Source organism: Pelodiscus sinensis, chromosome 14 (genome assembly GCF_049634645.1).
Source record: "Pelodiscus sinensis isolate JC-2024 chromosome 14, ASM4963464v1, whole genome shotgun sequence".
Lineage (NCBI taxonomy): Eukaryota > Metazoa > Chordata > Testudines > Trionychidae > Pelodiscus > Pelodiscus sinensis.
The window spans coordinates 17,855,741-17,979,421 of NC_134724.1; the positions used below are offsets into that span (position 1 = coordinate 17,855,741).

Below are 123,681 nucleotides of genomic sequence, written 5' to 3' on the forward strand. Positions count from 1 at the left end.
AAAAAAGGAAAAACTGCAGGAGAACCTGTAAGCTAGCCTCAAAAGTGTAACTGAAAAGTAAGTAATGTTGACTATTTAGGCTATCCTTGCCATTTTTAAAAATGGGGAGTTGAGGTGGAGAATGGGTCATACCATCCCCTTCACTTTTTGCTGCAAGAAATGATCAAAGTGGCAGAAAACTTGCTCTTAGCCAAATTTCAAAGAGAGAAGGGGTTGAGCTTTCAGGGTGTTTGCAGCTCTGTAGTGTTAATGGGTGTGCCTGATCAGAGAGGTGGTGGAGCCAAGAAAGGAAATGCTCCTCAGAGGTAATACCTCTTGTAAACCCCCAGAAATTTCCCTATGCTAGATAATGCTGGGACTGATCCTGTGAGTGATACAAATTCCCTTTCCAAGCTGTCAGATGCTCTCTTGAGTGGAAGGATTGGATTAGGTACATCATGGCTGCTGTTGGAAGCTGTCATAGGGAAGAAGGGGCCTGTAGAGTAGATGTGTGGCATTTGTGGAATTGGCCTGTGTATCTCAGGATAGCCACAGTTTTGGAGGGCCACACCACTGTGTGTGTGTGGGAGGATAGGGCAGGGAACTGTTAACCTGACAGGACGATTTGTTAGAAATTAGAAGTATCTGCTAGCCTACCTTTGGCTCTCAGGACTTTAGAAGTGGAAGGTATGAGAAGAGCCTGTCTTAGATTTCTTTAAAATATTATGATATGTTGGTACCTGTGAAAAATGCAGATTAACTGCTAGGAAGACAAAAGTCACTCTTCCCATAGAACAATGACACCAGACCATGGAGCTCCTAGATTAGTCTTCAGGTCCATTCAGTTAAATCCTTTGGCTCACTGCTAAAAAGACATCAAGGACTCAGTGGTAACATGGACATTTGTCTGTCAGCGACTGGCCATCATACATTTATATTTTTGTGGTCAGTCCCATTATGGGCCAAAGATCAAACTGGCCAACTATTAAGTGAATGGCTTTCCCCCCCCCCTTCCATTATAGATCCAGTAAGACATCAGATTTCCCCCAAGAAACTTCTTTGATTTATTTGCAGAAGCTGTTGATTCTGAATACATTGCATAAAGAGTTATTCTATACAACCTTTTTGGATTTATATAAACTGCCATCATTATAATCCCTTTGGAAAGGCTTTCTATGGGCATTAAAGGCCTGGTCGGTAGCCCAATGAAGTCAACGTCCGTTGATATTTTTAGTAAAATGATGTTTTTATAAACTGTGTTAAAATAATATCAAGAATCTGACTTCTATTGCCCAGCTAGGAAATGTTAACGTGAGTCTGAATCTGTGTCCATATAACATGCTGTGGGCTATCACATGATTCTATGAGCAGTAAATGATTTTTGCCATACAATACATTAAATGCTACTATATTAGGCAGTCAGGAATAAGTGTCAGCATTATTTCCGAATGTCCTGGCTTTATGGTGGTTTGCCAGGCCCTCAATACCGTTCTAATTTAATTTCTTTTTTATGTTAAAGATTTTTCATGGCTGTAAAAGTTGTGATTGTCATATTGTATCGACAGCCTTGCTTTTATGTAAATACCATTTAATGTATTTTGAATTCCTGCTGGTTGCCAGATGCAGCTCTCTTGCTTTATGTGCTAAACACTCTTGAAAGCTAAACATTTTGAAGGGCTTTTTCCCCTATCAAAAGTGGTTATTAATTTGCTAACAACTTGCTTAGTTTTATTTTAAAATTGAACTAGTTTGAGGTGAAATGATGGAAGTCAAGGATCGCTTAAATTTGTTGTTTTTTCCTGGGTTTTTGTTTATACACAACTATTTGGTAGTTGTTTTTTGTTTTGTTTTTTTTAGGAGGCAGGTAAACTACTTCCTAACACTGGTGTAGCCAATAAATATACAGAATCCTAAAAAGCACAGATCAGGGACAATCCTGCAACAAGAGCCACATGACTGGACCCCTGTGCCCATACAGAGTTCTGGTGAAGTCAGTGGGACTCTGCAGTAGGGACGTTAACATGTGCTTATTTTGGTAAACGTGTAATGGCTGAAATTTTCAGTGGTTACACTTTCACATGCAGGGGTAGGGAGGTTGCGTGTAACCATGTACATTAACAGATGAGCCCAGGCTCATCAGTTAATTGTTTACACATGGATGCTCTCACATCCCTACTCTGCACAGGTGCAGAGATTCCACTAGGCAGATTCTGTTGCAGGATCAGTGCTTAAAATGGAAATTGTAACAAAATCTGTACTCTCCTGGCTGCTGTTATTGCTCAAAATAGTTCATAGTTGCCTGCTACATTGGTATGCTAGACTGCTTGTGGCACTCTGGTATCACATAACAGTCCTGAATTCTCTTAATTAGCCATTGGATAATTTAGAGCCTCCATGACAGCTCCTATATCTCCCACCCTCCTGGTTGAAAGTTTTGGGTATGGCCAGGATGAAGGAGGCATAGCCAGGGCACCCCCATTCCCTAAGAACACAGGTGCCAGAATCACCCCTTGAGGCCACACTGGAGAACAGTCCAGTGCCTGGACAGCCCATAAATCTAGGGAACCGAAACCACCTTTACCTCCTGCTAGGGATGTTAGAATATAACCGATTAACCGATGCTTATCAATGAATGGTATCGGTTACACTCAGCAGGCTCTTCGCTGGCAGGGGTTGGCGGCTCTGCTCCCAGGGAGGCTGCTAAGGGCTCTGCAGTGTAAAACTAAACACTCTGCAGCATAAAGCTTAGTTTAGCTTAGCTTTATATGCAGAGCCCACAGCAGGTGTAACTGCTAAGATTTTTTTTAAGCGGTTACATGGTTAGCATATGACATGATTTTTAACCTCCCTAGTTCCTACCTTTCAAATTCTTATTTCTTGGCATGATCACTCATTCAGGAGCACAGGGGCACTAGTGCAGTGGATCAGCAGCAGTAACCTATGTTTAGCTTTTGGTGGATGTTACCTTCTTCATATAGGTATTGTTAGCTTGATTTTTTTTTTTTAATTTGGTCAGAATTAATTCATTGGTGAAAGGACTGTGGATTGTTCCTAAAGGAGCAGGATCCGAGTTGTTCTGTTCAGTTGAGTTAAGTTAAACATCCTGGAGTGGATGTACTGTGGGACTCTGCTTCATACACAGTGGAACTAGGCTCTCCACATAAAAACACAGGAGTAGAAACTGGTTATTTTAATAACAGTGGAACCTTTACAATTCTTAGCAGTTACAGTGTTACTCAGTACCCCCGGGGGGCAGGATCGGCAGCCAGTGTGCTCCTGGCCCCACTCCCGGGGAGCCTCCTGACACTCCACGCTACTGCCTCTCTATCAGAGGCAGAAGCGCAAGGTGGCCGAGGGGAGCCAGTTTAAAATCTGGCACCCTGCACAGACCTGCTCCCTCCTGATGCCCCGAGCTGCTGCTTCTGTATCAGAGGCAGCAGCGTGGCGTGACAGGCAGCACCCTTGCATGCTCTTCATTTAAAACTCAGATCGGCGGGTCAATCCATTGGCCATGAATCATTTCATAGGTGTTCCAATAGGCACGTGGGAGCCTGGAAAATCTTTTGTAGGGTGGCTGCAGATGTGTCAAACATCTGCCATTTCTTATGACTTTTCTCTGTATGCTAGGTTTTTAATTTCTCCATATTACACGTGGGCTCTCTTGAATTAGAGGCCAGTGTAACCTTAATGTGTCTGGGCCTCATTTTTTTTGCTCTGCACATGCAACACCTGACTACCTTTTAGGAGCGATGCACAGAGTGAGATGTGCAGGGTGGCAAGTTAAGATTACTGTGGGAAGCTTAACTTTCGTTGCATGCTTGCATCTGTAACCTTGATGTTAAAATTGGTTTGATCTCATTAAAACATTTCCCACAGAATAATTTTGACTTTACAATATGGCTATGTCTACACTATGGGCTTCATGTGCAAGAAGCCTTTTGTGCAAGAGTTTTTGTGGAAAAATTTGTGCAAGAGCATGTCCACACCTCAAAGCACATGGCAAAAGCGACATGCTTTTGTGCAAGAGAGTATCCATACTGCTGGATGCTCTTGTGCAAGAAAGTTCTGATGGCCATTCATAGAATGGCCATCAGAGCAACTGTGCTTTTTTTCCAAAGGGGTTTCTAGTGCAAGAAACCCTTCTGGAGTGTCCATACTTGCCTTCTTGCACAATAGCTGTAGCGCTAAAAGCAGTTATGCCTCAAAAGTAGGTTTACCTAAGGCAGAAAAAGCCCTCTGTTCTGCCATTTATTTGCCCATTTAATTGCGCAAGAGCTCATTTGAGGTGTTTTTTGTGCAAAAACCTTGTAGTGTAGACCTAGTCTATTAGAGTCACAATAACAACTCCATGATAAAGAGTGAAAGTTTTAATAGTAGGCCATATTTTGACCCTTTTTGCTGTCTTCTGACACCTATGAGACAAACTTCTCTTGATATACGGCTGTGCACAGACTCAAGCCCTGGTAACAGGAGTCTGTGTAGCCAGGTTGGGAGGGTCACTCAGCTGCAGTGTAGACCTACCCAGAGAGGCAGGAAGAGTGGCACAAACTCCAAAGAATTGGCCACTGGAGTTTTATGAAATCATAAGAATCACATTTGAAATAACACCAGTGTAAGTTCTCCTGGATAATCATTGGAGTCTAGGACATTTGTTACCTTTAGTAATGAAAGAGAAAGTCTGAAAAAAATCTTAATAAGCATGATTAAGATTAAGTTGTGTGAGCTTGGTGGGCATGGGAATGTGATGTATCTATTAAGGAAGAAAAAATTATGAATTCTGTGAAAGTTTGACAGTATATCATAAGGATGTTAGCGTATAGCCGTCCAAACGATTAACTAATAAGCCTATCCTTATTGGTTAATCCAAACAACTACACCCCCTCTTGCTGCCTCTGTATCAGAGGCAGCGGCAGCACAGTGGTGGGGGACAGGTGGGATTGTAGAACAGCCTTTGTCCGCAGGTAACTTGGGCTCCCTGGGAATGGGGCCAGGAGCCAGGAACACTGGTTGCCGGTCTTGCACCTGGGGAGTATTTTAATAACCAAGTAACTGCTAAAAATGGTTGCATCTACACAGTTACTAAAATACATGATATCTAACATCACTAGAAGACAGTGTCTTTAAAAAAAAAAAAGTTAATAGAATGTAGTGGTAAAAACATAACACTAGAATTATGAAATAATTGTAGTTAAGGTTCCATTGTAGAACTATCCTGTATTCCTGCCCATTATTGTGGCTTTCCCCACAGGTGCTCTGTCTCGAGCTGACTTCTCCATCCCACTTGCTTCTTATGGCTCACATGCCAGCACCTTACATATTACATTCATTTATTAGCCAAAGGCTTCACTTCCTCCACCTTCCAGGCCCACTATACCACCCTGATGTGGAAAACAGACTCCAATGTATTTCATGCACTCTCCCTAGAGAGACTGTATGCTCCAGGTTACTTTGTTTCCCCTGCAGATTGCAGTCAGAGACTATACCATCCAGATCAGGTTGGAAGTATAGCTCTGCTCCATATGTACTGGTTCCAGATCCTACCTTGTGCATCCCTTCAAAATGCAAAACAGAAAATTCTCCTGTAATCAATATACTCTAGACCAGTGGTCCCCAATGTGGTGCCCGCGGGCGCCATGGCGCCCGCTGGGGCATTTGTGTGCGCCTGCAGACAACCTGGGCCGGCCCCGCCCCCGGCGTGCGGTGCACTGGAGGCACCGGCCCCAGGCGCGCAACACGCACCCGCGCCTGGTGCGCAACGCTCGGGCGGCCCCAGCCCCAGGGCACATGCGGCGCCGGTGCTGGCCCCAGGCGCGTGGCTCGGGACCCGGGCCCACGACACAAGGCGCTCGGGCGGTCCCAGCCCCGGGGCACATGCCGGCACCGGGTGCAAGGGCATCCCCGCCCCTGCCATGCCCCAGGACGCGCGGCCACACACCCCGGGCGCCCAGCGTGTGAGTGACCCCGCCCCCGGGCGCCCGGCGCGTGAGTGGCCCCCCCCCCCCGGGCGCCCGGGAGTCTCTAAAGGTTGGGGACCACTGCTCTAGACGTATGCCTTACATAGTATGTCAAGAACCAATAACAATGCAATTCTGATACACAAAGCAGACTTACATTCTCTTTTATGAGGTTGGTTGATTGCCACAGGACTCCTTGTCGCTTTTGCAGATCCAGACTAATACGGCTACCCCTCCGATACATTTTTGTTTGTGGCATTTTTTGGTGCTGGTCCATCTGTTTTGTAGAAGAGGTAGTTTGGGGTTGGATCTCTAACCTGTAGGTGCAGAGGAGATGGTGTTAGTGACTAAGTTGGCTACCCCTCTAAATTAAGGTTGTTGATGTTAAGGCCTCAAGTGCAAATGTCCACTTCATAAATGTTTTTGTTTTGTCTGTTTAAAAATGTTTGTATAATAAGGGACTGATATCCTTGGCTTGATCCTGAATTTTGAATTCAGAAATAGAAAACTAATGTGTGGATCTACATCTCACTGTAAAGTTTAGCGGAAGTTTCTGTTTATTGTTGAATCTCCTGATAGAGCTCTATTTTAGGTTAAAAATCTGTTTGCTTCCGCAAAAAAAAAAAAAAAAATTCTTAACTCCTGCCTAGGTTGTCTTCTCAGAGGATTTCAAGAGTAGTTTTATCAAGATTGCCTTTTCCAATTAGGAAAAAAATGGCTTTGTGTAATTATCCATTTCTCTAGCAGTCGTTCAAGGACATTCTCATCATAAATAGCCCACAAACCCTCTTCTGTTTTTTAATTTTCAAAAGCCCTGCCTGAAAGTTGTGTAGGATATTTTAACATATCTATTGTTTGGAAATGAAGGAGGAAAGTATATGTTATTTTACTATATGATCAGGATTTAGTGTATTGGCATAAGACAACTAAAGATCAAGTGGGCAGTTTGGAGAGATTTATGTGTGACTAGTATTATAATCTACAAAAGTGTGCTGTGACTTTAGTAGATCTTCTGTGAGGGCATAGTGGGCCTCCCTGTGCAGATGGAAATGTAGGTACTTGTAGTATTGAGAACTTCTATCCAGAGATCCATTCCTGCATGCTTTTATACAGACAAAACACTTCACTGACTGTAGCGGAAAGTTTTCCTACAGTAAGGCAAGTAGACTCAAGTCTGAATTATCTGCTAATTATTTTATAAGATCTTGGTTGACAAAGGAAATGTTTTAATTACATCTTGTTTTCTGTGCTCTTCTATTATAGAACAGAGAGCACAAGCTTACACTTGCTCTGCATTGATGGGATGAAATAATCCACTCAAATATCTTTAGGGATCAACACTTTAGGGATCAACAACAAATATATAGCATCTAGGGATATAAGCGACTATCCAATAAGCATAAACTAGTCGTTTCTTCCCCTCCCCCCCCTTCCGCCCACTGCCTCTATCAGGAGCCAGTGCAGTTGGCTCTTAATACATTTCAAAGCAGAAGTGCAGCAGTGGGGACAAGGTGTGAGCTGGGAAAAAATTTAAACTGGTGTGCAGCACGGGGGACCCGCCGCAAGCCAGGGCAGCTGATTCCTGGCTCATGCTGGGTCCCCGAGCTGCACACCAGCCTTCTAAATGTATCAAGACCCTCCCAGGGCTGGGAGCTAACCTCGTTGCTGCTCCCCTGCTTAATCGACTAATCAACAGAAATTCCATTGACTAGTCAATTAGTTCATTAAATTTAACATCCCTATCAGAATCATGAGCTTTCATGGGCAAAATCCTCTTCATCAGATGAATTGGAGTGTAAATAACAGAAACCAAGATACACATACATACACACGGACTGGATGTGTCCCATTCATAGCTTTTGATGTGAAAATGAAGATGTTAAAGGTAGGAGAAATTGGGTTTGTAATATCTTTGAAATCCTTTCAGTCTTTTCCTTTTTACTTGAAAAATGACAGTGCAGTCTGTAAATGGCTCTTTGGGGATAAATGTGCCTTGCAACTGCAGCATAGCACAACCGGGGGCTGAGGAGTTTGTTGAATAGAACAGATTTTTTTTTTAAACTAATATATCCATCTAATAAAAATACGAGTTGCCAAATAGTAGCCTTTTAAAAGCCTTTCCAGGAATATTATTTTAGCCATAACTTCTTTGTTGTGCTCCCTTAACTTGAACAGTGTTTGATATTTCCCTCCCCTGGGAGACTGTTACAGTAAGAGTTTGTTTTACTTAAGGAAGATTTATTCATTGCAATCATTGGCTAACATTATATCCCTTTTAAGTAACTCACTCAGGGCCTTGTCCTTCAAGGTGCTGAATATCCTCTGCTCCCATTGGAACCTTTGATGTTTTGCTTCTTTGCACTATTTTTAAAATGAATCTAATAATTCATGTAACGCCAGTAGAAATAAGTTTAGGACCGGGAATAAAGCATCAAAAATATTTTAGAACAAGTCTAAGAAAATCTTTCAGATGCCCTAGTTATTTACATAAAACATCTTTTTACTCCTGCAGAATAATTAACTTTAAATGCTGTAAGACTTGGATTTAGCCAATTAAAAGATTATTGCAACTTTTCTATATAGTGTGATCATGTAGGGTCAGAAGCAAGAAATGAGCTGAAGGGTTGTTTCATTATCATCTCTCTAGTCTGGACATATTTTTAAATACAGGTCTTCTCTCTTCATTTGTGCCAGAAGTTCGAAGAAAAATGCATTGCCAGTTGCAGTGGAGAAACGTGATCAGTGAAAAATTCCCTCTTGGTCCCTCAGAGGGAGTGAAAAGGATATTAATTATTTTGAACCCATCAGAGTCCATGTAGTTACTGTTTAACACTGCTCACTTTCCTCACTCTCAGTAAGATAGTATTTCTTTAAAGTAATTTTACATAAATTCTTCTTTCACTTAAATAGGCCCCCTAGTCCCACTGTGCCTGCTAACATAAAATAGATCACCTGGCTTTATAAGACTTATCAAATGTAGTTCATATATTTTAATCACAGTGTCTCTGAATCCTCTTCCCTCAGGAATAAGTAATTCTACCTAATTATTTTTACTAAGATTAATTCTGAAAAAATATTGCCTAGGTCAGAAGACGAGGTTTAGCTTCATAGTTATTAAGGTAGTTGCATTTGTAGAAGCTTATTTTAGGGCTTTTTCCAAGCAAATTATTTTTAAACTATTTCTTTCTGTCTCAGCCCTCTGAGGGTGCGTCTACACAGCACCCTTACCTCAAAATAAGCTATGCAATTTGCCCTGTGCAAACTGCATAGCTTATTTTGAGGTAATTTTGAAATTTGGCGCGGTCTACATAGCACCAAATTTTGAAATAAAGTGCTATTCTGACAAGTCCCACAAACCTCATGGAGTGAGGGTTACAGGCACACTGGAATAGTGTGCCTGTTATTTCAAAATAACAGGCACATTTAAAGATGTGGAATTACTATTTCGGGTTACTTCTGGTATCCCGAAATAGCCCCGCTGTCTGGCCGTAGCCTGAGAGTGCATCACTGTCTCATCCCCCACTCTCCAGCTATTCAACATTTGGGGGGGGGGGGAGAGAGAGAGAGACCCCAAAAATCCAACAACTGCAAAGCAGATTTCTGAATCAGACAGCCCTTGTGGCAGTCTAGTCAGTCATGAATGGGAGAACTGTGCTAAAGGAAAACCGGGAAGAAGGGAGATAATGGGGAAACAATGATGTGCTAAAAGTATGGCTTGACAGCAGCAGTAGACTGAGGACTTCTTGGCAAATGCAGAGAGTTGAGAAGAGGCAAGTCTGGTAATAACATTAATCTCTTTTTCCTCAACATGTCCTGCTATAACAAACAAAGACGGTCTTGGGCTTTTAGGAGAAAGGCAACATGTATGCTCATTTCTTCATGGGAAGAATTAATCTGTGTGTAAACTTCATTGTATGATCTAAAGCTATAAATTGGACAGTGCTTTTCCATAATTAGCTTGGATCAAGATGGTACCCTAAATGCTAGGACCTGGCAAGTGTTCAAAAGGGAAATGTGGCCCAGAGCTGAGCAAGGAAACTGTATTGTAGAGCTCTGTTATTGCTTGTTTAGCAAAACCTAGTTTAGAGTCCAGAAACTCTCACTTTCGGAAGACAAAGCTTTACTGGTGAGGCACTACTGTTCATTCTTAGGCCACATGTATCTTAACCTTTTCAGGTATAGAGGGTCTTGGCCATTGTTTAAAACGCAGGAAAGAACTGTGCATCTCTCTCCCACAAAATAATCAAGGCTAGGGGAAAACCTTGCATTCTTTTCATTGATGTGGTCCTGAGCATATTATGTAATGCAGCCCAGTTATGGTGGGTTATTTTGTTTTGTTCTTTTGGTCATTAGGATGGTCTGTGGTGTATATTGTTAGACTAGAAGTCAGTCTTCACTTCTGCTGTGTTTTTTTTGTTTTGTTCTTGTTTTGTTTTTGTTGTTCCCTTTGACAGTTTTGATCAAAAATCATTCTTGCTGGCTTACAAGGACAGCAGGAACTGCAGCATCACTCCATTTTAAGCCTGCATAGTATTAGCCAATACATTGGTTCCACATGCTGCTAGGGTGGAGGCATCATTTAAATTCCCAGCACAGCCAGTCAGGCCAGGAATTGCAACCCCGTGGTAAGTGGCAGTGACTTTCTAGTTCTTGATTACGTTATGCTAGAAAAGAGGATTGTTCCCAGAGCAATTTACCCAAAAGAAATAATGGAAATAGAGTTCCAGGATGACCTTACACCCCAGTGATCTAGTTGGCTGGAGTCAATTATTACTCAGCTTCTCCACCATGGAGACTGCAGTAGTCTCATGCGTTGTCATCACTACTATGTGGGTAGATTCTGAGCTCACTGAGCACTTTATATGAGGCTATGGAGGTGTGTGGGTGGTGGAAGAGGCATTTATGTATGTGAGCAGAACAAAATATGCTTTTTACCTGAGATAAGTTTGGTCCTATTATTGCAGGTTTTAAACTTAATTTTTTCAGAGCTTTCTTCTTATCCAACACACTATTTTTTCAGAGCCATTAATCCTGCAATGTGATATAAAGGCATTCTTCTAGGGCACTATAGCCTGGGATCCAAGGAAGGACTATTGTAGAAAACCTCTGTAGTCAGACAGACCTGTAATTCTGTTTCATTTCAATACACAGCGCTGGAAAAGATTTTCCTAGAAATGTGTAATGGGTCTGTCAGAAAACACACCACTCCTCTTTCTAGTAGTTTCCTGCTGAAGTCATTTAAGGCATTTTGTTGCTTTCATCTGTATATACTGCAAGAACTCGGGGGCTGAGATTTTTTTTTAAATGGAATACAAGTTTAAAAAATTGCTCTTAAAAATCATCACGAGTTATAGAAGTTGGTGTGTATGCAAAATTAGCTCAGCACTTTCCATTCTTTCCTCAATTGCAGTGAAGTGGAGGTAGGTGGTTTTTTTTTTTTCTTGTTGCTACTGCTAAGAGCGTGTTTGCACTATGCTGGATGGGTGGGGAAGTTTTTCTGGACAGCCCCAAAGTGAAGTACAGGGCACAGGAGGTGATTTGGAAAGCCTCATGAATTCCATTTACTGTGCACTCAGGTTGAATTTACTATAATCTTCAGGTCTAAGCTATTTGCTCTGTAGATTAGAGCCATAACAGAGTGGCTATTTAACAGTCATTCCTCACCAGGAGTTGGCAAGCAGCCTTTTTAGGGTTACATGTGTTTAACCAAGTTTGTTACAAGTTTAGCTCTTTACAAGTTTAGCCAAAGAAACAGTAAACTTTTGCTATTTTACTTCTTTATTCACACGCCTGTATAGACATTAAAAATAATGCAGGGATGAAATTTACTTCAGTGTAGAGGGATTGCACTCCATGTAAGCTCTCTATTAAGATAAGAGGAAGCTATGTAGATTTAGGGCCTTGTGGTGTCCCTCAGTATTGGGTGAAATTCACCCTTCCAGATTTCTGTTCTTTTCTGCTGCTCTTATTCTTGTACTAAATAGTGCTTTTTGTACCTGGGTCTCAAAGTACTTGTTATATTATACACACATTTTTTAAAAGCAAGTACAGTAAAACTCCATTGGTCCGGCATCCAATGCTCCGGCATGCCTGATGGTCTGGCTCCATCAGGAACCTGGAAGTGCTCTGGCTGCCTGACAATTGGAGCTGCTCTGCGCCTGGCTTCCCCGATTCAGCCGCTGCTGAAACTGGCCAGCAGTGGCTGAATCGGGGACGCCTGCGGCAGAGCCGGACTATCAGAAGGGGGAACTATGAAGGGTCGGGGTAGCATCCCCCCCACCCCACCCCCCTCATAGCCCACCCTTCCGATAGTCTGGCATATCTGATAATCCGGCACCCCCTGGGTCCTAAAGGTGCCGGATTATCAGAAGTTTACTGTAATTGCTAATTATTTAGTAGGGCAGTGCATTCCTGTTTTAGGCCATTAGCTTGGATATTAAATTTAAAATATGCATTTGCTATTAAACTGTTCACACATGATGCATATTTTTCTGTGTCTGTATGGTCTAGTGGATTTGGGCATAGGACTTGGAGTCTGGAGCCCTGGCTGGTTCTGCCAGAAATTCACTGATTAAATCCACCTTTTATAAAGTGCTTTAAGAGGCACAGGAGAAAAGGGATTTACACGGTGCTAAGAACTATGGCTTGACAATAGCATAGGAAAAGTTCTTGTCAGATGTCCTGAACTCAGAACAGCCGTGTGATGGAGGGGCTGGTGTACTTCTTGAAAGACACGAGACTACTGAAGATCCACATTAAAAGATCTGACATCTGATCTCATGAGCGTTCTGTTTTGTGTTACTTTTTTTTTTTTCCAGTTAGTCCCGATTTTTTTTTTTCTTGTGGTGTCTCATATCCAGGCTGTAAGGCTGTCAATTCCTGTTTACTTTTGTGGCGAGTTAACAGCTGGAGTTAGAGGTGCATGGTTTGTTTTCATTGTGATGTGGATACCTTGCTTGAGCAGAAAGTATTAGTGATTGGCTGCCTATGTAAAGCTCAACCAGTCAGTTCAAAACACAGGTGGGGTTTAGTCCTGTAATATTTGAATGGACAGGATGTACTAAAACAGGGAGGTATGCCAATCAAAGGTTGTTCTTTGTCATTTCTCTCTCTCCCCCCCCCCCCCCCCCCACTTCAGCACAGGATGTCCTAAAACTATTGCAGCAACTGACTAATTTATCATCTGTTTCTGTGTGTGCCTGCCGCTCGAAATGGCCAGCACACTCAGCTGTTTAAGGAATGCAGTGCATAGAGGTAGCAATAAAACAAGTGAAAGAAGTAAAAGGCTTCCCCTCCCCACCCCCACAATAAAATCTTCTCAAAATTGTTGACTGAGGGCGATTAAGCGGGTCAGTGGCTGTTTAGGTTAGGGAAGGATTGGGTGTGTCCAGCAGGAGGATGTTGTTTGTTTAGGTTTTGTCCCCAGAGAGTAATTTAATATTGCAGGCATGCTAGGGAACTCCCCAGCCCCAACAAAGGGGTCTGGGATCAGAAGTAGACATGGGGAGATTTGAGAGAACAAGACTAACATTGCCTCAAAAATGCTTACTTATTCCATAGTCCTTTTTCTGGATGGAATCTTGATCACTGATTCTTCTTTAAAATATACAAGAAGATCCCTGACCCAGATTGTGGATGCCTGACAAAGCATCAAAGATACAGCCCTAGCAATAAGACACAATGCAGATCAATCCTGTTTGAAGAGTTGCAGTGCACACCCTCTCCTGCAAACGCAGTGCACACCCGCTACCACCACCCAACAACTATCGTATCCTCTCTAGCTGCCTGTATGCACCTATGCTTTGTTTGCATGTACCCTCCAGCAAATGGATCATGAACATTTGTTTCATTGAGCTTGCTGGTTGTGGGGAAGGAGGGTTACTTAAAGAGGAACTGGGTGAGTGATTTTGTCAAAAGTATGGTCAAGAGGCATAATTGTTATATTTAAAATTACAAAAAAGCTGAGAAACAGCCACAAAGGATGGAAAAGGGGGAATAGAGTTTTATAAATCAGTAAGTATGAGATCATGAATTAAAAAAAAAAGTCTGACAGTAAAGGCTAGGTCCCTTTACAGTAATGGGCTAGGAGAATGGAAATTGTTAGAAGAGTAAACAGGTGCCATCAGTGTCACTGCCACAATAATTATTCCATCTAGATGAGAAATGTACAGGACAGCAAGAGTACATGCGGCGGGAGGGAAGGGGGAGAATGTCAGCACCTAGGTAACCCATACAGTGGTCAAGCTGGGAACAGATGGAATTCTCCCTGCTAGTGCCCCTGATGGGTACAGGTCTCCATGCAGGGAATGGTACCCTGAATCTCTATAGGCGTCGTGAGCCTCTCTAGCATAGATCGTCTCAGAGGATGATAGGCAGCGCCAGTGCACACCCCCTTACTAAGTCTGTCAGGCACAACTGAGCCGTATATATATGTGCGGCTGTTGCATGGTGCAATTCAAATAGCAAAAGTTAGGAACTCTGTGTGCCCACAGTGAACCTACGTTATCCTGCATGTGAAGAGGATTCGTTCCTACAGCCAAATATGAGGAAGGAATCAGAGTCATGGCTCTCTTCTCAGGAGGCCCCTCTAAAAACTTATTACTGGCTCATGCAGCTGTCCTTGCAACATAGCTTGCTGCTGCAGAATACTATTGCAGCAAATATTACGAAGATTTGACCTTTATGTGACTAAGACTAGAGGCATCTGAACAATATCACTAGCTATAATCGAATAAAGGGCTATCACTCCCTGTGCATCAGGGCATAAACTAGTGACCAGCTCGAGTCAAAAAAGAAATGGTCCATCTGCAAGGGTATGGTATTTCATAAGCTGAAAGACTTGGAGGGTTTGGGAAGATGTCTCCTTTTTCGGCATGTGGGATTAGTCAATATCAGAGACAGGAAATGGGAGTAGCTGGAGCACTGATCTGTTCTCAAACATCAAGTTGTAGTACAAGTAGGAAGTGCAGAATTCTACCACATTCTCTCCCTCAAGACTGCATTAGAAATAGAAGGCAACGTGAATGAATTTTTGGCTTTGAAGTCCTTGTGTGAGCTGAGACTATCTAGAGTCACAAAGGAAGAGCCACCTTTTCAGGTACAGCTTAGAGAGGACTAAAAGCTACACTGGTTATAAATCCCATTCAAGGCTTAATGGAAAGGTCAGTTGGACTTCTGTTTTTGGGCAGCAGTTCATTCACACAGGGAATCTAAATTGACTCAACCACAGAAATGCAAAGAGGAAAAACAAAACAAAATCCTAAACCTAGTTTGACTCTAACAGGCAGAGCAGCACATGTATAGCTAGAACATTTCTGCTGACAATTTTTCACTTGATAGCAGTCTTAACTTTGGGGTTGTTACTTGTACTGAAAGTCACCAAAGTGAGTTTTTGTTAATTTTCCTATTCATTTTGAATATTGGCTACTAAAATGTTAGCATTTGCCCATAGTACACCAGAGTTTTTCTGTATGCTTGTTTCCTGTTCTGTGCCACTACATTCCATTATTACCTGCTCTCTCAGATACCATTGTTGTTGTGACTGATGGCAGAAGCTAAGGTTTCTTTTTAATGGCAACTATTGCAACAATCAAGCCTCTTGCATATCTTTGTACATATGTTAATATCACAAGAGTTGCATATGCCAGTTGTATCTCCCTATTTTTAAAGAGATTTGTGCACCTGTCTGAGTACTTTTGTTCAAGAACTACTAAACAGTAAGAGCTAGGGCCACCAAATTTGACATACAGCTTCCTCTTTTCCTAACTTAAAGCAATGTTATAGAATCCTAGGGCTGCAAGAGATCTCAGGAGGTCATCAAGTCCAACCCTCTGCTCAAAGCAGGAACAACCCCAACTAAATCATCCTAGTCAGGACTCTGTCAAGCTGGGATTTAAAAACTTATGGGAATGGAGATTCCACCACTTCCCTAGGTAACCCATTCCAGTGCTTCACAACCCTCTTGTGAAATAGCTTTTTCTAATATCCAACCTACACCACCCCCACTGTAACTTGAGACCATTGCTCCTCGTTCTGCCATCCGTCACCACTGAGAACAGCCTCTCTCCCTCCTCTTTGGAACCTCCCTTCAGGAACTTGAAGGCAGCAATCAAAACCCACCTCACTCTTCTCTTCTGCAGACTAAATAAGCCCAAATCCCTCAGCCTCTCCTCATAGCTCATGTGCTTCAGCCCCCTAATCATTTTGGTTGCTTTCCGCATCCTTTCTAGTGGAAGGTCCAGAACTCCAGATATGTTCTGACAAATGCCAAATAAAGGGAAATAATAACTTCTCTAGATCTGCTGGAAATACTCCTCCTAATGCACCCTAATATGCCATTAGCCTTCTTGGCTACATGAGCACACTGACTCCTATCCAGCTTCTTGTCCACTGTACTCCCCAGATCCTTTTCTGCTGAACTGCTATTTAGCCAGTTGGTCTCCAGCCCATAACAGTGCTTGGGATTCTCCATCCCAAGTGCAGGACTCTGCACTTGTCCTTGTTGATTCTCATCAGATTTCTTTTTGGCCCAGTCGTCTAATTTGTCTAGGTCACTCTGGACCCTATCCCTACTCTCCAACATATCTATCAGCAGGGGCTCTTGTGCATTTCAAAGAGGAGCCTGGGGCCAGTACGGGACTCTGAGTCCCCCACTGGGGCTCTTGTGCATTTCAAAGCAGAAGTGCCAGTGTGGAGCCTGGAGTCGGTGGGACTTCCTGGGCTCCATGCAGTGTTCCAACTTTGAAATTCACATTGAAGGCAGAACATGGCAGTGCTTATCGACTAATCAAGTAGTCGATGGAAATTCCATCAACTACTCGACTAGCAAATTAATCGTTACTGAACATCCCTAATTTATCATAAAATCACGAGTATAATGCATACTTTTTTCCCCGTTTTTTTTAGTTTCAAAGACGGGGTGCGCATTATACATATGAGGTTTTCTGTTAAAGTTTTAAACTCACCCTCTCCTCTGCACAGAAATTTTCCAGCTGCCGCGCGAAGCCCCACCAGGCTCCCAGACTAGGTGAGGAGCCTGGGGCGCAGCCAGGCTACAGCGCCCTGGCTCGCTGCTTGCTCGGTTTCGGCACAGCATACGGGCAGCTATCTAGGTGGGGCGGGTGGTTCAGCAAGCTCAGTGGGCAGCTGGGCAGAGGGCCCCCATGGCAGGCGAGGCGAGGAGCCAGCGGTGCCAGCAGGTTGCAGCGCCCTGGCTCGCTGCCTGCCCAGTCTCAGCGCGAGCTCAGCTGGGCAGGGGGCTCCCGTGGCAGGCGCAAGCCCCTTCCTTCCTATATATACCGTAAAATCACGAGTATAATGGGGATGTGCAGTCTAGATAAGAGTTCAGTTTATTCCAGAATTCTGACATTTAAAAGGCAGGTGCGCATTATACATAGGTGCATACTATACTCGCAATTTTATGGTATAACTCCTCCCATGTCATCTGTCCAAGTTTCCACTTCTTGTAAGGTTTGTTCCTGTGCCTTCAATAAGGCTTCTTTAAAATACTTCCAGTTCTCCTGGACTCCTTTTCCCCTCATGTAAGTATCCCAAGGGATCCTGGCCATCAGTTTTCTGAGGGAATCAAAGTGCTCTTCTGAAGTCCAGAGTGTGTATTTTGCTGCTCCACTCTCTTCCTTTTGTCAGGATCCTGAAATCGACTGTCTCATGATCACCGCTTCTCAGGTTGCCACCCACATCTACTTCCCCTACTAGTTCCTCCCTGTTTATGAACAGCAGGTCAAGCTGTGCATGTCCCTTGGCACTTGTACCAGGAAGTTATCCCCAACATTCTCCAAAAATTTCCTGGATTTTCTGTGTACTGCTGTATTGGTCTCCCAGTAGATGTCATGATGATTAAAGTCCCCTATGAGTACTAGAGCCTGTGATGTGGAAGATTCTCTTAGTTGTCTGAAGAAAGCCACATCTCCCTCATCCACCTGACCTGGACGTCTATAGCAGACATCAACCAGATCACCTCTGGTGTTCCCACCTCTAAACTTAACCCAAAGACTCTCAATAGGCTTTGTTCCCTCTATATAATGGAGCACTAAGCAATCATTCTGCTCTCTTACATACAGTGCAACTCCTCTTTTTCTCTCCTGCCTGTCCTTCCTGAACAGTTTATACCCTTCCATGACAATGTTCCGGTCATGCGAGTCATCCCACCGAGTGTCCTTTCTTCCATTCACCTCCTAGTTCTTTGACTGTGCCAGTGCTTCTAGTTGTTCCTGTTTGTTTCCCAGGTTTCTTGCATTCATGTACAAACACCTTAGATAATTAGCTGATTGCGCTACCTTCTCCATACAAATCAGGAGTCCTCCTTTGTTGCTTGTTTCTTCCTGTATCCTACTTCCCCATTTACCTCAGGGCTTAGATCATCGTCCCCTGACGAACCTAGTTCAAGCCTTCCTCACTAGGTTTGCAAGTCTGCCTGTGAGGATACTCTTCCCCCTCTTCATTATGTGGATCCCTTCCCTTCCTAGCAATCCTTGTCCCCGGCACAACATCCCATGGTCAAAGGAACCAAAGCCCTTTCTCCAACACCACCTGCGTAACCACGCACTTACTTCCAACATTCAACAATCCCTACTTGGACCTTTTCCTTCAACAGGGAGGATGGACGAGAACAATCACTTATCAACATCATTTTGTGCATCAACTTGTATTTTCTATGATCTCTGATGTGAGTACCAGACAAGTCTAGCTCTGCTGCAGTCCATCTGAGATGGTACAACAGCACACTTGAGACTGACGAGTTGTTTGCAGTAGCATTGTAGCTGTGTTGAGAGATGTAAGATACAAGCCACATGAGGTCATATCTTTTATTGGACCAACATCAATTGGTTGAAAAGACAAGCTTTCCAAGCTTCACAAAACTCTTCCTGAAGTCTGGTGAAGCTATTGGAAGCGACTTACAAGGGAGAACAGATTGTTCGATATAACAGGTTCACAGGCTATAGGAGACTGCTTAAAATGAAGTGGGCAATTAACATCCCTGTAGTCATAGGAAAATGGAAAGTTAGAAGCGGGAGGGTTAGACGGAGGAGGGTGTTTTACAGATTGTTATAATGGGCCTTAAAATCAATGGCTCATGAGTCCATGATTTTTAGTGTCCAGCAGTTATGAATTTAAGGGCTTTTCTACACTTAAAAAGCTATTTCATGGCACAGCTGCACTGCTGTAGACCAGGCCCACTGACACTGGGGAAAAAGGAACAATTGCCCTGGGGCCTGACAATTTAAAAAGGCCTGAGACTCCTGTCCAACGTTGCTGCTACCATCAGAGCAGTGGTGACCGGAGCTCCAGGCAGTGCTGAAGGACCTGGGGAGGTTAGTCCCAGCCCTACCTCTTCTGCCTGAAGCCAACATCCCTTCTGGGGGCATAGAGCTGCCCTCCATCTTCCTGGCATGTATGCCAGCTGCCCTGGTGTAGACACGAGCTATGCTGACAGGAGGGGTTCTGCCATCGGCATAGGTAATCCACCTGCCCAAGAGCTTAGAGAATTCTTCTGTATACCTAGAACAGCTTACACTGGGATCTAGGTCAGTTTCTTAACTGGTTTAAAGTTAGATTTTTTTTTTCCACATGTGTGGGTGATGTAGCTAAACTGACTTCAATTTCTAGTGTAGACCAGGCCTAAGTTCCTAATCTCACCACTTGAAGGTATTATGAAGGTTGGATGCTGAGTGAAGTGTTCTCAGATGGGTGATGGTCAAAAAACCCCTTTTCTCATTTTTTGTGAGAGTTCATTCAAGAACATTGCGGTTGTCTGATTTCACCCATGTAGTTGTTGGGGCATTTGATGCACTGGATGAGATATACCGCCTATTGTGTGATAGGCATGTATAGGATTTACAGATCTTGAAAGATGTGTTGTAAAAATGATATGTCAAAAACACCATATCACCCAATGGCAAACACTTCTTACAAATCAATAATGTCATATCTAATCTCTCATTCCTCATCCTCAAAGGAAACCTACACAACACCTTCAAGACACAAACATGGGAACTTACATTCATAGCTCTGCTGGACACTAAAAGCTGTGGATTTAACAGATACTGGTTTTATGACCAATTACAACAATTTGCAACAAACCCTGCTACTTACAAACCCTTCATTATCCTATGACTGCAGAAATGTTAATTGTCCACTTCATTTTAAGTAGGCAACTTGTGTACGATGAATCCCATATGCTTAAGTCTCTCCCCCCTTGTATTTACCTTGGACATTCTCGTTCCCTATTTCAAAGCTTGTCCCTTTTGCCAACAGTAAGGATACTACCTCACTCACCTTTTCTCTCTTATCCGTAACAGTAGGCTGTACATGGATGTATCACAAACAGGTCTATGTGTAAATTTATGTTCAGAATACATTCAATCAGATCAAACATTCAGAAAATAACCCTTGGTTACTGAAGTATATAAGAGTGAATAAATAACAATTGTAACTGTTGAATTGAGCATCTTTTTCTGCTTGTCAGTTGTCCCACAAGTACCTTAAGATTTCCTTGAGTCTATTTATTATTTGAAATTATTCACCAAATAATTCTGATTCTGTAGATTATTTATCAGCCATTGATTATATCTGGCATTCAAAATTTTAGTTCTGTTTTGTTGCATTTGATACAGTTTGGAAATGTCTGAGATCAAAATTTGAGTTGTGACCTATGCTTAAATTTTAATTTAAAGGCAGCTAGCTGTTAATATCCTGATTTAGATTGAACAGTGCCTTACTTCACAAAACATTCCAGTGCCTTCAGTACATTATTCATGAATCTCCATGATTCCATATGAGAAAAGGTATTCGTAAGTAATCTTGACACCGAAGTCACTTGTTAGAATATTTGTGGAAAACAAATGAGATGTGGACAAGGCTGCATTCAGTTCATTTAAGAAATACACCTAGAGACTCTTATTGAACACTTTTCTTTTCTTTCTTTTTTTTTTTTAACTCACTGTGCAAGATATGTTTGAAGTCTGTTTCCTTAGCAAGAAGTCTCTCCACTTTCCTCATTTACAAGTTTGGTGGATGTAAGGTTGCTCCTTAGTGCTGTAGTACTGACAGAATACCCTTAGAAATATGTAAAAACCAATAGGTTAGATTTAACAGAAAACAGTACAGTTCACATATCTAAAAAAGGGGAGCAGAATCCCCAAGTTTCTTTTTAAACTCAGATATTGTATCTCTGTATTAACCAAATAAATAAAACCCCCAGGGGAAATTTTTTAGCCTGCCTCTGATTGTGAATCCAATTTTTATCCACAATTGATGACTGTAGTTGGGGAAAAAAGTAGGCACATCTTAAAGTCGTATTTTCTTTAAGAATGGGGCAATGACATGGCAAAAGTGGTTGGGCATGAAAAATTTAAAATTGGAATGCTGAAAATTTGGCTTTCTATCTAAAAATGTATATGTACAAGATTAGCAATTTTAAAAAGTCTAAACAGAGAATTCTTATTTCTAGCGATCCTTTGTTCTGTTATCTCAGGACTGAAAACTTGAGGCCTACAGTCTTTTAGAGCAATTCCTTCTGTTTGTTTTCCCTAAAAAAGAGAATGAAGTAACATTTGAGAGAGAGGAGTTGGCTAGCAAAAACATTTGTTACTACTCAATGGCAAGATTTCAAATGATATCCTTTTTAAATTAATATATACTTTCAGCAAACTTTGAGAAAACATATCCACATATAGTGTAAAAACAAATGACCTTAGGTGACACCAAAGTAAAGGAGAGTCACATTTGACAGGCCAAAGGCTAAATGTGATTCTGGTTCTTGCAGGTGTGTTCTCACAAGGCTGGGAAAGTCTTTATTTTTGGGGGTTTCCATGGAAATGCTGGCAGTCTCAAATGGAAACAATATTTAAAAGGAGATGGTTTTTTTAGAAAAAGCATGATTCAAAGATGACAGAGGTTTGTAATTTTTTTTAAGAGCAAAAGCAGAAATGTTGTGGCACATGGATTTTGTAAATGTGTCTTTAAAAAGGAAAGTGGAGGCACATTTTTATAAGCTGTTGTGCATTTGGCACCATAAAAAACAACAAAAATGTTTCAGGAAAGTTCATGTAAGTGTCAGCAAACATGGATTAGCTCTTTTGATTCATTTTAATTCTGTGAAATTGGTCATTTTCTATAACTGAGTTTCCATACAATCAAAATAATATATTCACAAGGATGACATTTTTGACTACCGAGTACGTCTGACAAACTGGGCAAATTTATTTTATGGAAGAGAATTTGCTCAGTTATTTAAAAAATGGTTTGATTTAAAGTTGTACATTGAGAAAATGTTTCCTGATTTTACGTCCCTTACTTGTTGTTTAATTAAAGTGCAGTACTGTGGGAGGCCTCAGCTCTCATTCCTATAAGCCAGCATTTTCCCAAACTATGGGCCGCGGCCCGGTACTGGGCTGCGGGAAAAAAATACTGGGCCTCAACATGGCTGCCAGGAGTGGAGCTGAGTGGGACAGGCTGGGGAGGAACCGGCCCCCGGGAAGCAGTGCTGGGGACAGTGGGTCTGTCCGGTGGAGATCCGGGCAGGCAGTGAAAGCAGGGCCGGGAGTGGCGGGGCTGTCCCGCAGAGATCCGGGCAGGCGGGTGGCAAAAGCAAGGCTGGGGGTAGCGGGGCTGTCCCGGTGGAGATCCGAGCAGGTGGGTGGGCGGCCAAAGCAGGGCTGGGAGCGGTGGGTCTGTGCCACAGAGATCGGGGCAGGTAGCGGAAGCAGGGCTGGGAGCAGCAGGGCTGTCCTGCGGAGACGCGGGCGGCGAAAGCAGGAGTGGGGCTGTCCCGTGGAGATGTGGGTGGGTGACGGAAGCAGGGTTGGGGGCAGCAGGATTGTCCCTCAGAAATGGGGGGGGGGAAGCAGAAGCAGGCTTGGGGGTGGTGGGCAGGCAGGCAGCAGCAGCAGGGTTGGGGGTAGCGGGGTTGTCCGGCGGTGGAGATTGGAGAGGGCAGGTGGTGGAACCGGGGGGGGGAGGAGGGGGGCTGGCCAGCCGGGGGAGATCAGGAGCAGGAGGATGGTAGAATCAGCTGCCAGAAGCAGGGCTGGACTGGGGAGATCGGGAAGAGTAAAGCGGGGGAGTGGGACTGAACTGGGCACATACAGACCCTGGCAGACGAGTGAGTCTGGCCGGGGATTCCATTTTTCCTCCTTCCCCTACATACCTTCCCTGGAGTAGTTACGAACTGCCTGGCAGGTAGACACACTCAGACAGCATGAACACATCTACGAGCCAGGCAGCTAAGGACTAATACACCTAATTATAATAAAATGTACCTAATTAGAAAATACCAGGCATTTTATATGTCTGGTAATGTCTCAATTTCTTTCCCAGACAAAACCTTCAAATACCGGCCTGTCCAGTACAAAACCGGACACCTGGCAACCCTACCCTTTCTTGCACCCTCCCTCTTAGCCAGATACCTTACTCCCAATCTGCTCCTGCTCCCACCTCGGGAAGTGCTTTGTGGCGCCGGGTCACCCAAGCCCTGGCCCAGGCTGGGTGGAGGATGCAGCCAGGTGAAACACTGAAAATTTATTCATTTTTCATTCTTTTTTTTTAATATGCATTTATAGTTTTGGGCTGCAAAAGACAGTACTGAAAAAAAGTTTGGGAAACCCTGATCTTGCCAGCTTTCTATCCATCTTACAGTCCATTTATCCAATCCATAGTCCCTTAACTTGCTGGCACGAATAGTATCAAAAGCTTTGCTAACTTTGGCACTGGAGGCTTTGGGAGGACCAGAAACAACTTATTTGAATATTCATCATTTGCTTATTGAATATGCAAATGAATATGACCGGTCCTCCAAAAGCTTGTGAATGGGTTTACTGGTCCCCGTGTCAAAAAGTTTGGGAACCCCCCGCTATAAGCAGTATTCCAATGGCTTCACTGGACCAAGACTAGTCCCAAAAGGGAGAAGTGGCCCCTGTACTGGGACTTATTTGTACAAGCTACATTGCTGCAAAAGGGCTAATAAAGCCCTGGAGCAGTGGTGGGCAACCTGTGGTTCCTGGGCTGCAGGCATCGCATTGGGTTTCTATGTGTGGCCCATGAGACATTTTGTTCATTATTGCACTCAGACAGGGCTGCCTGATTCCCCCTGGATTCTGTGCACGGAGTTTTTTTTCCTACCGGTATTATGAAAATGACACACAAGGGCGTATGAAGTGAGGTGTGTGCTATTTGCAAACAACGTTGACTGTGAGAGTGATAGGCTCCCTCTGGAGCCAATTAAAGTGCTGCTATGGTCCAATTCTAAATTCTAGGTACGCAAACACAGTCAGCAAAACAACCCTCGCTCGGGAGCCCATCTTGGTTATGACAAGCATGCGGCCCACTGAGATGAAGGATCCGCTGACGAGCCTAGGCTGCCCATTGCTGCTCTTGAGTATACACCTGCCATCAGGGATGGCAGATGTGCAGAAATTTTGGTGGTGCTCAGAATGCTGAGCACCTGCACCCCTCCCAGAAAAACTCCCTCTGCCAAAGCTCTGAGACATAATTTTGATGCTGGGTGCAGGCTCTAGGAAGGAGTTTGGGTGCAGGAGGGGGGAGGGGGAGATGGTGGGAGTGCCGTGCTTACCTGGGAGGTGCCCAAGTGAGGGGGCGGTGGTGTCTCCCTACGCTGCTGCCTAAAGGCACTACCCCCACCGCTTCACACTGGCCACAAGGGTATGCAGGGCCTGGGCAGCATGCAGATACACCCCCTTGTGGGGCCACAGGGATGTGCCAGCAGCAGTGGAGTGCTAGCAGCAGGAAGCCACTCTAGCCCTATCACGCTGCAGATGGTGGCAGAAGAGGCCACCTAGGATAATTTAAAGTGCCCAGGCGTGGTAGGTGGGGCTGGAGATGTGGGAGGGAGAGCACAGCCTGATAGGCTAGCTGGAGGGGGAGCACTGTGATCAAGTGAGGAGGAAACTGACAGCAGTGCTATTTATATATCACAACTGGAAAATGGCATTTTCATGTGCCTCGGTCGTCGGGTCCCATTGAAAAGAAAAAAAATCCAGCATCTGTGGAAACTTCCAAAAATTGCCTCTCACTGTGGAAACCGGATGTATATTTTGTTGAATCAGGCTCTTAATTAGGGAGCATACAAAGGGATTTCTGCCCCAGTGTATTTCCTTTTGAACAATAGTGTCACACCTGCTTTTCTGACAAGCCTCGTAGCCCTTGATGTATTGTTTGTTTCCACAGTGACATCCTATTAATCAGCAACTGATCCTCTTCTTTTCAGTTTAGCCTCTCTGCCCCCCAACATTTCTTCCAGTTGACTTGTCATTACAACAAGGATCTCCAAGTGACCCCCCAATCCTCTGCCCTTCCTGTCCATTCTTAGTTATGCCAAAACTGTTAGTTCACAACAGGAAACCAATAGCTTGTGCTATCAGGAGACATTTCCTTCACAGCACAAAACGTCTGAGTAATAATTTCAAGCAAAGCTTCACCCATTTCCTGTAAAAGGAGGAAAGTTTGCCTATCCCAGTCCCTCAGAGCTCTCTGTTTCCATCCCTTCTGTGATGTAATGCCTTCTGCATAGGGAAGATGGATCATTTTCCCTCTAGTAGCACTAAGTTCAATATCCTGTGTAAAGATTTTGGGACAGCTCTTTCAATGATGAAACGTGTAACATTTACAGATAATAAAAAGATCTGCTGAGGTTTCTACATGTGGTACCCCCCTTTCAAAATAATTTAAGGTTCTGGAGTCTGGGAAGAAAAGTTACAGTGGAAATAGAAGGCTTTAATGTTCACACATGTTCTGTTTTATGGAATGTTTTGCTTGCAAAGTGGAATGTTAGCATTTCAGCTGTAACTTATGCACATTTTTTCCAGTAGATGTGAGGGCTCCACTAGTTATCAGAATACTTGCTAAATGCCAGTACAGTAAGGATTGGAGAGATAATTCCTGGCTATGTATGTTACTCAAATACATCAGAGTTAAAGAGAGAAAATACTCTTACTTGATTCAACAAGCCACTTCTCACCAAAAGATTTAAGTATGTGTTTGCTTAAGTGTTTTGCTGAATTGGGATTTAATACAATATTAAGGCGGCACATTTAAAAATCACAGAATACCAGGAAAATACCAAAGTTAGGTTCCAGTGGCAGTATGGGTATGCATTATGATTCATGGTTTTTGACAGCAATGTATTTATGCTATTCCCTTAACAAGCTAAGAAGGTATGGAAAAATGCATATGTTTAATGGGGGTACATTATTTAGATTAAACCTAATTTTGCATGTCTCAGCTTTTTTATTTATCAAGCAACTGCAACATTGAATTAACACACACTCTTGCCCATCTAATTTGCTAGAGATTTCTTTAAAGAACCAAAAGAGTTGTGGAATTTGTTTATTCTAAGCCCCTTCACAGTGAAAAAACCCTGTGATAGAGACCAGACAACTCAAAAGAATTTGTGAGAAAGTTTGAGGATCTGAAAATGGTCTTTAGCACAATTGTTGTGCAGCATTTACTACTAAGGAAAAGCTATAAGAAGTAACCATCCATTTTTTGGAAGGCAGAAAATGTTTTATTATTCTTATGTCTGCTGTCTTTTCCTTTGATGTTATCTCACCAAGCATAAAACACCACACCTCTATTGTTTCAATACATTCATTCCCATCAAGACACCCAGTGCACTTAATCCTATATTTTATGTTTTGTTTCCTTTCAGGCTATGTCTACACTGCATGCTTATTTCAAAATAACTCATGTTATTACTCATGCTACACACCAAGCCCATTATTTCAAAATAATTGTAAAATAACGGGCTTCTTACTGACTTCTGTAACCCTCATTTCACAGGGAGTAAGGGAAGTGTAGGCAGCAGCAAAAGACGAGTGAAGATACTGCGACTTTAGCCACGCAATTAACGTAGATGAAGTTGCGTATCTTAACTCGACTTTAGTCTGCAGTGTAGACGTATCCTAACTCTTCATGGGTGTGTCTAAACTATACCCCTCTGCTGACAGAAGGATGCAATCTAGACGTAGCCCTACTGTGTTTCTTTCTTGGCCTTTTCCATCAGCTAGAAAGCACAAACCAAATATACAGCCATACTTCCCTCATCACAGACTCGTCATGTCTACACTAGCTAAAGAAACTGTGTTAGCATCTCTTGAGAGAACGATATTTAAGCATAGTTTTGTGTTTGAACTAGATTTTGCTTGAAAGGATTGAAGGTAGTTTTCCAGGTGAAGGATAATGGGACTTTAATGTTTCACTCTTTACAGTCTGCATCTAAGGCTATATTTCCCATTTAGTGATACAATGCCGTGTGGAGTTAGGAGAAGTCTCCTGAGAATAATGATAATAAAACCTACACTCTTAACAGCACTCAATTTCCAGTCTCTCAGTCAAATACCTTAAATAACAAATACATTCTCAATCTCTGAAGACATCCATTTTTCTAATCTCCATACAAATTTATGTATATGATTTCAGTGGTGCAAGAACAGCATTTACCCCAAATTGACATAATCCAGCAAAAGAATAATTGGGGGGAAATTCCTAAACCCCACTATTCACTGCTCTAATTCTAACATACAGTCAAATGTTGTGGACTTTTTATGTAAGTACTTTTTCCTCTGCAATTGACAGGGCATGGCAATTGTTGTTCTTTGACTTTCATCATAGGGGTTTAGAGAACACTCTTCATCAGAGAATCTGTCAATTTTATTGAGGTTAGAAGAGCTGAATATAGAAAAGCTGAAGGTCAAGGAGGAAATACTTGTATGTCAACAGTTAACAAGAAAAGGAAAAAAGTTGTTTAGGGTGTTTACAAGGGCAGAGGTGCAACAGGATGAAATCAAGGGAAAATTTAGGCTGACCATCAAGAAAAATTTCCTATTAATGTTCTCTATTAGTTCATAGGATAGTTTTCTTTGGGAAGTAGGAAAAACCCAGAACAATTACACCTTTTAAACATATAGGCTGCGTCTACACTGCAGGGTTTTTGCGCAAGAAGCCTCTTATGGAAGAGACCTTGCACAAAAGCATGTCTAGACCTCAAAGCGCATCGCAAAAGTGATGTGCTTTTGCACAGGAGAGCGTCCACACTGCATGGACGCTCTTACGCAAGAAAGCTCTGATTCCCATTCACAGAATGGCCATCAGTGCACCTATGCTTTTGCCGATAGGGGTTTCTTGCGCAAAAACTCCTCTGGAGCGTCCGCACCTGCCTTTTTGCGCAAGAGCTCTTGCGCAAAAAGGAGTTATTCCTCATGGGGAAAGGAATAACTTTACTGGCAAAAGCCCTCTGTTGTGCTGATTTACTTGCGCAAAAACGCGCTTGAGGTGTGGACGCTCCGCTGGTTTTTGTGCAAAACCAGTTGATTTTGCGCAAAAACCTTGTAGTGTAGACATAGCAATACTGATTAAGCATTAGGAAATACCCTGAACTGTCAGGTTATCACCTCATAGTTCCCTCCCCCACCCCATCTATTTTGTGTAATATTATTTATTAGCAGATTTACCTGGCGGTGCTCAGGTCCTTAATTGTAGTAATGGTTGTTTTTGTTTTCTGGAAAATAAAAGGAAAATGTACATGCTGTATTTAAATGATTGATTCAGAGAGGGGGGTGCTAAGGGCAGAGGTGAGAGGTACAGGAGTCAGGAGGGCTCTGGGAAAGGGGGAAGGGTGCAGGAGTCAGGGAAGGGGTGCTCAGGGAAGGGGTTGGGTGTGGAGGGAACAGGGCAGTCAGTGGGGGTGAATGACGGTGGGGGGCTGGGAGGATTGGGGATTCAGGCAGCAAATGGAGGGTGCTGGAGCGAGGGGGCTCAGGGCACAGGTTTTGATGGGTGGGGGGGCTCAGGGCAGGTTGTGGGGAGTACAGAACACAGGAATGGGAGCTGAGAGGTCCAGGGCAGGGCACCTTCCTGGAGCTGGGCAGGGTGGAAAGGGTGGTGCTCCGGCGACAGCTCCTCCCGGGGGAGTTGGACCTGCACTTCCTAGCCAGGGGCTCCTGCCAGGGGGGCTACTCTCCCCAGCTGGTAGCTCCTCCTGAGGGGCTGGGACTGCTCTCCCCAGCTGGTGGCTCCTCCTCCGAGGGGGCCGAAACTGCGCTCCCCAGCTGCCAACTATTCTTGGGGAGCCAGGGCTGTGAGGGCCAGCCCCAGCATCCAGTCTGTCCCAGGCATGAAGGGAGGCTCCATGGGCTGGCCCTGGGAGTGGCCTGCAGCTGCTCCCACTGCCCAGGGTGGGTGCCTTTGGGGCTGGCCCCAGACTCCAGTGCCCCCCCCCTTGCCCTACAGCCAGTCTGTGGGCACAGATCTTCATGGGATAGCCTCAGCCTGTAGCTGCTCCCCCCCCCCAGCTGTTCCAGGGGGTGGGGATCTGGGGAGCAGCCCCAGCCTTCAGCCTATTTGGGGGAGACAGGGCTCTGGGGGGCTGGCTCTGGCCCCCTAGCTGGCCCCCCTGCAGTTGGTCTGGGAAGTCAGGACTCCAAGACCTGGCCCCCTGCCTCCAGCAGCAGCCCCCTCTGGGCTGCAGCTGGTCCATGGCCAGACCGCAATGACCAGCCTCTCCTCCAGATCTCTTGAGGGAGGGATCAGTTGTGCTGCCCAGCCTCAGGGATGGTCACAGAGGAATTATGGCAATGGGGTCAGTAGGTAAGGGGCTCCCTTCTCCATCCAGCATTGTTTGAGGTAGGGAGGCCAGTTACACGTTCTGATGGCCAGCCATATAGAAAGCCCTGTCCACAGCTGGCCACTCTCCTGCTGGTGTGGCTGCCCCCCAGTGGTCACTCTGCAGTATAGCTATCCCCTTGCTTTTTGCCCCCAGAGGTCACTCTGCATATAGCTCTCCCTCTAATCAGCCCCTCCTTTTCCATGTTATGGAAAATAATCTCATTCTAAGCACTTCCTGTTTTCCTGGCATGACCAAACCCTGACCTTGCTTTAAGTTAGGATAAGAGGAAGCTGCATACCAAATCTGGTGGTCCTAACTGTTACCATTTAGGAGGAGTTCTTGAACAAACAGACAGATGGACTCCCAGACAGACGGTCGCATAAATTCTCCAAGATAGATTCCTGCAGAATCTGTCTGTCTAACAGAGAATGAAGGCTTTTGAACAGAATTTCTGTATGATCCTACAGAATATTAGAGAATTATATCACTCCTATAAAATAGGTAAATAGTTCTTTAACACACAGCCGAGCCGCCACGGAGGGAGGGGAAGGGGGCGGTGACATACACAACCAGGGGGCAGGGCCATGTATGTGTCTGCCCCTTTCCCCTCCCACTGCGGCACTCAGCTGAGTGCTGCACCCCTCAGCCGGGCCGCCAGGGCTCCCCCGGGGTGGGAGGGAAAGGGAGAGTGGTGACATACATGGCCCCGCCCCCTGGCCATGTATGTCACCGCCCCACCCACCTCTCTCGTGGCAGCCCGGCTGAGCAGGCAGCACTCACCCAAGCGCCATGTGGGAGGGAAGGGGAAGAGAAGAGATGGAGGGGAGAGAGAGGCAGGAGGAGAAGAGAAAGAAAGAGATGGAGAGAGAGGCAGGAGGTGGAGGAGAGCTGAGAGAGGGAGGGAGGCAGTAGGAGGTGAGAGAGAGAGAGAGAAGACCTGAAAATCCTGTCTCATGATGGGCTAATTGGCTAGTTATTCAAGACTCTTCATTGTTACACAAAAGTCAGATTCATCATTGTTATAAAAGTCAAAACTGGTGGTGTTTTCATATAAGTGTTTGTGTGGGGGCCGGCCTAGCTGCTGCAAAGAGGCGAGATGTAGTGCAATCCAAATATATTGTGGGATGCTGGGAGAAGAGATAGTCAGTGGCTAATACCTGGCACTTTTTAAGAGGCAAGTCAAACCATAATGTTCAGAGCAATGGTGTGAACAATATTGCATATAGAACTCTTAACTTCAAGTCACATTAGGCTGTAGCAATCTTGGAAACGGGATGTGTTTATAAATTATACTCCTTAACTCGGTTAAATCCTTCTAATACCTTTCAGGCAAACATTTCTGCTACACATTGTTCAGAATGGTTGACATTTTATTTACACTACTGCAATATCATCTCCTTGTTTTGCACATTCTCCCAATAGATGTTGGCCAATCTACAAAAATTTAATGTTGGTGTTTTAGACTATACTATCATCATATTTTGACTACATCCATTATGACACAGCTGTAATGCAACCAGCTGTTCATTATTAATATGTTAAACAAATGAAGTCCCCAGTGTAAGCCTATACACTAACTATCTGATGCAATGAAACTTTGGGTCATGTGAAAATTCCATCATCCTATCACCCAACATTCCCCTGATCTGTAAAATGTCAACTCACTCATCAGAAAAGTCTCATAATCTGGAAGTGTAGTTGGTTAAACTGATACATTGCATGTTTTAAATCTATGTCCAGCATGCTATTGTAGTAAGCTCTCATTCCCTCTGTAGTATAGGAAATGGCTGTATGGCACTTGAAATAAAATTGAAAACTGTTTATTTTCTCACTCCTCCCTCTCTCTGGTATGTTTGTAGGGGCTATTACTGATTAACTCCATTTCTGGGGGCTTTTATTTCAGAATAAGAGTGCTTTATTCTGATTTGGTTTAATCCACTTTGGAAATAGATTAAAATTCCTCTTTAAATTCATATCGTACTTTAATCTTTAATAAATGTCCTTGTGTAGACAAGTCCCAAGAGAAAACTGCGCTGGAGAGGTCATAAATTACAAACCCACTCACGGAGAGTAATCCAGAATTATGACAAGTGGTTAGGATAAAATAGAAAGAGAAAGGAGGGTGGAGAGGAGTAAAAAGAGTGCAAGGGGAAGGAGAGCTACAGGAAAAAAAGGGCAAGAATGATCTACTGTAAACCAAAACAAAACCAGTGTCAACAGAAATGTCAAATTGACAGATCTGAAAAGTTGCTCTATGGAACTTGAAACCTTGTCTCTTTCACCACAAGAAGTTGGTTCAATAAAAGATATTAGCATAGTCACCTTGTCTCTCCTATCCTGGGACCATCATGACCGAACAACACTGCAAACAGTCCAGACAGTTGTGCACATGGAAACAAGGCATGGAATTTATAGCGACATCCAAATTCAGCCCTACTGTATCATAGCAGCAATTTAAGTTAGACTGCCCAGTTCTGCATTTGAAAACTCAGCTGTTTTAGGTAGGGATGTGAATGACTAAATCAACTATCCAATAAACAAATGCTTATTGGATAGTCGACAGTATAGTGGACTAGTCGCTTCCTCCCCACCTTGCTGCCTCTATCACAAAGGCTACGTCTAAACTACACCCCTCTATTGGCAGAGGGATGTAAATGAAGCACTTTGAAAGCGCAAATGAATCAGGGATTTAGATATCCCATGCTTCATTTTCATAATCGCGACGTGGTGCTGTTTCGAACAAGCGCCATTTTGAAACTGAAACTGCAGTTTAGACGTGGTTTTTTTGACAACTGGGTGCCTTTTTGAAAGTTCCTGTACTGCCGAGAGTAGCACAGGATCTTTCGAAAAGGCACCCCGTTGTCGAAAAAACCGCATCTAAATTGAGGTTTCAGTTTCGAAATGGCGCTTGTTCGAAACAGCATCAAGTTGCATTTATGCAAATGAAGCATAGGATATTTAAATCCTCACTTCATTTGCGCTTTGGAAGTGCTTCATTTACATCCCTCTGCCGATAAAGGGGCGTAGTTTAGACATAGCCAAAGAGGAGGGGAAGACAAGGAGGCACTTCGAAGTGGAAGTGCTGCTTGAAACCTGGGGGCAGACCCCAGGTGCCAGGCGGTGCTGCTGCTTTGAAACGCTGCATGCAGCGCAGGGCCAGCTGGGGTTGTCCCCAGGCTGCACATGGCGTTTCAAATGCAAAAGCGCTGTATGGAGCCCAGGGTCAGCTGGGGACTGATCCCGGGCTCTGTGCACTGCTGCCACTTTGAAACACTGCAGGGAGCCTGGAGTCAGGCTCCTGCGGGGTCAGGTTGCTACATTTCAAAGGCGGAGGCTCCCTATTGACTAACTGAATAGTTGATGCAAAATGCATCAACTATTCGATTAGTTAATGAGTCGATATTTCAGATTGTTAGTTTTAGGTACTTATATGCTAGTTTAAGGGCTTTAATACAGAACAGGCAACCAGGCTTGGAAATTGGACCTTGTGAGGCTGATTTTCAGATGTATTGAACTCACACAACTCCAGCAGAGGTCAGTGGAAACTTCTGCTGCCCAACACCTCTGAAAATTAAGTCCCACATATATATATAGTGAGTGGTAGCTGATTTATTTCTCTCTGATATATTTGCTTAGTAACATACTCCATATACTGTATTGATGAACAGCACTGAAAACAACTTCCCTGGAGAAAATGGAAGGAAGCTAAAGATGGACTCATGTATACTTCTGCCTTGGCACAATCCATTCAGCTGGAAATGAAAATATTATTGGGAGAGAAGCTACAGGATGTCCAAACAGATCGGAAGCCCAGTTCCAAAATGCTCAGTTGGGGTTGGCAACCTGGATTGAAGAGATGACTGGCAGCTTGGCCACCTTGGACATAACATTTTTTGGAAACCAGAAAACCAGTATGTTTTGTCCAATTTGGGATGTGTTTAATAGAAATGAACTGTAGCAAGATCTCAAGGAACTGGAGTCCTGTCTAGACAAGAAAACCCAGGAGTTGCAGACACAAAATTGATTATTTTTTACTTATGAACCGAGTTTCTTAGACATACACTTCTCTTCCAGCCCTACTGTTAAAAAAAAAAAAAAAAACTACGTCAATACAAGTTTTTCTTCAGTAAGGATTACAGATTCGGCACTAGATTTTCCTCTGTGTTAGGGCAACTTAATGCCACAACTGCAAGTGGAAAGTTGTCTTAATACTAAAGGAGAATTCCCCCATATAGTACAAACCTTGAGTGGGATAGGTTAGGGTAGGGGCAGGCAATAATTTTTGAAGAGAGGCCACTTTGAGAATTTCTGAAGTGGTTGTGGGCTGCCCCAGAAGGGGTGGGACCTCAAGAAAACCAGGAGACTTTGCCACCCACAGACCCTGACTGGCCTGTGGGAGGGGGAGCAGTAAAGTCTTAGCCCTCTCCACACCCTGCCAGGGGCACGCAGTGCCTAGAGAGAACACCAGCTGTTCTGAACAGCTAGTGGTTCCCTCTGGTGCTGTGCCCCCCTAGTGGGGGAGGAGACTTTGCGTGCTCCCTTGTCCCCAGTTCTTAATTGGCCTGGGGGTGGGGAAGTGGCAGGGCAGCTGCAGGCCAGGAACCCTTTAAATTGCTGCTATTTAAAGGGCTCCTGGCTCCAGCTCCAGGAGCTGCAAGACCTTTAAATAGCAGCAATTGAAAGCCCTGTAGCTCTCAGGAAGCACATTAATGGTGGAGCCAGGGAGACGCGAGCCCTTTCAATTGCGTCTATTGCTCCCTAGAGGCTCCCAGGCAATGCATTAGCAGCAGAACCAGGAACTGCAGCAGGCCGGATCAAAGTGCTAGGCAAGTCAGACCCAGACCGCTGACAGCCTCTTGCCCAGCTCTGGGTTAGGGTGACCCTGAGTCCCAACAAACCCCAACTGGGGCTATGGAGACCAATGATAGTCCATAAAAGTTGCAGTAACCTGGCCCAGTTGCTCTGAGTGCTCTATGGCTGGCACTGAGAATTGAAGTCTGTGGCTCTCTCACCTTACGAGCTGTGAGCTACCATTTTATACACATCCTGTGCTTCACTCCACTATCCCAGAGGATTCCCTGAAAAAAATCAATGGACAGTGATGGGTGGAGAAATACCACATGGCCTTCTCCCCCCCTCTCCTCAAACCGTGTATTCACATCACATGGCTTCTCCATGTTTACATTACTCCATCCTGATCTGAGTTCAACCTCAGGATGACCTTGACCCTAGCAGGCTAAAAGAAAAAAAATGCTTCTGGAACAGGTGGCTGGACCACATAACACAGAGTACGCTACATAGAAATGGTCTTACGCAAAGAAAAAAAAGTCTGGTCTATTAATCTGCAAGTCCTGACCCTAACAGCAGCACTTCATTAGAACTCTGGAGGCTTTGGAAAGGCTCTTGCACAATATCTTCAACATAAAGGTATCCATTTCAAAGGATGAATGCAAAATCATATACGGTCCTACTGTTCAAATGCTTAAAAAAATGGCGCAAGCCTACATCACTCGCTAGTCTAGTGAAAGAGCCTGTGGCTCCTTGGAAGGTCATGTACCATTTGTTGCAGCGTCTTTCAATCTCTGTTTGATCTCCAAAAGCCAGGACAATTGGGCATTGGTGACTGTAAAGCTGGCTGAGACATACAAAATAGTGCAAAGGACACAAAGTGAACAGACTGCAGCTTCTATAAGCCTCTCTCCTCCTCAGCACCCAAAGGGAGGTGCAAAGGAAAGACGGAGTCAAATTGTATCAAAATCATTGTCTCATTCTAAGACAAACCAGGAAGCTGAACTTTGGACTTGCAAGCTGGAGTGCTCCACACAGCTCCAGGCTTACGTCATTTAGGCGAGCACTGGGTGGACATAATAGTGTTTGTAAGAAGGGCCACTTTACATATAGTCTAGTGTTCTGGTTGGTATGTTTGTATCTCACATAAACAACCAAGATGAATCATAAACAATTAGAAACAACCTGCTAGCTAGCATGTCAAAGCATCAAAACTCATCCAGCCCCCTAGCTCCTACTGACACAGATACACTAATTCCTGGTACAGAAAGTCAAAAATAATCTTAACAAGCTTATGAAACTAGAGTTAAGACATTTACCTTTCTCCCTCTCCTTGGCCCCTGCTCCGTCCTCCAATAACTGGGGCCAAATCCTGGTTTCTTGGGCAAAGCCTGAATAATTGGGCTTTGAGCTGTGGAAAGCTGCCATCTTCCTCCCACTGCTGGTCACAAAGTTCTCCTCTATTAATGGAGTTTTGATGAATGGATCTGTAAAGTCAGCGGTGGATATAGGGCAGGGCAAGCGGGGTGGCTGCCCCGGGTTCCGTGCTTCAATAAGCCCTGCGCACATGCTACTACTACCTGTCGGCTGTGGTCATGGCGCATGCACGAAATTGTGCTGCCCTGGGCCCGGCATTTCAGTAGGCCCTAGGCCCTGCAAAACTCTCATCCGCCCCTGTGTAGAGTCACAGACTCTCTGACCAAGCCCCTTCTCCATCCTACATTTCCCCTCTTTGCAGCTACAGAGGAAGCTGCTGAGAGGAACAGGGTTATTCCAGGTCTGACTGAGAAGCATTATGAAGAGGAGAACAGAACAAATTGGTGAGTGATATTTTCCCCACCTGGAATACAAGCCAAGGGCGTTGGCCCTTAAATTGGACAGATCCAAATGATATTTGTAAATCTTGGGTAACATGACTAGCTCAAACATGTGGTTTTGGAATCCAGAATCTGAAACACCCTGCCTGCAAATTTTGGGGATTTATTTAAACTTTGTATCTGAACACAGACTTGAATTTTCAGTTAGGTCTTCTTTTTGTAGAAGGACCTGAACTGAAACCTCCCAACTCCTCATATCAAACATATCCAAATTTGGGGAAAGTCCAAAATCCAGATTCCAACTTGGATTCAGATCTTGACCCATTTCTAGCTCTATCATTCTCTTTACAAATAGGAACATTTGTTTAGCAAACTAGGTAAGTACTTTCCCCCAAGAAATATGCTTAACAGTCTACAAATATTTTGTTCATGGAATTCAGTGGTAGAGTTACACTTCTTTGCACAGGGCATTGTTGTTCTTCCATAAGACTAAACCTACTTTGGGCTAGTAGTCCAATTGGAAGAGTCTAGGCAATTAATGGAAGGGAATGCCCTTAAGTACTCATCTTGTCTTTATTACATAAGTAATTACAACTGGCCACATCTGTACCATTTTTGAAAATTCCTCAAGTAGCAATGTATATGTAGCAATAATCCTAATAAGAAGCACAGCATTTCTTATATCACTTAATGAAAGTGGCAGGAGTGACTCAGACCCAATGATTAATCTGTATTAATGTTGATTTTCAATTCTTAACACTAATTAAGTACAACATTTTTACAGTCTTAACCACAGAATGCCCAGACCTATTTTAATCTTTAAATTATAATACGACCTTCCTTAATTTTGAGACAAATCCCCTCCATATGTTCTGTAGCTCAAATGCAATTCCACCACAGGCAGGAAGAATTTATGGAGTCTATGTTGGGATTATACATCTCAGCATGTGATGCAGTCCAATTCCAAAGGACTTCTTAACATATCAAAAAGGATCTCCATGCAGCTGCATGGCCTTCATAGAGAACTTAACTTTCCTTTGTTCCCCCTTCCAGCATGGAACCCAGCACAATGCCTTCTTTGCAAAGGATTTATTGACACAGTGCTAACACCGCTAGGCCATGTCTATACTGCCACAGTCAATCTCCTGGGATTTGATTTAGCAGGTCTAGTGAAGACCCACTAATTTGAACTGAGATGTTACCCCGTTGGCGCTTAGTCCTGCTCCTCACGAGAAGTAAGAGAAGCCAATGGGAGCGTGTCCTCCCGTCGACCTCCCACTGTGTGGAGAGCATGAAAACATGATTTAAGACATGTCAACTCCAGGTACGTAATTAACCTAGCTGAGGTTGCATATTTTAAGTTGACTTTCCCATTTAGTGTAGACCTGGCACGACTGTCCTACCTACATAAAAGGGCCCATTAGTGCAACTAAACCAGTGGTAGCGTAAGTAAGAATTTTGTGCTAAAACTCCCTAGAGTGGACAAGATCTTGGATTACATTCTGATGGTCAGAATCTTGGCCATTACCTTTAAAAGTTTTCTTTTTGTGGAATAATTAGCTCTATAAATGAATCAATGAGGAAAGAATTTCATGAATAAAAACATCTTCATTGTTGATTTTTAATTCCAAATGTATCCTGAGAGGTCACCGATCAATGAAACAAATACCCTAGGAACACCATCTTTATTTTAATTTCAGCTCATTTCATTTTTAAATAAAGAATTAAAAATGGATAACACGTTATGGAGTATTTTGGCAGAAAACACAGATTATTGTATTTATTGGCAACATCAGTGCTCACTGAAGTAGGAAAGAAAAAACCCCTAAAAGTTATTACAAGGGGTCAAATTCCAACCTTCTCCCAGGAGTTAATCTCAGTTTTAAAGTAATTTTTCAAGAGAGGTTTTATGTTTATAAGGTTAATTGGAAACTGACTAAGATAATCATTGGATTGATACCCTGCCACAGCATGTCTGTCACTGCTCTCTTAGTATTAGTTTTTCTTAACAGCCTTCCCTTACCACTCTAGTAAAAGAACAATTTTAGCAGTGTTTTACAGACACCTGAGATGCAGCAGTGGTCAGCAATTCTAAAATCAGCATAATCAGTCCCAGGAGGATCGTCCAATATGGGTAGATCCTGAGGCAGTATAGAGCCTTTAAGAAGCCTCATACACCCCCTTATGCTTGTTCCCACGTCCGCCCTTACAAATTATGGGGTCCTATGCAACTGAAGGCCCCCTACCATGAAGCTTCTGCTGGGGCCCTGGGATTTCCCTCCCCCGGACCTGCAGCGGATAGGACACTGCAGCCCAGGGGGCTGGGGTGGGGGGAGGGAGCCAAGAGAAATCAGAAGGCATGGGGTCTCAGGAGGAAGAATAGGGCCATTGCAGTTGGTCCTCAGCACTGTCTGGACCGGGGCCTCCCTACAGCGCTGTTCGGAGGATGCTGCTTGGGGTTCTGCAGCAGGCCATGTGGGGTTCCAGTGGCAATTTAAAGGCCCTGGGGCTCCAGCTACCACTACTGCCTTTGAATTTCCCCAGGGGAGTTGGCCCTTTGCCTCCCTCATCAGTTGGCCTGCCCTGAATTTTTGGGTGCCGTACACAGCCACTTATTTTGCATATGCCTAGGGATGGCCCTGCTTGTTTCAAGCAGGAAGTGTGGCTGAGAAGAAGGGGGAGTGTAGCTAAGACTCAAGTGAATCCCAGTGATGCCTGGCTGCTGTAATGGCATTCACAGCCTTTAACAGCTGGCACAAGTTACAGAGCAGTCTTGAGGTACATTTAGATTTTGAATACTCTCACAGTTAGGGGCTGTTTGTATCTGAGATTAGGGAGTAACACTTAAAAGTTATACAATATGGAGAGTAGGCCTAGTAAATAAAAATAGCATGATTTTTCCCCCCTTTAGGTCTCTGTTCCATGTCCTATGCCAAAGGATAAATGGACACAAATCAGACATCAGGAATGGTAAAACACATAAACCTATAGGTAGGGGAACACTTTAACCTCCACAGATATTCAGTAATCGATTTGAAAGCAGTCATCCTTCTACAAAAGAATTTTTAAAAGTGGTTACAAAGTGAAACATCTGAATTGGAATTCATTTGCAAACTCAACACTGTCAAATTAGGATTAAATAAGGATCTCAACTGGTTAATGCATTACAAAGGTAATTTTCCCTCTCTGAATATTCACATCTCCAGACCAAATGCTATAATGACACACTTCCACCTGACTTGATTGGCTTTATTAACACAAGCAACTTCTTCCTTATATATACACACTCCTGCTTCTGTAACTTCCAGTCCAATTCATTTGATGAAGTGGGTTTTACTCACAAAAGATTATGCCCTAATAAATCTGCTAGACTCTAAGGTGCCACAGGACTCCTCATTGTTTTTGCAGATACAGACTAACACAGCTACCGCTCTGAGACTTTTCAATATACAGCAAAGTTATTTCATTTTCAATGTAGCATGTCAAAGTCAGACAGGACTCACAGATTTGTCAGACCGCTCTGTTTTAGCAAAGCTCTGCTAAAATGCATCCAGAAAATGTGAGCACCATACAAGGTTCAAACCCCTTGATTTATACAGTCAAAAGAAAGTCAAGTTAACAAGATTAAAAGGAGGGGCAAAACTTCACATGATTAGCGTGAGACTTAGTCAAGTATCTTCATTTACACATCAAGCACACAGCAATCTCCTGTCCATATCTACTTGGTTCTCAATTGCTTTCTCCCTAACACCTAATGTTCCTTTTCCTATTAACTCTGGCTAGCACTCTGGAATCTGCATACCTACAAACAACATTAACATACTTTTCTTCTTCCTGTTCAGAGACAAACAGTATTCCTTCAACTTATTCAATTATTACAGCATAATTCATCTTTCTCTTACAGTATAATTCTTTCTACTTTCACAAGCATAAATACAAACTGGCCATCCACAAGCTGTGCTCCTTGTTAAAAAATTAAAAAAAAATGCAGTATCATCAGTGCACTTTTCCTAAGAAGCTCCCCCACCTCGTCCACTCCACCGATATTCAAATACTATCCCTTGTATGTTGGCTAATATCCCAATCCACCTATCTCTTGTCAAAGGCCCGGTGAAACAAATGGCTGTTGTAGCATGGAGAACAGTTTTATAATTGTGTAAACAGTTTTCTGGATCACAGTGTTTGAAGCTGCTGCCTCTTAAAATGTGAGAAAATAGTTAATTCAATATAATGGCTATCCCTACCCTAGAATCTGTGGTTTTCCAAAATCACAAAGTATAACTAGATACCAGCCAAATTCTTTGGTTAGATTTTTTTTCTATAGTACAGTACATACAGGCTTCTTTGATGTACAGTGATTGAAATGACTGATTATTCCTTTTTTTAACTCATGGTGAAGAAATTAATACAAGCTTGTTTTATACACTCAGGATGGCTACAGAAATCCAAGAATTTTGCAGGAAGCTATACTCCCATGAAAGATCTTTGCTAAAATGGTTAAGTATACTCATTATGAAACCATGCCTGATAGAGGATTTCTGTACATTGGTTTGAAACTACAGCTGTAAGCTGTGCAGAGGAAATGACAGGATGGACTAGGGAATATTTCATGTTTAGTAAATAAAGGTTTTAGTTTAATCATATATCCAGTCACACTGTAAGAATTTGACAGGAACCTCCCCCTCTCCCCTCCCCCCAATGCTTAGACATTTAGGAGTGTCTACTGCTGTCACTTGGACCTGCATGTGCAATAAATCACACAGTACTAATGTTCTTCCAATAACAAGGCATTTTCCCCCTTCTCTTTTTTCAAATGCAAATTCAGTCCTAGAAAGGCACAAACTAGCAAAGAGAGGTAGCTAAACACCAGAACAGAGCTTAGAACAGAGTTTTCTATACCTTTGATTTTTTTCTTAAACCTAGAATCATTTTGAGAGATTACTTCTAAATTCCAGTTGTTTGAGGAAACTCACTTTGGGAAGTCATTTTTCAAACCCAGGTAAGCCTAAACTGGTGTTTAAAATTCCAACAAGACAGTGAAAGGGTGGTTAGCAAACTCATCTGACTCTAAATAGGCATTACATGATCTGCATTTTTATATTACTGAAGATGGTGGAATGGAACAAAAATATGAGTATTTCAGGGCCTACAACTACGTACTTTGCTTAGGCATGAAAGGAAATTAGGATTGGCCAATCATTCATTACAACCTATATATTATGGTATTTGTGTCATGATAGCTCTCAGGCCATGTCTACACTAGGAAATTATTTCAAAATTACTAAAATCAACATAACTCCTGATTTAACAAAATCGAAATGGCATGTCCCCACTATGGGAAAGCATCAGAATTAGTCTGAAATAGCGTATCCACATTGATCAGAGTCTGCCTTGGACTTAGAGCCCCCAGAAGCACTCTCGGGAGGGCACCAGGAGGATAGATACTTCCTGTGGCTGCTTGGTCAGGCAAGCTATGACACGTGTTTTCAGGGGTTCCTCTCTACAGCCGCGTCTCACAAGCTACACTTCCACTGTCCCCTCTTCATGGGACACAAAGGAAGGGCAGTGAACACGTGCCATCTCACGCTTGGGTTGCCCTTGTGGACAGCACAGCACATGCCGCATGGAGCCAGAGCTGCTGCAAAACAGTGCCAGGCTCATGGACCTTGTGCTGCGCCTCATGGCACAGTACTTCCAAACTGCCCGCATGCTGCTCCAGCAGCACGAGGACGAGGACCTGCAGAATGAACCCCAGCATGGACCACAGGCCCTGCTTACCCAGGTCCTGGCGCTCCTGCTGCTGCACATGCCCCTCAATTCCCTGGATACCATGGAATGCTGCTTCTCGAAGATAGAGAGGAGCTCGGACGGGTGGGACCGCATCATCATGCAGGGATCAGCAGACGACCACATGTAGATGGTCACCTTCCTGGAGCTCTGAGAGGCTCACCTCTGCCCTCAGGCAACAGGACACCCACATGCGACCTGTCATCTCCATGCACTGTGGAAGCTTGTCATGCTGGACAGCTACTACTCTGTTGGGAACCAGTTCAGTGTGGGAAAATCCACAGTTAGGGCTGTGCACCCGCAGGTAGCCGAGGGCATCAACCACGTGCTACCACAGAGGGTCGTCACACTGGGGACTATGGACAGCATCGTGGATGGCTTTGCTGCCATGGCCTTCCCCACTGCAAGGAGGCCAATAGCCAGCACATACATATCCTTTCTGGCCCCCGACCACCGTGCCTCAGACTTTATCAGCAGAAAAAGGTATTTCTCCATGGTGCTGCAAGCCCTCGTGGATCACAAGGGATGCTTCACCGCCATCAATGTCAGATGGTCGGGAAAGGTGTACGACGCCCGCATCTTCCGAACTTTTGCCTGTTCCAAAAGATGCATGGCGGCACTTTCTTCCCTGACCATACCATCAGAGTCAGGGAGGTGGACATGCCCATTGTGATCCTGAGTGATGCAGCCGAACCGTGGCTCAGGAAGCCCTACACAGGAACCCTAGACCCCAGCAAGGAGCACTTCAACACCAGGCTGAGCAGGTGCTGCATGGTCATTGAATGTGTGTTCAGCCGTTTAAAGTAGAGGTTTAGGAGTCCCCTCACACGCCTGGACCTCAGCGAGCGTAATATCACCTTTGTGGTGGCGATTTGCTGTGTGTTCCACAACCTTTGCTAAAGCAAGGGGGAGACTCTTCTGCTGGAGGGCGGGGAGGAGACTGAGGCTGAACATCTGGCCAAGGAATCTGTACAGCCAGACACCAGTGCCATATGAGAGCACATCAAGGGGCTGTGCTCAGAGAGGCCTTGAGGGAGAGTTTCATGCAAGGCCAGTTGAGAGACTCCCCTGTATTCCCTCTGTGCGCCTTTCCTCCCCCATTCCTTCCTTCCCGCCTCCCCCCCCCCCTCCCGGGGGTTATTTTGAAATAATGGGACTAGTGTAGGCCAGGACTCAGAGGCCCCATCAGAGGTTGGGCCACATTGTTCTATGCACAATGCAAACATACTATAAGAGAGAGTTACTCTTAGAGCTTATACTATAAATAAAACAAGACAAAGGGCTAGAGAAAGAAATTATTATTGCCATTGTAGATGCAAGAAATGGAGGCACAGAAAGAGTAGGTGACTTGCCCAAAGTCTCAGAGAAAGTCTGTGGCAGAACAAGGATTTAACCCCCAATCTTCTGAGTCCTAGGTCAGTTCTTCAATAATAAGATCATCTCTGGATTACCTTCTTGTCCAATAAGAAGTTTGCATTTTAATATATTTTACCCATTTTCTTGTTCTATTTGTATTATCTTTATGTGAGCATTCAAGTGATCAAATTTTACTGGCAAAACATCTGGGGCAAATGTGTTTCAAAATCATATGCATAAATATTTACAGAAATATTCACCATTTATCTAATAACATATAATGCTATGTGACCAATCACAGCTCAAGTTCCAAAAAGTCAAATGTGAAAAGATATGTACTGATTAGTTAATAAATTCAGGGAATTGTGATCTTGCCATTATTCCATAAAAGAATAAGAAGCTAAATTAATCTATTAAATAATTATTTGCAACTTATTTGTTCAGCTGTACAGATAACTTTTTCTCACTTTAAAAAGCAAAGCCACGCAAGAGGGACAAGTTGGGACAAAGCTCAGTTGATTTCTAAGTCCTATTTTTTTTCCTCGCCTCCCAGGCTTTTTGTTACCATTGTGTTCCTCCCATTGAAACACTTTTCCATTGCTTAGATGTAAATCCTTGTTCTGAGATGTTTGCTTGCCCATTCACAGCTGATGCATGTGTAGCAATGAGCAAACAGATAAGCATATGTTTGCTTGCTGAATGTAACAACCCTCTATCCCCAGATTGCTGTGACACCAGTGATGGGTTAAGGAAAAAATGACAAAGCCTGAAAATAATGGAAAAGACAGAAGTAGATGTTTATTAAGTAGAACCTTCTAGAACAGTAAAGAATACTCGCCATAATTTGATGTAGACCTAAGATTCTCCCTTGTGTTCTAACTCACCTTGAATCAGAACTAAATGAATAAAGGAGAATTCAACAAACTAAGCACCTGTTCAAAGTGACCTTATATGTTGGTGAGCCAGTTTTGGTGATTGTGGGTTACTGGAGGACTGGGCAGCTCTAGATGTGAGATGCTTTTAACATTTTTCCAGCATTAGGATGTCTCTAGCTTCCACAAAGTTGATTTCAGATGAAGCCATGTGGTTTAGATCTTTAAAATCCCTCTTCAAAGAAATTTCCAAGGAGTTTTTCATGTGCAAAATCTGCTTCTGTCTCTGAACTACCCACTTTCCAGTGAATTTTTCTCTGTATCTAACTGCTGTCAAATAGGAGGCAGCATTTTCTGTAAATAGCTGTCTTGTTCATAAACACTGAAACTGTCGCAATGTCTAGTTGAAGTGCAGCAAATTAAGCATGAAGCAGCAACTTTCAGGATCAGCTTTAAGAAAACAGCCTCTCCATCTCCTTGTGTGAAAAAAATTTAAAGACAGTACACTTTCTTCTTATATGCAGGCAACAATTCTAAAGATTTCATTCACAGTTACTCAAACATTAAGTAAATTGTGCGGGTAAAGAAATGTCTTCTTAAAGGACTATATTCCAAACCCTACCAGCACAGTTTATTCATTGTAATAGTTGTAGTCCCACCCATTCTCAGTCTCCGTCAGGCCTCTCACAGAGGTCAGATGTGTTTTTATTAACTATACCGTGGAACTGGTAAGCAGAAAACCTTCCCACCCTTCCCTTCTACTAATCATCAGACAAGCGACAGTTTTAGAGTGGCCACACCCAGTTTGTTATTGAATTCAAATGTTAAAGGTGGGTAGTTTCTGTATTTTTCTTAACCTTTCGCCCTTATTTATAACACAGTATATTCAAGTGACATTTGTGTACTGGCAAAAATACCACATTAAGGAGCTTTCTGTAAGTAACATCACTCTTCAATAAATCATTGGTGCAAACTGTTAACTAGAACTGTGGAATTCAATAGTGTATTATGTATCTTGTAATTTGTAAACAAAGTCAGATGTCAATTTGTTTTCAAGTTGGCAATTTATTTTTCAAACTGCCAGTGAAGGATTGTGGAGTGGTTTATATTACAGGATTAAGACTGGAGTTGCCAACTTTGCTGATCTTCTTGGGAAACAATGGAAAAATCAAGTTGCACCCAAACTTTTAAAAAGTTGCCACTAATCACTGGCCATTTTTGAAAATGTGGGTATTAATTTCTTGGTACCTAACATTTTCATCTGTAAAATGGGGATAATAATACTTAATCAGCTCACAGGAGTATTATGATGGCTAAATTATTAATGTTTTTAAAGCATGTTAAGATCCTGTGATGGAATGTATCATAACAAAGCAAAATTATTCTAACTTTGATAGGCGGAGGAGTACAAAGCATACTTTATCATACTCCTCTATTTTGACAGTTGGAAAAATACGAATATTAGACAACCAGAGGCCAAACTTTGGAAGAGCTACAAAAAATGCATTTGTGTATGCACTAATTAGGGAAAAAAACATGACATATGTGGGGAGGAACAAAGCATACAGAAAGTGGTAAGGTAAGCAAGTGCTTTGTTAATAATGGCCCAGACGTCACAAGGAACTACTATAGAATTACCGTAAGTAAACAATGTGAATTATACACTTTCTATGAAAAGGGTTACATGATACTACAGAAAGGCACTCTTGTATTACATTGCAAAGGTTTTTAAGAGTAATTTCTAAAGAACCCCATTCAATTTCTAGTTAACTCTGTTGGCTTCATCCCTATTAAAGTCTACACAATGTGTCCGTAAGAAAAGAATCATCACAAGTCCTCAATAAAGTTAGATTGAATTCTGATTTACAATACAAATATAAATATATTTCTCCGATCAATATAGACAACACTGTCAGTGAGAGGGCTTCTCCTGTCAACATAGCTACTGCATCCTGGATAGATGGAGTATCTCTGCTCAGGGAAAAAGCTCTCCCATTGGCACAAGCAGTATCTTCACTAAGCAGCATAGAGGCACTGTTGTACCTCTGTAAGGCATGTCTATGCTACAAATTACTTCAATATAATTAATGTTGCTCAGAAACATGAATAAGCCACACCCTGAGAGATGTAAGTAAGGCCAACCTAAGCATTGATATGGACTGTATTATGTTGGTGCTTCTCCCACTGACATAATTACGGCTTCTTGTGGAGGCAGAACTTAAGCTGACAGGAGAACTCTCTTCCATCTGCTTAGAGTGTCTTCACCGGACGCTCTAAGCTTCGGTGCAGCTGTGCTCCTGTACTGTAGACACAGCCTAAGTGTAGACAAGTTCTGACAGGATTAAAGATCATCTCAGCGCAGATATTTGCATATGCCAACAAATACACCTGCAAATTTTGTGACTGTGTTGTTTGAACATTGGAATCCAGGTTTCTGAGATTCTAAGAAAACAACACATGTAATAAATAGGACACTGAAAAATATGTGACTAATAAAGCAGAGGTGTCTGTCTAAGTCTCTATTATTCTTTGATTTTCTCAAAGGAGGCTTGAAATATGCTATAGATCATATTAGTATATATCACAAAAATGTATTTTCAAGTGGCACTTCACCAAAAAAGCACATGCAGAGATTTGCTACATTAGTCCAATTTCATTGCCCACTGCAGGCACAAAGACAGTAGATGTCTGCGGTTCAATAAAGCTTGCTTCGGCATCCACAAATGTTTCCTTCAACAGACAGCTGGACTTATTGTTGGTGTCTGACATATATCTGCAGCTGAGATATGAACTGGGGTCCTCCCAGGCCAAAGGCAGTAGTACCAGGGCTATTCAACACGTGACCAATGGCCCATTTGTTTGCGGAACTGTGATGCAGTTTGGGTTTGCATGGGGCTCAACACACGGGCTGCGGGTGGGATCCTTTGAACATAACCTCCACTGGGAACATGCTCTACAACAGTGAGGCTTCTCCCAGGTGGGGTGAACACTGAAAGACGCAAGGGGACGGGCTGGCTGGGATGGGCTGGCTGGAACAGACGGGTGCAGGGTGTCGGTGTTTCAAGTCCCCAGGGAGGAGGTGCCAGGAGTACTGGGGCATTGTGGGAAGTGCTTGCTGCTTAACCTTGTGGGCAGAGCCTGAGAGGTGCTGACTGGCTCACACTGGCCACATTTAGGTCCAGCACCATGGCTTAAGGCTTAATCCTTGTATTCATGCCCATCAGTGTGAAAAATGATTTGCATATACAGTAAACGTCCGATAATCCGGCATCTTTAGGACCCGGGGGTGCCAGATTATCAGATATGCCGGACTATAGGAAAGGGGGGCTATGAGGGGTCTGGCGTGTGGTGGGGGGTATGCCACCCCAGTCCCCTCATAGCCCCCCCTTCTGATAGTCCGGCTCTGCCCCAGGTGTCCCCGATTCAGCTGCTGCTGGTCAGTTGCAGCAGCCGAGGGGCAGCGCTGCGAGACCAACCTGGCAGCACCCCAGCTGCTCTGCCCCCGGCGTCCCCGATTCAGCTGCTGGTCAGTTTCAGCAGCGGGCTGAATCAGGGAAGCCGGGCACAGAGCAGCTCCAATTGTCCGGCTGCCCGGAGCACTTCCGGGTTCCCGATGGTGCCGGACCATCAGGAGTGCCGGAGCATTGGATGCCGGACCAATGGAGTTTTACTGTATTTGCATGTATATGCAACCACACTTAAGTTGCAGCCCTCAGCATTTGCTGTGAGTATCATTGTGGCCCCCAGAGCTTCCAAAGTTGAGTAGCCCTGATGTAAACAAAAAGGAAAGCTCCTTCTGGCCCAAACAGTGGGAGCAGCATTAGATGCCATAAATAAAGTTGAACTTTGCATTTCTTGCAGAATTGTCTGCATACTCCAAAATGGGCTGTTATGTTCCTTGGTATCCTTGGATTGATATACAGCATGGCCAAGTGACCAGTCCTGGGGGGACACAAATGAGGAGATGTCATCCATGCACCATCAACTGTACTTCCACATGATCACAGTTACCAGACGAACTGTATTTCTGACTCCTGGACTTTTTGAAGTGCACCTCTTTCTCAGGTCCTTAGCCTTGATCTCTCCCAGAGCGAGGGACACAATTCTCCTGCTCAGCAGGCCCCAGGTGCTAGCCCTTCTTTCCTCAGCAGACCCAAATTACATTCAGTGCCTGCATTTCCCTGCCCTCTGGGAGCATTGACTAATGGTTAATACAGGGACTAAAAAGGCTTCTCGAAGCACAGTATTATTTATTTAGAACAAAAGCATTTAGAAGAAAACAGTTCTTAAAACAATAAACAGACTATACATGTATAACTTACCAAGCGTCTATCCATCTTTCAGATAGGGATCCTGGTGCGTCTTCATTTCCTATAGAGTCCGAGTGGCATAAACTGTTCTCTCAACTCACAATCTCTTTTCTGCTTCAGAAATTCTAAGCATATTCCAAAACAGGCCACTATGTCTTTTTGATCACATACCCTCTTTCCGGAACCCGTCACCTTCTGACTGCTGATAGTCCTTTGATCTGTTAGCACCCAAAATAGCTGTGCAACTTCAGGCTGGAGTGCATAGGACACTGTCTTGTAATTGCCTCCAAGTGTTTTTTCCCAGGCTACTTATCTAGAGCCATTGTGTTGTTTTCCTATTGGTTTTTCCAACAGTTCACTGCGATGCTAACCAATGTGTTCATATAAGAATGTCTCAAACCCATATAGTCAGTCCATCAGTAACTATATCACTGAGCAGGTCACATTTAGTATTATAGCAGTATTCTTAGATTATTACATAGCAGCACCATGTCTGCCATGCACAAAAAGGCCAGTCATAGTGCTGTTCTAGTTAAACATATCACGTAGTAGCTATAAAGCTCAAACAAAACACCTTCACTTGCTCATGCAAAGCCCTGTCTGTGTCCAAAATATCCTAAAGGAACATTCTTCATTTGCCATGTTGTGTTTTTTAAAAAGGAAGATGCTGAAATGGTTTAGTCAGATGCGTCATATTTGAGTAGGCTAAAGTTAAGAGTTCTGCTTGCTTAATAGATCAAAAGATATCATAGTATTTCTTGAGATAGATTAAATGGTAAAAATTTAGTCATCCAAATCCCATGAAAAGAAAAACAGATAGGCAGAGATATTGGAATAAAAACCAAACCCACCAGCATTCTAATCTTAAGGAAGATGCATTATCCATTAAATTAGACATTCTTCGGTTGAGGGTTATGGGAATTTCACAATGTTTCAGTAGCTGTTATAACTGCAATAGAAACAAAGATATACAAAATAGTTAAAATTATACGTCAAGGTTTTGCAAATGTCTCAAACTATATTCCGAATTCATAAAATTAGTTAAGGTTCAGAATCTGGTTATTCCATAATTTAAATCCATCTTTCTTTTAAAAAGTGATTTAGGTTTTTTTAATAAATACATTTTACTGTTAACTGTACTGTCAAGGATATAGACCAATCCCTATAATTTAGGCTGGTACATGTGTTTTTTTGCATTAGAGCTTTTCATTCTCCCTCTTTACCCCTTTAGACAGAGAATTCACTGGATTTATTTTCCACTCTAAGCTTTCTTGGCTCCATTTTCCACCTTTTTTATTGATTTTTTTCTCTCTCCTTCTTACTGACCCCCTTTCACAATCTCTCCTAAGAAGAATGAAAATCCACAACATTCAAGCAATAGCAAAATGAATTTGCCCATCCTAAATGTAAACAAATTCCATTCCCTGCTGTTATCTGTCATGTCTTCTCTTGTGAAGATACCATTTAAAATAAACAATAATACACACAAAACTACAGTATCCCAGAGTAACATTTACAACAGTTCAGTGACACTATTGTAAACTGTAGTGTTTGGCACCTTTATGATAGAATTCTGTATAATTCATTTAAAAATAAAGGCTAAATAGAGGTTGGACACAGCTGCTGATATAAACCCCATGCTGATGAAAAGCCTGAATAAAGCAGAAGTTGATAAACTCAGGGTCTCCACACTGGTTGTCTGAGACTAAACCCATATTGTTGGTTGAGAGATCATTATAGAACACAGATGCCAGCAACCAGCACTTCATTGTGTATACTGGCTATTCTGAACTATATACCAAGATACTTCCCATACTACTTCCGTGGATTAAGCATACAGAAAAGATTTACTGTTACAATTTTCTATGATGTAAGGAAAAAGAGCCCAGCAAATTTAAATAAATAATACTGAGGTCATCTAAGTACTTATTAATCCCCTATCACTGTAACATCTGAGTGGATAGACAGCTTTATTTAAAAATTGCAATTCTGTGATTTAGAGTGAATATTTAGTTTACATTGAGGTGTACCGAAAGAACACTGATGATAATAGCATTTCTTGGAGCACTCCTTAGAAATCTGATTATAAATGCTATGCCTGTAGCTTTATTTTACCCTACTCAACAGCATTGTGGTTTCTTTACTAGAGAGCAGTGAAAAGTCTACACTACCAAGACACAAAATTAATAAAGCATGTTGTTAAAAGCAAATTATACAACACATTTTGAGTTCTCATATAAAACAATGTAAAAAATAGCGTTTATCCTATCACTAGAGCCAAAGATCCAGAATTTTACATCTAAACATATTTGTGCTACTGATGGATTAGTTAAACTTAAGTGAAAACGTTTTAGGCATTTCTTACTGGTTTGTCTCAATACAGGGAAGGTATTTGATTTATTTTGCAATATCTAATTAACCTTGAAGGGTCCATTAGAAAATATGGATTATCCACCAAAATTGGCACAGGAGGATAAAGTCTGTTAATAACAAAATTATGGTCTGGATGAGGTTCTTCAGCATTTGTAAACTCAAATAAAGCAAAATGGAATTGCATACTACTGTGTAATCACTTCAGGCTGGATTCAGGCCTGGTGTTAGTCTTTAAGATGCTGCTAGACTATGTTTTTTAGTATAAAATAATTATTGCAGTTGCATCTTTTTATACCAGGTCCCAGTTCAACCTTCTGTTCTAGGTAGACAGAGATTTTGAATTTTACTAATTATTTATATGGGACATTCGTGATCTAGGTTGCTATATGACACCTATCTCCTCGGAGTGAGAGTGCCTCTACTCCAGAAGATCAGTACACATCCTAAAACACAATTAAGCATGTTTTTTTGTTCTTGTCTGAGTATTGGCATTTCCGCAGTCTAGTGCCTGGATAAATAGCATAAGGATTTCACTTTATTGCATCACAACACACATGCAATCAAGTTACATCTCAAAATCAAACTACTGAAACACTTTTTCATATATAGACAGGCCTGCCACTACAGCACCCAGATGAGTCCCTAAAACATGTTCTATAACTGCTTTTTAACATGCTTTATTAACTTTGTCCTGTTAGTATAGACTTTCCACTGCTGTCTAGAGCAACCACAATGCTATTGAATATGGTATAATATGGAGATATACCTATCTCATAGAATGGGAAGGGACCTTGAGATGTCATTGAGTCCAATCACCTGGGTCCTGGTACCATCCCTGACAGATTTGCCCCAGATTCCTCAATAGCCCCCTCAAGGATTGAACTCATAACCCTGGGTTTAACAGGCCAATACTCAAACCCCTGAGCTATCTGTCCTTAATTGCCCCCCCTTGCTCAAGGGCCTGTAGAGGTTGTCAGCTCCCCTGTATATACACTACCTTTTAGGGAAGTCTCATGTTCTCCCTTCTTCTCTGCTGAGGGATGCTCCAAGGGCTGGCTGTGATAACTCTAGTGCTGGTTTGTAGCTCTTCAGTACCAGCAGTTTGAACACAACAAAGAATCAGGCCCCTTGTGTCCTTTCCTAGTCAATGGGAGTTTGGGATGCACAGGCAATGCAAGATCAGACCCAGAGACAAGGCAAATGGTCTACCCCAAAGAGCTCGCAGTCTACGTAAGAAAATTACTGCAGAGGAAATAGGCTGCTACTTTCACAGTAGTAATATTTAAAAATCCAGGAGCGAATTAGAAACAGGTTTGAGTTTTATTAAGAAATGTACTTCTGGCAAGCTTAAATTAAACTGCATGAGCAAGCAAGGAGGGATGAATACCAGTGTTTCCACAAAAATCTGAGCACCAAAGGACCTCTATAGGATACAAGTCACATAGATAGGATCATCAAAATAGGTTGTCATTCATTAATCATATGCCAAAGGAAAGACACTGCTACTTGTTTCTGGTGAAAGTTTTAACATCATACAGATGAACACGAGAAACAAGTGACTACATTTTATTCTGATCTTAAATTCCGGCTATTCTTTGGATTTCTCAAACAAATCAAAGTGATATACACACACTCCCTTAGCTGTTACTCATCATTCTACTGACCAGGCAGACTATATAAAACAAGAGGAACTTTCACAGAACAACTAAATGCTAATACCAGCTCCTTAAAAGAAAAAAAAAACAAACAAAAACAAAAAATCCAACAACAGAATATTGAGTACTATCAAGAGCTTATCATTGCTCCTTCTCCCCACAAATAAAGGTCTCAAGCTATTATAAACACCCCTTTTCTATCTAAATCCTCCACTAATACTCTGCTACTTAATTACAAAGTAAGGCAGGGTTTTTGGACAGTGAGTTGAAGTCAAGGAGGTGATTGGGGGGAAGTGAAATGGCAGCTCCAGCACATCCACTAAGCATGTTATGGAGAAGGACAAGGACTGCTCTCTGTTAAACATGGTGATCCCCTCAAAAAAAATTTGGCTGCCTGATAAACTAACAGATGCCAAATTAAACACTTGTATGCCAGACAGAAATAGCTGTATGTGTGTCACTGCCTGCCCATCAGCACAGAATACCTTATGCTAGTGAGTTGGGATCTTTTAGAAAACAGACAATTTTTTTTCTACTCATTGCTCTCCTTTATCTCCTCCCTCTCTTTTCAACCCACCCCCATTAACTATATCAATACTAGTGGGGCTTTACTGCCACCAGTACGTAGACATTTGCACAGTTGTCATTGGCTAGACATGGTCACAGACCTCTTAAAAGCTATGAGCACCATACATGTTTGAGAAGGCTTTGTCTACCACGTATCAGCACACAAATGCTCTGTTGTGTAATTTTCACTAGGGTTAGAAATGAAGGACAAGATTATCCTTCCAGGGTTACAATCATTTATGCAAGAAATGTAGGGGTCAAGGACAAGAGACAGGCATACCAACAGAGACCCCATTTGGCTGTGTCCAGCAGTAAGTCAACAAACAGCTTTAGTCAGTCCACAAAATTAAAACAAAACCTATTTAAAAACCTACAATACTCAACTGCATGTATTTCAGAAGAGATTGCATAGGTTCTGTATTCAGGAAGGGAGAGCAGGGGCGGGGAAGGAATACTGAAGTTGCCTTTCATACTCCCTACAGACACTCAGTATTCCCACACACAGCTCTTATTGATGTTATTGCAAGCTATGTGCATATATGTGCAGACCCCTCTCTATACAGAGGTTTTCAGTTCACCCTTATGAATAATCCATTTCTGTTTCAGGAAAGGAAAGAAATGTGTGTGATTTACCTTCTAGGTATGTGATGTGTTATATCACTAATTATATAACTATCAGAAACATTAGTGCCAAAGAATCAACAGATGTGAACCTTATGAAGAGCATTCCAGTGACAGAGGACATAACATGGCATAATATCATTTGTTGTCTGGTTCCCAGTAGGCAATCAAATATAATCTCCCCATCCCCTGTTGTCAAAGGGCCTGTCGTGTCCACCATGACTAGGTGAATTTCCCATCTGTTTTAGGAAGGCTCCCACCTCTCTGTCCATCTGGATGGATGTGGGGATTGTAAAAGACCATTTATAATAGTGTCTGCCTTTATAATCTACCATGTTTTCTTTTAATGGGTTATGTCATTGTTAGATTTGACCACAGTTCTAGTCCAACTAATAGTGACCATGTATTCACCTTCCAAAGCTGTTCCTAAGATTGCTGCAAAGAAATTTCTTGCTACAAGGAACTCTTTGCCTGTCTATTTTCAGACTGGTAAATCTTAACTAATGCTACACAGGATGTGTCTGACCAGGGGAGCTAATACAAACCAGCAGGACACTTTCTGCACTGTGTACATTCTCTCTCTATGATGTCATTCCTATTGCTGACTAGGGGGAAATACTTTTATATGATTTACTGTTCTATAAACGTATAAAATATACAGTTAAAGTAAAGAAACTATTTGAAAGTTGTTAGTTTCAGTAAATTTCAGCACCATGCACGGTACAAAATCATTTGGATAACGTGGGGTAGATTTAATGCAAGTCTGACAAGAACGTAAAGTTCCTTCCCACTGAGGAAACATTTGCAGTAAAGTTTATGGCTATCCATAAACTGTAATATAAATATGGAACTTTATCTTTTACTTTTAAATACAGCGATGCCAAAAATATTTGGAAGTCCATCAATGTATTACTTAAGTCCATAGTCTCTTTTTAAGTCTGGCTCTATTACTTAGTTTCAATGTAAGTCTAGAGAGTAAAGATCATGTTTTTCTTTAGCAGTAGTCTAGAACAACAAGCATGGGACTAGAAGCCAATAACTTCTCAGCTCTATTTCCTCCTATGCTATTTTTATGCAAATCACTTAACCTGCCTGTCTCAGTTTCCCCTACTGTACAACAAGGTAAAGATAAGAGGGTGGGTAATTCACTAATCATGTAGTCAATAAAAAAGTCCCTTCCAATTTTGGATCTAATTCACACCCAAAACTGTAGAGTTAAGCACAGAGCCAGAGATTTGGAACCAACTCCCTCCCATTCACCACTCATATATGGGGCTGAGGTGGCTTCAGACTTGAGGATCCAAGTCAGGTGTGGGTTTTTAACTAAATTTGTAATACTCATTGACAGTGTCAATGAAGAGATTAGGGATCAAATGATTTATCTGTATCCAGTTCACCCCACTTCTTTCACATGTACACATATTCATCTTTCCTCAGATAATTCAGTTCTTAGTCTAACCCAGGCAGCAAAATGTTTCCATTTCCCTTAATTATTTTATTCTCGTCAACGACAGTACTTTGGCTGGTGTTTGTTTTTGCAACCATAGTGATGAAATACATTTGTTGGCCACAGTCACAATGATTCTAAACAGTTATCTACTGGTATCTTTGTTTTATTTCAGTGAATCCAGACATTTGCTTGATTTACACCCTAAAAGTAGGAATTTGGAGCTCTATATTCCTAAAATAACTTTTGGATTATTTTTCTAACATCAGACCAGAAATTTTTCATTTTGGGACATTTGCACAAGAACTAAAGATGGCTTTCCACACTGTTCCCTCTAGCACTTTGCTGTGAGTTTTGGATCAGGTCTGTCATGTGACATTCTTTTCAAAACTGACTTGTTATTTGCTCCTTGAGGGAAAAAAAAACAATGATGCTATTTAAATCAACTGTTTGCACATTCAGCTGCTCTGAATGAAAAACTGATCATTTTCATCTTGACAATGCAAAATTTTCTTTGCACAAAGGCTCATAAAGCTCTGCTACTTGTTCTTTTGGTAGCAGATAAACTCCAAGATGTGATTGAACAATCCGCTGAGAAAACCAAGATGCATTTGAAAGACATAACTCTCAAACACGTACTGAAAAACTGAACTCACGCTCCTGTACTTGGCACTAATGAGGCAGCAGCACGGTTAAAAGAAATCCCTGATAAATTTGGATTCAACTGTCCATTCCTCCTTTGTATTTGACACATCACTTTTCTAGCTTTGTATAGGACATATCTCAGATTGTTGGGCTCACTATAGCAACACAAAGAGACTACAAACATGGAGTGTAACCAGGTGGTTAGTGAGTGTCCCAATGTGGGGGAGTCCCTGAATGATATAAACTAGTTATGCTCACCCAGTGTCAGTCATGTGGCCACTGCACCCTGACAATCCCCACTTAACAGCCTGCCCCTGGAACCTGAAGCAGCTAGTAATGGTTAATCATAAAATCATAGAATACTAGGACTGGAAGGGACCTCAAGAGGTCATCGAGTCCAGTCCCCTGCCCTCATGGCAGATCAAAATACCATCTAGACCATCCCTGATAGTCATTTATCTAACCTACTCTTAAATATCTCCACAACCTCCCTGGGCAATTTATTCCAGCGTTTGACTATTCTGACAGTTACGAACTTTTTCCTAATGTCCAACCTAAACCTCCCTTGCTGCAGTTTAAGCCCATTGCTTCTTGTTCTATCCCCAGAGGCCAAGATGAACAAGTTTTCTCCCTCTTCCTTATGACACCCTTTTAGATATCTGAAAACTGCTATCATGTCCCCCCTCAATCTTCTCTTTTCTAAACTAAACAAACCCAATTCCTTCAGCCTTCCCTCATACGTCATGTTCTCTAGACCTTTAATCATTCTCATTGCTCTTCTCTGGACCCTGTCCAATTTCTCCACATCTTTCTTGAAATGCGGTGCCCAGAACTGGACACAATACTCCAACTGAGGCCTAACCAGGCAGTGTAGAGCGGAAGAATGTCTTCTCGTGTCTTGCTCACAATACACCTGTTAATGCATCCCAGAATCACGTTTGCTTTCTTTGCAACAGCATCACACTGCTGACTCATATTCAACTTGTGGTCCACTATAACCCCTAGATCCCTTTCTGCCATACTCCTTCCCAGACAGTCGCTTCCCATTCTGTATGTATGAAACTGATTGTTCCTTCCTAAGTGGAGCACTTTACATTTGTCTTTATTAAACTTCATCCTATTTACCTCAGACCATTTCTCCAATTTGTCCAGATCATTTTGAATTATGACCCTATCCTCCAGATTAGTCGCAACCCCTCCCAGCTTGGTATCATCTGCAAACTTAATAAGCGTACTTTCTATACCAATATCTAAATCGTTGATGAAGATATTAAACAGACCAAAACAGACCCCTGCAGAACCTCACTTGTTATGCCTCTCCAGCAGGATTGTGAACCATTAATAACTACTCTCTGAGTACGGTTATCCAGCCAATTATGCACCCACCTTATAGTAGCCCCATCAAAGTTGTATTTACATAGTTTATTGATAAGAATATCAGGCAAGACTGTATCAAACGCCTTACTAAAGTCTAGGTATACTACATCCACCGCTTCTCCCTTATCTGCAAGACTCGTTATCATATTAAAGAAAGCTATCAGATTGATTTGACATGATTTGTTCTTTACAAATCCATGCTGGCTGTTCCCTATCACCTTGCCACTTTCCAAGTGTTTACAGATGATTTCCTTAATTACTTGCTCCATCATCTTCCCTGGCACAGAAGTTAAACTAACTGGTCTGTAATTTCCTGGGTTGTTCTTATTTCCCTTTTTATAGATGGGCACTATATTTGCCCTTTTCCAGTCCTCTGAAATCTCTCCTGTCTCCCATGATTTTCCAAAGATGATAGCTAGAGGCTCAGATACCTCCTCTATCAGCTCCTTGACTATCCTAGGATGCATTTCATCAGGCCCTGGTGACTTGCAGGCATCTAACTTTTCTAGGTGATTTTTGACTTGTTCTTTTTTTATTTTACCTTCTAAAACTACCCCCTTTCCACTAGCGTTCACTATGTTAGGCATTCCTACAGATTTCTCGGTGAAGACCAAAACAAAGAAGTCATTGAGCCTTCATTTAGATTACCTCTGCTCAAGTTCTCAATTATACCAAGGCCTGCGCCAGTGTGGAAGTGAGGCCAGACATATAGTGCTACAAACAGCTTTTTGCAAGTCTCCCACACCCCACCCTTGTTGCCTGCTCCACATGTTTATGGGTGATAGCTAAGGATTCATGGCTTAGTTACAAGTCAGATGACAGAGGTCAATTGCTAAACCTCGATTATGGCATGATCCTGTTTTCAGGAACTGAAAACACTAAAACACTCACCTTTTGTCTTTGGGGCCCAGTTTGAGTCCAATGTGGGAATGGAAATGATTCCTGGAAATTTCAGCTTGTCTCCTGATTGACGAATTTATAGCTCATTCGCTTTCCAAAAGAGCATCATGAAAAACGTATTGTCACAACAACTGGAAGGAACCCTTTGTGTGCGGTAGAGCATAACAATACTGCATTGTGGAACAAATTGTTTCCCTTTCATTAATTAAAATGGCCAAGTTATTAAGTAGTAGTCATTGACTTTCATCATCTAGGCCTCTTTCACTTTAGTTAAAAGGGATGGCATGTTAATTGATACAAGATTTTGCATAACTGTAAGAACAGGCCATGTCCTTCAGGATGGGTGTTGCTAGCAAGTATTATTGTTCAAAAGTAAAAATAGTTTCTAAGCAAAATGATGTGGGAGGATACAGATTCAGTTCAAGTTGGGCAGTGGCCAGCTGGGTTTGTGGAATAATTGCTAATTGTGAAAAGCTCTGCCCAGTGGTCTGTTTACCAAGGATGTTTTGCCCATTTCAGCTGAGGTGGGGCTCACTTCCTTAACAGACACAGAACAGAGCTGCAGTCTGCTCTGTATCCTGCTGCAGCAGAGCATGCTCAGATCTTGAGGCATTTACAAAAAGTAAAAGTAAACCCCCCCACTTCTCTGCTGCATAGTAGGCATGAATGAAAGAATCAGGATGCTGTTTCATTCAATGTTTATCAACTCTTCAATGTATGTTTTAGAAACATTTTCAGGTCCAGGATAAGTCACCATAGTGAATTACTACAGTGAATCCTTCCTGTTGTATTCTTTTCTAAATGCAGCTTTCTGCATGTTGATCACTGATGTGTGAGAGCACAAGCAGCAACTGAATAAACTGTCTCAGCCACTGTTTGATAATCCTGTTCACAATTAACAGCTAACACGTGGTGCCTTAAAATTAGCAAAACATAGCCTGACCCCATGCAGATGAACAACAAAACATTTCAGGCAAAACCACAATTCAGTATAATAGCATAAAATAAAATCACTAACAACATGTAACTCTTCTGCCAGGCAGAGCCAGCAGCAGCCAGGGCCGGGTTTAAGATCCAGGGGTTCCTTTCCATATATCCAACAGAGAACAGGCTCGAGCCTTCAGCCAGTAACCTGGGACATTCACTCACCACCCTTGGGCACCTCTGAGAGGAAATTCTTCCTCACAAGCAGAATCTGAGCGTAGAAAAAAAACTTTTAATAAAAGGAAGGAAGTAACTTGGCATTAATTTGGGAAACCACCACAAACAGGGTTCAGAAAAATAAGTCATGAGTAAATGATGGATTCCCAAATAGGCCTGGTGGTGTCCCTTTCCCCTCAGATTCTTAAATCTAGCATCCCCAAAGGCCCCATTACATGCCCAGTCCTCCTCTGCACCCCACTTGCAGTTGCAGCCCAAGGTCAGCGTAGACACAAAATTCAGAGGTGTACCTGCACAGTTCACTTTCCATCCCAGGTGTGATGGAGGGCAAAGCAGAGGGTAAAGAGACATCTTACTCATCATGCATCTTCGCTGCCATTCTACTTGCCATCAGTCACCCCACCTCTCATAATTTTCAACTCTTTTGCCGGCTGGACAGTAGGGATATGGAAGTGTAACTGAGCACAGGCTCATCAGTTAATGTTCTCAGTTCAGAAACAGCAGCATGGGTGTCAGGCGGGAGCTGGTACATGCAGAGAACTGGCTTAAAAACCAGCTTCCCCCGACTGCCACCCCTCTTTGTAACAATGTAACCACTGAAATTTTCAGCAGCTACACCGTTACTTACTTACACACATTTCAACATCCCTACTGGACAAAAACGCTGCCCCATTATCTAGTGATTTTAGCTCTCGGTCATTGTAGTGGTTGGGTAGAAACACAGTCCTGCCACTGGTGACTTCAGCTCTGATGGAACAATTTAAAAACAAGAGAGGCTCCGGATGAACCCTATTTAGTTCCATTCTTTCAAAAGTGGGAAAAACAGGTTGAACTAGCCTTACAGCAGATGCTTGAGAGCAGATAGTTTGTGGGTTGGGAATCCTCTCCTCCCCTCTTACTTGCATAGGGCTCTGATATTCGAGTAGGGTTGCCAGGTGTCTGGTTTTGAACCGGACAGTCCAGTATTTTAGCTTTTTGTTCAGGAAACAAATTGAGAAAATGTAAATGTCCAGTATTTTCTAAATAAGATGTAGTGTAGATTGTGATGTAATGTCAAGTGTGTCCGGTATTTTTGTTGAAACCATCTGGCAACCCTATATTCGAGCCCTTATCTTGCAAAGGTTCTTTAAATTGAAAGTGACTCCTTTTGGGACAGGTTAAACACACTCCTTTTCTATCCCACAATAATTACAAACACTGGTAACTGTGAAAGGAAAAGTTTGGGGACCAATTATCTAAAACATGGCAATGTTTTTTGGTAATGTTTGCATTTGACCTCCAGTGACTGTAATAAGAGTACAATCTAAACTTGCCACTCTTTCAAAAAATTAAGCACTAAAGGAATCAGTTTCCCACTTTCTAACATGTCATGGTGCATGAGATGCTCATGGCACTGCATATCTCATGAATTGATTCTATACTGTGTGCTGAGCACACAAGTCGCATCGTTTTCTTCCACCAAAAAAAGGCTCCAGAACGAAAAATGTATCAACAACATATCAGCATGTTCAATGCAGCAGCAAATGAGACACATTTTTTTCACCTGGAAGGTGACAAGATGGCAAGAAAAGGGAAGGAGTTGTCCAGGGCCCCCTTATTCCACCCATCTGCTTTAAGATTACTGCTGTAGTTCTGTCCAAAAATGAGGTAGTGGGGGACAGGAAAAGGAGCTGTAGTGCAAAAGTTAATGCTGTTTAAAGCAGCATTATATTTCCCTGGATTACAGGCACTACATTCTGTAATCACTTCTCCCTAGGGGGTGGGGCAGGATGACACTGAGATAATGGGACATGCCAGCTGTGAGAAAAGACTTTTGGAGAAATGTGTTTTGCTGATTTTAGAGGATTCCTTGGTTATCACTGTCTTCCACTCACCCATGGATAGTGCTCTTTCCTTTATTAGAGGGTTGCACATGTAGGGAGTGTCAGTATTGCAGCTGGGAGTGACTCTCCTCCAGTCCAGACCTACAAATTCCTGCTAGCTTTAGCTGAATTAGTGTGCTAAAAATAGCAATGTGGACATTGCATCATCAGTGGTTTGGGTCAGCCATCTGAGCTCACACCCTGAGGTCGAACATGGGCAGCTAGCCCAAGCAACCATCCAGGCTGCAACATCCACAGTGTTACTTTTAGCACACCAGTGCAAATTTGTCTACCTGGGCTGTGCGGCATGCTGCCAGCCACAACATAGACATGCTCATAGTTACTTCTGTAGGCTAAACTCATTGCTCACAGGAGGGCCTCCTTCCCTTTTCCTAAACTCTCCTGATGTGCCACCTCCCATTTCTGTTTGGGAGAGTCCCTAAAACCTTCCACCTACTGCCTGAGGCCAAAGGTTCAGTGTGCCACCCCCTTTTCTCTTGCCACATGCCAGGAACCTACCTGCTGCCCACAAGAATGGCCACACTGGACAGACAATGGTCTATCTAATCCAGGATTCTTTTTCTGACAGTGGTCAGTGCCAGATATTTCAGGGATACCCAGAGCATGTGTGACACATGTTGGAACCTCTGAGATGTCACTTCAGATGCTTAGACACCACTGAGCCCCCCACTTCTCTGTCAGCCTAGGCTCTCTTTTACCTGGTCTTGCTGAGCCAGGCTCTCTAGCAACCCTACAGGCAAGGTCACACTCTACTGCAGATACAGACATTGAGATCAGCTTGGGGAGGACTCCTGTTAAGGGATTTACTCCAGCACCCAGATGTTCACTGTCACCCTTTAGGGTACAAACCCAAAGCTATATGTAGTTCACCTCCTTCTGCAATGTGAAGGAAGGTATACACAGCTTCTCTCCCCCCACCTCAGATGGAACTTACATAAACTGGGTAAGATTATAAACTAAGAGTAAGTTTATTAACTATAAATAACTATGAAAAGGTGTATTTTAAGTGGTCAAAGAGGTAGCAAACAGAAAAATAAATTAAGAAAATAATACAAAGCACACAACCTAAGCTAGATTCACTGAGAATTGATTACAAGTCATAATTTCTAACCCTAATTACTACTTCAGGTAAAGCCCTTCACAGGCCAGGGTCTCTTGGCTTTGCTCTAGCACAGGGGTTGGCAAACATGCAATAAGTGGCTCACAAGCTGATTTTCTGTGGCACGTGGGGTGGGAGCTCAGCCCCACGAGCCTCAGAATTGCTGGATAGCTGCAGGCTGGACCACCAGCTCTGGCTTCCAGCTTGGAGGGGAGGCAGGGTGGAAGAGGTGCACGACATGACATCAGGGCTGAGGCAGCCCAGCAAGAGCCTGTGCTGAACTCCATGTCCCTGGGGCTGCCCCTGCCCAGCCTGGGTGTCAGCTCCCAGGAGCTAAGGGGTTAATCCTCCCCTCCCCACACTACAGGCTCTGCCTCCTGCTCTGGGAGGGGCTGGGGCAGCTCTGCAGATTGGGGCTGGGCAGCCGATCGCACTTTGATAAACTAACATGAGAAAGTTAAAATGCTTAATCGTTTTAATAATTTAAATGAAACCATTCTCCCTAGCTGCAGTGCTAGCAAAATGACTTCGGCATAATTATGTAATTAACAGTGAGTTTCCATTAGCAACTGGTGGTCCGTGGCAAGGTTTGCATTGAGGTAGGTGGTCCACGGGGTGCATGGTGGAGAGATCTCCTGTGTCCCCCCCATCCCGGGAGAGTGGCTCGGCCCAGGGCAGGAGGGTAAAATCTTGGCATGCCACTTTGGAAAGGCTGCCAACCCCTGGTCTAGCAGTTCTTCCCACTTTCAGTTACAGTTCTTCTGTTTCTAGGGCTACGTCTACACTGGCATGATTTTCCGGAAATGCTTTAAACAGAAAACTTTTCCGTTAAAAGCATTTTCGGAAAAACGCGTCTAGATTGGTAGGACGCTTTTCCGCAAAAGCACTTTTTGCAGCAAAGCGTCCGTGGCCAATCTAGACGTGCTTTTCCGCAAAAAAGCCCTGATCGCCATTTTCGCGATCGGGGCTTTTTTTTGTGGAAAACAACTCTCTGCTGTCTACACTGGCCCTTTTGCACAAAAGGGACTTTTGCCCGAACGGGAGCAGCATAGAATTTCCGCAAAAGCACTGACAATCTTACATGAGATCGTCAGTGCTTTTGCGGAAATTCAAGTGGTCAGTGTAGACATCTGGCAAGTTTTTCCACAAAAGCAGATGATTTTGCGGAAAAACTTACCAGTCTAGACACAGCCTAGGTGTTTTCAAGGCAGAGGAAAAGCCAGCGGAAGAGTCTCATTGTTTTCCTTCCCTGCCTTATATAGAATTCCCATAAGGCAGGAAACCTCTGTTTGATTTTGTCCATCCTCCTGTAGAAGAGTGGATTAGAATCAGGTGACCAGGTCACTTGACTCTGTTGTCCATGAGTCAGTAGCAGCATGGAATGTCCCCAGGAAGGCCAAACCAATTCACAGTCCACTGTTCTAGCTGATAGGCCAGTAAATCCTGAAGTGTCAGCAGTGGGAGTAGCCCAAAACAGTAAATATGAAATACAGATATATTGGTCAATATTCCTAACTTCATCTAAAAAAACCCCACACTACATGCCTACACATGGGATAATCATATTCAGTAAATTATAACCTTTCCAATGATTCCTTACATGATCCATCTTTGCATAAAGTATATGTCAGTTATGTCATACAGTCGCTCCCCGAATTACAAACAAGTTACGGACCAACAGTTGGTCCATAACTCGAAGTGTTTGTAACTCGGATCCTATAGAGTTACATGGCAACTGTAACTCGGATCCGCATTTACGACTGCTTTGGTCATAAGTGGAGGTGGATGTAACTTGGGGAGTGGCTGTATTCATATCATAAACAGGTTTTCCTAAAACATATGGAATGCTCCCATCACAGTGTGATTGCATCTCTGATCATCTTGATTAACAGTCATAGATGGATCTCTTCTCCATACATTTAATTCTTTTTTTAAACCCGGTTACACTTTTGGCCTTCCCGACATCACACAATGGTCAACAGTGGAGTTTGTTGCTGTGGGAAGAAGCACTTTTTATTGTGTGTTTTGAATCATCTGTCTTTTAATTTCATCAGAGAACCACTAGGTCTTGTGTTAACATTTCCCTGTTCACTTCTTTCACACCATTCACCATTGTATAATCCTCTATCATATCTCGTCTTATTCATCTCTTTTCTAAGGTGAACAGGCTCTGTCTTCCCCCCCGCCCCCACCCTTCTCCTCATATGGAAACTGTCCTATACAGGGGTGTTCACAGCCTCTGCAGGCCCCTGGGCAAGGTATGGGAGGGCAGTGGCTCTGTGTCTCCGGAAGGGGTGGTGTCTAAGGCAGAAGAGGCGGGGACTGGGGTAGCCAACCAGGAGTGCTGCTCAGAGTGCATTGTGCTGGCCCCCAGGCAGCCCTCAGCACCGCCCTGAGTGTGGCACTCCCTCCTCCCCCAGCCTTTAGCGCTGCTCATAGTGCGCAGTGTGGTGCTCTGGCAGCAATTTAAAGGGCTCATGGCTCAGGCTGCCGTTACTGCCGCAGTAACAACAGTGGCGGCTGGGAGTCCTGGGCCCCTTTGAATCATCGGCCCTGGGGTACCTGTCCCCTTTGACACTCCTTTGCCTCCATCAGTGGGTCTGCTCCTATATGCCTGATAATTTTTGTTGGCCTTCTCTATACTTTTTCCAATTGTACTATTTCTTTTTTTTTTCTAGATGAAATCCCTGACATTTTGGAATTGATTAGCTACAGCATTCATATAGATAAATAGAAATGTCATCAGATAGAGCCTTTGGTTGCTTGGCCAACGATTCTAAATAATGATTGTAATGTACTTTAAACTACGTGAGCAAGAAGTATATTTGCTATCTGTAAGTTGCACAGAATGGCCTTTTGTCCTTTTCTCTCGCTTTCTTTGACAGCGAAATTTTTCCTATTATCTGAGGCTGTTCTATTTTTCTTCTTGAGAACCCCTTCCCCCTCTAGACAAAAAAACTCACACACACAGAAACAGACACACCACCTCATAAAACAAAATCCACTGGCGTGGGGCCTAGAGGATTTATGCTGCTGGGATCTCATAGCCATATATTTGATTCACCTATCCAGGTCTCTACTGGATTTAAACAAAACCAATTCACTTAGGCTAATGTCCTTGGAACTCTGTAAGAACCAGAAAACTTTATTATAGATAATAGTTGCTTAGTATTGCAGATTAAGAAAAGCACACACAGAAGAGCGACATTCTCAACATCTGGGCCACTGCCTCCACCACTATCCAAGAGGAGGAGAAGACAGGTAAAGAATGAAGGAACAGAACTCTCAGACAGAACAAATTAATGCATTTCTTTCCTGTTTTCTTCTTAGTTTTGTTTGTCTTTATCCAAAAAATTCTTGGTTGTAAATGGTTTGAATAAAGAGGGTTTCTCTAATTCAATTGTCTAGGGGATCTTACAGCCTCGCCGGGCCGCTGAGCAAGGTCAGGGTGGGGCAACTCTGTGCTCCTGGAAGAGGCAAGGCCTCACATTTATGGGGGGGCAGGGCTAGGAGTAGCCAGCACCATGGCATGCATCCCCTAGAAGTGTTGTCTTTAAGTTGAGTGTTTGGGCAGCCGCCCAGGAGAGATTCAAATGCCACACAGCTGATTAGCAGAGCGCCCACAGCTGGCAGCATGTGTTCCTACTGGTGGAAGAAATTGGAGGGAACACTGCCTTGCACTGAGCGCTGACCAAAACGTGCCACATGGTGCTCTGGTGGCAATTTAAAGTTCTCAGAGCTGTGGGTGCCACTACGGCTACTACTAAAGCGATGAGGAGTCAGACTAACACGGATTCAGACTAACACGGCTACCCCTCTGATACAGCTACTACTGCGTCAGCAGCAGCTGGGAGCCCTGGGACCTTTTGAATTGCTGGGCCCCGGGGCAATTGCCCTCTCTCTGTCAGCAGGCTTGCAACTGACAAAAGATCTTTCTTTGGGGTTTCAGTCGCCACACTGCGTAAAAGAACAGTGTTTTAACATCAAAATAGCCTTTAGTAAAATATGGCCAGGTTAACAGAAAACATTCTATAATGCCTTTTTGTCTGGCTGTAACTCCTCCCATTCAGGCATGTTCACCCCCAAAACACACAAAGCCCCAAGTACACAATGATGGCTACACAGGAGATGCTTCTAGCTCTGGAGCAGTAGGAATTTATTAATAATTACATTCAATAGAATAAAGTCCCCACCCTCATGGTGGGTAATCTCCAATTGCCCCCTCCTGTGCTCCAGTCTCTATTTTGACCAACTCCATATTATACACGGAATATTCAATCCATACTAATCCTTATGCACATGTAAGCCATTTGAGAGTATGATTTCTGCATCTGTTAAGTCGTGCACTGTGGATATTTGGGTTGTGATGAAATGACAGATTCTTAATGAACGCTATGTATACAAAGCAGTGTTTCTTAAACTTTTTAAGACTGAGGAACACCAAACAATATTTTTTTTAAATGAGAAACATCAAGGATTTTTTGTTGAGCAAAAAAAGAAAAGGGGGGGGGGGGGGAGAGTGGGAAAAATGTATTAATCAAAAAAAAAAAAAAAAAAAAAAAGGATGCCTGCCCCTTTGAGGGAGGCCATTTTGAACTCTGTTGTTCTCCACAGTACACCGCCCCCTGCCTCGCGGCACAACACAGTTTAACAAACACTGATACAAAGTGTTGTTGTGATGCACAGCTTCTTGGCAAGAATAGTACTGCCTTTACATTGTTGTTGTTTTAAATACAGAAAGCACCATTAGGGACATCCTGGAAGATGTATTTAAAAATAAATCTATTTTTAGTTAAAGGAACGTAAAAAAAAAACCCCCAAAAAAGCAAAATTAAAAAAAAAAAACCTGTGAAGCCAATAAACAGAATTAAGGAGGCAGATTCTGCTTTCAGGTACAGGTTGAATCTCTCTAGTCCAGCACCCTTGGGACTTGGCTGCTGCCAAACCAGAGAATTTGCTGAATCACAGGAGGTCAATATTGTCTAGCAGCATTACCAACACTTCCACTGCTTATGGGGCCCTTATAAGACATTTAGGGGTAAATTAAAGCTAAATAACAGCACAGAGAGCCAGGACTGGTGGCTGTAAACAAACTTTATGAGCCCAAGGGGAACTTAGCCACACCCATACTAACTGGACATCCAGCCAACTAAAATCATGCCGGACCATGGATGTTGCCGGACCAGAGAGTGCCGGCTAGAGAGGTTCCATCTGTACACCAGGGGTCCCTTTTAAGTGCACGCCTATGCACAAGAAATTCTAAAGCTGCCCACCTCCTTCCCAGAGCTGCGTGGGCAGCACTCAACTTCCTGCTGGACCCTGAAGTGAACGACACGATTACTCTGGTGGATGGGGCAGGGGCTATGTAGTAGACGGCTGCTCAGGTGGCTGGGCCGTGGGGCGAACAGCTGCTCTGCACTGGTGGTCTGGGGCAGAGGCTGTGTAGTGAGTGGCTGCTCTGGCTGTTCAGGCAGCTGGGACCAGGGCTGGTGCTGGGATTGTGTTGGGAGCATCTGCACTGCTCCAGCGGGCTGGGGCCAGAGCCAGGGCCACATAGGGAGTGGCTGCTCCAGCAACCCAAATCTTTCCATTTAAATCTCTGCAGTTTTAATTGTACATACTGTGACAGACCCAAGCCAGCAGCCTGCCACACACTGGTGGAAGGCAGGTATACAGGGCACTGTGAAGAGACACGAGAGGCATAGAATAAGTGGGAGGCCTCCAGGTTGTCAGTGAAATACCACTACTCATCATTTTTTCACTTACTTGGTGAGGCAGGGGGGGTGAACCCCAAGGGGCTCTCGCTTCTGGCTCCAAGTGCCTGGCGCATATCAAATCTCTTGATGCCTCAAGAACGAGCATGCAGCGAAGACATAGGGGGTGATGAATATGATGAATCAGGATTTGAGTTGGATAACATAGATGAGACTCCCTTACGAAGTCTACCACTGCCACCAATGCCACTAACCCTGAAACAGAGCACGCCTGTGGAAGGCCTGAAGGGAAAAAAGCAATAATCCAACTCCCAATTAACAATCCAGCATGTCCTTTCTGTGAGGAACATGTTGGCAAGCTGACTGCTTTAAGCTTCCGCCTTAAGCAACATCATGGGGAGAAGTACGTGGAACTGTGCTCCTGTTGCCAACTAACACAGCCGAAAGTGCATAACATCCTCTGCCAAATCCCTAAATGTAAAGGGAAAGTATCTAAAGAACCAACAGGTGACTGGCTTCGTGATGGATGCTCGATGAGGTCTGTAACAAAATCCGGCCTCTCATAACATAAAATAATCCAGCATCCAGAGGATTGTAATGCTGAGCGCATTGCAGCTAGCCAACCAAAGCCCAACTCGCAACGCAGAAAGCACAAAAGTTGCTGGACAACAGAGGAAGCACTGCTACTCAGGGATCTCGAGAAAATGTTTTCAGATAAAAAGAACATAAACAAATTAATTGCTAAACAACTGAAAACAAAAACTGCCAAGAAAATAAGTGATAAGAGGAGATACCTGAGTCTCCAAAAGAAAGACCATAAGGTGAAAGCTGACATAGGACAGGAGTACCTGGAGAAAGACTCTGATATAATGCCCACCATCACTGGCCTTATGGACACCTATATCCAAAAGGTGTCAAAAAGCCGACAGGTGTCAGTAGAGTCGACATTTTAGAGCCCCTAGGAAGAGAAGAATTTGACTTGCGAGTCATAAGTGTGGGGGTTGCGGGAAACCCCAAGATGAGAGCAATAGTCAAAGACACAATGATTGACACTCTGCCTTCCTTTCTAACTAGAGACCCTGAACCACAGAAAAATAAAAAGTTTAAAAAGGCAAAGCATCCCAAAAACAAAAAAGGAAAATCTTGGATGCAGAAAAGGGAAGCGCAGAGAGGCACGTAGAAGAGATCAGCACCTCCCTGATACCGATGGAGGCAAACTTGCTTCCACAATTCTTGATGGCACCTACAGAGCGCCTACAGTCCCAAATCCCTCTGGCCGAAGTCCACCAAACACACAAAACAAATGGGAAACAGAAACACCATTTGGGGGCCTCGGAAAATTCAAACCTTTCACCAATGCCGACAACAGCGCATTCACAACTTTAATATCAGATAAAGAAGTAATCGAGAACATCAAAGAAATGAATAAAATTTCTGCACCTGGTCCTGATAAAAATCAATCTAAGGGATTTGCTCATGGTAAACCCAGATGGCCTCAAACTAGCAGGACTGTTCAACACCTGGTTGGTCACAGGCATAATTCCTGATGGAATCAAAGAATGTTGATCACTGCTGATTCCAAAAAACGATGGACTTGGAAGCCCTTAAAGATCTGGGAAATTGGAGGCCTCTGACTATTGGCTCGATGGTACTGAGGCTTTTTTCACAAATATTGACCAACAGACTGGCCAGGGCATGTTCCATGAATTCACGCCAAAGAGGCTTCATAGCAGCACCAGGCTGTTCCAAAAACCTTAAGGTACTCCAAACCATAGTGAAACAGTCCGAAAATGATAAAAGACCCCTGGAAGTCATATTCATCCACATTACAAAAGCATTCAACTTGGCATCACATGATCATATATTGTGGGTACTAAAAGAAAGGGGCCTGGACAGTCACACCATTCAACTCATAAGGAACTCCTAGTAACATCCAAACACGGATGGAGGTTGGTCAAGAACTCACCCTAGCCATCAATATCAAAGTCAGTGTTAAATGAGACCCCATGTCTCTGTTGCTATTCAACCTAGCACTCCATCCTCTAATCTCTACACTACAGAAAGCGGGTCTGGGATTCACCTCTGGGTCACAAAAGATAACACCTCTGACATTCACAGAAGATCTAGTAATGCTAAGCAATACTTGGAAAGGCATGAAGACGAACATGGATATACTGGAAGCCTTCTGCAAGCTTTCAGGGCTGAAAGTTCAGGCTAAAAAATGCCACGAGTTTTATCTAAGCCCAACACATGACTCTTACACTGTCAACAACTGCAAGGCCTGGGAAATCAATCGTGATGGTCTTAATATGATTATGCCAGTTGAGGCAGAGAAATATCTAGGCATCAAAGTAGACCCATGGACTGGGCTCTCAAAACAGGCCCTGTATGAAAAGCTGGACACTTGGCGAAAAAAAATAAGCAAGGCTCCCCTCAAGCCCTCACAAAAACATATACTACTAAATATTTTCATGGTGCCTAGGATCATTTACCTTGCTGACCACACAGACTGCAAGAAAAGTATGCTTTCCTCCCTTGATGATAACATCAGACATGCTGTCAAACAATGATTCCACTTATCGAATGACAATTGCAATAGTTTTATTTATGCAAGGCTTAGAGATGGTGGCTTGGGAGTAGCAAGGCTCACCAGCCTCATCCCATCAATACAGACAAGACGACTGCACAAAATCGTGCACTCGAAGACAAAGCAATAAAATACATTGTGTTGGATAATAAAAATGAAAAGGAGTTAAAAGATCTCTGGGTGTCTGCCAGGGGAGAAACTGATTAAGTCCACAGCAAAAACATCCAGTCCTCATTGACTACAAGTTACCCATGTACAACCTGGAATGAATGGGAAAAACCAGCACCAAAAACATGCTACCTGATGCTTTGTAACTGGAGAAATCATGAATTCTCCCAGTGGAAAACCCTCCAACATCAAGGCAGTGGAATCGCACACTTTAAAAATGACTCCATCAGTAACCACTGACTACAGTTTCACTGTGGATTCTCAGAGCATAAATTTCTTTCTGTTCTCAAGATGTGACTGAACGTATACTCCACCAGGATCTATCTGGGCTGGGGCCAAAACAACAACAAAAGAGTGAAATGCAGACCCTGTGCATCCCCATATGAGTCACTTTCCCATATCCTGGGATAGTGTCCTGCAGTTCAAGGGGCCCGCATACGACATCACAACAAACTCTTGACATTCTAAAAAGAGAGGCACAGGAATTAAAATGGGAAATTTACCAAGAACCCCTCTACTCACCACTGAACAAGAGCCGCACAAACCTGACCTTGTATCTGTAAAAGATGGAGAAGCAATGGTGGTAGATGTGACTGTCAGCTATGAATATAAGGAAGATGTCTTTGAAAAGGCAGCCGCAGAGAAAGTAAAGCACTATGAATCCCTGACCAGACAAATAAAATAAAAGACCTCATGGGAGCAGATAAAGTTACAGACTTTGGATTCCCCTTGAGTGCCAGAGGAAAGTGGCCAAAAGGCAATGAAAAAGTACTTTCTGCGCTAGGCAACAAGATGATGAAATCCCACGAATCGCTAGGCTATTTAACCACTGAACATTACTATATTCTATCGATGTATTGCATATCTTTGCCAATATTGGAAAGCAGAATAAAGTGTAGACTGTTCCGTGAGGCCCGTTTCCTCATGTGCTGACCTTTTTTTCCATTCCTATCACTTATCCCAACTGCCTTCCCACCCTCATTTCATAGGGATCTCGTAATGATTAAATATGTTCATGACTCCTCATTGGACTTGACACACTTGGTTGGACAGGCCACCTGGAGTGTGGAAACACCCTGAATATCTCGAAAAAGAATCCTATGAGGGTTTCAAAAATAGCCAAATGCCTCATCATCTAATTAGTGACACGCATGAATGGATAAGAACATAAGAAGAGCCATACTCGGTCAGACAAACAGTCTATCCAGCCCAGAATCCTGTCTGCTGCCAGTGGCCAATACCAGATGCCCCAGAGGGCAGGAGCACAATAAGTAATCCTCATGTGATCCCTCCCCTGTCACCCATTTACAGACAAATAGAAACTAGGGACACTATTCATACCCATCCTGGCTAAGAGCCACTGATGGACCTAACCTACATGAATCTATCTAGCTCTTTTTTTTAACCCCATTAAAGTCCTAGTCTTCACCACATCCTCTGGCAAGGAGTTCCACAGGTTGACTGTGTGCTGAATGAAGAAAAACTTCTGTTTGTTTTGAACCTGCTGCCTATTAATTTCATTTGGTGACCCCTACCTCTTATATTGTGGGAATAAGTAAATAACTTTTCCTTATTCACTTTTTCCACACCAGTCTTGATTTTATAGACTTCTATCATATTCCCCCTTAGTCTTCTCTTTTCTAGGCTGAAAAGTCCAAGATTTTGTTCACTCTCTCTTCATATGGGACCCGTTCCAAACCCCTCATCATTTTTGTTGCCCTTTCTGAACTTTTTCCAATGCCAATTGGACGAGACAAGGCGACCACATCTGTACGCAGAATTGAAGATGTGGGCGTACCATGGTTTTATACAGAGGCAATAAGATATTCTTGGTATTATTCTCTATCCCTTTTTAAATGATTCCTAACATTCTATTTGGATGAATGAGATTCCCACTGTCCCTACCTACTATCTAGCTAAACCACAGCGAGTCTCTGAGGCTAATAATATCTGCCAGTAGCATGAGACCCACAGAGCATGGCCAGAACTTAGACACAATACTAAGGGAAAGTAGTAGTTTTGAATCAATCCCTTCTTTAACTGCACATTATTGTGTTGTTTCTTGCTTAACAAAATACTTGCTTTTTAAAGTGGGTCTGTTTTGTATTTATACATATTAAAGAACATTTAATTATATGTAAATTGAAGAAAGTATTTAAAAATCTGTTTCCCAAGCACTAAAATACATTTTTCACTGTTACTCTGACAACTGGCATTAGTGTCCTGAACGAACTAGCCTCACTAATCTAAATCCTAAAACCTTTTCTAAAAAAAAAATGGGGGCAGACATTTTGTGCTGAGCCACCAGGAGGCTTGAAGCTGGTGCAGAAGGTTGGTGGTCTCGGCTTCCACTCACGGAATTTTCTTTCTTGCTATTTCCGTGCTTAGTTCAGTGTCTTATAAGCAATTTTAAAGCATTAGCATAATTTAGAAAAAAATGTGTTTGTGTCATAAAGTAAACTGCCAGCACATCAACTTCTGAATAGTCATCTCTTCAGATATCTATCTATTGTCTTACACTATGTTCAATAATGTAGCAGCTGTGACTGAAAAAAAAAATACTGACCCCATTGATGAAGTCAACAGCAAAACTCCCATTAACTTCAGTGTGGTCTAAGTTTCATACCTGAGATGAAATGGCCTAAAGAAGGGTGTGGCTTTGGGGATAGAGTATTTATTGAAAATGGCTATTTCTACATGTTTCATTGTTATCATTCTTCCTGTATAGCTGTTGCCAATGTTAAGATTTTACATTTGTAGGGCGCTGCATCTCTCTTTAGATGTTGACTCCCGCAACAGTGTGCCACAGGCTCCCGGCACCACTGCAGAGGGGGGGAAAGGAGTGCCCTGCCCCAGATGCTGCCTGGCTGTGCCAGTGGGTGTCCATGCTATTTGTGCAGCATTATGCAGTGTGGCCAAGTGGCCATGTGAAAGAGGATGCTGGGCAAGGCACTCCCTGAACAAGGAGATAACCAGCAGCTCCAGATTCAATGGCATGGAGGTGGCCCTGGAGACACAGGGCATCCTCTGCCAGGAGTCACACATCACACCACTGGCTGCCCTAGAACCATTTTGTACTCCAGTGGCACAAAGGTACCCTAAAGGCAGTGATCTCACTTCCCTATTTGGGTCTTCCCTACCTACACTGGGGGTAACAGCCTAGCTTGTTTACAGCCAATGAAATTACTATGTGGTCCCCCGCCCACTAAAGCTCATGGGGTAAGGACATTCTGGAGGAAAATTACAGCAATGTTGTACGGTGCTTATTTTTGGCCTCCTATAACTTCTATGGAACTGTGAGCAGTGCTGACTTAGAGCAGCCTTGAGGCTACTCTAACATACACCAGTAGGTAGACTTGTTTCTGGCAAGATGGAAAACACAGAAGGCACAAAGGGGGCTTAGATTCATCTTTCATACTTTCAGCATTCCTGCACTGATACATTGTGGTCATGCCTTGATAGCTTAATAAAAGCTGAGATGTGGTAGTTCAAACTTTTCTGCTGGATCTCATACTCTTGATATTGCTTGCAAACCCTCCAAAGTCCTTTTGGTGTTTTTAATTCCGACAGTAATCATGGGACTGGAAGAGATCCTGAGAGTTGAGCTGATGGAGGGTCTAGGAGAAGGCTGTAAACAGAGGAAGTTGGCTATTTTGCATTATTAATTTTCTTTTTATTTCACTTTAAAGTCATGAAGTCATGCACCTTGTTAATTATCCCTTGTTTTACTATTCTTTTCCCATAACATTTTAAATTATATATTTGTTAATAACTAGGGTGCCATAGTGGCACACATCTGAACAAGTGCACATAACCTCAATATTGATGCACAAGACAAAACTCACTCTGTTCATGGATGGAAAATCTTAGAGAGAACATTGCTGTACACCCATGCATAATAGGCGGCACACTCCCCTCATGAGCACTTCTTTATAGTTGGATTCAGTACTACAACCCTTTTCCTGCTCCTGATGCCCTCTGTAGGTTGCCAGCCAATGTTAGTGGGGATCATCAGTGGCTTGACTCTTGGCCCAAATCACAAAGCCCAAGTGAACCCTTTATGGGATAATCCAAGTCCAGCAAAATGGTCTGTGCCCACACCAGGGTCTACAGCCTCAACTCTGTGCCCTTTAAATTCTACTTTTCGTTTGGGCATCCAAATGAGTCTTGTTCCCGTTTCAAGGTTCACATCACTTTTGGCAGTGGCTAACAGGGAGCTCAGACTGCCCCCACCTTCTTTCCCCCCCCCCCCCCCCAATGTTCCAAACCAGGAACCCTATAAACAGAAACCATGTGGTGCTCACTTCAATTTGTTGCTGCTTATTCCCTGGGCCTCTTTCTATCAGACCCCTTTATCTTCACCCTTTACCTCACATGGTTACAATTCTCAGGCCCCCTCCCCGCCAGCTTACACAGATGTAGTTAGAATTCATCTCTGGTTATCCCTCAAGTTTCTCTGGCCAAAGAGTAGCACCGCACTGCACTGCACCTCACTCCACCCCATGGTTCCAGCCAGGAACTGACCTGCTAAGACCCTGCATTTCCTTTTACCTGGACTCTGGGATAAGGATGTTAAATTGTGGTACTGACTAGTCGGGGAGTCGATGGAAATTCCATCGACTAGTTGATAGGCACTTCCACATTCCTGCTGACTCTGGGCTGCACAAGGCATGCCTGCTTTGAAATGTACAAGAGTACCCAGCAGGGGCTCTTGTGCATTTCAAAGCCATGGAGCCTGGGGTCAGCTGGGAACTCCTCAGCTGACCCTGGGCTCCACGGCGCTGCCCCTTTGAAACACCAAGGTGGCGTTTCAAAGGGGTAGCGCCGCACAGCTGATCCCTGGCTGACCCCGGGTTTTGGGGAAATGCCGCTTGGAACCCGGGGTTAGCTGAGAAGTCCCCAGCTGACCCTGGGCTCTATGGCGCTTCAGCGTTTTAAAGGGGCAGCCCACACAGCTGAGCCACTTTGAAGAACCCCTTCTTCCCCCCACTTTGCTGCCTCTATCTGACAGAGGCAGAAATGGGGGAGGGGAGGGAATAGACTAGTCGACTGACTATCCAGTAAGCATTTGCTTATCAGATAGAAGTCTAGTTGTTAACATCCTTACTCTGGGAACCCTCTGGAGGGAAACCTGGAGGACCCACCTTTACTGCTCCTTTTCCACAGCAGGACGTAGAAATGCTGTGGTAGCTGCAAAGGTCAAGTGCACTCTGTCACATGTAAATACAAAGTAAAAATCAACTGAGCTTTCTAAAAGAGTTTTACTATGTAATAAAACATTTGCGATAACCTTAACTTCTCTAATATCACTTTTGGTGCCCATGGATTATCTGGAATAACCACAGCACACTATCCTAGTACACAAGAATAGCTGTTATGTTCCTAAAGCTTCTAACATATAAAGTTACATTCCATAATTACACAATATAATAGTTTGACATAAGAGTATTAATTTTGATGAAAACCAGTGATGTAACCGTATTTTGCTCAATTCAGACTTCACAGACCACTGGAATAAAAGGATTAAGCATTACAAATCCTGGTGGTACTTGACATTAACAAGTAATTTTATAATAATTCATTCCACATGTCTTATACCAGTCAAAAAACCAGCAGAACATAAAGCTTTCTGATGCCTCCAGGAAGTGAACTGCTCACTCTGTTCTAATATTAGAAGCAGACTACAGCAATGCAGCAAGTAACATTCCTTCCCTACCTCCAAATGTTTTGAGTCTGTGTCCATGCAAGTACAAAGCAAATGCGAGTGAAGTCAGCAATTGGGTTAAAATATTTATCACATAACTATTGAATGACCTAAGAAAGCTGAGAAATGAAACAGCAGTTTTAAAAATAAATTACTTTTACTTTCATTATCTAATTTAAAATATGCATTAATTTAAAATATTTTCCTGCTTTGATTAAGTTGTTCATTTCTCCTTCAAGTTGTTCATTTCTCCTTCTGGTTAGACAGAAACAAGCAGAGTTCAGACCAGTGAGATCTTGTCCAGATCATAAGGCTCTCTATAGATTTTATTCTATAGATTTCCAGAATGCTTCTGACAGCATACACAGAGACAGTCTTTGGAAAATAAGGCATGCTACAGAATGACAGCAAAAATAATTAGAATAATCAAGGATCTATGGGGTAATGTTATGTCAGAGACTGTGACGACAGCCAATTGTTTGCAGTGACAACTGGAGTAAGAGCCGGGCATATTGTGTCTCCACTATAGTTTGCACACATCATTGACTATGTTATGACAAAAATAACTGCTGAAACAACCAAGGAATTTTAAAAAGACAAATAATAAAGCCCAATTGGATGACCTTGCTTTTGTTGATGTCACTGGCTAACTTAGTGCAACACATTGCTTAATGGAAGAAATGACCCAGCTTATGGCAGACACAGCAAAACAAGTTGATTCATTCATCAACTAGGGGAAGAGAAAATATACCACTATTGTTGTCTCCAAAGTAAATGAAATACCAGAAGAAATAAGCCATTTTCCCTGGCTAGGGAGTCAGAAGCACAATGATGGTGACACCATAATCAATGTCAAAAAACTACTATCAACAGCAGCAAACAGCTTACTTAAACTTGAAAAGATCTGGAAAAGTAGCATGACTGCCACTGACAAAAATATGAATTTTTTAATACTGGCATCAAGGCTGTCCTCTTTTGAATCCTCAGAATCATGGAAATCTACAACAGAAATCAGAGGATGAGCTCATTCCAAAGTAAATGCCTCTGGTAAAGATCTTCAGAGCCCATTGGAAAAATGTCTTGCAAAAATCATAAAGTCTAAGCAGAACAAATCAATCTAAAGCATCAAATGATGGTAAAATGACGGCTAGGGATATACTTCAGACATGTAATAAGGATGCCACCAATAGGACTTTCAGGCCAAGTGATACAGACACCAACTGGAATGAGAAAAAGAGAGAAACCTATAGAAGTATTTAAAGAAAGAGAAAGAAGCCACATCCATCAACAAGACAGTCAGGAGCCTTATCAGATCAGCACAAGACCAATACAAATGGCACAATCTGGTAAACACTCTGTGCACCTGAAGGTGTGGGAGGATAGCGAAAGAAAAGATGGAAAATCTTGCAAACTATTATTTTCTTTTTCAATGCTGATGCTCTAATGAAACCATGCACACCACAGGTTTGACCTGCACCTCTCTCTCAGGCAAGCAATCTTTACTCAGACTATATAGGCCTCTTGAAATTTGGAAAATGCTTTGCTGCATTAAACACTGCCTTGAATGCGAAAATAAATCACAGCACTACGGAATAAATTTTACCAGGTGTTTTTTCCTTCAAACATACCTGGTTGGTAGGGAGGAACTGTTTTGTAACTTTCATGTTTGCTTAGTCATGCAACAAAATGGTGTACTCTGTCTATAAAAGCTCAGGAAGAAGAAGGAGAAAAAGCAACAGAGAAATCTATATTTGAAATTAGATAAATTAATTAATCTTTATTATTTCCTTGGTAATATTTTAAAATAGAAAGTTCTCTCCCTCTGTCCCCTTAAAATTGCCTCATTCTCTTCATTTATTCTCTTCTTGTAATACTCATTCCCTTAAGTCTGCAATTCCTCTAATGATGTCAAGATTTAAAAATGGCTGTTTAATTTTCATCTAATGCCATGTCCTTAGTGACCATATGACCAGTAAGACTAACTACCCCAAGGTCTGTCTTGTTGAACCATTTCTTCACTGAACCTTATCATCAACCATTAAAGGTTGTTAGCCAGGGTTGTCTCCACCCAAAACTCAATACTGGCTTGAAAAACGGATTAAAAATTAATGTCAAATATTTGCTGCAAGGGTAATTTTCCAGAAATTATACTGTTGGGGCTATAACTGGAAAAGGGGGCTGAGCTAGTCAACATAAAGGAAAATATAAGTTATATATCTGTTCAAGTGCTCAAAATAATTTCAGTGCCACTATGGAACGGGCCTTAAAGCTGCAAAGCAAATGCTGAAAATATAAACCAACATTAAACCATGCTACTGTGTAATAAAATATAGGCATAAAAGGGCCAAGCTAAAGCATAGTATTAAACATATGAACTATTTTAATTACAGATATGAAACATTTTACAAAAATGTGAAGAGGGAAAATGCAGAAAAAGCTTGGACATTTTGGTTGTTAATAGTAATGCTCATTATCATAAGCCTTTTCCCAAAATCGCTGCAAGAGCTCTGTTTCCAAACGGGCCATCTAAGTAGGACTCTGTTGTGCCATCTAAGTAGAACCCTGTTGGCTGTTTCATGCATACTTAAGTGTCATTTTGAGCAGGCTTTGGAATATCCTCAATAAGGTCAGAGCATTTAGACACCCCACTTTTCTGTGTCATCTTCTACTAGCAGGATGCCATTTCATCAGCATGCTACCAGAAGGAAGGGTTCAGTCAGTTAGTAATCTTTGCAATGGTATATGAGAGGAGGCTGCAAATAAAAAACTAGGCAGAACCTCCAACGTGCGGTTATGATCTGCAGATCTGAGAGCAAATTAGGAGGGAATTGTAATGAGAGGCCAGACGGAGATTTTATATTAAAAGACATAGCGTGTCCCAGACATTTTTAACTGTAATAGTAGTGAAGTTCAGAGTTACTGATTGCCACTTGTAGGGATAATTTGGGACTATGCCCTCAAAATTATTTTTCAGTAAGAGAGTTCCTTTTGATGACAATGCATTTGCTTCCTTCACATGAACTCTGGGTTTTCTGGGATGCAAAGACCAGATTAGAAGTAATTTTTTTCTTTTCTGTTCTTAGAAGACAGAAAGAATGGCATCCCTTGCAGGCAGCCAATATGTAAGACGCCAATTGTAACCTAGCTGATTTGCCTTAGTATAATTCATTCAGCCTTGGAAAACAGAGATTTTGCTGTTACATGTACATCCACATGTGTGTACTTTGTGTCTAGTGATTGCTTGGACATAAAATGTAAGTTGACTTAAAAATCCTTTTAATAGGATTCTATTGTATGCCATTTACATTATAAAAATAAAGTCTAGATTTTTTCCCTGACATTAGGGGACAGATTTTCAGTCTGTGTTAACTGCCAAAGTCGCAGTGCTTTCAGAGGAACCATGATGGTGAGGAAGCACTTCCAGAATGTATTCAATATGTCATACATGTGGACTAATATTAATATTAACCTCCTTTCCACACATTTAGAAACTTTATCTGAAAATTGCTTTTCTCTAGCTTTGCACATCATTTTCAATAATATGTTTGTGCCTTTGATGTTAATTTGTAAGCACTAATTTGTGAGGGTCCATTTTATGGGGATTTTGTAGGGTTAAAATGACAACATGATGACCATTTTAGCAATTGGTAGATCACATGGAACTAATATTCCCACTGATCTCTAAAGCACACTAAAGGAATTACACATGCACAAACACAATGTTGTGCCGTGGGAATGATGATCTTTGAACAGGTTTCAGGAAAAAAAGTATGCGCTATTCTAAACATTGTTTTAAAAATAGTTCCTGCACAGAGTGATTGATTCCTGCATCAGTGCAATTTTGCTCTTGTCTTCCTATTTAAAAGAATAATCTTTACACTATAAAACAGGGAGGGGAGGCAGAAGGATCCCAACGGCAATGAGTGATGAATATGGGAATCTTAGAATATGAGCCAGTTCCATTGTGTCTTTGTAAAGTTTATCTTTCCAATTGTGAACTTTCAGCATACTGAAGGCCAGGGGTTTTGGGTAAGTCGGGTGTGTCCCTTCCCGACTTTGACTGGATGGGAGACTTCTTTTACAGGGGACTTCCTGCTAACGAGGAAATTCATAGTCAGATGTAGCTATTGCTCTTCTATCAGGAGACAATAAAACGGACTTTTCGTAATTATTTGAAGAAGGATTCGACAATAAAATTGACTAACTGCCTGTTTTCACATATCCATCTGTTCAAATACTACATAGTCATTAGACAGTTTTCACATATCCATCTGTTCAAATACTACTTACTCACTAAACGGATATAGGTGTGGGTGCTTAGCACCTTTGAAAAATCAGCCTACTTATTTATGTGCCCCACAGGGTAAAATCGTGGTCCCACTGAAGTTAATGGCAAAACTCTTGACTTTGATGAGGGCCACAAGTTTCTCCCCAGTCTTGAAAATTGTGTTTGCCCATAAAAGAGAATAATAAAAAGGGGGTTCAGGGTCAATGTTTAAACCCAAGCTGCCCACACAATCATAATTTTACTTGGTATCAGCAGGAGAACAGTTGTGCTACCCGAATTAACTCCTATCTCTTCTTTCCCAACCTCCACCACTTTCACCACCTGCCCACCTCCTCCATGAACCTTTCTGTGGCACTACAATGAATATAACAACATGGATCATAGAATCCCTATTTTGCTTTTTCAAGCACAAAGGCAACATGAGAGTAGCATGTTCTCAGGTTAAACTGTGCAAAGGTCCATCTTATAACATAAAGAGGGAATGTCAACCTTAAAAGCACAAAACACAGATCTACCCAGGTGGTCTTCATTTTAGAACTACAATGATTTCAAAATGTAATCTTTTCAGTAGCTTCAGAAAGGACGCTCATATTCCTGCCCAGCCCTGTATAAATAAGTCAGTGGATGCGCATAATCTGTTTTTGTAGCATGTTTACACCCTGGTTTTATTTACTGTGGATCACATAGTAAATTGGGCATTTGGATTTTCTCAGTCTAAGCTATAACCCAAAACAATAACAGCAGCAGCAACAGCAATAATAAATAAATAAATAATAAAACCCTAACTTGCTGCAGCAGCTTGAGTAAATAAACCTGCACATTCATGAGGTAGAGGGTAACAAGAAGTTTGGGTTTTTTTTTTAAATTGGGTTGCTCAGTGTCTGGAGTTTAATATTTCTAAGTGAAGGAAGTGATGGTGATGTTAGCAATATAGCATTAGGGCCCAAGATTTCCTTTAGCACAAACTGCAAGGCAGCGATAGTGCACACTTCTCTCACTGCAGCAATCTTCATGTCTCAGTTTATGCTTGCCCCTCTATTGCAACTTCTAGTAAGAGTGCAAATTTTGATGGTGTTTGGTGCATTGAAGAAAATCTGTCCTATGCGAACTAGATAGTACTCTCCAACTCATTTTATAAAGGACAAAGAACAGCATCAGATACTCACGTTGTTTGTCATTGAGCCTGGCCCAAATCTGAGCCAATGGCCAAGATGTGAAAACTCTGTAAAAATATCACAAGAGACTGAACAACACACTGGATGATACTTGGAGTATGTAGTCCATTGTCAATCCCATAAATCAGGCAGTTTTCAGCACTCTCAGATGATATGGCTGACTAGTGCAATTTGCTTCCCTTACATCTGCTCTGGCCTGACAGTCTAGAATTGTAAACACAGGGGACCAATATACAATGACCTTATTCTCAATCCCATAAATCATTCAGTTGCCTGTGGGGTTTTTATTCCATAAAAAAAACAGGTTAAAAAATACATAGTGGGGATAAGCGGGACTGCAAGTGATAGAAACATACACTGCTAGTGGGTGAAATGTATCTAAATATCCAGACAACAAGGAAAAAAGCAATAGTTATTATTTTTCATACAAATTACTTGCACTAAACTCTCTACTGTAATTAACCACAACTTTCAAGATTCTAACCAATCCTTCAGAGATATGCATTGCAAAGCTGAAGACCCGTTCCCTCTAAATAACTCTAGGGAAAACTAGGTAATTTATGACAGATTTGTAAAAAAATCACTACTTAACTAATTCTCAAAACCAGCAATTGAATCACCATGCAGGGCTATTAAAGGAGAAATCACCAAAACCAGCACCCAATACATTTTTACCTTAGAAAAACTGATAAAATGGATTAGAGACTTACAGTTTTCCCTCAGCACTGAAAATATGTGGTTTTCAAATTTCAAGTGAAGGTTAAAGGGACTGAATAGAATTTAAAGATACTGCTTTTCGCTTTTCTGAACTCACAGTCCTGATACTGATATTTTGGGGACAGCAAATGTTCAAAATATGACTTGCCATCATTATCTCTAGTGATCAGCACAAGAATAATGTCAATACATAAATAGCTAAATAAAGAGAAGAAATGAATAAGAGAATATCAAAAGTTAATAAATATGCTCTGTTCTGCCGTTTTATGATGAAAAATTAGCATGTTCCTCATAAAACTGGAAGTTCTTTGGGGATATGGATTATCTTTTCGTTGTATGTGTCTACACTGCCCACCACAAAAGGGCTCTAATCCTAAATAGAGGTGTCTAGGTGCTATTGCAATATAAACAAATACATATTTTTTCAAGCAACACACGTATTAAGGAAAGCACATTATACAAACTTACATATTGTCAGAACTTCCAAGCAGTCAGGAAACTTTGGACACAAGAAAGAGTTATTTTCTTTTTTGGCTTCAGAGGGGTAACCGAGTTAGTCTGTAACTGGAAAAACTTAAAAAACAACGAATAGTCTAGCAGAACTTTAAAGACAAACAAAACATGCAGATAGTATCGTGAGCTTTCATGAGTACAACCCACTTCTTCAGATGACTGAAGTATTAAAAGTCCAGATCCAAGAATAAATAAGGGAAGGCAGTGGGGAGCGGGGGGAGGTGAGAGGAGGAAAGAAAAAAAAATAGTGAATTAGACCAGTGTTTAGGGTTGCCAGATGGTTGAAACAAAAATACCAAACACCACTCTCTCCCCCCCCAAAGAAAACCACCCAGATGTTTCGGCGGGCACACATAAATGCCCCAGCGGGCACCATGGCACCCGCGGGCACCACATTGGGGACCACTGCACTACATCAATGACATCTTTATCATTTGGACCCATGGTCAAGAAATATTGAACTAATTCCACAGAGATTTTAACAACCTGCACCCCACCAATCTCAGCCTAGACCATTTGACACGAGAGATTCATTTCCTGGACACCACAGTACAAATTACTGATGGCAAAATCAATACCATGCTCTATAGGAAGCCCACTGACTGCTACACTTACTTACATGCTTCCAGCTCCCATCCAGGACACACCATACGATCCATCGTCTATAGTCAAGCCCTCAGATACAATCGCATCTGCTCCAATCCCACTGACAGAGACCAAAAAGTCAAGATCTCTACCAAGTATCTGTAAAACTCAATTACCCACCTGGGGAAGTTAAAACACAGATTGAAGGGCCAGATGAATACCCAGAAACCAGCTACTTCTAGATAGGCCCAAGAAAATCAACAATAGAATACCACTTGTCATCACCTACAGCCCCAAATCCTATCCTTCAATGCATTATCAATAACCTACAACCTATACTGGAACATGATACTACACTCCGAGAGGCTCTGAGTGACAGACCTGTACTCTTCTATAGGCAACCACCTAACCTCAGGAAGATTCTCACTAACAACCACAGAGCAAACCTCATTAAAACTAACACTGGAACTTTCCCTTGCAACAAACCCCGTTGCCAGCTTTGTCCACATATTTACTCTAAAGACACCATCACTGGACCTAACCATGTCAGTTATACAATCAAGGGCTCATATTCCTGTATGTCCAGCAATGTGATATATGCCATCATGTGCCAACAATGTCCCTCTGCGATGTATATTGGACAAACTGGTCAGCCACTTCACCAAAGAACCAATGCTCACAGATCAGATATCAGAAATCTACACACACACAAATCTGTCAGCCAGCATTTCAATAAAACTGGCCACTCCCTTAAATACCTTACAACATGCATCCTACAACAAAGAGACTTTAACACCAGATTACAGAGGGAGACCTCAGAACTTTTATTTATGCTAAAACGTTGCGAATGGGCCTTAATCGAGATGATTGTATTATTTGTCGAGCCCTGAAGATAACTATCTACTCGCCCATGGCGAGTAGACTGTAACCTGGAAGAGCCGGGTTCGGGCAATTTGCTCATGAGCAGAACGATCTACGCACGCGCAGATCGCCGGACAGCGCGGCTGGTGAGCGGGGCTCGCTGCAGTTCGGCGAGCCCTGGTTATCTTACACATTACAAAGACAGCCTCCCCACCTTTTGATATTTGTAGTGACCCCAGATTAGCCACTTAATTGATTCTTACAGTAGGCAATTTCCTTCTTCCTTGTCACTCCTCCCCCCCTTGCTCCCACCTTCTATTCTATGTAGCTGATTTGTCAGTTTGTACTTTTTTCATTGTATCCCTGTTATATACAGCCACTCCCTGACTTACGACCATCCATACTTATGACCAACCTCCCATTAAGCCCATTATAGTATTTCCGAGTTGAGAACCACGTACATCAAGTTTTTCGAACTGTGCAGGCAGCGCTTTTAAGGGTATTTCCAACTTACGACCAAATCGAGTTACGACCAGGTGTTCAGAACGTAACCCGTTTGTAAGTCAGGGACTGCTTGTAACGGTCATGCCAATTCGCTTTCAGAATATGATCTGAAGAAGTGGGTCTGCCCCACGAAAGCTCATCACCTATTAAAACTATCTTGTTAGTCTTTAAAGTGCTACATGACTGCTTTTTTGCTTTTATCAGAGCAGTTTGAACAGATGCCGGATTTCACAGTAACAGTTTCTTTCCCAGCTCATTGCAGGTCTACTTACAACAGTGTTAAAAACACTGGCAGCCACAGGTGCTTTGTCTATTATAAAGACCACACTGTTTTACTGCTCTTGGTGGAGCTACATTACTGTTTGCAATGGTGGGCAATTTTTGAAAACAACAATCACTGCCAAACAAACCTAGCATACACCCACCAAGGACAATGATGTGTTGAATATCTTTGCTGTTTGCTAGTGGAGTCAACTTTTTTTTCTCCCTGGATATTACCCAATAAGAAACATAACCCACTGAAGACAGTTGCTTCCCCCTTTGTGTAAAATTTTTAAATAACCGATTTGTTCTTTTTGTCACACTATTGAGCATGAAGTATTGTTGATATAGTTTAACCACAGTGCACAGTTAAAATGTGTCTAACTGAGAGTTGTCTGTAGATATGTCTGTTATAAATTCCCTTCAATGACAGAGGTATCACTGCACATTTGGCATTATATAAAGTATTTTTATAAATACATTAGAGGCAAGAGGAAGACCAAGGACAGGGTAGGCCCACTGGTCAGTGAGGAGGAAGAAACAGTAACAGGAATCTTGGAAATGGCAGAGATGCTTAATGACTTATTTGTTTCAGTCTTCACCAAGAAGTCTGAAGGAATGACAAACATAGTGAATGCTAGTGGGAAGGGGGTAGGTTTAGACGATAAAGTAAAAAAAGAACAAGATAAAAATCACCTAGAAAAGTTAAATATCAGAGGGGTAGCTGTGTTAGTCTGAATCTGCAAAAGCTGCAAGGAGTCCTGTGGCACCTTATAGACTAACCAAAGTGTTGGAGCATAAGCTTTCATGGGCAAAGATCCACTTCGTCAGACGCATGTAGTGGAAATTTCCAGAGGCAGGTATAAATATGCAGACCAGAATCAGGCTGGAGATGACAAGGTGGATCCAATCAGGGAGGATGAGGCCCACTTCTAGTAGCTGATCTGGAGGTGTGAATTCCAAGAGAGGAGAAGGTACTTTTGTAGTTAGCGAGCCATTCACAGTCTTTTTTTAATCCTGAATTGATTGCGTCAAACTTGAAGATGAACTGTAGCTCAGCAGTTTCCCTCTGAAGTCTGGTCCTGAAGTTTTTTTGCTGCAGGATGGCTACTTTTAGATCTGCAATTATGTGTCCAGGGAGACTGAAGTGTTCCCCTACAGGTTTTTGTATGTTGCCATTCCTAATATCTGATTTGTGTCCATTGATTCTTTTATGTAGGGACTGTCCAGTTTGGCCGATGTATATAGCAGTGGGACATTGTTGGCACATGATGGCATATATAACGTTAGTAGCTGTGCAGGAGAATGAACCGGTGACAGTATGGTTAGGTCCTGTGATGGTGTTGCTGGTGTATATATGTGGGCAGAGTTGGCACCGAGGTTTGTTGCATGGATTGGTTTCTGAGTTAGAGTTATTATGGTGCAGTGTATAGTTGCTGGTGAGAATATGCTTCAGGTTGGCGGGTTGTCTGTGGGCAAGGACTGGCCTGTCTCCCAAGGCCTGTGAAAGCGGGGGATCATTGTCTAGGATGGGTTGTAGATCACTAATGATGCATTGGAGCGGTTTTAGCTGAGGACTGTAGGTGATGGCCAGTGATGTTCTGTTGGTTTTGTTCTTGGGCAGGAAGCTTCTGGGTACACGTCTGGCTCTGTCAATCTGTCTCCTCACTTCCTCGTGTGGGTATCGTAGTTTGCAGAATGCCTGCTGAAGATCTTGTAGGTGTAGGTCTCTGTCTGAGGAGTTGGAGCATATGCAATCGTAACTCAGTGCTTGGCTGTAAATGATGGATCGTGTGGTGTGTCCAGGATGGAAGCTGGAGGCATGCAGGTAAGCATAGCAGTCGGTAGGCTTTTTCTTCTAGAAAAGTTAGATGCCTGCAAGTAACCAGGGTCTGATGAAATGCATCCTAGAATACGCAAGGAGCTGACAGAGGAGGTATCTGAGCCTCTAGCTATGATCTTTGGAAAATCATGGGAGACAGGAGAGATTCCAGAAGACTGGAAAAGGGAAAATATAGTGCCCATTTATAAAAAGGGAAGTAAAAACAACCCAGGAAACTACAGACCAGTTAGTTTAACTTGAGCGCCAGGGAAGATAATGGAGCAAGAAATTAAGGAAATCATCTGTAAACACTTGGAAGGTGGCAAGGTGATAGGGAACAGCCAGCATGGATTTGTAAAGAATAAATCATGTCAAACCAATTTGATAGCTTTCTCTGATATGATAACGAGTCTTGTGGATAAGGGAGCTTTCTCTGATATGATAACAAGTCTTGTGGATAAGGGAGAAGCAGTGGATGTGGTATACCTAGACTTTAGTAAGGCATTTGATACGGTCTCGCATGATATTCTTATCAATAAACTAGGCAAATACAACTTAGATGGGGCTACTATAATGTGGGTGCATACCTGGCTGGATAACCATATGCAAAGAGTAGTTATTAATGGTTCACAATCCTGCTGGAAAGGTATAACAAGTGGGATTCCGCAGGGGTCTGTTTTGGGACCGGCTCTGTTCAATATCTTCATTAACGATTTAGATATTGGCATAGAAAGTACACTTATTAAGTTTGCAGATGATACCAAGCTGGGAGGGGTTGCGACTAATCTGGAGGATAGGATCATAATTCAAAATGATCTGGACAAATTGGAGAAATGGTCTGAGGTAAACAGGATGAAGTTTCATAAAGACAAATGTAAAGTGCTCCACTTAGGAAGGAACAATCAGTTTCACACATACAGACTGGGAAGTGACTGTCTGGGAAGGAGTATGGCAGAAAGGGATCAAGGGGTCATCGTGGACCAGAAGCTGAATATGAGTCAGCAGTGTGATGCTGTTGCAAAAAAAGCAAACATGATTCTGGGATGCATTAACAGGTGTATTGTGAGCATGACATGAGAAGTCATTCTTCTGCTCTACTCTGGTTAGGCCTCAGTTGGAATATTGTGTCCAGTTCTGGGCACCTCATTTCAAGAGAGATGTGGAGAAATTGGACAGGGTCCAGAGAAGAGCAAAAAGAATGATTAAAGGTCTAGAGTAGTGGTCCTCACCAAGTGCTCGGGGCTGGCCTGGCCCGGCCCTGGGCACATGGCGCATGCATGATGCCAGAGCCGGCCCCGGGCACATGGCGCACGGTGAGCGCCGGCCCCAGGAGCGCCACGGATTCGCCGCCCGCAGTCTGGGCGCGCGGTGCTTGGAGGGGGCGCCAGCCCCGGGCGCGCGGCGTGTGTGGGGGGGAGTGCCAGCTCCAGGCGCGCGGCGCTTGGGGGGGGGGGGAGCGCCAGCCCCCAAGCGTGTGGCACTTGGGGGGGAGCTCCGGCCCCGGGTGCGCGGCGCTTGGAGGGGGCGCCGGCCCCGGGCGCGCAAGTGTCCCCGCCCTCTGGTGCCCGGCAGGCGAACAGCCACGCCCCCTGGTGCCCAGCAACCTTCAGTGGTTGGGGACCACTGGTCTAGAGAACATGACCTATGAGGGAACACTGAAGGAATTGGGTTTGTTTAGTTTAGAAAAGAGAAGATTGAGGGGGTACATGATAACTGTGTTCAAGTATCTAAAAGGGTGTCATAGGGAGGAGGAAGAAAACTTCTTCATCTTGGCCTCTGAGGATAGAACAAGAAGCAATGGGCTTAAACTGCAGCAAGGGAGGTTTAGGTTGGACATTAGGAAAAAGTTCCTAACTGTCAGGGTAGTCAAACACTGGAATAAATTGCCCAGGGAGGTTGTGGAATCCCCATCTCTGGAGATATTTAAGAGTAGGTTAGATAAATGTCTATCAGGGATGGTCTAGACAGTATTTGGCCTTGCAATGGGGGTAGGGGACTGGACTCGATGATCTCTCGAGGTCCCTTCCAGTCCTAGTATTCTATGATTCTATGATTAACTACACTTCGGTATTAAAACACTAGTTTGCAGTACTGGCCAGCACTAATAAATATTTTCCATTCATACTTTCACAAATCTCTAGGAATCATTAGTGTAACCAGCTATATAAACGGATACCCAAGTTGAAGGATGGTTTAGCAGATTTAATTTTATAAAACTAGCTGAAGGATAAGCTTTCACAATGGCTAATCCCTCATACCATGTGTATTTATTCTCTCTTCCCTCCTTCTCTTCCTTCCTGGTGACCCTGCCCTTCATCCTCTTCTTCAGAGTATCCAAAATGCTGCTGTGAATATAGGCTTCCTTGCATGACACTTAGTACATTCCACTCCTCTCTTTTAAGCCCATCCACTAGTTTCCCCATTGCCTCTAGTAGCATGTTCAAACTCCCTGTCTTCACCTTACAGGTTCTGTACATCATCTCTGTCATCTATTTCTACTCCCTAACACTTGCCTTTCCCTTTACATTGTATAGGCTACAAGATGTGTGTAATAATGGCAACACGGAATTCTGGAAGTGAACATCACACTGGACTGGTATAATTATCAATAGTAGCAGAAGTTATTTTAACAGTACAGACATCCACTGACATTCTTATTTAAAATGGAGTCCTAAAGGCATAACCATGAAATGCAACATTTTTGAAAAGTTTCTGAGATCTCAAATGGGGCCATTCATCCAGGCTATTTTCATCTTGCAGAATCATCCTATTCTAACTCATGATTTTACTGAATGAGGTTCCTAATCACACTAATTAGCTTGCATGAAAAGTTTTACTATGTCTCTAGGCACTTGTAACATTTTCACAGGTCTAGATTTTCCATTTTTAATGTCCCTCTGTGTATTTAGGATCACACACATGCTTGTGTTGCACTCTCATTGAATTTTTTTCCTTTGTATAGTAAACTTCCGATATTCCGGCACCTTTAGGACTAAGGGGGTGTCGGATTCTCAGATATGCCAGACTATCGGAAGGGGGGCTATGAGGGGTTTGGGATGGGGTGGACGGGATGCCACCCCAGACTCCTCATAGCCCCCCCTTCCGATACTCCGGCTCTGCCCTAGGCGTCCCGATTCAGCAGCGGCTGGTCAGTTTCAGCAGCGGCTGAATTGGGGACGCCTATGGCAGAGCAAATGGGGTGCTGCCGAGTTGGTTCCACATCTCCGAGGGGCAGCTCTGCCCCAGGCGTTCCCGATTCAGCCGCTGCTGAAACTGACCAGAGGCTGACCAGAATCAGCCGCTGGTCAGTTTCAGCAGCTGCTGAATCGGGACACCTGGAATAGAGCAGCTGGGGTGCTGCCGGGTTGGTCCCATAATGCCACCCATTGGCGCTGCGGGACAAATCCGGAAGCACTCCAGCTGCTCTGCCCCAAGCGTCCTCAAGTCAGCCGCTGCTGAAACTGATCAGCGGCTGACTCCAGGAAGCCCCAGGCATCCCCAAGAGCAGCTGGGGTGTTGCCGGGTTGGTCCCGCAGCCCCGAGGGGCAGGGCTACAGGACTAATCCGGCAGCACCCCAGCTGCTCTGTCCCCGGCTTTCCCAACTCAGCTACTGGTCAGTTTCAGCAGCGGCTGAATCAGTGAAGCCGGGCTCAGAGCAGCTCCAATTGTCCAGCTGCCCGGAGCACTTCCGGGTTTCTGATGGTGCTGGACCATCAGGAATGCCCGAGCATTGGATACCAGACCAATGGAGTTTTAATGTACTTGAACACCACAAAAGGTGATGCTATTTCTCATTGCCCAGACCGTCCTTTTCTTTAAGGTTCTTCTGAGTCTTAAGAAGGTTTTCATTGTCCTTTGATAAAGTATTAGCTAGAAAGTAAATATTCATATTCAGTCACAATCTTGAAATTACCATATTTCTTAGTAAATCTCCTAATTCAACCAATATAAAATAAACAGAGGGGTTGCTGTGTTAGTTTATAACTTTAAAAACAATAGGTAGTCCTGTAACATCTTAAAAACTAAGCAAAATATATAAAATCATAAGCTTTCGTGGGTAAAACCCACTTCATCAGATGAATTAGAGTGGAAATATCTTAATTAGCCTCATTAACACAGGTCCTACAATCGACAAGTACTTCTTCAGCTGTTATATATCTATCTTGGTTTTGTCATTTCCACTCCAATCTGAGGAAGTGGCTTTTATCATGAAAGTTTACGGTTCTATAATTTTTGGTTAGTTTACAAGGCACCACAGGACTACCTGTTGAATATAAAATACAGTTTCTAACAGTCTGTGTCCAAGCATTGGCCCTGCATTGAGGTAAATTTCACCTCTTGTTTATCTGCTTTCTCCAAAGTGGGTCTAAACAACTAGGCTATGTCTACACTGGCGGCTTCTTGTGCAAGAACATTTTGTACAAGTGTTCTTGTGCAAGAAGTCTTGCACAAGAAAACGTCCACACTGCCATGTGCGAGCTGTACTTTTGTGCAAGAGCACCCATGGCAGTGTGGACGTTTTCTTGCGCAAGAAATCTCTGATGGCCATTTTAGCCATAGGGCTTTCTTGCACAAGAAATCCCTGCTGAGCCTCCACACTGCCCTCTTGTGCAAGAGCTCCTGCGCAAGAGGGTTTACACCTGTTAAAAAAAGAGTGTAGCTCTTGTGCAAGAAGCCCTCTCTTACCATGCAGTACTGCAAACTTCCTTGCACAAGAGTGGGTGGGCAGTGTGGACGCTCTGCAGATTCTTGCGCAAGAACAGCCATACTTGCGCAAGAAGCCACCAGTGTAGACATAGTACAGTGCACACAGCACAGTGTAAGAGTATACTTGCATCTGTGTCTTCTACAGGTTAAACCTCACTAGTCCGGAACCATCGGGCCCTGACCGGTTCTGAACAAGAGAATTTTCTGGACCATAGGAGGTCAATATTGTCTAGCAGCATTACCAACATTTTCACTGCTTACTGTGCTGGTAGAGGACATTTAGAGTCAAATTAGAACTAAATAAGGGCATGTCTAAACTACATCCCTCTTTCAAAAGAGGGATGTAAATTAGGCAGATCAAAATTGTAAATGAAGCCGGGATTTGAATTTCCTGTGCTTCATTTGCATACTGACAGTAGCTGCACATTCTTTCTAAAACGGGTATTTCAAAAGTGCAACCATCATCTAGACACAGTTCTTTAAAAAAAACCCCACCCTTTTTTGGAAGATCCTGTAAACCCCATTTTTTGAGTACAGGATCTTTCAAAAAAAGTTTTTCCCCTCCCGAAAGAACCTCATATAGACGGTGGTTTTACTTTCAAAATACCCATTTTCGAAAGAACGCGCAGCCACCATTATGCAAATGAAGCACAGGAAATTCAAATCCCGGCTTCATTTGCAATTTTGTTCTGTCCAATTTACATCGCTCTTTCAAAAGAGAGATGGAGTTTAGTCATGCCCTTATTTAGTTCTAATTTATCTCTAAATGTCCTCTACCAGCATAGTAAGCAGTGGAAATAGCAGTCTAGACATAGCCCAACACTGAGAGCTAGGACTGGTGGCTGTAAACAACCTTTATGAAAAGTTTGCAGGAAACTTGACCACACCCATAAAAAGTGGACATCTGGCTAATTAAAATAATTCTGGACAGATGTTTCTGAACAAGAAAGTTCTGGATTAGAGAGGTTTAACCTGTAGTAAAATCAACTGAAAATGCTTACTGCTGCAGAGTCATTGGTAGTGGTGCTGATGAAGGAGCTGTGTTCTGTTACACTTGAGCTACAATAATAGAGGGGGGTTTGTTTGTTTGTTGTTTTCATGCACTTTATTCCTAAATAAAACATACAAGTCCAAAGCTCACTATACTGTTATGCAACAGAAATCAAATACTCTAATCAGATCCTTTCAGGCTGTCAGTATTTGTTCCTACTCACAAGGGTGTATAGACACCCTTTTGTGGAGGCTGCCCATTTTACATGAGAATAGTACACACACAAACCCATGTACCTGCATTTGTTTGTCTCAGGAATACTAGTGTTCATCCAGCTGAATGGTATCCTGACACATGCGGATTTTTTCCATACATGTGCAGAATAATTTAGCATGTGCACAAAGGTATATGTGAATGTGCACCACCAGTGGAAACAAAACCTAGCTATGGGCACTCTGCTAATTAGCTGAGTGGCATTTGAATCTCTCTCAGTTTACAGGGAACACTGATCCTGACATCTTAACAAATCAAACCCCATACCTCAGCCATTCTACAGTTAAGAACACAAGAATGGCGATACTGGGCGAGACCAATGGTCCATCTAGCCCAGTATCCTGTCTGCTGACAGTGGCCAATGCCAGATGCCCCAGAGGGAGCGATCACAACAGGTAATCAAGTGATCCCTCTCCTATCACCCATTTCCAGACAAACAGTGGCTAAGGACACCATTCCTACCCATCCTGACTAATAGCCATTGATGGACCTAATCTCCATGAATCTATCTAGCTCTTTTTTTAACTTTTAAGTTAACTTGATCCTCTCTGAAGGAAGCAGAGCCACAGAACAAAGATAAGAAGGGGCGGGTGGGTGAACATTAAAACCAGTGGTGCTCCAAATTTTCAGGTGCTCTATGCAGCTGCATATTTCATGGATGGGGAAGAACTAAGGTTTAAAATACTGTCTAAATTGTTTAACTGGTTAACCGGCCCTCTGTGCTGCACCAAGGATGGGGGCCATTGGAACAGCCTCCCCACCTGTGGCATGGTGGGCTAATATGGGCTGGAGCAGCTCCCTACCCACAGTATGGCACAGGTAGGGGGCTGGTCTGGCCAGCTGCCAGCTAACAGGTTACCTGGTAAGCATGCCAGTAAGACAATGTTTATCGGTAACCAGTTAAACCTTTACATCCCTAGTAATGATGGCCCTAATATATACTGACTTTTACCATGACCATTTGTGGCTTTTGGTAGAGATTATTTATCATTCTATTTCTCTCCAGACTGTTCCTGGATTCCCTACATTACAATGAAATACCATCTCTCATGCACAAGTCAAACAGAAACTACCAACTAAGACGAGATCGTTTACTAACCAATAGGACAGGGAAATACTGAAATGTTCAGAGATTCAGGTTAGAATAGTTGCCAGAATTTTCAGACGTTTAAAATACTTTCTGCAGCCCGTGATGTCTGACATAGACAGAATGCCAGAGAAAGGTCATCCAAATCCAAATCATCAATAGCACATTGGTGGCAGATGATGTGAAAAACAATTACAGTACACATGTTCTTTTCCCCTTAGGACAAAGAGTCTGACGCAATTCATTTTGTTATACTAAAGAGATGTAACTGATTCATGTTCTATAGCATAAATAGACTGCTCAGTTACTATCTCTTTATAATAATTTTAAATGTGTTCCTTTTATGCAGGGATAAAAAGAACTTAAATTTCTTACAGGTATCGTCCCATCACAACCCAGGTATCAGCTGGCTTTTTAATAACTCCCTGCTGTCTTTTGCTGCAGCTCAGCCAGTTCTTGTTGGAGCTACCCACCCCTCTGCATTTATGTATAAAAGGTAGAGCAATTTGGGCCCAGTTAAGGTATTTGGATTCAGAATATTTCCCTAGCCCTAAAGCACGATCACCACAAGTAAACCTCTTTAATACATAGATTCTACGTGACTAAACTATCTAAAGGTAAAATTCATGTCTACTGTTATTTAAAACCGCCATAACTCTGCTTCAAAACAGTCAGACGTATATTCCCAGAAGGGAACAAGAAGTGATTTTGTCTTCTCCTAAGTTTATAAGGCCTGTCACTGAAGGCAGATAATAGCTAAAAAAAGCTAGGCATCATTGCTAGCATGAGACAGACTCAGAGCCAATTTACAAGTCAAGATGTGATTAAAAAAGAATAAGCAGAGGTAACCCTAAGTAATTCTTTTGTTAAGCACAGAAATGGGAAGCAACTTTCAATTCATGGGGGGAGGAGGAGGCAGATGCAAAAATATAATTCCTCAGTTTCAAGAAATGCAGTTCAGATTCCCAGAATTTCACTTTTGAACAAATCCAAAGTTAAAGCAAGTATAGTTGAAATCTGAGTTTAATTTAGTGCTCATGTAATACACACACCTTTTGATCCGGCACAGCGTGGCAGTCTAGACGCGGATCGGTTGATAAGGGAAGCCTTTGTCGATGGCTCCCTTATGCCTCATGAAACGAGGTTTACAGGATCGGTCGACAAAGGCTTCCCTTGGCGACCAATCCACGTCTAGACTACCATGCTGTGCCGGATCAGCTGACTGTCGGCACAGCGCAGCAGCCATTTTTATTTTAATGAAGCGGGGATTATTTAAATCCCCGCTTCATTGACTGTGTCGGGTAAACTACTTTACATGGTTCCGTCGATGGAGCCATGTAGTCTAGACACACCCAGAGAGAGAAAGAATGAGTTTGCTATACAGCCTCAACTGAGAGACAACTGGATTTTAACTCAAGCTGTACAGGCTTATGCACTAAGCTCCAAAGGTCCCAAGTTTGGTTACACCTGTTGGCACTACATGTGTTTGCTTTTTGCAAGCATTCATATGATTGCTTTTTTACTTGCATAACTGCTAGTGAACTGCAGTTCAAACTCTCCTGTACAAGTATTTTATGTTAATCAAAGTGAATCACACACACCCAAGCATGAATATTTATGAAAATCAAATGTTAAAGTGATCAATAAACAAGACACAATTTCCAATCTTCATTACTATAGCATGCCCCATACTAAAATAGTTACTGTGGTTTATGACAGAAATGTATGGTTCAGCAAATGCAACACACTACACATCAAAAAACCCTTTCATAGAGCTCTGGCAAAGTCATTTAAAAAAGAAATTTCTGATCACACCCTTTGTAATTGCAAATTAAAATTAAATGTGAACTCCCCACCTAACCAATAAAATGTCCAGTTTAATTTTCTTAAAGGAAAGAGGCCTTGGAAGCCCCCCAAGCCTGCCCCCCCACACCAGCTGCAGGGCCAGAGTGGGCAGCTGCAGGCCAGGGGTGTCCCCTGGAACCTAGGTCCCTCTCCCTTTCCTTCCCCAGACAGGTTACTGGATTTTGGGAGGGGAAAGGTAAGTGGATGCCAGGGACAGCCCCCAGAAGCTGCCCCCTGTGACCAGTTGCAGGGAGGAGGGCCAGCCCATGGACCCTCATTACCCCAGACCAGCTGCAAAGTTGAGGAATTATTGTGCAGGTTGAGACCAGCCCATGGAGCCTCACCTCTCCCAACCAGTCACAGGGCCCAAGACGCTACCCTGACCCATGAACCCCCTCCACACTCTCAGCCTCCTGCACTGAACCCCTCCTTAATGACCCGAGCAATGCCAGGTAAATTTGCTAGTGAAAATATAAAGGAGGATTGAGTAACCTGACCCAGCTGGAGCTGGAGTTCTAGAATGGGAGGATAGGTGGCAGCACAACCTTTTCAAGCATATGGACCCCTTTTCAACTTAAAATTTCATGGTCCCCCCATTCCTCCCCGGGAAAGGAAAGGAAAGATCAGGCCTACTGTGATGGGCCCGATCCTTACTTTTAAACTTTCCACTGACCCCCTGCAGTACTGTCACAGTCCATCAGGGGACTATGGACCACAGGTTGGGAACCACTGCACTAGAACTTTCAAACTATGCTCTCCTCTCTCTCCTTCCCCCCGCCCAAGTATGTTCTTTCAGTTCCAAAGAAAAACTTCAAAACATCAACTATGTAACTGGTGCACCAATGTACGTTTTAGGCTGGATCTGCACTAGGGAAAGTCACACAGGTATATCTATATCAGTTCACTTACAGCAATGCAAACTCCTAATGCAGACATGCTCGCCAGATTGGACTGTTGACCACACATCCTCAATCACAAAACAGCTCATGTAGAAATAGCTGAGCTGGCTAGTTCAAGTACCATAGCAATGAAGCATAGACTTCACCGTGGACCAGAAAAGCCGGCTGAAATCAGGGGCAATTATACCGGTGGTCTAATCCAATTCTTGATGGAATTTAGACTCCCAAATGCCTAAAACCCTTTGGAAAATAGATTTGGGGTCGTAAATTAGTTAGCTGCACTCAGCACTGCCTAAATAGGTTTAAATATGTTGGCCTTAGCCATGCCTAACTACGCTAGACTGTAGTTGCACTAAGGGCCTACAGGTACCCTAGAAAGCTCTATAGGTCATAACAAATCCTCCAATCCATCCTACTCTCTTTCAAGCTTTTTTTTCTTTATTAAGAACTGATTTTGTGACATCAGGGAAAAGCTGGAATGGCATCCCTTTTATGATCATGCAATTTGATATTTCTTCTGTAGCACATTTAAAATATCATACACTTTTTACTAAAGATTATTACATGTAAAACTATGAGGGAGAAACAGCCAATCTCCCACAAACCAACACACCTCCCCAAATTAATCTGGCAAATCCTTCTGCAAGTATAGGGTGGTACCCTGGCACTGCTAAAGTCAATGGGAGTTCTGCCACTTATGTGAATGGCAGGGGGCAAGATTTCACACCAAATATTTAATAATTCATTAATGATTTTTTACTAGATGCATTTTGTTTAATTTTTAAAAAGAAAATCAAGGTAATCTGCATTTCATTATGTCCTTAGCCACACTTGTAAGAAAGACATTAATTTTATGAAAGGAATAATTTTTAATAGGCTCTTTTTATTTGTCAGAGAATATGATGGAATTAGAAATGAAAAATTTCCAAGTACAAGACAAGACTCATATTCTCCTAGTAATGCAGTGGTTACAGAGTACTTTTGCTCTGTATAGCAATATATTTACGTTCTTTGTTTTTTGTGTGCAATTTATACTAAGGATGTTAACCAGTCTTTGCTCATGTCTTGGATGGGCCATTATATTCAACACTCAAATGACATCAAAAGCTAAGTGTAGGGCACATCTATACAGCAGCATTATTTCGAAATAACAAAGTGAGCATCTACACAGCAAGCCCCTTATTTCGAAATAATTTTGAAATAACAGGCATCTTATTCCAAATTCTGTAACCCTCATTCTACAAGGAATAATGCCTATTCTGAAATACAGTAGTTATTTCAAAACAGGATGGGGCAGATGGAGTTATTTTGGAATAAGTGGCCTCCAGGACTTCCCACAGGTGCCCTGGTGGCCATTCTGTACAGACTCATTATAACTCTATAGTTTCCCTTCCCCTGAAGCCCTTAAAGCAGTGGTCACCAACCAGTTGATTGGGATCTACTGGTAGATCTTGGAGTCTCTGATAGCCCCTTGGCCAAACCAGTCAAGATCACCTATCACGTGCAACACTTCAGCTGTTCCTCCCCACACCGCTGCATATCTCCTGTCCTTTGCCTTGGAGCTGTTTCCCTCTCCCACCCTGTATTTTATCTTCACAGAACAAGGGTGGGGGGCACAACAGGGTTTGGGATGGAGGGCTTGCTGGCTGCTTTTGAGAATGGTGCAGGGCCAGGGCAGGGGTGAGTCTGCCTTAGCCTCACTGTACTACCACCCTGGAGCCACCTGTGGTAAGCAGTGTCTACCTGAGCCTGCATCCTGAATCCCTGTCCCAATCTTATACACGCTCCTGCACCCCAACCCCCTGTCCTAGCCCTGAGCACCCCTAGACCCAAACTCCCTTATAAATCCTCTCCCTGTGGGATGCCACCACTACCTGTCCTGATGTGTGTGTGGCACAGAAGGAAACCACACTGTCCTGCCACCCCTTCTCACCTTGGCTGGCACCATCCCATGCCTGCTTCTCTCCAGGACATGGGGGAAGCAAGGCTGCCCCCCCCCCCCCCAGGAACACCTGTGCTCCTGCAGGAAAGGGCTCGCTGTGTAGGCCACAGACGGCCTTGCTCCAAGCACATTGCCTTGCTCCAAGCACATTGCCAAGACCAGTCTCTTGGGATGACTGCCCTTCTCTTTGTTCTTCACAGCTGGACCAGCTGAGAGACACCCCCACACATATCTCCCACGCCAGCCTCCCAACCCCATCGGAGCCGCCACCACAGACGAGACCATAAGGACTTTGAGCAGGAACACATGGCCTGCCTACATGGCCTCTAGCACCCTCTGGACTGGCAGGACCAGTAGTGGGAAGCGGATCAGGATCTGCACCGCAACACCTTGTGGGAGCAGGCTCAAGAGGCCCACAGCATGTGTGCGGCATACACAGCTGTTGTGGACCGCAGGGTTGCTGCCCTAGAACAGTCCAGCAGGCACCCCCCCTCCTACTCCCACTCCTCTGGTTTCTCCCCCTGCTCCTCTGGCTTCTCCCCCGGCGCCTCCCCTAGGGCATCCAGGGCCCTACACAAGAGGCAGTGGGATGGCCCAAGGCAGGCACCACTCCCAGCCCCAGCCTTAAAGCCTCTCCTCCCCCCCCCCCTCCACCTCCTTTCCCCAGTCTCCTTTTTTATAAGAACTTCAGGAAGCAGCTACAGGAAGTGAGTGCTGTCCTGATGCGCTTCCTGAAGTGTTTCTGGGGGGCTTTAAATGTGATTGAGGCTCCAATGTGTGTGGATGCTCTATTTCAAAATAGCTCAGGACTATTTTGATGAGCATTTTGCTGTGTAGAAGCACTATTTAAAAAAAAACTATTTCGAAGTTTTTCTTCTGAAATAGCTTTATTCTGAAATAAGCGTGCAGTGTAGACGTACCTTTACAGCCCATTCTATTAGCCTAATTTAGCACAGACACTTTGTCAGGTTTTATCCTCCCCCCCTCCTCTTTTCTGTAATATATTTGTGCTCCTGGACCGCTTTCATCTGAAGAAGTCAGTTGTGCCCACAAAATATAGACGATATCATCTATATTTTTTGGTTCGTATCTAAGGTCCTCCTGGATTATTCGCTGTTTTTTAAATTTTTAAAAAAATCTGATCTGGTCATTGGTCCTGAGCCAAAATATGTGGCATTGTCCCAACTAATGACATTAAACAGTAGAAAAAAGGACTGTGTTCTAATGTCAGGGTCAATAAAACAAAGCAATGATGAATACAAATTTCATTGATCAGAAATGGCCACAGAGGGGAGCTGTTGCTACAGGGATGGATTTCACCTTGCCTTGTTGGGCCTTGGATTACACTAAATACAAAAGCAAGCAATAAGGCAGGAAGTTAGTTTTGATGTAGAAGCAAAAAAAAAATCCACTTTCCCGATAAAACTATTGTCAATCCTATTCCTAAAATTAATGTGAAGACCAGCTGTCTATACCAAAAGAAATACCATTTTCTTTAAAATGTGTCCAGTTTTAAACTGTTGACATTCATTCACTATAAAATCAATTTCACAGCTGTCTCATAATAGTTTGACACTACAAAATAACCAGATTTATATCATTTTCCTATTCTTTCCTCTGTATAATTTTGTTTCATATCTAAGGTCCTTCTAAACCTAGACATTTAAAAAAGTCAGTCACCTAATACTTCTGAACTCTTTGATCTCCTTATTCAGTTATTAGTGTTATATAATTATCATATTAAAGTCTTCCCTTAAACAATAGATTACATCTTATGGAATTTACTTTAAAGCTTCACTTTAAAATCATTTTACTAGGGACTTTATACTGAGGGTATCAACCAAGAATAATTAAAAAAAGTCAGATGTAAAGCTGTGAAATCAGTCAGCAAAATTGGACACCCAACATTCCCACAACTCAATCCATGTTCTCTACACTGTGCAGATATCCCTTGGCACAAGTAAGTAATAGAGAGAGAGGGTTTATACTGGATTCTGAAAATTACATGAACACGTTCCATAGAGCTTAATATAAACATAGAGTGAGGAGGAAAGCTTTAAAGAACAGCGAGGTTAGAGATGGAAAGTTAATGAGATCAGGGGACAGAAGAATAGAGCGATCTAGTTAAGGTGTATCTAATGGGTTCATCACTCTGGTAGTTACAGTGTCTCACAACAAGCCCACGGCTCTTATGAATCCATAATAACTGGAGTGACAGAGGCAGACACTATCATTAACATCTCTGAACATGCTTTTAAGATTTTTTGTATCGTAATCATATTTTCAAAGAAAATGATCCAACAGACGCCAGTAACAGCCTTTAGAAACGAGTGAAAATACAGGGTGAGGGGCTCCCTCCAACGCATCTCAGCAGTACTTTGGTGCACTGCAAGTGGCTGTTCCGGCTGCTGAGATTATGAGGGGAGGGAGGGATTTGCAGGCCAATCCCTTTGGTGCAGTGCAGCAGGGTTGGGTGGGGGCTGCAGGCCAGTCCCTTGATGAATTGCAATAGCGATTAGGAGGAGGGGGCTTGCAAGCCAATGCCTTGGTGCAATGCGGCAGGGGCTGGGGTAGGAGGGGGAGGGGGCAGCTCCGGCTCCTGCATGGGGGGTGATTTGCAGGTACAGGCTGGGGGCTGCTTACCAGCGTTCTGTGCCTAGGAGCGTTGGATGACAACTAATTTTCGTTTGGTCCCAGCAGCGTAACACGCCTGCCTGGGAGACGCCTCCAGCCAGGCACACCGGGAGGGGGATAGCACCACTAGAGCTGCACTGAGCCCACCCCCTCTCCAGCTGCGCTGACTCACGGCGGCAACCGGGAAAGCAGAAAAAATCCCCGCCCCCTCGCCCCTCATTGGCGGAATCTTCCCTCGAGAACATCCAATCCCCTGCTCAAACAGTTCCCATGGCAACCGGTAAACGCTCCGGGGCCTAGCCGATGCGGGGAGAAGCCTGCCTGGAGCTCACTCCTCCACTGTCCCCCTCCCGCCCCACTACAGCTTCCCCCCGCCCCGCCCCCCAGCATGAACGCCAGGGCTAGCTTGAGCGGCAAACCCTACACCGCGGGGGTGCTCATCGCCAACTGGAACGAGGACACGTACTTAGAGGAGGTACCAGAGCCGCTGCCCTTCCCTGCCCCCCCCCCAGCGATGCTTCGCTTCTGCCCCTCCCTCCCCCCCATTTTGGGCAGCACCCTACGGAAGGAAGGATAAAGGGGCCCCGGGAGGTGGGGTGGCTCCTCCAGTGGCACAGTGGGCTTGAGGGCTCGGGCAGATCATGGTGGCTGAGGCTTTGAGACCCGCCCCCACACACTCACCCCACCCCGACCCTGGGGTTGGGCAGCAACTCTAAGGCAGGATGGCATCCTGGGCGGAGGGACATCGCGGCTGTTAATCCTAGTGGGTGGGAAGGAGACCTAACCCCTAGAGCCACTCAGCACTGGGTACCCATGGAGCCTGGGGCCATTAGGTTCTCCCTGTCTGGGAGGTGGCCCAGGTCCCATGCAGCTGCCAGTGTAACATGGCCTCCTCCCCCACACGTACCAGAATTTGCAGCCTGGACCTGGCTCCCTAGGACCACCGACCTTGGTAAAGTGTATCCGTTCCTCACCTGCCACGTGGGGGCTCTGTCAGCGCAGTGGGTACCTTCTCCTCTGACTGGAAAGACATCTGAGCGGCAGAGGAACCCTGGAGACAAAGGGTGTGTCTACATAGCAGGGCTTAACTCGAAATAAGCTACGCAAACTGGGCTACATCAACTGCATGGCTTATTTTGAAATAGCTTATTTCGAAACTGGTAGCGTCTACACAGCACATATGTCAAAACAGAGCTCTCTTCCTCCAACTTCCCTTCTCATATACTGAGGGTTACAGGACTCGGAGTAAGAAGTCCTCCAGCTTGACAATATTTTGACATTATTTTGAAATAACTGCCTGCTGTGTAGACATGGACTAAGTTGTTTCAAAATAATGTTGGTGTGTAGATGTACCCTTACTCCCATCTCATTCAGGCTAATAACATTTAACATGGACTAATTTACCTCAGCATACAGCCATGACAGTAATTACTGCCCTTGTGCATTCTTATGTTGGCCGTGCACGTCCTCACCAGGATCTCTTATTCCACTTGTACTGTCAGTGTGGGGCATTATGGGACAGCTTTTGAAAACCAGTAAGAGTTGACGTAAGCTATGCAGTGTCTGCACCAGCAGATCTCAACTTATTTACCATTATGAACTGGTGCAGCAATCTATGTGTTATGAGGGCTGTATCCACATAATATATACACTACCTGTAAGGCCCTGAGGATGTCTTATAGGTCACAGCTGTGGGCGAATTGAGCTGCAAGCAGGCTGAAAGTTGAGAACCTCTGGTCTACACTAACACTGCATTGACCTAACTATAGCGACATTGATTCTATGCTTCTCAGGCTACATCTAGACTACAAGCCTCTTTCGAAAGAGTTTTCTGTTAAAAGCATTTTCGGAACAGAGCGTCTAGATTGGCACAGATGCTTTTCCGCAAAAGCACTTTTTGCGGAAAAGCGTCTGTGCCAATCTAGACTCGCTTTTCCGCAAAAAAGCCCCGATCGCCATTTTTGCGATCGGGGCTTTTTTGCGGAAAACAAATCTGAGCTGTCTACACTGGCCCTTTTGCACAAAAGCTTTGCACAAAAGGGACTTTTGCCTGAACGGGAGCAGAATAGTATTTCCTCAAGAAGCACTAATTGCTTACAGTAGGAAGTCAGTGCTTTTGCGAAAATTCAAGCGGCCAGTGTAGACAGCAGGCAAGTTTTTCTGGAAAAGCGGCTGATTTTCCGGAAAAACTGGCCAGTCTGGACACAGCCAAGGTGATTGTAAAAATGCTGGATACTATGTTTAGTTTCTCATTTTTGCTTTTAAACAGGACCTCTTGAAAGATTATTTGTATAAAAGAGAAAAAGGAGAACTACTAATACAGAAATCAAAGAGACTTAAAGATAATCTTTTAAAGCAGGTAATCCATTCTTAACAGATTTTTATCAATTCTGCTTCATGTGCTTATAAAATGTAGTGAATTCCTAGCACCTGTGTAGTGAGAACACTATGTTTTAGAATTCTATATGATAGATTACAATAATTTCAAAACAAATTAAACAGTTTATACAAATCTATGTATATTTTAACATAGATGCAGCTATCAGTTTCAAAAGATGGATTTGTTCATTTTGGAGACACTGTGATGCTTCTGAGCCCTGAAAACAATAAATCACCTATGGAGAATTATCCTGCAGTGTGTGGTAATCTAACCTTGGCTGTTAATCCAGATGATATAAGAGTACATACATCTGATTCACTACAAGCCCCCTGTGGAGTGAGCGCAGTGAAAAGTGTGAAGCCTGTTGGTCGAAATGCATTTCATATCCTAAGGTTTGGTGTCTTACATTCAGTAGATTCAGTAGCAGTTACACCTTTGTGTTAAGGTTTAATCTTATCTTGTGAAATAATGAACTTGCTTAAAAAGAAAGTCAGTATGTAATGCCACATTTTATTGAGTTCAGATTAATGGCTTAATTTTTATTACACATTAGATCCCTATTCTGCACTCATGCCAGTGTGTATCAGTAGTAAATCAATGAGCTTGCACCAGTATAAAACTGGTGCAAAAGCAGAATCATGTTTACTTGTACTTATTTTTAATAAACTACCAAATATTTTAAAGTTAAATAAACTCTACAGCTTATTATTGTCATAGAACAATATTTTAAGTTAACAAAGCATTTACAAACATAACTTGTTACCTCACATGGATTTTATAAGAATTAGTCAAATCTTATATCCTTCTTTCTTCTGTGTAACAACATAAAAGAGCAAAAGGTGCCTTTTTGTCCTGACATGCTAAAAGTTGAGCAATATCTCTGGTTAATTCTTGACAATGTTAGAAGAGATGGTATGCTTCAGTTGTAAACCGTTTGAGGTTGAGGTTATATTTTTGTTATATGTGTAGACAGAGTCTAACATATGGGTAGAAATGTTTTCATGACCTAAAAATAAACTATTTTTTTCATTTAAACATTCCCTGCTATATTTAAAAGCCAAATGCTGTATCATTGTGTTAATGGAAGGGAGCTAGATGCTGACATTAACTAGAGACAAAAAACCTGGATCTGTAAATTCACCAAAATCTAAAAATAAAATTTATGCAAATAAGCAGCATAAATTATGTAAAATAGACTTAAAATATTTTAGAATTGGGAATATAGATAAAGTAAAATATTATGCAATTTTAATCTGATAGCCTACTCATAACAGCGGAAGTCGATTATAGGGATATAGAATCATAGAAGATTAGAGTAGGAAGAGACCTTAGGAGGACATCTAGTCCAACCTCCTGCTAAAAGCAGGACCAACTCCACTTAAATCATCTCAACCAGGGTTTTGTCAAGCCAGGCCTTAAAAATCTATAAAGCAGGAAATTCCATCACTTCCCTAGGTAACATTCCAGTGCTTCACCAATCTCTTAGTGAAATAGCTTTTCCTAATCTCCAACCTATACTTCCCCCAAAGCAACTTGAGATCATTGTACCTTGTTCTGTCATCTGTCACCACTGAGCACAGCCTAGCTCTGTCCTCTTGAACCCCCCATTCAGGTAGTCGAAGGCTTCTGTCAAATCCACCCCTTACTCTTCTCTTCTGAAGACGAAATAAGCACAGTTTCCTCCGCCTCTCCTCATAAGTCATGTGCCTCGAGACCCCTAATCATTTCCATTGTCCTCCAATTTGTCCACATCCTTTCTGTAGTGGGGGAGGTCCAAAACTAGATGCAGTACTCCAGATGTGGCCTTACCAGTGTTGAAAACAGAGGAATAATCACTTTCTTTGATCTGCTGGCAGTGCTCCTACTAATGCAGCCCAATATGCCATTACAGTCTTCTTGGCAATAGGGACAGTGTTGACTCATATCCAGCTTTTCAACCATTGTAATCCTCACAACCTTTTCTGCAAAACTGCTGTTTGCCAATTGGTCCCCACTCTAGCCTGTAGCAATGCGTGGGATTTTGCAGTCTTGAATGTAGGACTCTGCACTTGTCTTTGTTAAACATCATCATATTTCTTTTGGCCCAATCCTCTAATTTGTCTAGGTCACTCTGGACTCTATCCCTGCCCTTCAGCATATCTACCTCTCCGTCCCAGTTTGGTGTCATACGTGAACTTGCTGAGGGTTCAGTCCATCCCATCATTCAAATCATTATTTAGTGTTGCAGAATAATGCTTATGATCAAAGGCAATGAGCTAACTTTAACATTTCATTAGCAGGTTGGGTTTTTTTTAATTGAGGTGGATGATAAATCGATATGAAAACTAAACAACATGATAAATTGGAAATACTCCTTTTGCTTTTTCAGATGCATGAATTAAACATATAGATTGGGATTTTCAATGAATCCTAAGTGTTGAATTCCCTGGGCTCGTCTAGACTGCATGCCTGTCTCAAAAGAGGAATGCAAATGAATCAGATGGAAAATTCAAATGAAGCGAGGATTTACAAATCCCGCACTTCATTTGCATAATTGCATCTGAGCACTTTTTCAAAAAAGGGTTTTTTGGGGAAAAACAAACAAACCCCGCAGTCTAGATGGGGTTCTTTCGAAAAAAACCTAACCATTTTTCGAAAGAACCCATACACCTCATTTTTTCAGGAAAAGCACTCAGATGCGATTTGGATTTTTGATCTACTTCATTTGCATTCCTCTTTCGAGAGGAATGCAGTCTAGACATAGCCCCTCTGATTTCACTGATATTTGGGTACCAGTCTCCTTCAGGCTTACTGATGGGAGATGGGGAAAACGGGCAATTGCCCTGTGGCCCAGAGTTTCAAAGGGAACTGGAGCTCCTTTCCATTGGTTCGGTGGTGGCCAGAGCTCCAGGCCCTTTTGAATTGCTGTGGGAGCTCCAAGGGCTGGAGAGGGGGGCATGTGTTGCAGTCTGGGCAGCTAAGGACTAACTGCCCTAGGGCCCATCCCTTCCACCCTCAGCCCCACCTGGTTGGGGGCATGGAGCTAGTCCTCCCCCAACCTTGCATCAGGGCCCACAGTACCTGTCAGCCCTGCTGATCTCCTTTAAATTGTTTTGAAAATCCCATCGTGTGTGTTTAATGTATGCATCTGAAAAAAAAAAGCAGAGAGAGCCTAATTTTCCACTCTGAATATTAAATATCGATGTGATAAATTATTTAAATTCCAACTCTTTCTAGAATGTATTTGATACTAGGAACCTTAATAAGAGGCAGTGACACCAACTTCTATGATAAGTAATTCCAACTAAATACACGTGTGTATATATACACAAATCAGTGCATATGGTGTGTTTCAATGTATATGGTTCTTTTCTGTGTTAACAGTGTTGAAGGAAATTCTATGGGTGAACCAATTAGATTTGGGCAGAATTTTGGTCTTGGGACAACAGGTGGTTTTGCTGATCAAATGGTAAGGCAACACAAGTGTAAAGTAAAACTTTAGTGCTTGTCGATACTGTAAATTTAGGTTACTCTATAAATTTTGAATGCTATTTTTTGTTTTTAAAAAAAGCAAAGAATTATACTGAACTTGGAGCACTTCATGTGAAGAGAGGAGAAAAGCAACATATACAAGAGTACTGTACATGGCCAAACATGCCAATTTGCAAGACAGGATGTTGGGGGCCCGAATCTGAATTAGGTTAAATCAGAGTAAATCCAGAACAACTGCAACACCTATTCAGAGACCTTTACCAAATTTTGAGGGATCAGGATTGCAGTCCAGGTGATTTGAGATGAGGGAGATTAAAAAAAAAATGAACATTTTAAATAGGGAAGTGAATGGTTTACCGGGTGATGCTTACCACGTAACCAGTTAACTGGAAGCCATGCGAAGCCAGGACCTAGGAGCCAGCAGCCCCATTGTATCGGCAGCCGGCAGTCCTGCGCGGCTGACTGCTGGCAGCCCTGTGGGGCTGGGCCCACCACACCATAAGCAGGGAGCCACTCCAGCTCAACTGGGCTGGAGCAGCCCCCTTACCCGTGGAATCCCACTTAATCCGTTAACCGGTTAAATGCAATGTTTAACTGGTTAACTGATGAAATGAGATGTTACATCCCTAATTTTAAGTATGTCATGAAACACACCACAAAATCCAACATTGCAGGAATGTTAATGTTTTAAACTCTGCCTTTAAATGAACTGAGAATAAAAGACTCTGCTCTAATGTAATAATATGCAATGTATAGATTTTTTTTATAGACACAACCTTGCCTGTGTCTTTATAATCACAGTAACCTTCCGGAATACAAATCTCATTTATATATCAGTGTTTACACTTCTATAATCTCTTTTTGAAGGCACTTGCTCAATTTGAATGCAACACACTATTCATAAGCTCATCAGCCATCTAGTGTCTGTTAAGAGTTTTAAATTCATGAGAATTGACTGACTGACTTTTCACAACAAATCTTGAAAAAGCAGTTTCTTTTTTATAACTCCATTATGTTTTGGGTCTAAGGCAATGCTTATTTAAATCAGTGAGCATTGGATCAGTCCTCACAGTAGAAACAACTATTTCAACAACAGAAACACAAGATCATTTCTGAAGTATAAAGGTAACCCCATGTTTTTACAGGTATTTGTGTATACTTTTTCATGTTAGTCACATACTTCTTTGTTTGCACATATATACAATTCTTTTTCACCATTTTTTTCTTTGACTCTGGAATAAGACAGATACTATGCTCAAAACCAATCACATTTGTAAGTAGTTTTTAAAAACTAGTTGAGTGTATTTAAATTATATTATATAATTTTATATGACATTGCTAAACACAAACAATTGTTCTTTTATTTGTAATAACTTAGTAGTTTAATAATTTAAACGTATATTGTCATTCATGCATGTTTCCATTTACAGTTATATCTTGCAAGTGACCATAAATCATTTGTTACATTTGCTAAAAAGTCATACCTTCAGCAAGTATTTCTGACAGATGAGCTCTCCTACCTGACTTGTTGGCAAGCTACCTTTTTGGATCCACAGCTTCGTCTTGAATATGAAGGATTTCCAGTTCCTGTAAGAAATTATATAGAAAGTAAAACAATAGTAAATATTAAGAGAATTTAATTAAGGGTATTGATAAACCATTTAAAAGAAAGGTTTATTCTTTGCAGCATTCTGGAAGTCATGGTGAAAAGCAAATTTTTCCATGCATAAACTGTGAACTATAGTCATGGGAGTGAAACGGTCTGCAAATTATAGCTAATGGTTAGGACAGGGAGCTAGGATTCAGCACTCTGGGCATGTCTACACATATGAGAAGATCGATACTCTGGAGTTTGATCTTCTAGCATTCGATTTAGCAGGTCTAGTATAGACCCCTAAATTGAATGCTGAGGGCAGCTCCTGCCAGCATCTGATACTCCTCCTTCTGCAAGGAGTAAGGGAGCATGTGCTTCTGTCAGCCTCTCACTGCATGGATCTGCCACGGCTTGTCTTAACATAAGCTGACTCCAACTACACATTTTGCATACCCTAAGCTGATCTAGTATAGACAAGGCCTTGGGTTCCAACGATAACTTTTCAGTTGACTTGCTATGCAATTATGATAAATCAGTTTGGCCAACATTTTTAAAAGTGGCCACTGATTTTTGGGAATGTCAGGTTTGGAGTTGAATTTGTAACCCTCAGTCTGAATTTCAGAAGCACTTAGTAGCTGCAATTTCACTGTTAATAGGAGCTGTGATTGCTTTGTACTTTTGAAAATAAAGCCCACAGAGCCTCTCAAAAATGGAGAAATCCAAAATCAGTGGCCAATTTTGAAAACATGGATGCTAATCTCAGTGTGTATATGTAAAATTTATGTAATATTTACATACTTCACAGAAGTGCTGGAAGCTTAATTAATACTTCCAAAATTCTTAGGGTATGTCTAGACTACGTCCCTCTGTCACCAGAGGGATGTAAATTAGACATACCGAAATTGTTAATGAAGCAGGGATTTAAATATCACGCGCTTCATTAGAATAAAAATGGCCGCCGCTTTTTGCCGATGAGGCAATTTGCCGGCAAAAAGAGGCAGTCTAGACAGGGATCGGTCGACAAGGAAAGCCTTTTCCAATCGATCCTGTAAACCTCGTTGCATGAGACATAAGGGATCGGTCGGAAAAGGCTTTCCTCGTCGACTGATCTCCGTCTAGACTGCTGCTTTTTGCCAGCAAATTGCCGCATAGGCAAAAAGCGGAACCATTTTTATTCTAATGAAGCGTGGGATATTTAAATCCCTGCTTCATTAGCAATTTTGGTGGGTCTAATTTACATCCCTTTGGCGACAGAGGGATATAGTCTAGACATATCCTTAGAGATTACTCGGTTAAGACCTTTGTAATTCAAGGTAAATATGAAGTAATGAAGTAAAGTTCCTCCACTACCACCCACTACTTCTGTTGTAATATATTTATATGACGCATCTGACTCACAAAACCTGGTTAAAATTAGCAAGTGATTCTTTTTTCTATGACCATTTTAAAAATATTTTTTAAAAAGTTAATTTGAGATCAATTCTGTTGTACTTTAAAAAATAAATTAAAAGTGTTCTTTGCAAAAATGTAACAATACAGTAACAATCTATTTTTAAAAAGCGGAGGCCCCAGTTCTAAACTGTGCCCCAGAATATTTTTGTGTGGAAACCAACTGGGCTTCTCTAGGAAACACCCTGTGATTCCTCTGGTGGCACAGGACCATTCCCTGGCTTTACTACTCTTTCTTACAGTGCCTAGCACTGGGGCATGCCCATGAAGGAAAGAAATATATTAGTGTATGGCCAGAATGTTATACATTCACCTATTCTGAATGCTCCTTTTGGGACTTCTGCAAGGAATTTGTAAAACCAGCTTATTTACAGTGGTGGCTAGACCAGCACATGACTGCCCCAGTATCAATGAGGTACAGCACAACCCAAAATCAGACCTTGTGTTTTTAGCATATTACATTCACTAATTTGAAACATTTCACTTGCACAACAAAAGGACTATTTAATTGCAGTCTTTAAAATGTCTGTGAAAAAGATTCTCTTATTTATTCTTTCTTTAGGCAAACAGTAAAGTCCTTATCACTCACTGCCATACAAATCGGGGATTAGCAGTTCCTAGGAACTACTGGCTGAGGTAAGTATAATTTATGACAATATAAACATCAGGGATTCAGGGATATTTTTCATTAATCAAGTTTAGTATATCAAGAATGTAAGCAATGAGACAGGTTCTCTCAGTACAGTTAGTGAGAAAACAAAAGAAAGTATAGACCACACTCTCAATTTATTGCCAGACTGTAAATTAGTGCTTCTCTGGGTCTGCAATCATTCAGTTCAAACTTTGGATGTGCTTGCTGACCAATAGTAGTCCTTTATTTGTAGAGAAAGTTGGACCTTAGGAAGTATCCTAGATCAGAATTTTTTTTTAATATAATGTAGAAAATTGCATGTAGAATACATGGACTCTAACAAAAAATAAGTAAAGTTATGATATTGGTGTGAATGTAACTTCTGCTTTCTATATTATATTCTATATTTGATCCTTGTGGAGGCCTTTGAGTCAGAAAGTCTGCTGGGGTGAGGTTGAAATTATGAAAGCCAGGGAGCCTAAAGTAAATCAGCACAGCCCCCAGAATCAGTAGAGCTGACTGAGGAACAGGGTGTTTTCAGTGCAAACCTATATCAATGGAGGACCCATAGCACCCCAACTAAAAAGAGCTGCTATGCACCAGTGGAAATTCTGAAGGAAGGCAGGCTGCAGTAGCACCACCTGCTCTTCTTTAGGATTAATGAATACTCCCTGGAGTGCTTTGGGATAAGATGGGTGAATCTGGACCAGTGATAACTTTTCCTTTTGGTCTTTGATTTCTAAAATTATAATTACAAAGTTTCTAAAAATGCATGAATAAAATGGCTAAATAAACCAAAAGCTATGTAAGAAAAGCTATTTATGAAATGGTTAGAGGAGTAGTGTATAGTTTATATAGACTCACCATTAATTTCTGAGACTGAGAGCATGGAATGTATAGTCATTCTCTCTAGCCATGCTACTGTTTTCTCTTGACAGGTCATACTTTGGAAAGGTATATGAAGTCGTCTGTCACACCTATTTGGATTCCCATAAAGCTGAAGAAGATAAGAATTACTGGATAATAGTCACTGCGAATCCCAGTGATGATGAAAGTAGCATGTTTGACAGACCTAAGCCTCCCTCAGAGGAGACCAGAGAGAGAGAGAAAAATGAACTCTGTGCAGGAACATAGAATGTAATAGTCCAAGATCAAAAACATTTATTTTCATTATGCGTTTTCAAAATGAAAATTCAAATTTTGATGATAATTAGAGCTTTGAGTGCACTTCACAATTTCTCTATTCACATTTTATTTTTATCCCTAGATTCATTTGTTTTATAAGTAGATATGAAAATCTGCCATTAGTTATACAGGGTAACCTCACTGAAGTCAGTGGAATTGCTTTTAAGTGAAACTGAGGACAGAATTTGATCAGTACAATTTGGTGATCTATATATAAGCTCAGCTCCAGGAGTCTTCTTAACCAATGGCTTAATTTTCTCATTTTGACATTCACTGGTGGTAATGGATATATCAAAAATCAGCAACACTAATGGATTTTCTTTAACTTAACAGTCCTTACAGCCTATTAACCTCTAGGGATGTTATCGTGTAGACAAATACATGATTAACCAATAAGCCTCAGCTCATCTGTATCAAAGGTAGCAAAGGAGGGAGGGGGAAAGCGGGAGCCAGTGCCCATGAGGCTCCCCATGAGTATCGCGTCTGCCTGTCCCCTTCAACCTCCCACTGCTGCCTCTGATGGACCAGCCTTTGTCTGCGTGGCACTGACCCCACCCCCCACGGACAGGGACTGCTGCTACCCCGTGCTGCTACCTCTGTATCAGAGGCAGCAGTTCAGGGCAGCAGGCAGCTAGTCTGTGAGGGGAGCTGGTTTTTAAACTGGCTCCCCTCGCTCATCAGCTCTGCCTGCCACCTGTGCTGCTGCCGCCATATCAGAAGCAGCAGTGTGAGATGGCAGGGGGTTCCCTAAGAATGGGGCTGGCCCCCAAAAACTATCGAATAGTTGGTCATGCAACGACTAAAATATCATGCGGTTACATGATTATTCAATTACACCATATCTAACATCCCTATTAACCACTTCTTTCAAAATAATCCACTATCTCCTTTTTTAAGGGTAATGGATATGTGGTAGTTTCCATAACATTAAAAAGCTAAAGATGTGCCAGTTTATTGGAATTTTTGACACCTAAAGACCAACTCAGAGAATCTTATGTCATTCAAACTCACTGTTTCCTTTCACTAGCACAGCATTGACAGGTGTTCAAAAATAATGAATCAGGCCTTAGAACTTATGAGACTAACTTAAATATTTTTTAAAAATAGTGCTTTTAGTGTTCTTTACTACATTTACCTTCTGGATTTTGAACCATTAGGAATCACATATTCAAGCTTTTCTCCCGAGTGCAAGGCCTACAGGAATCATGCATCTACCTCTGGGCTGGAAGAGCAGCATCGCTTGGACAGGCTGTTGGTGCACAAAGGGGAGAAAGGAAATTTTTGGCAAAAATATTAAAACAAATCTCTGTTCTTATAAACTGCCAAGAAATCTTTAATGTCCATGAAGTTATGACAAGACCTTGATTTTTAAACATTTTACCAAAATAAACTTCATGGAACTCTAGAAGGGCTGATCTGACCCTGTCATGATTCCAAGCTGTGTTGCTAGAATCTGTTTGATTTAAACCTACTGCCTAGGACTTTTGAACCACTGCCAGCATCCAATATCAATTATCAAATTATTCTTTCTGTAGAACAAGAAATAATGACAAAACTTATGAAACTAAGAAAAAAACTATCATCTATTTGCCCGTTGCAAAACTGAAAAACTAGTGTTGCTAATATTTGTGTATGAATCTATGCATTTCCACTTTGGTCTCCAGTACCCAGCAAGGTTCTCTGTCATACATAGTAGTTAATTCTAGTCCCTGAAGATTCAAAGATACCTTAAAATAGTAAACAAAAATAAGCCTTGGTTTGCAACTTACTGAATCTGTTGTTTTGTGTGTAATTTTTTAGATGCCCTCTTGCTGCCACAATAAGTCAAATATATTGTTGATAGAATTGCCTTTGGCCCTTTTCTCATAACCACACCAAATGGCAGATGGTAAATAAAAAGATCTGGCTGCTCTGATGGTTTAGTGGTAACACTGTGCATCATTAATGAGCCTCTAAATCCTTCTATCCTCCTTAATCGATCTACAAATGCTAAAAGTAAAAGCTTCTCATGGTTTGCATTCGTAATCCAAAACCATAATCTCTTTTAACATAATAAATTGTTAGCTAAAGAAAAACAAGTACTGTATTACAAGGAAGAATTTGAATTCCATAAAGCATAAACTAGTCACATACTTTTATTTTTTTTTACTTTGGGTATAACTTTAATTGATGAATCCACTATATTCTAATTCAGTATTTTTATAATGTAATGGAGTTATGATATTTTATACAGATTGAACCTCTCTAGTTCGGCAATGAGGAATAAGGGTTATTTCAAGAGAAGGGTTTTCTCTCGAAATAACCGCGTTTTAACAGTGTCTTATTTTGAAATAGCGCTATAATGCAAATATGCAAATGAAGCACGGGATATTTAAATCCTGGCTTCATTTTCAATTTCGAATGTCTTCATTTGCATCCCTCTCTCAAAAGAGGGTGCAAGTGCAGACATGCCCAACCGTGCATGGAAAAAATTACACTAATGTAGACACCGTTTTGCCAGAAATTCAGTGCTACTGGCCTCTAGGAGGCCTCTTGCAGCTGTCCACTCTGACCAGCACTTCCTCTTCTACTGCTTTCCTGGTGAGCTCAAAAAGCCCCAAGAACAGTAGAATGGCTTGTCCCACATGACCAGCATTGGATGCAAGCAGCACACCACTGCTCACATGGAGAAGAATTCCCCCAACAATCCTTTGAACACCGTGACAACTGCAAGTACTTATGCTCCCATTGGGTTCAGTTCCCAGGGCACAAAAGAGCTTCAGCCTGGAGTGTCCAGGAAAGCTTGGACCTTATCAAGGTGTGGAGAGATGAAGCCATCCTAAATGAGCTCAGAACCATCAAGCAAAATGCCAAGATTTATGGCAGGATCCCAACCTGCCTGGCAGATAAAGGATATTCCAGGAACGCCCAGCAGTGTAGGTTAAAAATCAAGGAGCTGAGTCAGTCAAACCACTAGGCGAAGGAGGAGAGCAAAATTTTGGGGCAGCACCTCACCCATGCTGCTGCTATGAGCAGCTGGATGCCATTCTGGGGTGCTCCCAGCCAGCTTCCCCAGTGTGGTCATCAAGTCCGGACAAGACAAAAGATTCTTTATTGGTTGAACAGCAGGTGTGGGGTGTGGCACGGCATGGGATTAAATGGAAACAGGGAATTCAGGGGGAACTTGTGGAGAGCCATGGGAAAGAGTCTCAAAAGAGACCTTGATTAAAACCCCTTCAAGGCATCTCTGATTTGCACTGCCCCTTGCTGTGCTCTCCTTCTGGCACTAGTGTCCACTGCTCAAACTCACAGGCTAGGCGCTCTGCCTCAGACTCCCACTCAGTCAGAAAAAGTTTCCCCTTTTGTTTTCACATAGGTTATCAAGAACAAAACAGGACAACACTACAAAGGGAATGTTGCATTCACGGAGGCCCAAGCGGGTCGGAAGACTCCTAAAGCACCCATTTAAATGTCCGAACACATATCACCATTCTGCATCTGCTCAGCCTATTATTGAACTCCTTTCTGGGGTCCAGGCTGCCCGTGTAGGGCTTCATGAGCTATGGGAGCAAGGGGTAGGCTCACTCACCCAGGATCACTATAGGCATGTCCATCTCTCCACCTCGGATTGTCCAGTTGGGGAAAAGTTCCAGCATACATCTTTCAGAAGAGGCAGGAGTTCTGTAAGATGCAGGCATCATGCTCCTTACCCAACCATCTGACACTGATGTCAGTGAAGCTGCCTTTGTGATCAACAAGCGCCTGCAGCACTATGGAGATGTACCCCTTCTGGTTGATGTACTTCGAGGCATGGTGTTCATGGGCCAACATGGGGATGTGTGTTCCTGTCTATGGTGCAAACACAGTTGGAGAAGCCCATGGCAGCAAAGCTATCCACTATGTTGTCCATGTTTCCGAGTCACAACGCTGTGTAGCAGGATGTTATTGATGGCCCTGACTACTTGTATGAGAACAGCCCCGACCGTAGATTTCCCTACCCCAAACTGATTCCCCACTAACCGGTAGCTGTCTGATGTGGCAAACTTGCATCGGGCAATTGCCATGCACTTCTCTACAGTCAGAGCAGGTCTCATGCAGGTATCCTGGCACCTCAGGGCAGGAGAAAGACACTCGCAGAGTTCCAGGAATGTGACCTTCCACATGCAGAAGTTCTGCAGCCAGTACTGATCATCTGATTTCTGCATCATAATCTGACCCCACCCATGAGAGTTCATCTCATGGCGCCAGAACTGGCATTCCACTGTGTCCAGAGGATTGATGGTGGGTGCTCTAGAATGAGTGCCAAATCTTGCCGAAACAGGGCCTCCATACCACACTGAGCTTTGTACTTGTCCTCTTCCTGGTGGAGCACCATGCATACACAAAATACAGCACCATGAGGAGCACCATGACACTCACGAGCATGGCAATGCTTTCTTGCATACCAGACTCCATGCTTACAGTGCTCTGGCATCTGCACAGGCAACCAGGCACAAAAAAACACCAGCACACCGTACCTTCTTTATCTCACATGACGGGGGAGGGACTAGAAGAGTACCTTATGGGACGCAGCTAACATGAGCCCCTCCAACCAACCACAGCAGAGTTTTGGACCCAGAGGGCACTGGAAGCATAGCCCAGACCACAGAGCTATGTGTGGTGCCCTGCTCTCTGAGTTGATGGTAGGTTCCCTAATGGGGACGCGCTAATTGGAACAACATTCAATTCTTCCCTGTAGTGAGGACATGCACCTTCAACTTCTCAAAATTGGATGCCCAGAAATTGACCACAGTAGAATCGACCTTATCTCACAGTGTAGATGTGCCCTTAGAAAACATTTAGGGGTAAATTAGACCTAAATAACAGCACAGAGCACTGAGAGCCAGGACTGGTGGCTGAAAACAAACTTTATGGGGCCACAGGAAACTCAGCCAAACCCATGATAAATGAACATTGAGCTAATTAAAATCATGCCAGACCACAGATGTTGCCAGACAAGAGTGCTGGACTAGAGAGGTTCAAAGTAGCATAAACTATCTCATTTTTAAAACAGATTTTCTTTTTAAAATTGCATTGCTCTATTTTAGTGTTATACTGTTCTCAACACAGGCCACAAGATGGCACCTTTTTAAAAAAAATAGTGCAAATGTTAGTACTCATCTGAACTACTTTAAACAAATTCATCCCTGATGTATATAACTCTGCAAAGTTAATCAGTTTACAATAATTTTGAATTTAGGCCATTAGGTGTTTCCATTGTGTTATGTCCTGTTTTTAGACCACAAAATTTAATTGTAAGAAATAAAAGTAGGCATAAGGACACACGAAACCACCCATATGAAGTAAATTTCTGAAAGACAGCTATCAGAAATGGAAAACAATTAAGAACCAAAACAAGTTTAGAGAAAGTGCCTTTAGAACTTGTTTCCTTTATTTTCTAAACAGAAGCAAATATTTCTAGTTGCGCTATGTGGTAGGCATCATAAACTTTTAGGGCCACCGTGCCCACCTATTCTGCATATTGTAATCTTAGTTCTAGAGAGAGTTTAGGAGGTTATGCAGATTTTTACAACAGAATTCTACAATTCTATTTAGATATTTTTATATCTGGTACACTGGGAACTCAGTTTTCAATAATACATTTTTATTTTGACTGGAATGGTGGGCTTTAACACAAAATGTTACATGGTTCAATATTAACTCAAAAGCTGAACAATATTGACTCAGGGTGCGTCTACACTGCAGCATTTTTCTGGAAAAAACAGCCATTTTTCCAGAAAAACAATACTTACGTCCACACTGCTATTGCGTTCTTTCAACAGAAAGTCGAAAGAACAGAAGTGCAGTAAACCTCTATCTACGAGGAAGAAGCCTTTTTCCAAAAAAGCTTTTTCGGAAAAAGGCATGTGTGGACGCAGAAAAGGGAGTTTTTTTCTAAAGAAGAGGTCTCCAGGAAATAACACAGGTGCCCTGGTGGCTACTGCATCCAAACTAATCAGAACTCTACAGTTCTTGTCTCCTGGCAGCTCTTAAAGCTGCAGGCACCCAGGACAAGCCATGTGGCAGGAAACTGGCCCTGGAAGCTGCACCTCACCACACAGCTCTGACTACCACCCACTTTTGGACCCATGGCTCAGCCACAAGCCCTTCAAGACCCCTCTGGCCCTCACAGGTAGCACTACAGTAGAGGGGGAGGATGAGCAACACACTATATCAGCTGTATATTTTCAACAGATAAATCTTATTTTTTCATAATTTAAATGTTTGAATCTTAAAATAGGGATCAATTTTAACTTGGGTAGAAAAATATTTTTTAATTGGAAATAATTATTTTGTTTAATTACTTATTAACTCTGTGCTATTTAATAATCACAGGAGGACAAGACAGTCCATCAAGCTTGGATATCAGCACTTTTGAGCTAGTTGAGACATACAGTCTTCAACTTTATATCCAACACCACGTCTAGTGTTTGGCAATATATTTATTCACCAGCTGATTGGATAATTAAGATGGAACAGAGCTAGAAACACATATTCCAGGTGATCTGTAATAACAAAATGCCTATGGAATAGCCTGGTTGTCTACATGACGTACATTAAAAAAAAAAAAAAAAAAAGCAGAACATTGATTTGAACGGCCTAGCCATTAAATGGGATTGTCCATATGTAAGGGGACTGTTACCCCTTACTAAAACTCTGTGGGAGTTTTTGGTTTACCAGCTTCAGAAGGGGAAGGGTTCATGAGACTGACAGACCCCAGAGACAATGGAAAGCAGTCAACACTCCAGCTCAGCCTGACTGACAGGTTGTAAGTGGGGATTGTTCTGGCTCTGTCTCTGAACAAACAAGCTGTGTGCAGAAGAGGTCCTGCAAAGACAGAGAGCTGAAAGAGGAGTACAAGAAGAAGTCCTGCAGTGACAGAACCAGACACAGACAGGCCAAGCAGTGCAGACCCTGTGTTGAGCAGCAGGCTGGCAGTGCTCAGAAAGCCAAAAGGAACAGAGAAGCAACACAAAGAGCTGGAACTGGCCAAGCAGCACAGCCTGCAGCTGGATGTGGTGAGCTACTGGGACCTGCAAAGTGTGGGGAAAGGCTCTGGACTGGGAGAGGGGTCTGGCCACTTAGAGACTGAGGCTGTGTGGAGAGACTGAGGCTGTGTGGTCACTGCCAGTGCAAGCGTGTCCAGCCTGCAGCCCCTTGCAGCACATCCAGGGCTTCTAAGGAAGAGACTGTGAACTGTCCTTACACTCTGCAGACTGCTGTGTTGATGTCCCTGTGCTACAGAGCAGGGCTGTGTGTTCTCATTTAACCATTCTCATTGTTTCTTATTCTATTCTCTTTAATCAGTTGATGTTTAATAAATTGTATTTGCTTTGAACCTTATGAAGTGATCACTGGGCCAAGAAGGCCTGCAGTGTAAAGAGAGCACCTCGGAGTGGGGACACCCTAACTCCTGCCCCTAGTGACTACAAGGTCAGGGATTAAGCCCCAGGAAACCTGGGCCCAGCCTTGTTGGGGTTTCAAGGGCTCTGCTACTCAGGAGAGTGGAGGGGGAGCCCTCAGGATCAGGGAGCCGTGGGGTAAAGGAAGTGGGAGCGGGGACTCAGATCCTTTCGCTGGTTCATTTCACCGGGGTGTATAGAAGCCAGGAAAGTTCCCCACAAGAGCGGGACCATTCCCCCGCTTACATAATTGGCGTCACGAACAGGATCCTATTCAAAGGGTCCACCCCATTGGTTTATTTGTTGAGTTCTGGTAGCACCAGCCAGGCCTGGTTGAGAGCACAACCATGGCTGGAATTGAAGAACTACAGATCCAAGTTGCTGAACTTCAGCGCAGATTATCAGACCAAAGTGAGGCATTACAGCAAGCTAGAGCTGAGCATAGAGAAGCCTTATCACTGGCCAGGGCAGTTATAGACCAACAGGCAGCAGAAGCTAAGAAACCCCCTACTATTTATGTCCCACGGGAGCGGAAGGTTGCAGAGTTTGGTGGCTTCCCAACTAGGCCAGGAGACATTACGGTAGAGGAGTGGGTGAAGTCGGTGAAGGCAGCTCTGCATGTGCTAAGAATACCTGAAGAAGATCATGTGGATTTCATAGAGGAGCACCTCAAGGGCCAGGCCAAGGCCACAGTAAAGTTTATGGCAATGGCAGACAAGAAAGATGTGAAAAAGGTATTTGAACTCCTCCTAGAAGTGTATGGAGACAAGGTACCTATTGGAACCCGGCTAAAGGAGTTCTTTGAGCGAAAGCAGGAGCCTGGTGAAACTATCCGGGCATATGCCTATGAACTCCAGGAGAGAATGAGCAAAGTGGAGCGGCGAGACCCTCAACGAGTTTCAGATGCAGATATGGCGCTGAAAGAACAGATGGTGTTTGGGCTCCGGGATGACTCCCTCCGCCGTGAAATGAAGAGAAGGTTGAAGGAAGAGCCTGGGAAGAAGTTCCCTGAACTCATGCAGGCTGCCATTATGTGGTCAGAAGAAGAGGAGGCTCCTTTGGAAGAGACCGCCAAGCCTAACTCCCGAACACGGAGTGGGGGCCTAGTCAGTGCAACTACTGGGGAAAAGGCCCTGCCCCAAACACAGTTAACGTTGGAAAGTTTAAGTGAAGCTATCCAAAAACTGGCAATCCAGCAGGGGGAGATGCTGAAAGTAATGACTGAGGTGGTGAAAGAAAAATCCACCTCCTCCACTACTTGGCCAAAATACCCCAGGACCCCAGGGTCCCGAAGACCCCCACTAAAGGATGAGCTGGGAAGGTACATTTGTTACACTTGTGAAAGACCAGGGCATACTAGTCGAGATTGTCCACTGAAGAGGGGACTGGAATCCCGAGCGTCTGGAATCCAAGAGACACCAAGATCGAGTAGCACATCAGGGGAAGGCCAAGCGGGGACAGAAGGGTTCCTACGGCTGTCCCTCGGAAAAGGGCAGCATGCCAGCAGTAAGGAAAAGGACCCCGATGATGCTAGTGCATTTGATGACTTCTGTGGTCGAGCTTTTGGGGACTGCTTGACAGTGATGGTAAAAGAGGTATCACAAAACCTGGTAGAAGGTGAGGATGCAATAATCTCAGGGTATTCGTGGGAAGAGATTCGCACCCTGCAAAAAGAAGGGGACCTTGGGCCAGTCTTAGAGGCAGTCATGAAGCGGATGAGGCCAGACCGGAGCTTTGGGGACAAATACCCTCAGGCTAAGAAGCTGACCAGACAGTGGGAGCGACTTAGGTTGCACCGTGGAGTGCTGTTCCGTGTAATCTGTCATCCTCGTGATGGCGAAGAAGTGTGGCAGTTAGTGGTGCCAGTGTCACTTCGCCGACAAGTTTATGAAGCCAGGCATGACCATGGAGGGCATTTTGGAGACAGAAGCACTCTTGAGGCGATGAGGAAGAACTATTACTGGCCTACAATGGCTAGTGATGTAACAGCATGGATCCGTCAGTGCAAGCGGTGTGCCCTAGCCAAGGATGTGTTTCCACCCACTCGGGCCCCTTTGACCTGCACTAACGTGACTGCCCCAATGGAGGTCTTAGCAATGGACTACACTCGGCTAGAGAAATCTTCCGAGGGGTTTGAGAACGTACTGGTTCTCACAGATATGTTTACCCGATTCACTGTTGCAGTTCCAACTAGAAACCAGACAGCGCAGACAACGGCTGAAGCCCTCCTAAAACACTGGTTTATGTATTATGGTTGTCCAGCACGGTTACACTCAGATCAGGGGAGGAATTTCGAGTCAGGGGTGATATCAGCATTGTGTAAACTGTATGGCATAGCCAAAAGCCGAACAACACCCTATCACCCACAAGGAAATGCTCAGTGCGAGAGGTTTAACCGGACAATGCATGACATGCTCAGAACACTCCCGCCTGAAAAGAAACGAGCCTGGCAGGAGCATCTCCCTGAGCTGGTGATGGCCTATAATAGTCACATCCATTCGTCGACAGGGTATTCTCCTTTTTATCTCATGTTTGCTAGAGACCCCAGGTTGCCATTGGATATTCTGGACAGAGAGGGCCCTGAGGAAGATGATGTGACCAATCTGGATGACTGGGTCAAAAGTCACCATGACAGGCTGAAGAGAGCCTGTGAAGTTGCTCTCAGTACGTCTAAACAGGCAGCCCAAAGCAGGAAGAGGACTTATGATCGCAAGTCCAGGGGGGCTCTCATCAGGCCTGGTGATCGTGTACTAGTTCGTAATCATAGACACAGGGGACGTAATAAAATACAGGACAAATGGGAGTCGAGTCCTCACATTGTAGTTGCTCACAACAATCCTGACCTGCCAGTTTACACCATTCGACCTGAACGGGGAGGGCTTGAGAGAACAGTTCATAGAGATCAGCTAAAACACTGCACCTTTAGTTCAGTCAGGAATCCTAGGAGGTGTAGATCAGGACGGCCTGAAGAGACTGAAAGGAGTTGGGGAATGGTTTTAGTCCCACAAACTGAATACCAAAGGGAGCAGAGGGTAGCAACCCCTGTACATAACGAGGATGACCAGATCCCTCAGGCTGACCCAGTATTACCCGAAGACAGGGAAATAGAAAATATGGGTAATGAACCACCTGTTGTAAGAAGGTCCCAGAGAACTAATAAGGGTGTATTGCCTGTTAAACTTAGAGATGATTATGTTATTGGTCCTATGTAATGGCTTAATGAGTGTCCGCATGTCCAGTAGAAATAAGATGTTAAGTATGTGGAATGTTTTTGTTAACTGTTAATGTTTTTTATATATGGTGTGAATTTTGTGGCTGTGGTAGAATTCTAGCAAGGGGGAATGTAAGGGGACTGTTACCCCTTACTAAAACTCTGTGGGAGTTTTTGGTTTACCAGCTTCAGAAGGGGAAGGGTTCATGAGACTGACAGACCCCAGAGACAATGGAAAGCAGTCAACACTCCAGCTCAGCCTGACTGACAGGTTGTAAGTGGGGATTGTTCTGGCTCTGTCTCTGAACAAACAAGCTGTGTGCAGAAGAGGTCCTGCAAAGACAGAGAGCTGAAAGAGGAGTACAAGAAGAAGTCCTGCAGTGACAGAACCAGACACAGACAGGCCAAGCAGTGCAGACCCTGTGTTGAGCAGCAGGCTGGCAGTGCTCAGAAAGCCAAAAGGAACAGAGAAGCAACACAAAGAGCTGGAACTGGCCAAGCAGCACAGCCTGCAGCTGGATGTGGTGAGCTACTGGGACCTGCAAAGTGTGGGGAAAGGCTCTGGACTGGGAGAGGGGTCTGGCCACTTAGAGACTGAGGCTGTGTGGTCACTGCCAGTGCAAGCGTGTCCAGCCTGCAGCCCCTTGCAGCACATCCAGGGCTTCTAAGGAAGAGACTGTGAACTGTCCTTACACTCTGCAGACTGCTGTGTTGATGTCCCTGTGCTACAGAGCAGGGCTGTGTGTTCTCATTTAACCATTCTCATTGTTTCTTATTCTATTCTCTTTAATCAGTTGATGTTTAATAAATTGTATTTGCTTTGAACCTTATG

The 123,681-nt window shown here is 43.0% G+C and overlaps 1 protein-coding gene and 1 long non-coding RNA gene across 3 annotated transcripts; one reads left to right on the top strand and one right to left on the bottom strand.

The window, feature by feature from the left end:
• Window positions 1–716: 716 nt before the first annotated feature.
• Window positions 717–101,792, bottom strand: LOC106733082 (uncharacterized). Its single transcript, XR_012895734.1, has 6 exons — window positions 101,517–101,792; window positions 49,353–49,450; window positions 28,418–28,464; window positions 20,894–21,008; window positions 6,091–6,250; window positions 717–844 (listed from the first exon to the last, which is right to left on the bottom strand). It is a non-coding gene; the product is annotated as an uncharacterized LOC106733082 (long non-coding RNA).
• Window positions 101,793–101,882: 90 nt separating this feature from the next.
• On the top strand, window positions 101,883–114,132 carry CFAP161 (cilia and flagella associated protein 161). Of its 2 annotated transcripts, XM_075897116.1 has the most exons (8): window positions 101,898–101,982; window positions 102,418–102,571; window positions 103,777–103,866; window positions 104,041–104,279; window positions 107,251–107,335; window positions 108,789–108,947; window positions 110,964–111,037; window positions 111,971–114,132. In XM_075897116.1, the coding sequence occupies exons 4-8, from the start codon at window positions 104,041–104,043 to the stop codon at window positions 112,164–112,166; spliced, it is 753 nt and encodes a 250-aa protein (XP_075753231.1). In that variant the 5' UTR covers window positions 101,898–101,982; window positions 102,418–102,571; window positions 103,777–103,866; the 3' UTR covers window positions 112,167–114,132. The 2 variants fall into 2 exon arrangements, with proteins under 2 accessions (XP_075753230.1, XP_075753231.1); XM_075897115.1 differs by lacking the exon at window positions 102,418–102,571 and having other exon boundaries at window positions 101,883–101,982.
• The last annotated feature ends 9,549 nt before the right edge of the window (window positions 114,133–123,681 follow it).

What these genes read in the sequence shown, in the direction of transcription:
- CFAP161 (XM_075897115.1), top strand. Translation starts at nt 101,896, where the DNA reads ATGAACGCCAGGGCTAGCTTGAGCGGCAAACCCTACACCGCGGGGGTG. An exon ending in GTGGTTTTGCTGATCAAATG is followed by an intron (nt 107,336 to 108,788) that starts GTAAGGCAACAC and finishes TTCCATTTACAG; the next exon opens with TTATATCTTGCAAGTGACCA. An exon ending in CCTAGGAACTACTGGCTGAG is followed by an intron (nt 111,038 to 111,970) that starts GTAAGTATAATT and finishes TTCTCTTGACAG; the next exon opens with GTCATACTTTGGAAAGGTAT.